General features: G+C 31.3%; 8 protein-coding genes, 3 long non-coding RNA genes and 2 other non-coding genes across 18 annotated transcripts; 6 read left to right on the forward strand and 7 right to left on the reverse strand.

Moving 5' to 3' along the window:
- Positions 1-28650: 28650 nt before the first annotated feature.
- Positions 28651-33017, reverse strand: LOC107262328. Its single transcript, XR_001536213.3, has 3 exons — positions 32504-33017; positions 31617-31687; positions 28651-28795 (listed from the first exon to the last, which is right to left on the reverse strand). It is a non-coding gene; the product is annotated as an uncharacterized LOC107262328 (long non-coding RNA).
- A 938-nt stretch (positions 33018-33955) lies between these two features.
- LOC125370305 (dnaJ homolog subfamily C member 4-like) lies at positions 33956-34444 on the forward strand. The gene has a single exon (XM_048375324.1). The coding sequence runs from the start codon at positions 33956-33958 to the stop codon at positions 34442-34444; it is 489 nt and encodes a 162-aa protein (XP_048231281.1).
- A 5491-nt stretch (positions 34445-39935) lies between these two features.
- On the forward strand, positions 39936-40698 carry LOC8279070 (dnaJ homolog subfamily C member 4). Its single transcript, XM_002532721.2, has 3 exons — positions 39936-40402; positions 40533-40544; positions 40665-40698. Exons 1-3 carry the CDS (start codon positions 39936-39938, stop codon positions 40696-40698), a joined length of 513 nt encoding a protein of 170 aa, XP_002532767.2.
- A 799-nt stretch (positions 40699-41497) lies between these two features.
- LOC8279069 (fructose-1,6-bisphosphatase class 1) lies at positions 41498-44459 on the reverse strand. Its single transcript, XM_002532720.4, has 3 exons — positions 43818-44459; positions 42643-43039; positions 41498-42203 (listed from the first exon to the last, which is right to left on the reverse strand). Exons 1-3 carry the CDS (start codon positions 44229-44231, stop codon positions 41803-41805), a joined length of 1212 nt encoding a protein of 403 aa, XP_002532766.1. The 5' UTR covers positions 44232-44459; the 3' UTR covers positions 41498-41802.
- Positions 44460-45408: 949 nt separating this feature from the next.
- On the reverse strand, positions 45409-54369 carry LOC8279068 (protein EXECUTER 1, chloroplastic). Of its 3 annotated transcripts, XM_048375553.1 has the most exons (13): positions 53845-54369; positions 53163-53279; positions 52968-53033; positions 52158-52264; positions 50771-50852; positions 48369-49088; positions 48134-48257; positions 47221-47390; positions 46813-46887; positions 46614-46706; positions 46344-46490; positions 45722-45928; positions 45409-45605 (listed from the first exon to the last, which is right to left on the reverse strand). In XM_048375553.1, exons 1-11 carry the CDS (start codon positions 54226-54228, stop codon positions 46401-46403), a joined length of 2028 nt encoding a protein of 675 aa, XP_048231510.1. In that variant the 5' UTR covers positions 54229-54369; the 3' UTR covers positions 45409-45605; positions 45722-45928; positions 46344-46400. The 3 variants fall into 3 exon arrangements, with proteins under 3 accessions (XP_048231510.1, XP_015583090.1, XP_002532765.1); XM_015727604.3 differs by having other exon boundaries at positions 45409-45928; XM_002532719.4 differs by having other exon boundaries at positions 45409-45969.
- A 1482-nt stretch (positions 54370-55851) lies between these two features.
- LOC8279067 (beta-ureidopropionase) lies at positions 55852-59724 on the reverse strand. 2 transcript variants are annotated; one of them, XM_015727601.3, is made up of 7 exons: positions 59409-59724; positions 59026-59133; positions 58075-58263; positions 57737-57964; positions 57433-57657; positions 56700-57072; positions 55852-56215 (listed from the first exon to the last, which is right to left on the reverse strand). In XM_015727601.3, exons 1-6 carry the CDS (start codon positions 59538-59540, stop codon positions 56707-56709), a joined length of 1248 nt encoding a protein of 415 aa, XP_015583087.2. In that variant the 5' UTR covers positions 59541-59724; the 3' UTR covers positions 55852-56215; positions 56700-56706. The 2 variants fall into 2 exon arrangements, with proteins under 2 accessions (XP_015583087.2, XP_002532764.2); XM_002532718.4 differs by lacking the exon at positions 55852-56215 and having other exon boundaries at positions 56536-57072; positions 59409-59723.
- A 3503-nt stretch (positions 59725-63227) lies between these two features.
- On the reverse strand, positions 63228-74076 carry LOC8279066 (dynamin-related protein 3A). 2 transcript variants are annotated; one of them, XM_048375581.1, is made up of 20 exons: positions 73346-74076; positions 72161-72443; positions 72054-72082; positions 71872-71973; positions 70851-70919; positions 70690-70749; positions 70316-70429; positions 69821-69869; positions 69586-69695; positions 68140-68232; positions 67872-67964; positions 67657-67794; positions 67093-67206; positions 66888-66983; positions 66727-66772; positions 66368-66519; positions 66113-66259; positions 64664-64716; positions 64438-64537; positions 63228-64053 (listed from the first exon to the last, which is right to left on the reverse strand). In XM_048375581.1, exons 1-20 carry the CDS (start codon positions 73724-73726, stop codon positions 63778-63780), a joined length of 2505 nt encoding a protein of 834 aa, XP_048231538.1. In that variant the 5' UTR covers positions 73727-74076; the 3' UTR covers positions 63228-63777. The 2 variants fall into 2 exon arrangements, with proteins under 2 accessions (XP_048231538.1, XP_002532763.2); XM_002532717.4 differs by having other exon boundaries at positions 66368-66528; positions 73346-74070.
- Positions 74077-84838: 10762 nt separating this feature from the next.
- Positions 84839-86691, reverse strand: LOC125370460. The gene is made up of 2 exons (XR_007216475.1): positions 86341-86691; positions 84839-86216 (listed from the first exon to the last, which is right to left on the reverse strand). It is a non-coding gene; the product is annotated as an uncharacterized LOC125370460 (long non-coding RNA).
- A 266-nt stretch (positions 86692-86957) lies between these two features.
- Positions 86958-91032, forward strand: LOC112536834. Of its 2 annotated transcripts, XR_007216242.1 has the most exons (3): positions 86958-87280; positions 87396-87416; positions 89197-91032. It is a non-coding gene; the product is annotated as an uncharacterized LOC112536834 (long non-coding RNA). The 2 variants fall into 2 exon arrangements; XR_003080770.2 differs by having other exon boundaries at positions 86958-87416.
- Positions 91033-103205: 12173 nt separating this feature from the next.
- On the forward strand, positions 103206-103288 carry LOC112536837. The gene has a single exon (XR_003080773.1). It is a non-coding gene; the product is annotated as a small nucleolar RNA snoR117 (small nucleolar RNA).
- Positions 103289-103350: 62 nt separating this feature from the next.
- Positions 103351-103435, forward strand: LOC112536836. The gene has a single exon (XR_003080772.1). It is a non-coding gene; the product is annotated as a small nucleolar RNA snoR116 (small nucleolar RNA).
- Positions 103436-106131: 2696 nt separating this feature from the next.
- Positions 106132-108414, forward strand: LOC8279063 (coiled-coil-helix-coiled-coil-helix domain-containing protein 10, mitochondrial). Its single transcript, XM_002532712.4, has 5 exons — positions 106132-106284; positions 107094-107159; positions 107301-107384; positions 107507-107676; positions 108081-108414. Exons 1-5 carry the CDS (start codon positions 106263-106265, stop codon positions 108171-108173), a joined length of 435 nt encoding a protein of 144 aa, XP_002532758.1. The 5' UTR covers positions 106132-106262; the 3' UTR covers positions 108174-108414.
- Positions 108415-111828: 3414 nt separating this feature from the next.
- LOC8279073 (gamma-glutamyl peptidase 5) lies at positions 111829-115965 on the reverse strand. Its single transcript, XM_002532711.4, has 4 exons — positions 115401-115965; positions 112699-112845; positions 112441-112608; positions 111829-112314 (listed from the first exon to the last, which is right to left on the reverse strand). The coding sequence occupies exons 1-4, from the start codon at positions 115713-115715 to the stop codon at positions 112213-112215; spliced, it is 732 nt and encodes a 243-aa protein (XP_002532757.1). The 5' UTR covers positions 115716-115965; the 3' UTR covers positions 111829-112212.
- Positions 115966-125984: the final 10019 nt, after the last annotated feature.

A 125984-nucleotide genomic window follows, 5' to 3' on the forward strand; every position in this document is an offset into this window, starting at 1 on the left:
TAACTCAATTTTGGAATTCTTAAGAATATTCGACTATAAGCTACTTCTTCTTCTTAAGTTCTGAAATTTGCTTTCTTAGGTTACAAAAGGGTTAATTTTTGAAATCTAAGTGTGATTTGTTCCTATACTTATTAATGTTTTATTGATTCTTGAGTGCTTATTGTGATTTTAGAATTAACATTACTTTATTTGTTTAATTAAGTTGGGTGAGTTTGATTTTACAAAATTGATTTAAGTTTAAAGTAACCAATTTGGAAGCTTTTTGACCTTGTTGAGTGAAACACGTGAGGGAGAGAGTATCCTTTTATTTTTCTTGTTTTAAACATGTCTAACCAAGCTTCAAGCCACACGCCTGAAGATGCTTTTTCCATGCCTGATCTAAGAGCTTTCATTGAAGCAATGAAAACCATGCTGGAGAAATCAAATCGAGAGATGGAAGAAAGAATCATGCCAGAGATATACTGATACGAACTCAAACCGGATACGTTCAAACACCAAGATGAGCAATGGTGAGAAACTCAAACTGATAAATGCTCTCGTTATTTAAGAGGAAGCACCCTTACTAATAAGTTCGAATTGTCGCCCTAAAATCTAACTTGAAAGTTTGCAATTGATTATGGAACTAACAAACTTAGCAATAGAACTACTAAGCTCTTTAGTTATAAATAGATGAAGAATGTTCAAACAAACCAAGAAACTAATAAAAAGTTAATTGATTGATCAAACATGTAGATGTGAAACTAAATCAAACAAGTTAATCTCAAGAAATTCAATAAGGAGCACGTTAAGGAATAAGAGTTAACAACTTAAATAAAACTTTATTCAGAAATATATATTGATCTTATTGCTTTAGCCGAAATACATAGCTCTATTTATAGAGTTTTGAAATGATTCTAAACCCTAAAAGGACTAAGAGATAAGGAATCAAAATCAAATCCTAAAATACTCCTAATATGTGGCTAATCTTATCCCTATAAGGAAGGATAAGATAAAGAGTAATCTAACCCTAATTAAAAACCTAAATTCATGAGAGGAAGTTCTTTTTATCCAATACTTCCAAAAATAGAGGAAATTAACTAAAACGGTCCATTACTTAATTTTTCTTCTTCAGTAGGAACTTAAAGCATAAAACTTTCTGCTGCGACCGCTTATAAGGCGGTCACGCCTTAGAAGATGCTCGCTCTCACAGCAGAATACCCGCAATTGCTCATTAATAGCAATTAATATCACTATCTTCAAGGCATTGTTATCATCATCAAAAACATCAAAAGCACCATCATTAGCCATCTTCAAAACATGCTCTCAGTAAGAATTTAAGGCTTGGCGAACTCTCTTACTCCTTGCTCGTGTCATTGGTCCTCCATAGGCTAGTGGATCCATGCTAGTTGACTTAGATGCATCCTTGGTTGCATCATTCCCCTCCTCTTCGAAAGGATTCGACCTCGAATCAACGCCTTCATCAAAATCAAAAGGAGATAAATCAGCAACATTAAAAGTAGCACTAATATTATACTTACCAGGTAAGTCAACTTTGTATGCATTATCGTTGATGCGCTCTATCACTTGAAATGGACCATTACCACGTGGCATCAACTTTGATTTCCTTTGATTAGGAAACCTTTCTTTCCTGAAATGCACCCAAATCCAATCACCAACTTTAAATACCATCCTCTTGCAACCCTTATTGCGTTGTTTGGTGATTTCTTCATTGCGCCTTTCCAAGTTTGCACGCACTTGTTCATGCAACTTTAACACAAATTCAGCCTTCTTTGCGCCATCTAAATTCACTTGCTTGTACTTAATGACATAGGAAAATGCTTCAATAAATTCCCTCTACTTAGCATGGCATTTATTCAACTTGTTCTGTCCCTTCAAGTGCTTCAATGCTTCATGATCCGTGTGAATCACAAACTCCTGAAAAACACTTACAAAACACTAGGAAGGGAAGAGTTAAGATTATTAGTGTTAAATAAAGTTTCCTTATACATAAATACAAGTACTTGCCTATTTTCACTCAAAGCCTTTCTTATCTCTCGCTCTCTAATTAAGAAACTTACTTTTTTCTCACTTGCCTCCCCTTTTTCTTGCGCCTTACTCATTCTTTTGCTCATATTCTTGCGCAAACCCTCACTAAAATCTCCTTTTACCACTCTTTGCTCTTGCCCCTCATTATTTTCTACACAACTCTCCTTTTGCTTGTGCACCTTTTCTTTTTCATGTGCACTCTCACACCTTCTTTTTTCTTTCTCATATGCTTCCATTCGGCCCTTTACAACTTTTTATAATTCACAAACTTCTTTAGGACTTAATGGTGCCAAAACATATGGTTTTCCATCTATTACAAGAGAATAAGCATTGGTTCGACCATTATGAATTACAGATCTATCATATAACCATGGTCTACCTAGCAACACATGACATGCTTGCATGGGAACAACATCACATAGTACCTCATCATGATACTTCTTTACACTAAATGCAATTTGTATTTGCTTAGTAACTCTAATTTCACTTTGATCATTAAGCCATTGCAAGGTGTATGGCTTAGGGTGCTTAATAATTGGAAGTTTAAGTTTATCAACCATCATAACACTTGCTACATTAGTACAACTACCCCCATCAATGATTAAACTATAATTAGTATCATGATTTTGTACTTTACATGTAGTATGGAATATGTTTTCCCTTTGAGCATCATCATCAGCAGGTTGTAAATTAAGAGCTCTAAAGGTTACAAGTACATTACTAACCTCACCCAATTGCACATCATCACAATCCTCCGACTCAGGCATGTCTAGGTCCTCCTCACTCGGTTCAGATTCTTCATCACTCTCAAAGACCACTTCACCACTTCGAATTGCCATGGTTCGCTTGTTTGGACATTGGGAAGATATATGTCCATACCACAAACACTTGAAGCATTACACTTTCTTTGACTTGAGGTCACTTTGCGTCGTTGGCTTAGTGTTAACATCAAATTTAGGGGCTGCCTTAATGTCCTTTGATGCCTTACGACCCTTGTTAGGGGGCTAGTTGCTCCCTTTCCATGTGTTACTCCATTTTGAGCTAGGGGCAGCACTTCTGCTCTTAGTTTTTTTAATTGCTTTTCCACCTTTACGGCCATGTGCAACATGTCCTCCATCTCTACATAATGCTGCAATTCAATTATGTTAGCAATATCACGATTCAAACCATGCAGAAATCTTACAATTATGGCTTCCCTATCCTCATCTATATTGGCTCTAATCATAGCTATCTCCATAGATTGCCAATACTCTTCAACAATTTTACTACCTTGTACTAAATTTTGTAACTTGTTGTACAAATCCCTTTGGTAGTGCGATGGCACAAACCTTTTACGCATAATGCGTTTAACCTCATCCCATGAACCAACTTCGGGTTCCCAATAACGCCTACGACCACTCGCCAATTTATCCCACCAAATGGCAGCATAATCACAAAATTCAACAACAGCAAGTTTAACCTTTTTAGACTCACTATAGTTGTGACATTCAAAAACCCTTTCAACCTTCTTTTCCCACTTGAAATAAACTTTAGGGTCACTCTTACCATGAAAAGATGGTATTTTCATCTTAATGCTACCCAAATTAGTGTCAATTTTGGGTTAGAGATTATGTCTAGACCCTTTAGACTCACTATCTTGGTCATTATCAAAACCATTCCCTTTAGACATTTTAGGCATTTCATTTAATGACCTAGTTAATTTGTTATCTTATTTTTGAAATTGTCTTTGCATATGTTGCACTACATCTCTCAATGTAGAAGCTAAATTTTTCAAAGTCAATGGTTGTTCAGATGACATGGTTAACCGAAAAGACTAGAAAAGTGATCAAGTGTTATACTCTCGAGGCTTCTTATAGTCAAATGCAGAACAAGAAAATATCACTCCCTCACGTGTTTCACTCACAAAGAATTGAATTCCTTATAGAAATTAAATCAAATTGTTGTAGTAATCACAAGAAAAAGTTTCTCACAACCTCTTAACGTTTATTAATTCTGAAGTTCAATAGAACACTTCTAAATCAATAAAACGAATTATAAGTGTGCGAACAAAACAAGCTTACAGCTAATCGAACAAGACTCAATTAACCCAAAAGAAAAGCTTTTTAAGAGAAAACAAAAAAAATTACCCAAATCAAAATTTCAAGAATGAAGATCAGCTCCAATCAATTAAAAAGAATTGCGAAATGAATCAATCAAGAATCAATTCTTCAAGAACAACCCGACACAAACGGTTAGGGTTAGTTATTCGTTCCTTTCTTCTTCTTCTTTTTTGGAAATCTACCTTGGTATGCGGACAACAATGAAAATAGTATACTTTTTTTTATATATAATGATGCGAACAGAAATTGATATGGAATAGAAGACAGACCCTTAATTGAAAAGAAAGTAAACCAAACTTACAAGTTTAGCTCTGATACCAAATGATACGAACTCGAACCGGATACGTTCAAACACCAAGATGAGCAATGGTGAGAAACTCAAACTGATAAACGCTCTCCCTATTTAAAAGGAAGCACCCTTACCAATAAGTTTGAATTGTCGCCCCAAAATCTAACTTGAAAGTTTACAATTGATTATGGAACTAACAAAATTAGTAATATAACTAATAAGCCCTTTAGTTATAGATAGATGAAGAATGTTCAAATAACCCAAGAAACTAATAAAAAGTTAATTGATTGATCAAACATGTAGATGTGAAACTAAATCAAACAAGTTAATTTAATCTCAAGAAATTCAATAAGGAGCACCTTAAGGAATAAGAGTTAACAGCTCAAATAAAACTTCATTCAGAAATATATATTGATCTTATTGCTTTAGCCAAAATACATAGCTCTTTTTATAGAGTTTTGAAATGATTCTAAACCCTAAAAGGACTAAGAGATAAAGAACCAAAATCAAACCCTAAAAGACTCCTAATATGTGGCTAATCTTACCCCTATAAGGAAGGATAAGATAAAGAGTAATCTAACCCTAATTAAAAACCTAAATTCATGGAAGGAAGTTCTTTTTATCCAATACTTCCAAAAATAGAGGAAATTAACTAAAAACGGGTCCATTACAAATTTTTCTTGAAAAATTCGAAGCTCTTTTTGCAGGCAGCTTATAAATTGTAAGGCGTGGTCACGCCTTATGGAAGATGAGCTTCTGCCCCCTTTCTGTGCAGCTCACAGGTTGTAAGGCATGGTCACGCCTTATTGAAGATGAGCTTCTGCCCCTTTTCTATGCAGCGCACAGGTTGTAAGGCGTGGTCACTCCTTATTGAAGATGGGCTTGTGCCTCAATTGCTTATTAATAGCAATTAATGTCACTATCTCCAAGGCATTATTATCATCATCAAAAACATCAAAAGCACCATCATTAGCCATCTTCAAAACATGCTCCAAGTAAGAATTTAAGGCTTGCTTGAACTTCTTACTCCTTGCTCGTGTCATTGATCTTCCATAGGCTAGTGGATCCATGCTAGTTGACTTATATGCATCTTTGGTTGCATCATAGATGAATTATGTTCTCAACAACATGGAGAAAGAAAGAGTGGAGCTGTAATGCGTCTTAGGAAAGGAACATGGAGTAATGATGAGGAAGATGAAGTGCAAAATACTGGAGGAAATAAGGTGGATAGCTACTTAGGTAGTATTAAGATGAGAATACCTTCTTTTCAAGGTAAGAGTGATCTTGAAACTTATCTTGAGTGGGGAAAGAAAGTATAGAGGGTATTTGAATGCCATAACTATAGTGAGGAGAAAAAAGGTGAAACTCGCTATAGTAGAATTTACAGATTATGCAGCTATATGGTGGGATCAATTAATTAGTAGTAGACATATAAATAGAGATAGGGAGATTGATTCTTGGGATGAGGTGAAGAGAATCATGAGGAAGAGGTTTATACTTTCACATTACTATAGAGAGTTGTACAACAAGCTACAAAGCTTAGTACAAGGAAACAAAAGTGTTGAAGAGTATTACCAAGCTATAGATATTGCTATGATAAGGGCGAACATAGAGGAGGATAGGGAAGCCACTATGGCTCGATTCTTGCATGGTTTGAATAAAGATATTGTTAACCTTGTTGAATTGCAGCATTATGTAGAGATGGAAGATATGTTGCATATGGCGATTAAAATTGAGAAGCAATTGAAGAATAAAAGCAAGACCTCCACGATTTCAAATTGGAAAACAAATTCCAATTGGAGAGGTGGCAACCAACCCTATAGCAAGGGGAAAGATGTAGCAAAAGACACCAAAGGAGACGCAAAGTTTGATCCTAATCTTAAGAAAAAACGCAAGGTGACAAGCCCAAGAAGATTCAGTGCTTCAAGTGCTTAGGTTATGGACACATTTCCTCTCAATGTCCAAACGCACTATGGCGATTAGAGGTGTCAAATTGGTGTTTGCTAGCAATGAAGAAAGTGACGATGATGAGATGCTTGAATTGGAAGACTGCGATCCAAGTGAGATGAACCATTATGAAGCTCAACAAGATGGCAAAGAAGGTGACATTCTTATAACTCTTAGAGCTTTAAACTTGCAACATGGGAATGATGACGTACAAAGGGAAGACATTTTCCATACTCGTTGTTTAGTACAAGAAAAGGTTTGTTGCATGATAATAGATGGGGGTAGTTGTACTAACATTACAAGTACCATGATAGTGGATAAGCTTAAGTTACCAACTATGAGACATCCTAGGCCATACACTCTACATTGGCTTAATGAACATGCAGCTATTAGGGTGACTAAGCAAGTTAAGATCACATTTAAAGTTAAAAAGTTCCATGATGAGGTGATTTGTGATGTGATTCCAATGCAAGCATGCCATATCTTGTTAGGTAGAACATGGTTGTATGATAGGTTTGTAATGAACGATGGGCGTGCCAATTCTTACTCACTCACTTTACTTAGAAAATTCTATACTCTTGTACCCTTAACACCTAATGAAGTGTTTGAAGATCAAAAGGTGTTGAAATAGCATATAGAAGCATATGAAAAAGAGAAAAGAGAGCGTGAGAATGCACAAGGAAAAGAAAAGGTGCACAAGCAAAAGGAAAGTAGAGTGGAAAATAATGAGAGGCATGAGAAAAGAGAGGAAGAAGGAGAGAATAAAGAGAGTTTGCGCAAAAGCGAGAATTGATACGATCTCAACCAAGAATGGAGACACTCACACCAATATACTTGAAATCGTCACCAAGATCGAAAACTTGAATGTTTGCCAAGAATGTGGAAGTAACAACCTTAGCTATAACAAGCTAAGACCTTTAGTTATAATAAGATGAATGCTCAATTAATCCTAAAACTAACAAGTTTTACTTGGATTAATCAAGATAGAAGTGAATCTAAACTAAACAAATTAATTTAAATTCAAGAAACATAATAAGGGAACCCCTTAGCAAAGCAAAGTTTTTGATAATAATAATCATATTGTTTGGCTGAAATACATAGGACTCTATTTATAGAGTTTAAAACAAAATAGTCCTAATCCTAGAATGACTAGGATATGCAGCCAAGACTCCTTAATAAACAATGAAGCAAATAACTCCTTAAAGATAGGAGATAAGATATGGTCAAGATTCCTAAATCAACAAAGAAACAAATAATCCTAAAATTCCTCCAACCCAACCCCATATGATAAAAATAACACTTGGGTTTAAGTAACATATGAGAAGTGGTCTGTTCTTAAGTATTAGGAAATCATCATCTTAGCAATCATACAACCTAATAACTAATGAGTTATGATACATATGAAATGCAAGAAAACACCCTCCAATCAAGATGATTCCAAAACCCAAGGATATCCTCAAGCGGAGTTAAGGAAAACTAGTTCTAACAATGAGACTAGCACTTAGATTCAACTCCAAACGCCACAAACTAATTATGATTTGATAAGTTAAGAATCAAACACAAGATTTTGGTTAGAGAACGCCACAAATTTAAAGAAATAGTTTGATAAGTTCAAAGTTCATGCAAGAGCTTAAGCAAAAACACTCACAAAGAGCAAATAAAAATTTTCATTCATCAATTTCATTTCTACAAATGAATTTGGCTTTGATATTTATAGTCAAAATAAGACAAAGAAACCTAAATGGATGTCTTTTGAGCTTTCCCACGTTTTTCCCTTTAATTTCCCTTAAAACTCATTCAAAGTGGCTGTTTTTACATTGATGACACTCATTTTGTAACTCCCAAATGACAAATAATTATATGCATCCATTTTGTAACTCCACACACAACAGATATAACTTACACCTAATAAAATAATCCTTAATTAAATAAAGATAAACTAAAACAATTACTTAAGCTAAAACCTAAAAGATAAGAACCCATATAAATATGAATTAAGCCCAAAAGCCTAATCATGGTTGAATGGCTTTTGTTCTTCAAAATCGATTGAATGCTTCATTATAAGGTTGGACTCTTGTTTTCATGCATGAGTTGCATTTCCATTTTGGACTTTCTAGTGCATGCCTTCATAATGGAATCTCATGATAGCCTTAATTCATATCATTTCCCCTTTCTTTAAAGAAAATTCATCCTCGAGTTTTGCCCAAATATTGTAAAAGAAATAAATATATAGTACTAAACGATAATAGAATGCCATCATCAACCTGCAATTCCATCGCAATAGTGATTAGAGGAACTTTAGAATAAATAATATTCTTAGTGCCAATAAATCCGACATATGCTCAAAAGGTTCAATTTCATCAAGCAAAATAGCTTCATTCTTCACTAACTGAATCTTTGCTCCTTCATTAACAATAAACTCTTCATTGTTGAATTTATTCAAAGGTAGCAAATCATTGTCTTCCTCGCGATCTTCAATTATCACATCTTCAAAGTCTACATTAGCAATTTACCTCATCTACTCCATTGATGTTAGTCTTCAATGATGACTTAGAATCTTCTTTATCTTTGAGATGTTTAAGAAATGTGTTAGTTAACATATTGAACTCTTCAAGCCCATGCTTAAATGCTTTAAAACTGATTCTTAAAGATTTGTTCTCCTTTGACAATTCATCAATAAAAACTTGACTTGGTTGTCTATCTAACCTCTTAGGTTTAGGCTTAGAAGAATAAAAATTTTGTCTACACTCTTCATAACGATTATTTCTTTGACCCCATATCTTATCATAAGATTGATAACAAAAAATATGATACGGAATTTGAAGGAAAAGAAAAAAAAACAACATAAAGAGATTAACAAGAAAGGAAAATAAAATTTTATTTAGTGAACACAAATGTCACGACCCCACCCGTGGGCCCGTGACCGGCACTAGGAAATGGGTAGGCTTACTACGGGAAGGGGGGTCCGTGACCACAAAGGTGTAAACTTTAAAACAAACAAAAAATTGAAACAAGAAAAATTCGGCATAAAAAGAAAAGTAAAGAAAATGAGAAACTTCAATAACATACAAAACATAAAGATAAGCAAACCTTAACTTGAAGCAAGCTCTGATACCAAATGATAGGAAATCATCATCTTAGCAACCATACACCCTAATAACTAATGATTTATGATACATATGGAATGAAAGAAAACACCCTCCAATCAAGATGATTCTAAAACCCAAGGATCTCCTCAAGTGAAGTTAGGGAAAACTAGTTCTAACAATAAAACTAGCACTTGAATTCAACTCCAAACGCCACAAACTAATTATGATTTGATAAGTTAAGAATCAAACACAAGATTTTGGTTAGAGAACGTCACAAACTTAATAAAAATAGTTTGATAAGTTCAAAGTTCATGCAAGAACTTAAGCAAAAACACTCACAAAGAGCAAATAAAAATTATCATTCATCAATTTCATTTTTACAAATGAATTTGGCTTTGATATTTATAGCCAAAACAAGACAAAGAAACCTAAATGATGTCTTTTGAGCTTTCCTACATTTTCCTCTTTAATTCCCCTTAAAACTCATTCAAAGTGGTTATCTTTACATTGATGGCACTTGTTTTGTAACTCCCAAATGACAACTAATCATGTGCATCCATATTGTCACTCCACACACAACATATAACTCACACCTAATAAAATAATCCTTAATTAAATAAAGATAAACTAAAACAATTACTTAACCTAAAACCCAAAAAGATAAGAACCCATATAAATATAAATTAAGCCCAAAAGCCTAATCATGGCCGAATGGCTTTTATTCTTCAAAATCGACTGAATGCTTCATTATAAGGTTGGCCTCTTATTTTCATGCATGAGTTGCATTTCCATTTTGGACTTTTTGGTGCATGCCTTTGCAATGAAATCTCATGGCAGCCTTGATTCATATCAGCTTGACTTGATTATCTTGGGCTTATTTTGTGTTATGAATCAAGGCTGCCATGAGATTTCATTGCAAAGGCATGCACTAAAAAGTCCAAAATGGAAATGCAACTCATGCATGAAAATAAGAGTCCAACCTTATAATGAAGCATTCAGTCTATTTTGAAGTATAAAATCCATTCGGCTATGATTAGGCCTTTGGGCTTAATTCATATTTATATGGGTTCTTATCTTTTGGGTTTTAACTTAAGTAATTGTTTTAGTTTATTTTTATTTAATCAAAGATTATTTTATTAGATGTAAGTTATATGTGTGTTGTGTGGAGTTACAAATGAGTGCACATGTTTAGTTGTCATTTGGGAGTTACAAAATGAGGGCCACCAATGTAAAAAAACAGCTATTTTTAATGAGTTTTAATGGGAATTAAAGAGAAAAACGTGGAAAAGTTCAAAAGACATCCATTTAGGTTTTCTTTTTCTTGTTTTGGCTATAAATATCAAAGCCAAATTCATTTGTAAGAATAGAATTATGAATGATAATCTTTGTTTGCTCTTTATGAGTATTTTTGCTTAAGTTCTTGTATGAACTTGGAACTTATCAAACTATTTTTAGTTTGTGGTGTTCTCTAACCAAAATCTTGTGTTTGATTCTTAACTTATCAAATCATACTTGGTTTGTGGCGTTTGGAGTTGAATTCAAGTGCTAGTTTCATTGTTGGAACTAGTTTTCCCTAACTTCACTTGAGGAGATCCTTGGGTTTTGGAATCATCTTGATTGGAGGGTATTTTCTTGCATTCCATATGTATCATAATTCATTAGTTATTGGGATGTATGGTTGCTAAGATGATGATTTCCTATCATCTTGTCTTGATCATGCCTCAATATGTTGGATTAAGTTGATAACAGTATCTTGTGGCCCATTGTTTTGATTAAGCCTAATCTCACTTGGACTTTGAATCTTAGTAGGACTCCAAATTGGATTAGGATTCCTAGTGGAAATAGGATTCCTTTTGTCGCTTGAACTCCTAATGTCATCAGGACTCCTTGCTGGATTAGGATCTTTAGTGGAATTAGGATTCCGTGTTGAAGTAGGATTCCTTGTGCTACATGGGTTCTCATCATTCCCCCTTTCTTTAAAAAGATTCGTCCTTGAATCTTTTTCGATTATTGTGAAAGAAGTAAACATATAATCTCAAAGAATGAGGATTAGTGCAGGTGGTGATGCAACCAAGGCAAGGATTTCACCTAGCATGGCTAAAGATGATCCATTGAAGTATGAAGGTCCAATGATGAGATCTAGAAGCAAGAGGTTCAAGGTTGCCTTGTATTCATTCATGGACCATATTACAAGCAAGATGTATTTTAGCTACATGGGTGCGGGAGATTATGTATTAGAAGATGATCCAAGGCTTGTTTCTTGCATTTCATACTAAGAGGACCAAGTTTGAAAGAAAATTGAAGCCACGTAGGTGCAGCATGGACCAATGAAGAGACAACACATGGGGCTGCATTTCTTGGCCGAATTATGCATGCACGTGCATAAGTATGAACACCTTTGCATGGGAGTGAACATAATTATATTTATTTATTTTCTTTAGAAAGTCAAAAATTATTTAGGAAAAGGGTTTGACTTTTCTTTGATTTAGAATTCTTATTTAGACAAAATCCTTATTAAAAAAGGATTTGACTTTCATTCTTTTATCCTTGGCCCAATTGTTAAAGGCCTTATATTAGTTTATTCCTTAGTTGAATAGGTTTAGGAGAGTCACGTATAAATAGAAGAAAGGCCATTCGGCCATGGCAGAATATCATTATTAAATCAAAAGCTTTACTTTGCTAAGGGTTCCTTTGTTGTGTTTCTTGAATTTAAATTAATTTGTTTAGTTTAGACTCACTTCTACCTTAATTAATCCAACTAAAACTTGTTAGTTTTAGGATTAATTGAGCATTCATCTTATTATAACTAAAGGTGATAGGAAATTATCATCTTAGCAACCATACACCCCAATAACTAATGAGTTATGATACATATGGAATGCAAGAAAACACCATCCAATTAAGATGATTCCAAAATCCAAGGATCTCCTCAAGTGAAGTTAGGGAAAACTAGTTCCAACAACGAAACTAGCACTTGAATTCAACTCCAAACGCCACAAACTAAGTATGATTTGATAAGTTAAGAATCAAACACAAGATTTTGGTTAGAGAACGCCATAAACTAAAAATAGTTTGATAAGTTCAAAGTTCATGCAAGAACTTAAGTAAAAACACTCACAAAGAGCAAACAAATATTATCATTCATCAATTCTTATACAAATGAATTTGGCTTTGATGTTTATAGCCAAAACAAGAAAAAGAAACCTAAATGGATGTCTTTTGAGCTTTCCCACGTTTTCCCCTTTAATTCCTCTTAAAACTCATTAAAAATGGCTATTTTTTACATTGATGGCATTCATTTTATAACTCCCAAATGACAACTAAACATGTGCACTCATTTGTAACTCCACACACCACACATATAACTCAAACCTAGTTAATAATTGTTCAACAAAAATTCCAAACAACAAAAATTTTTAGTATAATATTAGAAAATAGAAAATAAAAAAATATAATTTGTAAATGTTAAAAGGTAAACATCATGATATAGACAAACATAGAGAATATATAATAACTAGTACTAACTCTAATTCTAGAAAATATGATCTTCATTACATTGTTAAAAATCATGTTAACTAAAAAATTAACTGTCTCTTAAGAAAATAACTCTAATTCTAGAAAGTAGCATTTAAAATTAGATTTTTAACATTTTTATTACTTAATAAGTTAGTTTTCTAATCCTAAAATATACCACATCTATGGAAGAGGTATTTTGATACCTCCACTAATCCTAGCAGAAGATATATTAGTACATTGACTAGACGCATTAAAGAGATTTATTGGTACCTTATTTAGTTTTAGGGAAGATACTATAATACCTTAAGTTTTTCTTAACATGTGAAATTGACTAAATCAAAAAAAAATTATTTCCTAAATCTAAATGCCCTCATTTTATTTTAGTATTTGAGGTAAACATAAGTAGGTAAGCTTGACTTACTCGAAGTTGAGTATTGGAGCTGATCAAGTGCAAAATGCTAAATTGATTTTGTCCTTTAAACATATAAGGTGAAAACCTAATACGTGAAATTAAACCATGCAAGAAAGGGGAGAGAGGAGAATATAGCAAAAGTAGAAACGGATTAAGGATAAGGGGGGCGTTTAAAAGAAATTAATTTCAATCCTAGCTTTTAAAAGCTTTAGAAAAAATAATACAAATAATAATCCTAATTAATTCTAAGAGAAGTTTTAGATCACTCACTTAGGATTCCTAAATCCATGTTATTAAAACATGCAACTATGAAGAAACAGAGTTAGTAAAAAGACTAAACACAAATAAACTTGTAACTAAAATAGCAAAGAAATATCAAAGTAACTAAAAAAATTAAAGTAAATCTAAAATATTATGATTTCTAATTAGACAATAATTGTAGTATTAAAGTTAATAATATTAAATATATTTGTAGTATTAATTTATATAACTCTAAAAATCAATTAATAAATATTTTTCAATAATGTTATGTTCCATTAGTGAAAAAATTTTAAAATCAATAAAATCTTTAATTATTTATTATTATTAAAAATATTATAAATAAGAGGCGTTAACAATATATTTCTGCGTTTTTTCCATATTATACTATTTAACCATTAACATTTAAAAATTATATTTTTCATTATCCTATTTTATATTTTATAATAAAATCTCACTCCCTTAGAATTTCAATTAAACATCGCTATAGAAATTTAATTTTATATTATTTTTCTTCTGACTTTTGGTATAATGCCTCTTATAATTTATTAATTATACTAGAATCCTATTTTCTAATTTCTGCAAAAATCAATTTTAATATATGTAAAAATAGTTAAGTATTATTCATTAATTACTATAATTTCAAGAATTATTAAATTTCAGTAAAATTTAAATAATTTAAACAATATTGAAAATATTAAAAATTTATATAATTTAACTTTTAAATTATTAAAATAAAATAAATATTATTTTTATTATTAATTTTGTTACACTAGAATTATAACTTTGATAAGAAGTTTGAGACTCAAATTATATTTTTTTATGAAATTAATTCTTTAATTGCATTGACTTTCGAGACAGAAAAAGATTATAGTGCAATAATTAAATATAAAAGGCTTGTGCATTACACAAAAACTCGGGAGGCAAATAATATAAACTCAAACCTAGTTAATAATTGTTCAACAAAAATTCTAAATAGTAAAAAATTTTAGTATAATATTACAAAATAGAAAATCAAAAAATATAATTTGTAAATATTAAGAGGTAAACATCATGATATAAACAAACATAGAGAATATATAATAACTAGTACTAACTCTAATTCTAGAAAATAGTATCTTAATTACATTGTTAAAAATCATATTAACTAAAAAATTAACTTTCTATTAAGAAATATTCTAATTCTAGAAAATAGCATTAAAAATTAGATTTTTAACATTCTCATTAGTTAATAAGTTAGTTTTTCTGATCCTAAAATATACTAATTTATGGAAAAGGTACTTTGATACCTCCTTAATCCTAGCAAAAGATACATTAGTATCTTGACTAGACTCATTAAAGATATATAATGGTACCTTATCTAGTCCTAGAGTTAATACCTTAAGTTTTTATTAACATGTGAAACTGACCAAATCAAAGTCTAATTTTACTTTCTAAATCTAAATGCCCTCATTTTATTTAGCATTTGAGGTGAATATAAGTATAAGGCACATGAAGATTATATTGATAAGCTTGACGTACTCGAAGTTGAGCATTGGAGCTTATCACATGTAAAATACTAAATTGATTTTGTCCTTTAAACATATGAGGTGAAAACCTAATGCGTGAAATTAAACCATGCAAAGAAATGGGAGAGAGGAGAATAAAGCAAAACTAGAAAGGGATTAAGGATGAGGGGACGCTTAAGGGAAATTACTCCTTAAAACAAATAACACAAATAATAATCTTAATTAATTCGAAGAGGAGTTTTAAATGACTCACTTAGGATTCCTAAATCTATGTTATCAAAACCTGCAACTGTGAAGAAATAAGATTAGCAAAAAGACTAAATATAAAAAAATTGTAATTAAAATAGCAAAGAATTATTAAAGTAATTGAAAAAAAATGAAAGTAAATATAAAATATTGTGGTTTCTAATTAGACAATAGTTGTAGTATTAAAAGATAATAATATTAAATATATTTATAGTATTAATTTTTATAATACTAAAAAATCAATTAATAAATATTTTTAATAATGTTATGTTATTACATTAATGAATTAATTTTAAAACCATTAAAACCAATAAACTCTTTAAAAATATTTATTATTATTATTATTATTAAAAATATTATAAATAAGAGAGATTTACTATATATATTTATCTATATTACATTATTTAACCATTAACATTTTAAAATTATATTTTTTATTATTCTATTTTAGTTTTTATAATAAAACCTGCCTCCCTTAGAATTTCAATTAAACATCGCTAACTAAATTTGATTTTACAGCATTTGCCCTCTGATTTTTGGTGTAATATACAAATTACTCTTTATAGTTTATTAATTATACTAGAACACCATTTTCTAATTTCTGCAACAATCAATTTTAATATATATAAAAATAGTTAAGTAGTATTCTTTAATTAATATAATTTCAAGAAATTTAAATTCCAGTAGAATATAAATAATTTGAACTACATATTTGTCAAAATAATAAAAATTTATATAATTAACTTAAAATTATTAAAATAAAATAAATATTAATTTTATTATTAATTTTATTACACTACAATTATAACTTTGATAAGAAGTTTGAGGATTAAATTATATTTTCTTATGAAATTAATTCCTTGATTGCATTGACTTTTGGGACAAAAAGATTTTAATACAAAAATTAAATATAAAGGGCAATTTATACATTACACAAAGATTCTGGAGGCAAATAGTATAAACTCGAATCTAGTTAATAATTGTTCAACAAAAATTCTAAATATAAAAAGAATTTTAGTATAAAATCACAAAATAGAAAAAGACAAATATAATTTTTAAATGTTGAGAGGTAAACATTATGATATAGAAAAATATAGAGAATATATAATAACTAGTACTAACTCTAATTCTAGAAAATAGTATCTTAAATACATCATTAAAAATCATATTAACTATCTATTAAGAAAATAATTATAATTCTAAAAGTAGCATCTAAAGTTAGATTTTTAACATTCTGATTACTTATTAAGTTAGTTTTCTAACCCTAAAATATACTAATCTACGGAAGAAGTACTTTAATTAGCAGAAAATATATTAGTACCTTGCCTAGACTCATAAGAGAGATATATTGATACATTATCTAATTCTATGAGAGATACTTTAATATCTTAAGTTTTTCTCAACACGTGAAACTGACTAAATCAAAATCTAATTTTATTTTCTAAATCTAAATGCCCTCGTTTTATTTTAGTATTTGAGGTAAACATAAGCATAAGGCACGTGAAGATTACATTCGTAAGCTTGACTTACTCGAAGTTGAGCATAGGAGCTTATCACATGCAAAATACTAAATTGATTTTGTCTTCTAAACACTTAAGGTACAAACCTAATGCGTTGAATTAAACCATGCAAAGAAAGGGAGGAGAGAATAATAGAGCAAAACTAGAAAGTGATTAAGGATGATGGGGCGCTTAAGAAGATTTAGTTACTATCCTAGCTTTTAAAAGCCTTAAAATAAATAACACTAACAATAATCTTAATTAATTTGAAAAGGAGTTTTAAATGACTCACATATGATTTCTAAATCCATGTTATCAGAACCTCCAACTAGGAAGAAATAAAATTAACAAAAAAACTAAAATACAAATAAACATATAATTAAATTAGCAAAAAAATATTGAAGTAATTGAAAAAATTAAAGTAAATGTAAGATATTATGGTTTCTAATTAGATAATTATTATAATATTAAAAGATAGCAATATTAAATATATTTATAGTATTAATTTATATAATACTAATAATCAATTAATTAATATTTCTCAATAATGTTATGTTATTACATTAATGAATTAATTTTAAAACTAATAAAATCTTTAAAATATTTAATTTAGTGTTATTATTATTAAAAATATTATAAATAAGTGGTATTTACTATATATATTCCATTAGAATTTCAATTGAACATCACTAACTAAATTTGATTTTATAATGTTTGTGCTCTGACTTGTGTTGTAATATACAAATTGTTCCTTATAGTTTATTAATTATAATAGAACCACATTTTCTAATTTTTGCAAAACACAATTTTAATATATCTAAAAATAGTTAACTAGTGTTCTTTGATTACTCTAATTTCAAGAATAATTAAAATCCTATTAAAATTTAAATATTCTAAAAGTACTTATATTTATAAAAATATTAAAAATTTATACAATCTAACTCTAAATCATTAAAATAAAATAAATATTATTCTTATTATTAATTTTGTCATACTAGAATTATAACTCTGATAAGAAGTTTGAGAATGAAATTATATTTTTTATGAAATTAATTCTTTAATTGCATTGCCTTTCGAGACAAAGAGAGATTTTAGTGCAATAATTAAATATAAAGGGCAATTTGCACATTACATAAAAATTCAAGAAGAAAATAGTATAAACTCAAACCTAGTCAATAATTATTCAACAAAAATTCTAAATAGCAATAATTTTTAGTAGAGAATCATAAAATAAAAAATGCTAAATATAATTTTTAAATGTTAAGAGTTAGATATTGTGATATAGAAAAAACACTGAGAATATATAATAATTAATATTAATTCTAATCCTAGAAAATAGTATTTCAGTTACATTGTTAAAAATCATATTAACTACAAAATTAACTTTTTATTAAGAAAGTAATTCTAATTCTAAAAAGTAACGTTTAAAATTATATTTTTTTTAATTCTCATTACTTAATAAGTTATTTTTCTAATCCTAAAATATACCTCGCCAAATCCTAGCAGAAAATATATCAGTACTTTTACTAGACTCATTAGAGAGAAATATTGATTTCTTATTTAGTTCTAAGAGAGATACTTTAATATCTTAAGTTTTTTTTGACATGTGTGACTGACCAAATCAAAGTCTAATTTTATTCTCTAAGAATCTAAATGCCCTAATTTTATTTAAGCATTTGAGGTAAACATAAGCATAAGGCACATGAAGATTACACTGGTAAGATTGATACTTCAAGTCGAGCATTAGAGTAATCACATGCAAAATCAAAATTGATTTTGTGCTTTAAATATGTGAGGTGAAAACCTAATAAGTGAAACTAAACCATGCAAAGAAAGGGGGGAAAGAGAATAGCGCAAAACTAGAAAGGGGTTAAGGATGACGGAGACGCTTAAGGAAAATTAATTACAATCCTGGCTTTTAAAAGCCTTAAAATAAATAATACAAATAATAATCCTAATTAATTCTAAGAGGAGTTTTAAATGAGTCACTTGGAATTTCTAAATCCATGTTATCAAAACCTGCAACTATAAAGAAATAAAGTTAGCAAAAAGTCTAAGCACGAATAAGCTTGTAATTAATAGCAAAGAAATATTAAAATAACTGAGAAAGTTAAAGTTAATGTAAAATATTGTAGTTTCTAATCAGACAATGGTTGTAATATTAAAAGATAATAATATTAACTTTATTTATAGTATAATTTATATAATATCAAAATAAGTTAATAAATATTTTCAATAATCTTATGTTATTACATTAAAAAAATTTAAACCAATAAAATCTTTACAAATATTTAATTTATTATTATTATTATTATTATTATTATTATTATTATTATTATAAATAAGAGGTAGTTACTATATATTTTTGTGTTTTTCATATTATTTAACTATTTAACTCTTAACATTTAAAAATTATATTTTTTATCAATCTATTTTGTATCATTTAATAAAATCTCCCTCCCTTAGAATTTCAATTAAACATCGTTAATTAAATTTGATTTTATACTATTTGCCCTCTGACTTTGGTGTAATATACAAATTTCCCTTTATAGTTTATTAATTATACTAGAACTTCATTTTCTAATTTCTGCAAAAATCAATTTTAATATATGTAAAAATAGTTAACTAGTGTTCTTTGATTACCATAATTTGAAAAATAATTCAATTCTAGTAAATTTTTTAAATATTTTAAAAGTACTTATATTTATGAAAATATTAAAAATATATATAATTTAACTCTAAATTACTAAAATAAAATAAATATTATTCTTATTATTAATTTATTCATACTAGAATTATAATTCTGCTAAGAAGTATGAGATCAAACTATGTTTTTTTTTTAAATTAATTCTTAAATTGTATTGACTTTCAAGACAAAGAGATTTTAGTGCAATGACTAAATATAAAGGGAAATTTATACGTTACACAAAATTTAGAGAGAAAATAGTATAAACTTAAACCTGGTTCATAATTATTCAACAAAAATTTTAACCAGCTAAAAATATTTTAGTATAGAATACCTTAAATTTAGTCCTAGGGTAGATATTTTAATATCTTAAATTTTTCTTGACATGTGAGATTGACCAAATCAAAGTCTAATTTTATTTTTTAAAAATCTAAATGCCCTAATTTTATTTTAGCATTTGAGGTGAATATAAGCATAAGGCATGAAAAGACTACACGTAACCTTGACTTAAATTCAAGTTGAACATTGGAGCGATCACATGCAGAATGCTAAGTTGATTTTATCCTTTAAACATATGAGGTGAAAACCTAATAAGTGAAATTAAATCATGCAAAGAAAGGGGGAAAAGGAGAATAGAGCAAAGATAAAAAGATATTAAGGATGATAGGGAATGCTTAAGGAAAATTAATTACAATCTTGGCTTTTAAAAGCCTTAAAATAAATAACACGAATAATAATCTTAAATAATTCTAAGAGGACTTTTAAAGGACTCACTAAGGATTCTAAATCCATGTTATCAAAACCTGCAGCTATGAAAAAATAAAATTAGCAAAACGACTAATTACAAAAACTTGCAATAAAAATAACAAATAAAAATTAAACCAACTAAAAAATTTTAGGGTAATTACTATATACTCCTTATTTTTTCCATATTTATCCCTTAATATCTAAAATTTATATTTATCCTTTTGTTTTATAATTTTATAATAAAAAACCCCTCTCGTCAAAATTCCGATAAGACAATCGTTAACTAGGTTTGGTATTATACTATTTGCCTCTTGATTTTTGGTGTAATATATAAATTACCCCCTATATTTTATATATTGCACTAATGTCCCCTTGTATTTTGAAAGTCAATACAATTAATAATAAACTAAATTGATAAAAATATAATTTGATCCTCAAACTTCTTGAATTTTACAAAGAAATTAGAATAAAAATTTCTAGTATAATAAATAACTTTAAGAGGCAATTTGTATATTACATCAAAGGTCAAGAGGCAATTTGTATTACATTTAAAGATCAAGAGGCAATTTATATATTACATCAAAGATCGGGGCAAATAGTATAAAACCAAATCTAGGTAACATTGTTTAATGCAAATTCAGACGGAGCCAATTTTTAGTATACAATTACAAAATAGAATGATGAAGAAAATATAATTTTTAGATATTAGAGAGTAATTAGTATAATATAAAAAATACAAGGGGCAAATAGTAATTATCCAAAAAATATTAAAGTTACTATAAAATATTAAGGTGAAATATTAAAGAAGAGGTACTTTGATACATCGTCTAATCCTAGCAGAAGATATACTAACCTTGACTAGACTCATTAGAGAGATATATTGGCAACTTATCTAGTTCCGAAGGAGATACTTTAATAACTTAAGTTTTTCTTAACATGTGAAACTGATCAAATTACAGTCTAATTTTATTTAATAAATCTAAAAATCATTTTATTTAGCATTTAAGTTGAACATAAGCCTAAGGGATGGGAGGATTACACTAATAAACTTAACTTACTTCAAGTTGAATTGGAGCCTATCACATACAAAATGCTAAATTGATTTTAGTTATTTAAATATGTGAGGTGAAAATCTAATGCGGGAGACTAAACCATGTAAAGAAAATGAGGAAAAGAAGAATAAAGAAAAACAAGAAAGAGATTAAGGATGAGGGGGGCACTTAAGGGGAATCAATTACAAGTCTGGCTTTTAAAAGCCTTTAATCAAGTAACACAAATAATAATCCTAATTAATTCTAAGAGGAGTTTTAAATGAATCACTTAGGATTCCTAAATCCATATTATCAGAACCTGCAACTATGAAGAAATAAAGTTAGCAAAAAGGCTGAACACAAATGAACTTGTAATTAAAATAGCAAAAAAATATTAAAGAAGGGTTACTTTGATACCTCGTCTAATCCTATAAGAAGATACATTAGTACCTTGACTAGACTCATTAGAGATATATATTGGTACCTTATCTCCTAGAGAAGATACTTTAATACCTTAAGTTTTTCTTAACATGTGAAATTGACCAAAATAAAGTCTCATCTTATTTCATAAATCTAAAAGTCATTTTATTTAGCATTTGAGAACATAAGCATAAGGGATGGAAAGACTACACTAATAAAAGTTGAGCATTGGAGCCTATCACATACAAAATGCTAAATTGATTTTAGTAGTTTAAACATGTGAGGTGAAAATTTAATGCAGAGAATTAAACCATATAAAGAAAAGGAGGAAAAGAAGAATATAGGAAAACTATAAAAGGATTAAGGATGAGGGGGCGCGTAAGGAGAATTAATTACAACTCTGGCTTTTAAAGCCTTAAATAAAATAACGCAAATCATAATTCTAATTAATTCTAAGAGGTGTTTTAAATGAATCACTTAGGATTCCTAAATCCATATTATCAAAACGTGCAACTATGAGCAAATAAAGCTAGTAAAAATAATAAACACAAATGAACTTATAAATAAAATAGCAAAGATATATTAAAGAAGAGGTACTTTAATACTTGGTCTAATCCTAGCAGAAGATACATTAGTACCTTGACTAGACTCATTAGAGAGATATATTAGTATCTTATCTCCTAAGGGAGATACTTTAATACCTTAAGTTTTTTTTAACATGTGAAACTGACCAAATTAAAGTCTCATTTTATTTCATAAATCTAAAAGTCATTTTATTTAGCATTTGAGCTGAACATAAGCATAAGGATATGAGGATTACACTAATAAGCTTAATTTTCTTAAAGTTTAACATTGGAGCCTATCACAGACAAAATGCTAAATTGATTTTAGTTGTTGAAACATGTGAGGTGAAAACCTAATGCGGGAAATTAAACTATGTAAAGAAAAGAAGGAAAAGAAGAATAGAGGAAAACTAGAAAGGGATTAAGGATGAGGGGGCGCTTAAGGGATATTAAATACAACCCTGGCTTTTAAAAGCCTTAAATCAAATACCACAAATAATAATCTCAATTAATTCCAAAAGGAGTTTTAAATGAATCACTTAGGATTTCTAAATCCATACTATCAAAACCTGCAACTATAAGAAAATAAAGTTAGTAAAAAGATTAAACACAAAGAAACTTGTAATTAAAAAGAGCAAAGAAATATTAAAGAAGATGTACTTTAATACCTCATCTAATCCTAGCAAAAGATATATTAGTACCTTGATTAGACTCATTAGAAAGATATATTGGTACCTTATCTAGTCCTAGGGGAGATACTTTAATACCTTAAGTTTTTCTTAATATGTGATACTAACCAAATTAATGTCTAATTTTATTTCATAAATCTAAAAGTCATTTTATTTAGTATTTGAGCTCAACATAAGCATAAGGGATAGCAAGATTACACTAATAAATTTAACTTGCTTCAAATTGAGCATTGGAGCCTACCACATACAAAATGCTAAATTGATTTTAGTTGTTTAAGCATGTGAGGTGAAAACCTAATGCGGGAAATTAAACCATGTAAAGAAAATGAGGAAAAAAAGAATAGAGCATAACTAGAAAGAGATTAAGGATGAGAGGGCGCCTAAGAGGAATTAATTACAACCCTGGCTTTTAAAAGCCTTAAATCAAATAACACAAATAATAATCCTAATTAATTCTAAGAGGAGTTTTAAATGAATCACTTAGGATTCTTAAATCCATGTTATTAAAACCTGCAATTATGAAGAAAAAAAAGACTGAACACAAATGAACTTGTTATTAAAATAGCAAAGAAATATTAAAGAAGAGGTACTTTGATACCTCATCTAATCCTAGTAGAAGATACATTAGTACCTTGACCAGACTCATTATTTTAATACCTTAAATTTTTTTTAACATATGAAACTGACCTTATTTCATAAATCTAAAGTCATTTTATTTAATATTTAAGCTGAACATAAGTATAAGGGATGGGAAGATTACATTCCCACTATTGTTTCATGATAATTAATTCAACCACCAGCCTAATATTCCTCAAAAAGCTCTATATATTCTTTTTATGCACAGTCTTTTTCCCTTCCAAAAAGGCATAATTGGAGAAGGTCCCCCAGAAGAAAAATTATTCCCAATAGTAATATGTAAAGCATTATTACAAAGTGAATTTATTTTTATTCTTTTAGTGCTTTCAAAATTATTATATATATGAAGATATCATTTCTCCTTAGAAATATATAAATTTTTAGCCAAGACCATCCCTTTTTTTTTCCTGCTTTCCCTCTTGTACAAGACCATATCATTTTTGTGTGTGATAGCTGTATTTCATTACTATATGGCATGTTTTGTGAATATTATTATTAATGTTAACTTTTCTATTTAAAGTATGTTCTTTTTTGTTTGGTTAATATTTAAAGTATGTCTTAATTATGTGTTTTCTAGAACATAATTATAAACATGTGAGGTAAAAACCTAATGCGGGAAATTAAACCATGTAAAGAAAAGGAGGAAAAAAAGGAATATAGCATAATTAGAAAGAGATTAAGGATGAGGAGGCCCCTAAGAGGAATTAATTACAACCTTGGCTTTTAAAAGTCTTAAATCAAATAACACAAATAATAATCCTAATTAATTCTCAGAGGAGTTTAAATGAATCACTTAGGATTCTTAAATCCATGTTATTAAAACCTGCAACTATGAAGAAATAAAGTTATAAAAAATACTGAACACAAATGAACTTGTTATTAAAATAGCAAAGAAATATTAAAGAAGAGGTACTTTGATACCTCATCTAAACCTAGGAGAAGATACATTAGTACCTTGAATAGACTCATTACTTTAATACCTTAAGTTTTTCTTAATGTGAAACTGGCCAACTTTAATTCTAATTTTATTTCATAAATCTAAAAATCATGTTATTTAGCACTTGAGCTAAATATAAGCATAAGGGATGGGAAAATTACATTAATAAGCTTACTTCAAGTTGAGCATTGGAGTCTATCATATACAAAATGCTAAATGAATTTTAGTTGTTTAAACATGTGAGATGAAAACCTAATGCGGAAAATTAAACCATGTAAAGAAAAGAAGGAAAAGAAAAATAGAGCATAATTAGAAAGGGATTAAGGATGAGGGGGCGCTTAAGGGAAATTAATTACAACACTAGCTTTAAAAAGTCTTAAAATAAAGAGCACAAATAATAGTTCTAATTAATTGTAAGAGGAGTTTTAAATGAATCACTTAAGATTCCTAAATCATTGTTATTAAAACCTGCAACTATGAAGAAATAAAGTTAGCAAAAAAACTGAACACAAATGAACTTGTTATTAAAATAGTAAAGAAATAGTAAAGAAATATTAAAGAAGAGGTACTTTGATACCTCATCTAATCCTAGTAGAAGATACATTAGTACCTTGATTAGACTCATTATTTTAATACCTTAAGTTTTTCTTAACATGTGAAACTGACCTTATTTCATAAATCTAAAAATCATTTTATTTAACATTTGAGCTTAACATAAGCATAAGGGATGGGACGATTACAGTAATAAGCTTAACTTACTTCAAGTTGAGCATTGGAGCCTATCGTATACAAAATGCTAAATTAATTTTAGTTGTTTAAACATGTGAGGTGAAAAACTAATACAGGAAATTAAACTATGTAAAGAAAAGGAGGAAAAGAAAAATAAAGCATAACTAGAAAAGGATTAAGGATGAGGGGGCGTTAAAGGGGAATTAATTATAACACTGGCTTTAAAAAGTCTTAAAATAAATAGCACAAATAATAGTTCTAATTAATTCTAAGAGGAGTTTTAAATAACAATTTAAATATTACAATAAAAATCAGGGCAAATAATGTAAACTTAAACCTAATTAATAATTAGTTTAGTATAAAATAAAAAATATAGAATGATAAAAAATATAATTCTATATATTAAGTGGTAAACAATATGATATAGAAAACATAAAGAATATATAATAATTACCCCTAACACTAATCCTAAAAAATAATATTTTAATTATATTATTAAAAACCATATTAACTAAAACATTAATTTTCTTTTAGAAAATAATTCTAATTTTAAAAAGTAGCACTTAAGATTGCATTTTTAATATCTTTATACTTAATCACTTAGTTTTCTAATCCTAAAAATCTACTAACCTAAGGAAGAGGTAGTTTGGTACCTTGCATAATCTAATGAAAAGATATCTTAGTACTTTGACTAGACTCATTAGAGAGGTACATTGGTATCATTATCTAATTCTAGTGAAAGATACCTTGGTACCTTCAGTTTTATCTTCACATATGAAAACTGACCAAATAATTCTAATAATGATTTTAAAAGAATAATGTAAATACAAAAACTTGAAGTGTTAATTAATATATTACATACAATGAAATTAATAAAATTTACTTGTCCATTCTTCTTATATTCAATATAAACTCATTGAAATAGAATGGAAGATTGTATGTGATCAAGCCATATTTGAAAAGAAAAACGATCTCCCTAAAAGGTTAATGTTCTTACCGTAGTAAAAAAAACTCATTAAGACTAATTGACTTCTTTGATATATGGCTATGATCAATATCATTGTAACATATAGCAGATTTATGAAATAATTAGTTAATTATTTAAAAATAATAATAGCAGGACTAAAATTGTTTTAGCTAAAATCTTAATTTTTTTATGCTTTTATTAATAATTAATTTAATAGACTATAAATAGTTAGACTTTATCCTAAACTAATTCTTTACCCGCGAATTGCACAACTGTTATAATGATTTTGATTATAAAGAATAGTATAAATTTAATATATTGACAAATTTGATAGAACTTTAAGTATTTTATTATTATTTATAAAAATAATTACTATTTGCCCCATGTATTTTTTCATATCAGTTACATCTAATATTTAAAAATTATATTTTTTAATCTTTCAATTTTATAATTTTATACTAAGAATCACTTTCATCAAGATTTTCGTTAAACAATCATTAACTATATTTGATTTATAGTATTTGCCCCTCCATTTTATGTGTAATTCATTCTATTTCATTTCAAGAAAAATATAAGAAAAATATATCTCGTTATATGTTAACACTTTAAATTTCTATAATTACATTATCCTCTTAAAATTATTATTAAATTCTTTTTATAACAAAGTATTGACAAACATTACTATTATTTTAATATAATGGAAGATAATTATCTTTTTATTTTTATCTAAAATGGGTCAATAAGATTATTAAATACATTTTACCCATAATATTTAAGATGCAAAGCAAAGCAGAATTATCGAATACAAATAAAAAGTGATATAATTTACCATTTTGGTACTTAGGCACTTTTTCCCTTCTCTGAGTTGGATGCTTTTCTATAACCAAAAAAAGAGTGCAAAAATAGCTCGTCCCAGAAAAAGGAGATTAACACATATGATATAAATAAATAAACTACGGGCAATCGATTTCTTGTTCTTCTTAATAAAGCGCCTAACAACACAAATCAATTTGCAGCTAGCTAACCTTCAGAATTAGCATTATTATATTGCAATTGACCCAGGCTGGAGAGCGGACAAGTTAGCCAATGTGTGCTAAAAGGCCATGATGCATAGCATGTAATACAGAACACGACATAGCTAATATATGCCAAAATGCCAAAAGAATTTATTTTTTTAAAAAGTATTAGCAAACATTTTAATATAATATAAGATAATTATTTTATATTTTTTATCTAAACTGGGTCAATTGGAATATTAAATATATTTTATCTATAATATTCAATGGGCAAAGCAAAGCAAAATTATCGAATACAAATAAAAAGCAGAGTAATTTACCATTGTCGCACTTGAGGCTCCTTTTCACTTCTCTTAATTGGACGCTTTTATGATTAGATTTATTTGTTGTAACCCAAAAGGAGTATTGATCAAAACTATAGAGTCGAACTACAGGAAGATGAAAAAAGAAAAGTTAAACCAAGTGTACAGCCAATATGTGTACCTTCAGAAGATTCTCACTATTGATCAAAGCTACAAAGCATTTCCAACAACAACTATATCTTAGAGTAATGTAGAAGGTTAAACAGATTTCACAAAGGACTATGCAGAATAAAGAGGACAAAATTAAGCAAATGCATGCAATTTTACTTCCTGATTTCACTCATCCTAAGTGGATCATGAAGTAAATTTTGGATTGAAACAAGAAACTATTAAAATATAGATTAAGATCAAGCCATAGGAACTTCATTTCCTTCTTTGGCACATAGTAATTTATAGAGTACAAGATTAGAACTTCAAAACAAGAAAAGTATATCTCTTTTTTAGAAAGTTATCACTATTCACCTTATATCTCTATTTTAGAAAATTATCACTATTCACCTTATATCTCTCTTTTAAAAAGTTATCACTATTCACCTTCTTTTAAGTCACGTATCATAAATATCAAGAAAAGCTAGCATTGAAAATAACAAGCTATGTACGTTACAAGAACCAAATGAAATTAGGAGAAAGTTTGACCCAGTAGCCAAAAATGCCCAACTAGAAATTAAAACCTAATCCTGCAAGGAAGAAAAGACACAGAGAGTAAACTAGAACCAAATTGAATAATTAAACTTAATCCAGCTACAACTATCTAAACATCAGCAATATCATAATTAAGTAGAGAAACAAAAACCAAAAGCGCAAAAGATTGAAAGCCAATCACTAGAGCAATCACCCAAAATAATATATTGATGTCTATTAATAATGCAATAAATCTACAGTTTCGTGACAATGGAAGACATAAGATTAGTAGGCAGTAGCATAAAGAGCTCAGCCTTCCATAGTTCCAAATCAGTCAGGATTAAGAAAAAAAATCATATTTCAATGTAAAATAATACTTCCTCAAACATTCAAAGTGTTGAACCCTACAAATACATACAACTTAGCTTAGCTTAAATTATTGTACAGAAACACATAAGGTAGTAAAGAAACTCCCTCATCATAAGAACATAACCACAAGGCTCCTTTCTCCGGATTGCTCACTGAGATTATTGGAGTGCTATAAGAACTCTTTGCAAGTCTAGATAAACGACAACTGTTGTTTCCAAAAAAAAGCAAGAAGAAATCACAAAACATATAATTACTGAGTCAAAAATATCAAAACCACAAACGAAACTAATAAAGCTAGCATCACTTTTCATTCTCCTAACAAATTGATCGAAAAAAACAAGATAGCAACCTAAAAACTTACTGAAATTTAAATTTTTTGTTTTAAGCTGAAATTAGAAGTAAAAAGTTAGGCACCAATAAGAGTTCTTCCTGAATATCTAACCATACGTCCCTAGAAAAATAATAGGTATCAGTTAAACGTGCAAAGTCTGCCATTCATTTCTATAAATGCCGAACCACATGTACATGACCAACCACACGTATGTTATCAAGGTTCCTTCCCATAAGTAGTACTTCGTAGTTGATTTTCACGTGACAGAAAAGAAAAGGTAAAATCAATGGTTTTTTAGGTTTTAAAACCAAAAGCAATATTTTTTGTTATCCTTGGGAAAGAAACTGAAATTATTTGTTTGATGGTCTACTGCATCCAAATATTTAACCTAGAATAACAGATATCAGCTATAACAGAGAAACATCATATACAATCCTATGGAGGCTAAAAACAGATAAAAGGTGCAACACTTCCATATTTACCTGTATATTTCCAATTAAATGGGCAAAAAGAACCAGACCCGAGATGGCAATAAGTGTAGCAAATGCAGTTTCCAAACCCTGGCCGATGGAACTGAAAATATAAAAAGCAAAAAAATCTGTTAAAAGGTTATAATTAACCTTCACATAACACTTTTTACCACTACTCACACATTCTACGCGGATGAAGTATATAAGTTTGGAACAAAGCTATTTTACGTTGTAAAAGAAAAGTGATTATCAATTTATGAGTCATGAAGATAATCATATGTTTAGTCTTTGCATGAGTACCGGGGAGGGGGACCAAAAGCTTCAATTAATTTCCAAGCATTGATTCAAACAACAAATAGAGATGATAAAGTTTCATCTGTCATCACTTGTAATGGAATTTAACTTTTTTGGTACTTTCATAAATTTGTACCTCAGATTCTGCAAGCCCTACCAAAACCAGTAGAAATACTTCTCAAGAAAGTCAGATGAGATAACCTTTTGTGTCACAGCATTTGCAAATATCCTATATAATAAAAAATAGTAATATTTTTTGGATCACAGCCATTAAACACCTGAGTATTGTTTTCTCATAGTTTGCTTTCATCTTTGTTCAAAGTACCACAATCCAAATAAGAGAGACTGTACTTTCATGTCTATAAGCATACTTGCAGTATGTCACCTGACGCTCAATTGACAACAGATACCATGAGGCTCCTAAGACCTACAAGATCAGAAGGCTAATCATTGCAAGACTGCTAAGAGTAGAATACTATTTAGACCCAAAAGCATTTTTATACAGAAGTAGACAAAATAGTAATGTTAAATCATTTAAAATAGAAGAATGATAGCCCGTCATGCTCCAACTGAAGAATTAAGAATACTGGAAAACATAATTTAGGGAGAGTCTTGCCCTTAGTATTTTCACATAAAGTGATTGTTGCTCTTAAAACTGTTCCTCTACCCTTGAGCAAGACTTCTACCATTGCAGCATGCAATGGCCCAACTATTAACAAAATATTAGCATACAAAATTTGACTTGAGATTACATATATGATTAGCCAACATGTAGAGCAGGAGGTTATAGGCAATTTCAAGCGCTTCAGGACTATTCCAGTGGCTTTGATGATCTCAGAATCGTCGAAAGTACTGGAGCAGAACAATCAGTAGAAGAGCATTATTGGTATAATGAGAATAGAGCCTCTAATTGCCAAAATAATAAACCATTTCACAATCTGTAAAAAATATCCGAACTCATTTTTGCTTATGATTCAAATTCTGTGAATTAAAAGAGGCTAATAATACACAAGCTCCACAAACGAGGATCCAAAATAAAAACCTGTGCACAAGCTTGCAACTAATTTTTTAAAGAAAGGAACAATCATAGTCAAGTTTATTCAAATGTGCCCAAATTTGAAAATTGCAATCAAGGCCTTGAGAAGCGAAGCACATAGTGACAAAAGCCACTTATCACTTCTCCATAAGCTGGTAGAGACCAAGAGATGAACAAAAACCAATGCACAGGGCTCCTCAATATCATAATGCCATTAATTAAATCAAAAAATTATAAAATGGAACCAATTTTTCAATGATGGCAGCCATATCTCCACAAGCTAGTGGGATCTCAGAAAAGCCAATACTCAAAATTTACTACTTAAGAGTATTAATTAAATAAAAGATTATGGATAATGACATCCAAAATAGCTTATTTTCCATTCTTTAACCTACAACCTGATGGGAGAAAGGGACTTCTGGGAAGTAAGGAACCAAATGAATTAGAAACCCCATAACTTCCCTCGGTCAATCTAATTTAATTATATTCAAAACAGAAACCCCATTAATCAAAGAAAAAAGAACTCCTTCATGATTAGTGCTCTATGACAACACTAGCTGGAGTTAATACCTGAAAGATGTGGTAAAAAGATCTTAGCCTTCCATAGTTCCAAATCAGTCAGGATTAAAAAAAAAAGAATTATATTTCAATGTAAAATAATACTTCCACAAACATTAAAAGTGTTGAACCCTACAGATACATACAACTTAGCTAGCTTAAATTATTGTACATTCTCTAGTAAGAATATTAGGAGTTAATACTGTTGACTAAAACAGAAACACATAAGGGAGTATAGAAACTCCCTCATCATAACCGCAAGGCACCTTTCTCCGGATTGCTCACTGAGATTATTGGAATGCTAGAAGAACTCTTTTCAAGTCTAGATAAACGACAGCTGTTGTTTCCAAAAAAAGCAAGATGAAATCATAAAACATATAATTACTGAGTATAAAATATCAAAACCACAAACAAAACTAATAAAGCTAGCATCACCTCACCATTCACTTAACAAATTGATCGAAAAAACAGGATAGCAACCAAAAAACTTACTGAAATTTAAACTTTTTGTTTTAAGCTAAAATTAGAAGTAAAAAGTTAGGCTCTAATAAGTTCTTCCTGAATATCTAACCATACGTTCCTAGAAAAACAATAGGTTGAAATATCAGTTAAACGTGCAAAGCCTGACATTCATTTCCATAAATGTCGAACCATATGTACATGACCAAACGAGACCTATGTTATCGAGGTTCCTTCCTATAAATGTCTGTCCATAAAAAGACGAGTTGGGTAAGAAGAAACTTTTTATTCTCAACCAGACCTAATTGGCAGACACAGACCAAACTAATGATCAAGATGACTGGCCAACTTTAATCTGTCTACTTAACAAACATATTTTAAAAAAAGATCATCTAAAAAGAAAAGACTCCAAACAGATACTTGACAATCAACCCACTAAATGGATTTTCGAAATAAGAAGGAAAACAGAGAAAGGTGCAAACACTGAGATTCAATTATTTTGTTTTTTGATCTAATCTTTGTGTTCAAAACGCCAAAAAAAATGATTGGTAGGATTAAAACTCCCTACAGAAAGATGATCATTAAAATCTTATTGTTATACCCAATAAGATTATTAAATACATTTTATCCATAATATTTAAGATGCAAAGCAAAGTAGAATTATCGAATAGAAATAAAAAGTGAAATAATTTACCATTTTGGTACTTGAGGCTCTTTTTCCCTTCTCTCAATTGGATGCTTTCTTCATTGAATTTATTTAGAGCTTCTATAACCAAAAAAGAGTGCAAAAATAGCTCTACTCCCAGTAAAAAAAAAATGAAAACATATGATATAAATAAATAAACCATAGGCAATCGATTTCTTGTTCTTACTAAAGCGTCCAACAACATAAATACAAACAAAAATCACATAAAAATTTGCAGCTAGCTAACCTTCAAAATTAGCATCATTATACTGCAATTGACCCAGGCTGGAGAGCGGACAAGGTAGCCAATGTGTGCTAAAATGCCATGATGCATAGCATGTAATACAGAAGACGACATAGCCAATATATGCCAAAATGCCAAAAGAATTTTTTTTTTTTTAAAGTATTAGCAAACATTTTAATAAAATATAAGATAATTATTTTATATTTTTATCTAAATTGGGTCAATTGGAATATTAAATATATTTTACCTATAATATTCAAGGCGCAAAGCAAAGCAAAATTATCAAATACAAATAAGAGGCGTAGTAATTTACCATTGTGGCACTTGAGGCTCTTTTTCACTTCTCTAAATTGGACGTTTTTATGATTGGATTTATTTGCTGTAACCCAAAAAGAATATTGATCAAAACTATAGAGTTGAACTCCAGGAAGATGGAGAAAGGAAAGTCAAACCAAGTGTACAGCCAATATGTGTACCTTCAGAAGATTCTGACTATTGATCAAAGCTACAAAGCATTTCCAAAAACAGCTCAATTTTAGAGTAATTGTAAAAGGTTAAACAGATTCCACAAAGGGTGATACAGAATAAAGAAGACAAAATTAAGCAAATGCATGCAATTTTATTTCCTAATTTCACTCATCCCAAGTCGATCATGAAATAAATTTTGGATTGAAACAAGAAGCTATTAAAATATAGATAAAGATCAAGCTACAGGAACTTCATTTCCTTTTCTGGCACAAAGTAATTTATGGAGTACAAGATTAGAACTTCAAAATAAAAAAAGTATATCTCTCTTTTAGAAAGTTATCACTATTAATCTTATATCTCTCTTTTCTTTAAAAAAATTATCACTATTTACTTTATATTTCTCTTTTAAAAAGTTATCACTATTTAAATCACTTATCATAAATATTAAGAAAAGCTAGCATTAAAAATAAGAAACTATTTACGTTACAACAAGAACCAAATTAAATTAGGAGAAAGTTTGAAACCAAATTAAATTAGTAATTTCCTATTTTCTAAGTTATTACTAAGAGGGTCAAACGCATATTTAACTGTACTGATTAGAATTAACGCTACCAGTTTCTATAAATAACCAACACACTCTGACAAAACCTACTCCAAAACAAAAACTAATTTCCTTTTTGAAGATATCTTCTGTATATCTTCAAAACCCTAGCTTCTCTTCTTCTTAGGATCGCTACATTCAATCGACAATGTCTGTGTTGGTGAATCATTATAGTGTATTAGGCCTAGCATCTGCTGCAGGCCCTAACCTGACAGATGAAGAAATCTCCAAGGCTTTTAAGAGGATGGCGTTGAGGTTGCATCCTGATAAGAACCCTCGTAATCCCAATGCCCATTCCAATTTCCAGAGACTCCTTACCTCCTATAATATTCTGAAGAATCCGATTTCCCGCAAAGAGTTTGATCATCTTCTTCAACTTCAGCGTCAGCGTCAGAATCAGGCTCAGAGCTGTCATCATCAGACTTGCAACAAGCGACAGAGAGAGGAGCAGCAGCAGTCTTCCATGAAGCGTCCGAGACACCCCATGGGACCACGCATGCCGTCTGAGCCACCAAAGAAGCCTGCTTTCACAATGACAGAGTTCTTTATGGAATTTGATCGCATCCGTAAATTAGTTGCTGAAGGTGGTGTTCACAAAGTGGCGGTTAATGAAGGCTATAATCATATTAGACTTTAGTATGTTTTGTAGTTCTGATATACAAAAACCAGATATGTAATATTTTTGACACATCAATGAGAATATTCAGTTGTATTTTTGACACATGGTATTGATCTTCTTGTAGTGCTTGATGTTGCAAGGTTTATTAAATTGTTAGCTATACAATTGACTAATACTACTCGAATTAAGCATTTATACCATTCAATGTTTGATATTGCAGTAACGATTGATCAGTATCAATAATGTTGCAAGATTCTTTTTGTTGTCAGATTCATGTACACAATACATAGTTGACACAATGACAAGTACTAGTCCTCAAATTATACCAGTCAATGTTTGATATCGCAGTGGCTTCATCTGATTGTGCGCATTGAATTAGTATCATTATAACGGTAACTGGGACTTCAGTGTGAGGGCTTCTTTTTTGGTGTCTGATTCATGTACTCAGTGCTTGATGCATGCTTAAATAGTTCTACTTAAACTATGCATATTCTACTTTAACTTTTCCTTAAAGAAAAACAAATTCGCTGTACATAATGTATGCATTCAGTTGTTTGGTACAATCTATATTGTTAATATATTTATCTTGAGCATGACATGGGTATCCCTGCAAATTTTGTATCAGCATTCATTTCTTGTTCTCTAGACATATTCAACATTCCTAAATTCAAGATGATTTTATGGAAAAACAAAAAGATATTGGTCCTAAATCCAGACTGACATCTAAGTGCCATCTAAATTGTTACCACTTCTGCTTCTGTGTATGTATAGGTCCACAATGCAGTTCTGAATGACTTCGACAAACAGTTTCCATACATCCATTTAGGCGGTTGTTAGAAATATTGGCCTATTGGGTCCAACATGAAGTGCTTTCCACCATGAGAGACGGCAAGATATTATGTCCATAACTCTTTCAGCTTCCATCAATAACTGTAGCTTGGGCATGTACAGGTTTTCGTTGAATGCAACCATGTTATCTTGTTTTCTTGATGCATGCATGATTTGCCTTACCCAATAGCCCCTTACAACCAACCATCACATGATTCTGCTGTCATTTGAATAACTGATAAGAGCATCAGCTTTCAATTGGTGAACTTGTATACTTTTTCTATACTTCCACTGTAATTGGCTTGAGCAAAAAAGAAAAACTAGGAATAGTGAAAGAATATGTATAGCAGGTTCGGTCATCTTCTTCCTTCCCCTGCACTATTTTCCAGTGGACAAGGAATTTCATCTCCATCCCTGTGCCCATTAAGAACTGGATCCTTTTGTCCCTTTTTGCACCTCTACTATACCAAAATTTACATATATATATTGACAAGGTCATTTTCTGACTGCCCTTTTACAACCCATTTAATTTTTATATATTATCCATACCCATATAATAAAGGTGGAATAGGATGGATAAAAGGTAAGGTTGGAATTTGCCACCTCTAACGGTGACTAGAGAAAATAACATATTTTGATGCCTCTTGCATTTACAAATTAATGGTCTCCTATTAATATGAACAATGAATGCAAAATATTGGACCATTAAAAGATGCATTAGATTTTCTTGTGTCAACTAACTGCCTGTATGCCAATGCTTGTACTGTTCATATCCGTTACAGAATTTAACTTTGTTCCTTGGAAAACTAGAATGGCTATATTATGAATATACCAGAATTGTGTTTAGATGAGGCTGTTATCTATATCTAGAATTATCAGTTTGCGCTTGTTTAAAATATGCTACTGCGAACATCAAAGAATCTGAATATAAATGTGGTCTTCAGCTATTACTTGGTTGCTCTAACTGTAAAAGATCAATTGGTTCATTTATTTAAAATATGCTCCTGGACATTCTCTGATGATCAATGCTCATTGATGGGTTTTTTCCTGGTGGGGAAGATTTGAGACAGTGAAATCCTGTGACTCCCCTCATTTTTGTTATTGCTAGGGACTATCTTTGTAGAGCTGTGAGGGTTAAGGGGAACTCAGGGTGCAAAAAGTGACAGCTCACTCACCTATGCTCCACTGCTGACTTGTTCATGTTCTGTAAACTGGAACTCAGCTCTGTAATCATTTGTGTACAGTTGAGTCTTTGGGGCCTGTTGTGTAAAAAACAAGACATCCTTGTGGGCAGTACGGGTAACTGCAAATAATATCAAAAAGTAGAGTTTTTGGGGCATCATAAAGGCCTCGGACTCCGGCTGGCTTTGGAGAAGAACGTTGAAGGTTGGCAAGGAGGTGGAGAAGTTGTATGACTATCGTATGAAACATGGAAAGCTAATTAGGTAGTTACCATAAATGAGAATTCTAACGAAACCCAATAGCTTTGGTCCATTACGTCAGTAATTTCCTATTTTCTAAATTATTATTAAGAGGGTTAAACACGTATTTAACTGTACGCTAACTTACTAACTGATTAGAATTAACGCTACCAGTTTCTATAAATAACCAACATACTCTAACAAAACCTACTCCTTTTTTAAGATATCTCCTGTCTTTCTTCAAAACCCTAGCCTTCTCTTCTTCTTAGGATCGCTGCATTCAATCGACAATGGCTGTGTTGGTGAATCATTATAGTGTATTAGGCCTAGCATCTGCTGCAGGCCCTTACCTGACAGATGAAGAAATCTCCAAGGCTTTTAAGAGGATGGCGTTGAGGTTGCATCCTGATAAGAACCCTCGTAATCTCAATGCCCATTCCAATTTCCAGAGACTCCTTACCTCCTATAATATTCTGAAGAATCCGATTTCCCGCAAAGAGTTTGATCATCTTCTTCAAGTTCAGCATCAGCGTCAGAATCAGGCTCAGAGCTGTCATCATCAGACTTGCAACAAGCGACAGAGAGAGGACCAGCAGCAGTCTTCCATGAAGCGTCCGAGACACCCCATGGGACCACGCATGCCGTCTGAGCCACCAAAGAAGCCTGCTTTCACAATGACAGAGTTCTTTATGGAATTTGATCGCATTCGTAAATTAGTTGCCGAAGGTGGTGTTCACAAAGTGGCGGTTAACGAAGGCTATAATCATATTAGACTTTAGTATGTTTTGTAGTTCTGATATACAAAAACCAGATATGTAATATTTTTGACACATCAATGAGAAAATTCAGTTGTATTTTTGACACATGGTATTGATCTTCTTGTAGTGCTTGATGTTGCAAGGTTTATTAAATTGTTAGCTATACAATTGACTAATACTACTCGAATTAAGCATTTATACCATTCAATGTTTGATATTGCAGTAACGATTGATCAGTATCATTAATGTTGCAAGAGTCTTTCTGTTGTCAGATTCATGTACTCAATACATGGTTGACACATGGTGTTGGTGTTCAATGTACAAAATGACAAGTACTAGTCCTCAACTTATACCAGTCAATGTTTGATATTGCAGTGGCTTCATCTGATTGTGCGCATTAAATTAGTATCATTACAACGGTAACTGGGACTTCAGTCTGAGGGCTTCTTCTTTGGTGTCTGATTCATGTACTCAGTGCTTGATGCATGCTTAAATAGTTCTACTTAAACTATGCATATTCTACTTTAACTTTTCCTTAAAGAAAAACAAATTCGCTGTACATAATGTATGCATTCAGTTGTTTGGTACAATCTATAATGTTAATCTAGTTATCTTGAGCATGATATGGGTATCCCTGCACAATTTGTATCAGCATTCATTTCTTGTTCTCTAGACATATTCAACATTCCTAAATTCAGGATGATTTTATGGAAAAACAAAAAGATATTGGTCCTAAATCCAGACTGACATCTAAGTGCCATCTAAATTGTTACCACTTCTGCTTCTGTGTATGTATAGGTCCACAATCCAGTTCTGAATGACTTCGACAAACAGTTTCCATACATCCATTTAGGCGGTTGTTAGAAATATTGGCCTATTGGGTCCAACATGAAGTGCTTTCCACCATAAGAGACGGCAAGATATTATGTCCATAACTCTTTCAGCTTCCATCAATAACTGTAGCTTGGGCATGTACAGGTTTTCGTTGAATGCAACCATGTTATCTTGTTTTCTGGATGTATGCATGATTTGCCTTTCCCAATAGCCCCTTATAACCAACCATCACATGATTCTGCTGCCATTTGAATAACTGATAAGAGCATCAGCTTTCGATCGGTGAACTTGTATACTTTTTCTATACTTCCACTGTAATTGGCTTGAGCAAAAAAGAAAAACTAGGAATAGAGAAGGAATATGTATAGCAGGTTCAGTCATCTTCTTCCTTCCCCTGCACTATTTTCCAGTGGACAAGGAATTTCATCTCCATCCCTGTGCCCATTAACCACTGGATCCTTTTGTCCCTTTTTGCACCTCTACTATACCAAAATTTACATATATATATTGACAAGGTCATTTTCTGACTGCCCTTTTACAACCCATTTAATAAGGGTGGAATAGGATGGATAAAAGGTAAGGTTGGAATTTGCCACCTCTAACGGTGACTAGAGAAAATAACATATATTGATGCCTCTTGCATTTACAAATTAATGGTCTCCTATTAATATGAACAATGAATGCAAAATATTGGACCATTAAAAGATGCATTAGATTTTCTTGTGTCAACCAACTGCCTGTATGCCAATGCTTGTACTGTTCATATCCGTTACAGAATTTAAGCTTTGTTCCTTGGAAAACTAGAATGGCTATATTATGAATATACCAGAATTGTGTTTAGATGAGGCTGTTATCTATATCTAGAATTATCAGTTTGCGCTTGTTTAAAATATGCCACTGCGAACATCAAAGAATCTGAATATAAATGTGGTCTTCAGCTATTACTTGGTTGCTCTAACTGTAAAAGATCAATTGGTTCATTTATTTAAAATATGCTCCTGGACATTCTCTGATGATCACTGGCTCATTGATGGGTCTTTTTCCTGGTGGGGAAGATTTGAGACAGGGAAATCCTGTGTCTCCCCTCATTTTTGTTATTGCTAGGGACTATCTTTGTAGAGCTGTGAGGGTTAAGGGGAACTCAGGGTGCAAAAAGTGACAGCTCAGTCACCTATGCTCCACTGCTGACTTGTTCATGTTCTGTAAACTGGAACTCAGCTCTGTAATCATTTGTGTAAAGTTGAGTTTTTGGGGCCTGTTGTGTAAAAAACAAGACATCCTTGTGGGCAGTACGGGTAACTGCAAATAATATCAAAAAGAAGAGTTTTTGGGGCATCATAAAGGCCTAGGACTCCGGCTGGCTTTGGATAAGAACGTTGAAGGTTGGCAAGGAGGTGGAGAAGTTGTATGACTATCGTATGAAACATGGAAAGTTAATTAGGTAGTTACCATAAATGAGAATTCTAACCAAACCCAATAGCTTTGGGTTTAACTGTACGCTAACTTACTAACTGATTAGAATTAATGCTACCAGTTTCTATAAATAACCAAAACACTCTGACAAAACCTACTCCAAAACAAGAACTAATTTCCTTTTTGAAGATATTTCCTTTCTATCTTCAAAAACCTAGCTTCTCTTCTTCTTAGGATCGCTGCATTCAGTCGATAATGGCTTTGTTGGTGAATCATTATAGTGTGTTAGGCCTAGCATCTGCTGCAGGCCCTAACCTGACAGATGAAGAAATCTCCAAGGCTTTTAAGAGGATGGCGTTGAAGTTACATCCTGATAAGAACCCTCGTAATCCCAATGCCCATTCCAATTTCCAGAGACTCCTTACCTCCTATAATATTCTGAAGAATCCGATTTCCCGCAAAGAGTTTGATCATCTTCTTCAAGTTCAGCATCAGCGTCAGAATCAGGCTCGGAGCTGTCATCATCAGACTTGCAACAAGCGACAGAGAGAGGAGCAGCAGCAGTCTTCCATGAAGCGTCAGAGACACCCCATGGGACCACGCATGCCGTCTGAGCCACCAAAGAAGCCTGCTTTCACAATGACAGAGTTCTTTATGGAATTTGATCGCATTCGTAAATTAGTTGCTGAAGGTGGCGTTCACAAAGTGGCGGTTAATGAAGGGTATAATCATATTAGACTTTAGTATGTTTTGTAGTTCTGATATACAAAAACCAGATATGTAATATTTTTTATACATCAATGAGAAAATTCAATTATAGTTACGTATTATGTTTGCACCTCTTGCTTTTAGGTTGGTTCTGAGGTTTACTCTGCGTTTCTGTTTTCTCCAGTTTTGTTTTCTGCATGGATTGTCTCGTCCGTTTTCAAGTCCTTCAGCAGTTTTTATGCCTAATTAACTCATTTTCTATATTTCTCATGTCAGGACTCACCCTGTTTCTGTTCGAATAGGAATCTGATTGTACATGTGTGTACATGTGGTTGTCAGCTGTCACTTAGTTATTCTGTCACTTTGTTAATTGATCCAGATGTTTAAATTAGCATGTTAATGTATGCTAATATTTGACAAATTCATAAAGCTCTTTGGGTCACTGGACGAAAAACAAAGATAAAGTAAAATCCCCAACCTGGAGAGTTATTGCTTTATATGGTGTGAAGCTTCTTTATTTAACAAGCAGCCAGGACAAGTAGATACAGACTCATGTACTGACTTGAAAATTTACAGAAACGAGATATGTAATATTTTTGACACGTGAATGAGATAATTCTATCAGAGTTATATATTGATCTTGTGATAGTGCTTGATGTTGCAACATTCAATGTACAAATGGATAAGTAGCAGTCCTCAAATTATACCATCAATGTTTGATGTTGCAGTGACTTCATCTGTGGCCATTGAATCAGTATCATTATAATGGTAACTGAGACTTCAGTGTGAGGGTTTCTTCTTTGGTGTCCGATTCTCATTATAATAATTCTATTTTAAACTTTGTATCTTCTACTTTAAACTTTTCTTTTAAAGAAAAATTCAGCTACACATAATGTTTGCTTTCAGTTGTATGCTATATGATCTAGTTATTTTGAGCATGACATGGGCATCCCTGCACAATTTGTATTAGCATTCATTTCTTGTTGTTTTCATAGACATTCAACATTCCTGACCTCATAATTCTTGTACGTATATGTGCTATACATTATGGTATATGTTTTGACATGGTTTTGGTCTATATTTGCCATATCACTAGAAACATTAGAATATAGCAATGAAAACATGATTTTGCTGGTACTGTAACTGATATTTTGGAAATGATATTATCAACAAGGAGAACATGTTTACAGGGATTGAATCGCTAGATCGGGGAGGTACTCATGTCACATTCGGAAGAATCATTTTTTTTACATGATATTATGAGTAAAGGCACAAAGGAGCAAGACATCCCACATCATCTTCCAGCCTTTCATGACAGAACTCTTCATTCCGCACTTGACTGCCAATGAAATATGGAAGGTGAGTGTTATACGTCCAATCATAATTCCTCTGTAATTTGGGATCACTGATAGCATCAAACTTCATAACCAGGATTTACTTTCTGTTGAACGTCTCCATAACTCTCTAGCTCTTCTATATCCTCTGGACTACCTAGAAATAGAGGAAGTCTCTGATGTAACTTAACAGGTTGCATTGAGAGAATCCTATGCTTCCCATCAGAACCTCTGCCCCCAGCTTGCTCTGCAAGAAAACTAAGAGGATTTGCCTCATATACCAGGCGAAGGTGGTCCCTTGGGTTCATCGCGACTCCACCATACATCAATGTTCGATGAAAATCAGCTACAAGTGAACATATATAGCGGGCAGAGTACTTTTTAGGGTATCTGCCTTTTCCTTGTCTAACAGTGTCGATATATTGCCTTAATCCTTCCGGCCAGTCAAAATATCGTGCATCATTTACAGAATAGATTTGACCTGCGATAAAGTATTAGCAGTCAAAGATGGGATCTAAATATTTCTTCTTTAACATTTTCAAATTCACTCTTATGTGTTCTAACAAGCAAAGTAACCAATGTTACAAATAATGGTTGTCGTAAATACTAAGCCGCGACTCAGAAATAGAAGCCACAACCTGGGTAACCTAAATGACTCTAACAGTTGGTCCTATGGGGAATAAAGACTTGCCTGTACTGCCATGAAAATTTCTAAATACCCAGTATTTTAATAGTACATAATGCTATAATGTTTTTTTCTTAAGAGAGAGAATCCCATAATGTGGATTAGATACAAAGTGCATTCCCCCTCCTGTCACTTTTTCTACCCCAATTAGTAGACAACAATACCATGACATTATGGCAGAAGTCACCAATTGTACCATGGAAATGATAAAGAAAACGAAAACCTGGAAAATTACCTCGAGAAGGAATCTTAATTCCTGGGTGGGTGAGAATAAAATCTCCTGTTGAACGATCCAGTGTAAATGCATGTGTTCCAGAACCAAAGGTGGAGCAGAGTATTGTGGCCGATGAATATAGCACATAACCAGCAGCTACAAGCCTAGCTCCACTCTGCAGAGAATTTAGCATAGCCTTCTCGTCCTGAGGTAGATGATCCAGTTCCACAAGGCGTTTATATACCCCAAAAATTGTTCCTGTAGGAATAGATGCATCAATATTACGAGAACCATCAAGGGGATCTGTTACCACCACAAAAGGACCATCATCATTTATCCATATTGGAGCATCATCTTCTTCTGAGGCCATGACAGCCACTTTTCCAGAATTTCTAAGAGAAGCCAAGATGATTTCATTCTGCAAAACGAGACAGATTAACCAATTAAAAACTTCATTTCCTTTTTTCAATCTTTTTAATATGCCGATCAAAGAGAGTGGAAGGTGCTGTAAGACCAAGAATTCATTTCAACATAATCAAAATCAATCTAAATAGCAGTAAACAATAAATTATACCCCCTCTGTATAAGTTTTACAACAGACGAATTGTGATAAGATTGAGACAACCAAAGAAAGGCATTTCTTGAAACATCGAATGTAGTACAAGGTTTAGTATAGTGAATCAACTGCGTTACAAGTCACTATTTCATAACCAAAGAAAAGTCAAAGTTTTCTGCACATAGGACTTCGATGCACGGAACCCCTGCCAGTAGCCACCTTTACCAACCTACTTTTGCTCCCTTACTAGCTAGATCTTTGGGCAGTGTCATAACACGGATGAGTCAAGCCATTAACAGTTAATAGTTTGGAATATTAAATGAAGGAACATCAAAGAAGGATTACTTAGTAATGCGACTGTCTTTGAAATATTGAAGCTCAAGAACAATATGGTCCAACAAAAAAGCCCTCAACATTATCAAATAAAAGTTACATATAAAAAAGCATTATTTCTCAATAATAGTCTAACAACAAACCCTCAGACTAAGAAAGAGCGACCTCTAGTTTGTTTCCTTCAATGAAATATCACTTCAAATCTATAAACCAACATCATAAATATTTTAAGAAATCAAATTGAAAAATCCAAAATCATGAATCGCAAACATTGACCTTTCAATTAAGCAGGAGACAAAGAACTAACCGAGACAATATCAAGTGGCTTCGGTGCGTCCCTGTCTGACCCACTAGCACCACTAGCTATGCTACTTTGCTTACCAAGAGCAGAATTGAAAGGAGATGCTACAAGAGCTGCAATCTTTTTGGAAGCATATTGTATATGGCTAAACAACACTACTAAATCATCACCCACGTCAATTCCTCCTTTACCCATATAATCTATCAACGTACAAAACCCATTATCATCAACACTTGCAGAAGTACTCATTTGAGATTTTACACTAAACCCACCTAGAGAAGCCATTTTAGGCCTGGAATAGCAACAGCTTCCAAGAGGAACTGAACTTTTTGAGGGAAAAAGATTGAATTCTGGGGGTAATGAATGGAATTTTAGTGGATAAAGTGAAGCTGAGTATATGGGAATTGTAGATGATTGCATATTAATTATATATTTAGCTTATTAGAGTTGATTAGATAGGTAGTGGCAAGTGATAGCATTGAAAATTATCAGCAAGTAGTTCTTTTTTGGGTTTTGTAAGGGTGAATCATCAGACGTTCAGATTTCTCGGTTAAGAAATTAAGCGGATAATGAACAAAAAATGGAAGAAATGAAGTCAAAATCAGTCTGGTAGAGGAATCAGCACACGAGAATAGTTTCTGCGAGTGAGAGAGAATATGGGCCCAAATCTCTAAGCCAGTAATTCGTTATCTTTATGCTGGCCTGGGTTTCTAGAGCTGGTTAGCTGGGTGGGTCAAGCATTGAGCACTACCTATAATGAAGATACAAGGGGGGCAATTTTATTTTGAGGAGACGACAAATAAATTTAACTCATTCTGAGGTAATTGAACAACTTACTTTCACCTGCAAAGTCTCTAATTACCTACTAGTTTCCTTTAATTTCTGATATGAATTACAGTTAACTCATCAGTCACCAGAGCTAAATGTGCATTATTTTAATGGGAGAAGCAAATACATTATGCAGGCCTTTACAGGGCAAAACTAAAGGGAAGGCGTAGTAGCAAGTAAAGCTTCGTTGGGTAGAAGCCATGAATCCATACTCTTCACTTCTACCTAGCAATCTACTGTTGAAAACCAAGATCCTTGCATACCTAATAGTAAATTAGTGCTTGAGATGTTTAAAACCCAACATATGATGTTGTTCCAAAACAACTAAAAGAACAAGTCTGAATTTATAATCCTCATTCATTCAGCAATTGCTCCGATCAAGTAGCACCATTAAAAAAAAAAAAAAAAATAGGAAGAAGAAACTGTTATCATTCATAACACACAAGTATACTCCATAAGAAAATGTTACACCTCCATTTACATCCTAAACTGCAACAGGCACAGCGAGCAACAAATTAGCTATTTGATATCAATTTTCTATTTGGGTTTTTATTTGTTTTTGTTGTTAAGTTTTTAAAAGAAGATTTATTAAACGAAAATATTAATCCTTTATTATTTTATTTCTCTTAAGACAGAAAAACAGGTCTTCACAACTCAAGAAAACCATAAAAAGCTCGTTCTCAGCTTGTTTTCCAACAATAAACATTTTGAATTTTGAGAACAGGATAAAGAAATGATAGCAATCAGAAAAAAAAAAACATTTACAAAATAACAGGTTAAAGCTGCATTCCATTCTTGCATTGAAACAAATTAAATAATTACAGAGCAATCGAGCAAAACAAGCTCATTCTACAACTGTTACTATCAGAAACAAGCCTTGCCACAAGTCCTTAACTGCACTGATCTTTTTACATCAGCAATCGCACATGTCCAGCCAAATCCATCGACTACTATAGCGTAGTAATTCTGGATTTGAAAAAGAAATTCTAGTTGAAGCTACGAAACTTCCGCTGTATCATAACTCAGACGAGCGCTAAATATTTAGGAATTGAAAGAGTGGAGCAAAAAGGATTAGCGCATACTGCTGGAAAAGTCATCTCTAAAAGAATATGCAGTAGAAAGACTGAACATCTACTGAATCTCCAAGCTTCTCCAGTTGAATTCACTGGGTGAATACGCAACAGTTAGTTGGGCGAGAATGGAAATGTGGCCAGAATGCAACACCAAAATCTACTAGTGTTGGTGAAGTTGAAGAACATGCTGATAATAAATATCATTTCCATTTGAGACTGCAAAACGTTGTCACAAGTAACCTAATTAGGAAAACTTCCTGAAAAAGAAAAAGAGGACATACACAGTTACTGTATCTAATATCATTTCTGCTGAATACTAAACCTCATATTGACTGGTACCAGTTATGTTCCACATTTAAATAATCAAAGGCATCAAAATACAAAGTATTAAAGCCAATTCTCTCGAGTAAATTTTGCAAATAGAAACCGATCAGGATAGTCCACAAGTAACAGCAAATTATCAATAAAGCAACTTTCCAGATTAAAATGTATTCCAATGCTGGGGCCAACGACAATGTAACAATAATTTAAAGTAACCTAACCTACTTCTGAAAATAATAGACCACAGACAACCATAAAATTCACTAGAAATTGACTAATATTTGGCTGCTATTACTGAGAAAGTACATACCTCAAGAAATACAAATTGTGAATAACTAATCCTGAAAACTATGTACAGAAACATCGGTTATTGAAGCCTCAGGCGATTGAAGAACACCAAGAAGTGATATTCAGGAGCCCAGTATACAAACCCCACAACAGGGCCGCCTTTGATGTACTGCACAAAATTAAAAGTGAAGCACTATCAATATCCTTCATAGAAAAGGTACAAATGAGAAATAGTTTCATGAGTGCGCACAATAAATGTGAAGAAATCTGAAAAGATAATACATCTCAAAACCTTTCCATCAAGAACAACAAGTTCACCATCAACCCATCGAGGATTCTGGAAACCAGGCTCAGCCAGCCTTCCTTGTCCTTTATACCGAGCAATCTAAGTTGGCAATAAGAGACCACACCAAGCTCTTCAGCAACGGAAAAGAGAACAGAAAAGAGAAAGGTGGCCATACTAAATTCAATATCACATGCTTACAACATACCACTCCAAATTCTTCAGGAATAATGCCTCTATGAGGTAGCTGATATCTTTTTCCAACCTTAGCACGAAAGGCTACCTACAGGAATCAGCAAAACAACCTATCAAAGTCTATTGGGACAAATTAGCAATGGAAACAATGAAATCAGAATGATAAGCATGGACAAAAATACTCATGCAAGACAGCAATTGTCATCCAGTAAAGCACAAAAGCAATTCTAATTATCAATCCACGACTATGACTAACTTCAGAAAAAAGGCACCAGTGTGCAGAGATCTGTAACAGCAATGTCATGCGCCTAAAGTTATGAGCTGAATGGTGTGCAAAAGCAAAAACAGTCATTCACAAAAATATTAGTATGCAAATCCCTGTCCAGCTTTTATAAAACAAATGTTGAATACATGAAATTACCTGGCCGGCAGGTACATATGGATCTCCAGTTAGTTTTACAGCTTCTACATATTCATAGAACTCTAGATTAGATGGTTCCTTGGTCCCACGATCATCTTGCCACTGACCAAATTTACGCTGCAGATGTATGACTTCTGAGGTGTACAGCCCATGTGCCCCAATATATAGTCCTGATACAGCACCATTTCACCCTAAGTTGAGTTCAGGGACCAGAGCTTTGGGGTTTACATATAACAGAGTGCACTATAAAGTGTTCTAAACAAATAGAAAACAGAATTCTACTATTGCAAAACAACTCATAATAAGTCCGTAACTTTACCTAGAATTTATGCACTTCTGCAATGTGGTTCCCTAGACAATAACTTCATACAATCAAATATTTGAACAATAGAATTTTTGATAACTCGTATCTTCAGCTCACCTGAGCTATTATCCTATGATGTATTAAGTTGAGGATGAACCAATTATTTGCTATAATGTCGAGAAATAAAAGTAGCATTGACGTAAACCTCTGGAAAGAGTTCATCCCAATCAGTGCCCACTAAAGTAATAAACTAACTAAGAAGATCCAGAAGTATAGTGGTTCCCACAAAAAAGAAAGCCTATTACAGTAAGTTTGTAGAAAGTGTTTTACAGCTCAACTCGACTTATCCTTAGTCCAAAACTAGTTGAGAGAAAGTGCTTAGAGGGACAAAATTTCTTTTTAAGCTCACTAAAAGCGGTGGACGTACTTCACTTCAGCCTTGACCTAGCACTTTTTCCACATTTAGGCTACATGCATGCACTAATATTTCAAACTCTAGTTTGAGAAACACATTGCTAATTGTGTATAATGTTGATGTTCAAGCTTCAAGGTGCAGATTTGGACTTATTCCACAGTAAGTTAACAACGAAAGTTTCTGCAATAAATTACCATTTAGAGGATCTGGTGATGCTGATGTTTCAATCCGATGGAAAGTTGTTGATCCAGAAAGTGGTTGCCGGTTTTGAGCCTGACTGAGGGTAAAATTTATCAAGTCCCTGACATCTTTGAGTACCTGCACAGTTGATGTAGAGAATAAAACAAACCAAGCATACATCAACAAACATTTTGATCTCTACTACACCAAAGCTACAGAAGATATATCCAATAGACAAATTGAACAGACCTTCATGGGTATCTTCTCCTGGCCAATGAACTTGGCGAGATCCAACATAATGCTATCTGCACTGCGTTGACCTTGCAACTTGGCTTTTCTATCCACTGAGGCTGCTCCCTTGGCACCAGGATCCTGTTGATTGACATCTTTCTCGATTGAAAATGAAAATGACCACCTTCCCTTTTTCTCTAGCTTAGCAGGCACTCTAAGCGACTCTTTTGAAGGGACACTTCCCGGAAATTTCTGAGCAAGACCTCCAACAACAACTTTAACTGAAATTTCACTCGGTCCATCGTCCTCTATAATTCCATGAACAGCATCCATTTCAATCTCATCTTTTTCTTGGTCACTTTCACCACTACTTTCATCTTCTGCTTCTACACTTTGTAATTCGGTATCCTCCTCTTCATCTTCTTCATCCATTATCTGTTCTATCACTTTAGATATGAAGTCCCTGTCTACCTTTGAAGATGTTGTCACTTTCAAAACCTTGACCTTTACTCCAGGAACCATATCTCGCAAGATATTCTGAAATCCAGGCAGTCCCTCAGCGATATCAGAACCATCTTCCGTCTCATCACCATCGTCAGTATCTTCAGTGCTCACCACAAATAAATCGCTTTTTTCTTCAGTTGGACCTGGTGGATTCATGCGGCTGGGTGCACCCGGTGCTTTAGAGGAAACTGTTGAAGGGTCTTGGGAAAGTCCCTTCCTTTTTAAATACACAGCCTACAAAAGCACATGATTTTCATCAGGTGCAACTAATGACACACTCTGAAGCAGAAATGTCATTAAAACAATGCCACACCTAGAAAGGATACAAGTTTGCGGACAAGTAAATGCCTTTACTGACGAGGATAAGGGAACAACTAAATATACATGCATTTCTCCATTCTGATTTGCAAGCAGGTACTTATTATACATTTAAGATACACCAACTTGTATCTAGTGATAGAAGTGCATGACGAGCTAATTGAATTCACAGGAAGTAACAAAGGCATTTTGCTTCCCCGTGCAGAAAGGTGTAGATTCAGTAGAATCGAGATAATAGGAAAAGAAGAAGGCACTTTATTCTCCAGATGGGACAAGATGTAGTTCCAGGCAGTCAACATTGCAATCATAGATTTAAAATCATAATTGCAGCCTCTACAATATATGTCGCAGCATTTGGGTCATTGTAGGTTTCATGTAACAATTATTCCCATTGAGGCACAAGTCCTTTTCAATCCCAAAATGCATAGATTTACAGGAATTGGCTAATGTTAAATGCATAGCATAGAAGCCTGATATAAAAATGTTGCAATCATTTTACAATGACCTTAAAAATCTAGTTTTATCATGTGAAAGTAGTGGTATAAATTCTAAAAACAGATATTTAAGAAAGAGACAGTAAATAAATAGTCATTTTTAACTTGGATTTTGCAAATAAATGCCAGAATACCTTATGTCGTCTTATGAGCTAGTCTTTAGATTTTGGCAAGCACTTCAAATTTGAGTACACTATTTACTTGGGGCTTCTAATGAACAATATCTTCTTCTCTAAGAAAACTTTAGTCAGAAATTCAACACCTTATGCTTTTGACAACATTAGACCACCAGGTGGAACAATCACTAAAAGTTTGAGTTATACTCCTTACAATATGGCACAAAGTAATATTAAGAAACTGTTTTACCATAATTAATGAACTTGAGATTTCTGTTCCCAACAAGCCCAAGATAATACCAACTATACGGGAAATAAGATAAAGGCTGGAGACTTGAACACTAATTATAAATTAGGAATACCTCAAACCATACTAAGGCTTTCATTTTCTTTTACTTTTCAACTTCCTTTTTAACGCCTTAAATTCAATCAGTAGAAGTTTGAAAAGTGCTAAATACGCAGAAAAATGAAATTTCAGACATTTCACATTTCAATGACCTAAAAATAATGCAAAAGAAGAAACCCAAAATTAACACTAGATGAACCAGTCTAACCCGAAAATTATATGACATAATCAGCTCCATAGATGAAATAGGAATTGATCATTCCAAGAACTGACTCTCCCAAATTGAACTGAACTATTTTTAAAAGGACCAGAATTGAAACATGACCATAAACTCAGATTGTGGGCATCTAGAGGCACATATAATTATACAGAAAAGAATATGTTGAAGGAGAAGAATTATACTTATACCTCTCAGCTCTAAAAGGTTGATGGTTTTACATGTAATTTTTGGTTTAATGGATTCCATTTATGAATACCGAACTGCCCTATATTTCTATCACCTTTTGTATTAAATATTTTCCTATTGATACAGGTCGGCACTAGCCAGCACTTTGATGCCCTGTATGCTATTCCTTGTCATTTCTAGTGAGAAAAGTAATTATTTAGTTTATTCTAGAAAAACAAAAATGAGTACAAGGATACCTGCTGCTTGAAGTCGCCTTTCTTATTCTTGGTAAGAAAGATCTCAAAAACAGGGCTACCAACTGCAGCTGTGGCAAGCTGTCTGAAAAAGAAAAGAAAAGGGAGGTACCTGAATTATAACCCTTTTAAAAAAAGAAAGGAACATTTGGTGTTAGAAAACCAGCATAGTTATTGCAAAACATACACATGAATAGTACTGAATTACCTTGATATAAAATAAAACCAGCACAAAGAGGACAGAAAATAAATTCACTTATGATCAACCAGAAACAGCAATCTATGCCAGAATATTCAGATAGCCAAAGAGTTTAACGAAAGGGAAAAAGAAAAAGCTCCTATAATTCATCACGTATTATATGGTTTTTGGAAACACAAATTGGATTCCATTAGTTAAAAACAGAATTTATGTCAGTTCCTTCCTAAGATATTATTCATAATGTGAATAAGCAAGCTTAGTTATCAATAAACAGTAATTATCAGGTTAGACACTGGTTTGGCCAACAAAACAATCTAAAATACCTTGACAAAATATGAGTGTCTGTATGGGGGAAAAGACGAGAGAGAGAGAGAGAGAGAGAGATTAAAAAAAACGAACATCTACTCCACACTGACTTTTGGTGCATGCCTATACTAGTTTGCCCAGCCTGAGACCATGAGAAGTTCTAAGATAGTGATCAACATTGGTTAACAAGTGGATGCTTCCATAAATGCTGCTATGAAATCAATACAACCATAACTTGGACTCATTAGTAAAAGAATCTAAAATAACATCAATCTGTATTCACTGTCTGTTCCTATTTGGCCGTCTTTATGTCAACTTCCATCAGTTATCATCTCCCTTTTCTATATACTTTTCATGTGTGCCATGTGAAATATGACATCTAGGACTAGGAGGAGCAAAACAACCCTAGGTTCATTGAACATATCAAAAGATATCTAGTAACCTCTAACACATAAAATATCATTAGCACAATACATCACATCACCAAAAGATTCCTATTACCAGTGTAACCCACTGCAAATTGAGAGATAAGGTGTTTCCTGTTCTTAACAGATTCTTGTTGTCTTGTAGCATCCATCAGAACAGATGCGCAAACCAGACCCTAAATAGTCTCCTTTTCATAAATATGAAATTAGCTGCAAGGACAGGATACACAATAGCAAGAGCCGAACTCGCAGGTAAAAGAATAGATTTAAAAAAATCATTTCAAGACTATAAAAACCACATATAATAATAAGGAATAAATAGATAACTAAAACAAGGGAAAGAACAAAATTGGAAACTAAGTACTCGTACAGTAAATTCCAAACAGTCCCATTAGAATTTGATCATAGCTTATGAATGTAAAAATAAAATAAAACATATCTGCAGTCGTGTAAAATTTACCTAGGACTATAACTCCTTGCCACAAATCTTCCATGCTCTGCAGTAATACGTATAATCAAACCATAAGGATCATGTTCATCTTCTGACATGCCAGACCACCATCCCACCTGGGCCCCAGCACCAAGGGGAAAAGAGAACCATGAAGTGAACTTATTTAGGCAACAGCATAAATACACAACTTGGCCTTAAGCACACAACACAGCCCATACCTGTAACTTTAAAACGGGAGAAAAAAAAAAAAAAGAATTGCTCTAGCATGCTCTATTAGTCTTCACGAGGCTTACTCAAACATCTAAATATTTTGTAGATTACCAAATGTGATTCAAATCTAACAATTTGCAGTGAACATCATGTGAATCAAAATATAAATTGGACACTCATCTACCACAATCCGCAATTAAGATGTCTTTAGACTAATTGAAATAAAAGCCAAAGAAGCTGAAAAATGAAAAATGACCCAAAAAAACACATATACCAATAAATGCTTAAGCCAATAAGAAATTCTCAGGACCACCTGTTGCTAACTGCAGAAGTCCACAGTCATGAATAAACACCAATACATCCCACATCAAAGACACATAGCAAATAAAAGGCAGTTGCTATCCTAACGAGGTTTCAAAAATTTGGACGAGAGATGAGAAAGGGCATCCAACAGTAAGAGTAAACCATCTATTGTAGGACCAAACATACACCTCAAAATTCCTGCCTGGAGCATTAACATATTATTGTTTATAAATATTACAAGAAAACATCGTGTAATAAAATGCAAGCGCAGTCATAAAGAAGGATATTAGTTCAGCAATAACTCACCAATCCAGCACCAGCATTATCTCGCAACAGAGCTGCATCCTGGTAACGCTCTTCTGCTACCGCTCTCTGAAGCATGCCAACAAAAAAAAAAAAAAAAAAAGTTAAAGGGTTAGCACCAGAACAGCACTCTTCATGTACCTCCACTCTACCTATCTGCCAACTGCGGAAACCACAGGAACAAGTCAAATTACATACATTCAGCTGTGACATCACTCTGCCAACCACATCATTTGTAGCTGCAGCTGCAATTGCCACCTTGAGCCTAGCCGCATCCTCATAATCCTCTCTATTCACAGCATGACCTAACTGTGACTGGAAAGAAAGAAATTGCAGAGTGTAAAGAATACATCATTAGTAACACTTATACAACTTATGGAGCTATGAATACTTTTCTAGTATAACTAAATTTAAAATTTTAAAACTTTCCTGTCTACTGCACCCAAAAGAAAAATCTGAAATGGCAAAACCTTCTAACTAACAAAGAGCTCCCAAGTCCCAAAGTTTTTGCACACCAAACAGAATTGCAACTACGAAGCAACTTCATAGTTTCAAGCTAGATTGTTACTAATAAAAAACAGTTATTTATATATATATAAATTCTTCTATTAATAAAAGAAAAACTCCCCTTTTCATCGTAATAATTTTCAATGATGGTCCAATCACTTTGAACTTGACAATACATTTTTTTTGCTCACATGTAAATAATTTTCAATTACAATTGACACTGAAAACACTAAAAGACGCATCTTTTTAAGGCCATTCGGTACAGATAATATGCATATCAAAAAACCCAAACTAGTATTATTATTATTAATTGGCCAATTTAAACAGTTATATCAACAAACAACGTAAATAACTGATTTTTTAGAGCAAGTACCTTTAGAACGGTGACGATTCGCTCTTGGTCATCAACTTCATCAAAATGCTTTCTCCATCGATCCCAATCCCAATTATCTTCTTCACTTATTTCATCTTTCTCTCTATTGTTTCCACTATGCTCCTCTTTTTTATCATTATTATTGAAGAAAGATTCAATCTTTTTCATTGCGCTTCCAATTACACCTTGAAACGGTGCGTTCCATGGCCACTGAATTGAAGATGACGAACTATCATCAGAGGCATTAGTGGAGCAGCGACAGAGGGACGGAGTAGAATAAATGGATGATGAAGTAGAAGAAGGATAAAATTGTCTTTTTCTCGGAAGAAATTTGTGCTTTTTGAAGGAAAGTTTGTGAGGAGTTGGAGGTGAAATTGAAGCCATGAAGAAATGTAAGAGAGCTTTAGAGAGAGAAAGCTTAGTAATGATAATGGCTATTTTTTTATATAGATAAGTGTGTTCTTAGAGAGAGAATGTGTGTCTGTGTTTCTAGGTTCTTTTTATTTGTGATTGTGGCTAAAATGAAGAGAAATAAAGAATTTTTCGGGTGACGATAAAAGAGTTTTTAAGACAGAAAAATAAAAATAAAAAAGAAACAGAATAAAAGAAAATTTGTTTTTTTTTTATTTGTTTTATTTTTAAGAATGCTTTGTTCGATTTTGAATGGAGGGAGTGGAGTGCAAAGTTTTCTTCAGATAAGTATCTCGAAATATATATTTAAAATATATATAAAAAAAAAAGAAACTTAATTACTAAATAAATCAACTACTTTAGATTTGTTTTAAAATTTATTAAAAAGTTTTTATTTTCTTATTTTAATAATATATTTTTATTTTTAGTCTCCAGTTTAATAATCAGTTAAATCTATTGATAAAAAAAAAAAACTAAATCAGCATAGATAAAATCTAATTCTAAACATTTTAGAGAAATTTTTTATAAACGATAAAAGAAAATTAAAAATAAAAAATTATATTATTATATCTTCTTTTATCATAATAAAAGTGAGTAAAATCTTAGAGATAAGATATGTTATTAGACTATTTATAAATTTATTTAAATTACATCATTTATGATTATACAATGAATTAATAGTATAATATTTATTTTATATTTTTTATTATTATCATATATATAGTAAATGTTTTACTAATAATTTTAATTAAAAGTAATGTTAAAATATATTGTTAAAACTAAAAATTAAAAATTTTATACTAAATCTAAAAAATCTAATACAAAATATAGAATCTCTTTAGCGCAATAAAATATAATAAAGACTTTATTTTAATTTATTTTTTATTTTATTTTCTTATCATATCGTTTCTTCTCAAAAATAAACTGAATAAAAATATATAAATTATTTTTATTTGTATCAGCAATGAATTTCAATTAAAAGTATTATATTAAAGGTATTCTTTTATCATAATAAAATATATTAATTTAATGATACAGATCTCGATTAAAATAGATTTTGAAATTTTAATCTCTTTTTTAAATAATAATATTATTACTAATATCCAAAGCTTGATCATCATTTGATATAATTCAATAAATCTAATTAATGATGAAAAATGATATTAGAATATTCTTTATAATCATGAGATTATCAATTTAGATGTCACCAATTGTTATTATTTTGTTTTTTTTGTCCCTTGTTAAAAAGTAAAGTTTCAATGGCATTTTGGTTTGTAGAAGAGTCATGGATTATGGGATAACCACTCTCATTGTCAAGTACCTTTTCTAGAACTAGAAAATGATGTTCTTTGTTAGTAAAACACAAACTGATTAACTAAATAGGAGTATCTTTCAAAGACAAGACATGGAGCAGGTGGCACCCAGTTCTTAGAAAGATACCCAACTTTTTGTTTCCTGTGGATTGCTTCTCTTTTTTCCTCTTTGGAGAATAAAGAAACCAAACTAAACCTTAACAAATACGTTTCAGAAATATCAGAAAAGAAAATGATTACTCCTGACATGGAATACAAAATATAATATTTTCAGTCCGTAATATTTTCAGAAAAAAATATAATAATATAAAAAAATGAAGCAAATAGCAAGGTAAAATATGATTCAGTCTTTAGAACTGCATAGAAAAGGAGTTATTTATTACACAATTAAACAATGTCTTTGCATCAATCTTTGTTCTCAATATCTTATTTAATGAAATTGTTTGACCAGATTTTCTGCATGTGTTTTGCATTTGTAAGTGTATAACATGTTCCATCATTTTTAACTTTAGAATCTGCTGCAAAAAGAATCATTAATGGAGGCATGAACAGCTACCTCAAGATAATCTGAAGATTTGTCTTTATGTTTGTAATAGGTGTCAGTAATGCTGTTTACAATCCTTCTGTTCTTGGCTTATGCTCCAATTCTACAACCATTAATGGTGTCAGTAATGCTGTTTACAATCCTTCCAAATCTAGATCTCCATGTTAACGCAGATTAAATCAAAGATGACATGCATAATCACATTATCCTTTGTGATAATTAATTCAATAATCGAATATCTGTAATCTATAGTTGAAGAATTTACATTCCTAATCCCTTCTAACTGAGTGTCGAATCAACAAAGTACGAATATTGCAGAAAAAGGCATACAGAAAGATGATATTGGTTATCAGAAGAGTAGAAAACAGCTAACGACACTTATTCTAGAATAAAGAAAGAAAAGTTTAGTGGTGATGTGGGACCTTTTGGTTCTCAAGACTTTTTTGTCATATCTTTTGCCATTATTCATTCCTGTTTTAGTCCAATAACAGATACATAATTTTTGAATACTTATAAACATGAACATGGACATAAACAGCTTATTTTGGCTGATGATCCAAGATAATGTCACAAAGTTTGAGTAGTACCTTGCAATTACAAAGACCTTTTATGTAACAATGGATCAGAGACGACTTGGGGTTCAAAGTCTGGTTTCAAATAACGGTCAAATGTATCAGCATATAACTCGTAGCGAGCAGTCATTCGAAATCCCCATTTGTCTTTAATCTGTCTACACAGGTTTAGGTCCATATCTGAGATCAATAAGCCATCTTTGTAACGAGAAAGAGAGGGCGTGCAAGAAGCATCTGGTGCAGAAAAATGACTAGACCCATAGAAATGCCCAAAATCTGTGTGCTGTGGCTTCCCATCACCAGAAGTGAATGGATTAGGGAATATCTCTGTGCCGACACGATTGATAGACCCAACGAAGTAACTATTTGCTATTGCAGCATTACGAGCCTGTAACAATAATCCATTACACAGTAATTCAATTTACATCCAAAATCACAAATTTACTGATTTAGCAAGAAACCATTAACTGGAGAGCTATTAGAGTATGATCTAAATATTCAGAATATAATACAAAATCAGATCAAGAATGCCATTTATTGCTTCAGAATTGTCGGAGGGGAACCATGTCATGATGAATTTTTACCTGGATGCAATGACTCAATAATGCTAACTTTTCCCATTACTGAACATGTGCTAATTGGATGTAAGTTCATCAAGCAAAGAAATTTATTTATTTTTTTTAAAAAAAGGAAAAATATCATCACACTGAACTAGAGCATGAAATAGGGTAAATGAATAGAAAAGCACCTCGATGGGCCACATTGGTTCACTGAGTTCACCAACAGTGGCTGAAGGATTGAAAACAATTTCCGCACCATTTAAGCCAAATGCTAACCAATTTAATGGATGGTGCCGTCCATAGCATATATTAACAGCAATCTTTCCGTAAGCAGTCTCAAACACAGGATGTCCAGTATTTCCTTCCATATAATATGTGCTTTCATTGAAATCACCGACTCTTGGTATATGGTTCTGTCAAACACATTTCAGTAATATGTTGAACAAACTACTCGAACAACAATACATGATAGGGACAAGTACTTTCATTTACCTTCCGGTGCTTGCCAATTATGTTTCCATGATTTCCAATTACAACAGCAGTGTTCCAGAGAGTCTCCCCATGATTAACATCTCTTTCAAGAATTGGACTTATAATGACCATGTTGTACTTTCTTGCATATTCCAGAAGAAATTGTGTTGATTCTCCATCTACAGGCTCTGCAAATTCACACCAGCTCTTCTCCCTAGTACAGAAGGCAAACGGCATCATCCATGCTTCCTGGTTATGATTATAGCAGTAAACACGCCAGACACTCAGTACAGTGGAAATAAGTAAATGGATTAGTTTAATCCTTAAACCTCAATCGTCAAGTCAGAACTCAAAATTACTTGCAAGCATAATATGTTCACTCCTGAAGAACCAGCAGCATCAATAATTGGCTTCACTTTCTGAAAAATGGCCCTCTTTTGGTCCAAAAGAGGGGCAGTTGTTGGAAGAGCTATAGAGTTCTGAATAAGACCTACTCGAACTACTCGAGGTTCTCTAGTTAACTCTTTGTCAGCGTCAAAATGAAAAGCCTGCAACATATATTGATGAATACTTTAGCAGAAGATTGATGATTTAAGGATCCTACCATAGAAGATGCTTGTCTACATAATAGTCAAGAAATGGAACATATAAATATTATAAGGACATGTTAGTCCTTAGTAGAGATAGCCAGAAGAAAATAAAAAAGGAACAGAAAAAGAAAAGCAAATCCTCATGTTGCAAGGCTTCACCCAAAAGTTCCAACTGTCAAGGAGCTTGACTCTGTACATACCCAATTAAACATTCCAAAGACACCCTATGATGCGCAAACAAATATGTAAAGCATGATCCACTCTGAATAGGCATAGAAGAATATCCAGTTCAGAACATTGTAAAGGTGGTATAAACATCCAACACCTCTCAAAAAGTGAGCTCAAATCCATAAGTGTTAGGCTTAAGCTTCCTCTATCCCATCTAGAGAACCTTTTTCTTTTTCATAACAAATGATCCCCAGCTTTCAGTACCTACTTAGGTGTTTAGCCATCCCAAAGCTCATCCATTCCTTTTCAACACAAATGAAACACGCAGAGTTCTTTTACAGCTCAAAATCACCACTTTAAATTTTTCATTTATTCTTGAACTAATTTCTTGAAAAGATCGCATTAGAATCATGAGCAGCTTGGGTTCTACGTTTAGCACCAATAATAATATCATATGCTGCAACAATTCATTAGATAGTGAATCTATTCTTCAAATATACTCTAAATACTAAACCCATACAGCATTAGCAATTAGATAGAACCAGCAAATACCTGGAGGTCAAATTCATGTTCTGAAGATAGAGACTTTGCAGATTCTGGAAGAGCAATAGATTCCACTGCCCTCCCACAGTTCACTCCTTGAAGTAAACGGCTAACTTCCTGTACAAAAATTATTCATGTATCATTATAAAACAATTTCTTAAAAGATTCTGAATTTAATAACCATAATCACCTACTATTCTTAAATTACTTTAAGAAGACAAAAAAAGTCGAAGACTTTTATGACTTTGTACTAACTTTCTAAACAACCCAAAAAAGATACTAATTGAATCTGTAAAAGAAAAGAGATTAATCAGCAAACTTACTTATATCCATCGAAATCTGCTACAAGTTTTGCAGTTTAAGTACAGAAACTGAACGAGAGGACTAATTACCTTGAAAAGATGAGGCTTGAGATTGGCACTGAGTAGGTGATGAAGTGACTCGTACCCACAAATTGAACCATCTTTAGATGTTTTGTCTTCAATACTGTTATTTTCTGTTTCAATCTTTTCACTTTTCTCCATTTCGATACTGTTTTTCTCTGATCAAAAGATGAGAGTATGTGCAAATTATGGTAGTATACAAAGAATATGTATGTAAGAGATTTGATAAAGAGAAATTATGGGTTCTTTATAGAATTGAATATTATAAAGAGTATGGAATGATTGGGAATCACATGAGCAAAGTGTTTTGGTTGTTTGGGAAAGAATTTTGGTCTGTGGGTTAATTTTTATTGGAATAAAAATGATTATTAAAGCTCAACTTTCAACTTTTATCTCAATTTTATTCCGGTCTAATTATAAATTAAATCATAAATTTTTGATTTTATTTTTATCTAATTATTTTAAAATTTTAAAATAAATAATATAATTTTTAAAATTTTATAGTAAAAAATAATATAAATATTTAATATATTTATTAAAAATAATAATCATAAATTAGTAAAAATAATTTATTATAAATTTATTATGTATGACTATTAAAAATTTATATATTTACATATTTTACTTTTTAATGTAATAAATTTTTATTAATTTATTAATTTTAATATTAGTAAGTAAAAGCAGAAAAAAGAGGGCTTCTTCTCCGATGGCAGGTCCAGTCTTGTTTTCTGTCGTCTTCGCCATTTCACATCCATTCATATCTAATTGAATTGCGGAAATATGATAATCTCCTCAATGAATTATTATTGTAACCCGTTGAATTCACATTTTATATGGGGCGGTTCGTCCTATTCAAATATTCACGACTAAGAAGTACTGGATTCCCCCTCTTACTAAGACTACAGAATGTTCTTGTCAATTATGGCCAATACCAGGTATATAAGCAGTAATTTCAAATCTAGAGGTTGCCTTCGCGGGTCACTCGTTTCCAAGGGCAAGCCTCGGCTCAAATGCCTTTACCACCGAAAAGAAAAATCTTTAAACTCAAATCCACCCCAGCAAGGAAGCTCTTCTCTTCTCGAGAATCCATACATCCCTTATCAATGTATGAACAGCTATCTCTCGAGCACAGGTTTAGGTTCGGCCTCAATGGGAAAATAAAATGGAGCACCTAACAACGTATCTTCACAGACTAAGAACTACGAGATCGTCCCTTTCATTCTGGGTGTTGATTCCAATTAATGTCGAAAGGCAACTCTTCCTCTTACTTTTAGGATTCTAATTCCTAGATTTCTGATTATTTAAAATATGAATCCTACCATATACCAAAACAATAAAATCAATCAAAATGAATTTAGGGTATAATAAAATTTATGAAATTTTTTGATTGATTCTTCTCAGAGAAACCATCCTTTTATTTTATTTGACTGATGGGGATAACAAACAAATAATTATAACAATTAATTTGTTATGTTATTTTATTATAATTTTTTATCAAAAAATATTTTTAAAAATAAATTAAAAATATAAATATTTATCTTAAATTTTTAAAGTAATTAAATAAAACTGTTAAAAAATATAAATAAAATTTAATTAGTAATTAGACTTTTTAGCTCTTTTAGAAATTTTAATTTATTTTTAAATTTTAATATTTATTATTATCTCTATTTTTCTTAATTTTTCTTTTACCATCAAAAAAATATGTATTTTTCTTTTAACATTCTGATAAAAGTAATTAAAATATTCCAATTAATTTGATGAGTTGACACCAAAAGTTATCTAAATAATAAGAATTACTCAATCAGCTATAGTTTTGCTGACTCAGCAAACACCTAAAAAGACCAACTCAGCCATCAACAAAAGAATACAATTGAGTCGATCAAAACAATAACCCGAGTCACTACCATAATAAAAACAAAATTGAATCATCACTGCAAATAAAAAAGAATTAAACATTTTTTTCTGCAATCCATAGTCATATCATCCTCATCATTTTCCGCTCGAGTCACCGTCACCGTCACAAACAAAAAGATCAATTAATTCTTTTTCTGCAATCCACAGCCAAAAACACATCACCACCGTCGACATCTTCATCATTTTTCGATCGAGTCACCGCCATAAACCAAAAAAAAAAAAATCTGAGCAATTCTTTTGCACAGCCATTAGCACATACTCACCATCCATCGATTCATACTAACCTCATCTTTGATTTCATGATTAACGGCTATCAATCCCCTCTGTTTCCTTGCACAATCTTTATTTCAGCAAAAACTATAAGCCAAGACTTCAGTAATGTCTGAAATGGCATTTGGAGAGCAATGTCAGCATGACAGTGTGCAGTTGACGATGCAGTTAATGATGGTTGTGCAACGCTTGATCTCGTAAACTAGATGTGTTATTATAGAATAATGGTTGAAAATGGAGAAGGATGGTGGTGCAGCAAGAGGCACAGTGATGTTACGGGCGGTGGTGAGAGAGTATTATGACAGTGAAGAGGAGCATTAACAGTCATTCTTCCGTCGGTTGTACCAGTGTGTTGAGACGCACAGTTTATGTTTTTTTATTTTTCTTTTTTCTTAAAACGGTGCGTTTCATCGCGTTTAGATTTATGCTAACTCACAAATGTTTTTATTATTATTATTAATACTTAGCTTATTACATCTACTATCCTTTTAACCTACTACACTTCTTAACTTTTGTTTTTGATATTCTTCCCTTTTCCATGTACTTTTATATTTTTTTATTCACGTTTATGTAATATTCTATGACATAAGTAAATGAAAATATAAATATATATGTACACAGATAAAAACAGAAGTTGAAATAAAAAAATAATATAAAAAAATACAAATCGATGATATATCATGAGTTAAAATAATAATTAAGAAAATTTCAGAAGTTAAATTAATAAAAATTTAGATATAAAACTATGTGTTTTGTCATTATTTTAATAGTTTTTCAGAAATAAAGAACTTTTAAGAGTTCTATAATTGCATAATATTGTTCCAAATTCATTAGTTTAGAGAAATTTATGAATATTTTTTAAAAGATTTTATAAATACAGTAAAAATATTAATTGATATTTGATTAATTCTATAAAAGATTTAATTTTTTCAATTGAATAATTTTCCAAAATACTCGAGTAAATTTTTTTTACTGCTTGTTACTTAAAGTGAACTCCATCCAGTTTGTTACTTTTTTCTTTTTTCCTGTAACGGATAGCTTTATAAAAGAAATCTTAAGTAATCTAACCTATAAAAAATAAAAAATAAAACTTGTAAATATTCATAGAGGATTATGTTTCTCCCTTTTATATTTTGCCCTCGTCTCCCCTACCAGTTTCATTTTTCGGCTCCGCCAGTGACAGAAGAGTGTATGCCAAGTGGTCTTTCTTGCCTGCAAGGTTATTATCCTGCGATTCAAAAGGCATAGCTCCAACTAAATAAATAAACGCAGTATGTTATTTGATTATTACACACCTTGTGGCAGTGAAGAGAACATGGAAATAAACTGAACACCGTAACTCCCAACTTCCAAGTGTGAAGATTCTTACTAGGACCATAAAATGGATTAGAGTACCAAGCAGATATATCTCATTCTATCTCGAACAATTCTTGCCTAGTTCACATATACATATCTCCATCTATATACTAAGCGGATAGATGATATTCATTATTAATTTTAAATAACAAAGCATGTATACAACATTCAATGTCAAAATGTAGATCATTATTGGGGTGGTACATCAATAATGAAAATAATGTGCTTGAACGCTAATCTAACAACATTGAAAACAAAAAGTGAACTTGAAAATGAAGGAAGAAAAAGAAAAAAGAAGAAATTCATAGTTCTAAATATTAACATGAACTCAAATAAATTTCAACATGTTTAAAAACTCGAGAATGTAAACATCTCAAGTGTGAATGCCGTTTATACACTACACTGACAGCAACTAATTTCAGTAAAATATACTATAAGCACTCTGTTGATGTTCTATTAGATGATAGTGAACATGATAAATAAATTGGAATCAGGAAACACCATGGCGAACGAATTTCAAAAGATAACTTGATCAAAAATACATGTAGAGCTCTTGCTGTTTCCAATGGGGGCAAAAAGAAGTGGATTATTGGCTCCCTGTTATTCTTGCCGAAGCCTTGTAAAACAATGAAACTTTAATCCTATACTATATCATACTCAAGACATATGGAAGGTAATGCACAACTTCCGACTCGCACATGTCAATCGCTGGGCCAACTCCGGGAGTTGAAATTTCAACAACCTTCTAAGTTCTAAGAAGAGGGACTTGGCCATCAAATGAATACAATACATTCCAACATTTAAGGAAAAGCTCGACCAATGTGCATACTTAAACGGCTTACAGATCAACAGTTGGATAGAGACCTGGCATGTAAGGCCGCGAACCTCCATTAGAATCTGCGTTAACATAAAAATGAGATTGTAGCTCCCCTGAGTGAGATGACTTGCGAGACTTTGGATTCTTAGGAGAAGCTGAGTAGTCACTGGAACCACTACTGGTAGAATATAATGAAGATGTTGGAAGTCCGTGGATCTTTGGTAATCCTGTTGGATCAGCACCCAAACTGTACCCCCTTTCAACTGTTTCAGCCTCTAATGGCAATTCATCCAATGTCTATAAAGAAACAAAAATTTAACAGATGAAAAAGTCAGGCATTCCTCAGCACATTACAATTGCATATTCCACAAGAAGCAGCTATAGCACCTAAAACAATACAAAACCAACTCAAGAGCACATCAACATGGACTCGACAAATACTCCATAGCAGTGGTGTACAGTAACAATTTTTTGGTTAATAACTTAGTGCCCCAAAGAGTATTCAAAGTGGGGGAAAAGAAGCCTCCACCATGCACCTGATAACAATGATGCCGAGTTCTAAAGAGAAAGGAGATCATAACATCACCTCACTTGACTAAACTTAGTGTTTCTTAACTTGCCAGAAATCAGTAAAAATTGATTAAAAGTCTAAGCTAATTAAAGAACCAGCAGAAAAACAACCTTATAAGCCTGTTGAAGAATTCGGAGTGTTTCTCGGGTCCGCTTTCTTTTCATGGCAATTTCCTCAGGTTCCTGCAGCATTTCTTCAAACAGGTTCTCTCTGTTCTCGGTGAGAGGCAACACAAATGTAAAGTCAACATAGAAAACACAGAGTATAAAATGGAAAACATACAATTTAGTATATCAATTCCAAGGGAGTAAAAATCAAAAAAAGACTGCACGTCACCTGTAAAGCTTTTTAATGAAGACATTGTGCAGTTCACGCTTTGTGTGGTTCACCTACAAAATAGAGAATGCAAAAACAAGAAACTATCAAAAACGGCGAGAACAGTGTAGTCAGAACACTTCACATACAAATCAATCAATTATCCAGGAATGATTTCATAATAACCAAAAAACGAGCACGAGAAAGGACAAGTAGTTATAACAATGCCATTTTTTCAATTGCTTCTAATGAAAGAGAAAACTCTGGTTACAAATATCAGCGTGGCTACTCCAATATACACTCTCCAATGTAGTATAGAAATAGAAACAGGGAAACACTGAAACGTAGAAACAGGTATGGCGAAACAACATTTTTCAAAAATATAGGAAGTAGAAATGTGGGTGAAACGCGGTAAATATCATAAATGTAGGAATAAATATTTAAATATTAAAAATATAGGGGTAAACATATAATTAATTTTGTACATAAATGTTTAAAGATATCAGTTTTTCAAGTACAATTTACCATCAATAAATATTAAAAATAATAATATTAAGAAAAAAATAAATCAAGTCTTTTAGAGCAAGGAAAGATAAGTACTTACATACAAGTTCCTTAATAATAATAACTGTAAAATAGAAAAGATAGTGCCTTTGATTTTTTTCTTTTGTTTAAGAATCCGACGAGTCTTTTAATTCTAATCGACTTAGGAATATCATGTTGCTTTTCTTCCTTTCTCATTTCTATTTTTTCCGGTTGAGGAAACAGGTTTTCAATTTTAATATATTACGCAACAGGTCCAAAACATTTCCAAGAAGTTTCTTGGAGGTTTCATTTACAACCACGGAAACTTCAATCAGGTGAATTTTCAGCACATCATAGACTCTCTCTCTAAAGCCCCATAATGTAATTGGGATATCCTAATTATCTTCAAACATATATAGGATCCCAACAATTAGCTATAGTAAATCCACAGATACAAGACCCACAATTAAGCAATTGAAGCAAGTGTGTCCAGCACATGCTATATTTGAGTTTTCCGCAGCATAGCAAATTCACACTTTCAACTGCGACCGGTATTCATGTTCACATTACTGAAACCAATCATCACTCAGGGAATATTTCTCCATACGGATTGAAGATGTTCATCCAGCTTCCCATTTGTAGATGCCCCAAAATGTTTTTCAGTTTTTGAATTTCAAAGTATAATTAAATATTAAAGAACAAAAATCAAAATACCCTAAATCTCAGCTAATAGTTCTAAAAATAAGTTTAAAAGGAAGTTTACAGAGTATGCACATTCCTAGGCAGTGTCGGATGAAAATTGTTGGACTACTTAAACCTTGCCACTTCAAGGTGGAGAAACAACTTCGCAACCATAATAAATCAAACATGCATGTGTCAGAAACTTAACAAATCATAACTAGTCATAGAAAAGTAATGAGCATGTCTACATAACTTAATTATTACCAGAAAGTGCATAATCGCTTTTGGTATAGAGTCCTCGATATTCTTCCGAACAATGTCGTAATATGATCTCAAGAGCAATTTAGTGACTGCAATTTCAATAGACTCTTGCTCTGAATGACTTTCTGAGGGCCTCAAGATAGTTGGAGGCTTAGGAACATAAAATACAAGCAGTTAGAATATAATTAAGACAAAGAAAATAAAAATAAATAAATATTAAACAGATCCACATCTAGATAAGAAAACTTATATAAATACCTCTCTCAAATAGATCATAGACATGCTTTGCTCTAAAGCATCCATGTTGTGAACAGGTTCAATATGTGACTTGGTTATTGCAGTCTCTTTAGCAGACACACGGGAATTATCACTCCCCCCAAAAATTGATGAAATACCCCAACTTGAAACACCTGCACTCCCTGAATAATCATATATTCTTCAACAACTTGGAATATTTTATAATTTGACGCTGTTCAAAATAAATTGCAAGAACTGTTTGCAAAAGTCATTGCCGCACAACTTCGTTGGGGGAAAGTAAGAGCGGAAGGGAGGAAGAGGGTAAGAGAAATATATTTGCATGCCTCTTTGCATTTAATCTCTTCATAAAAGAAAATAACCTGGCGGGGGTGCAACTTTTTCTACTTCTGCCACAGGACGAACTCCCTGCAGATCATACAAATGGTAACATAAAAATAGAAAGTATATGAATCAGACGACAGCAACTAAAATTAAGGAGACAAGAACAGCAAGAAATATAATTATAAATGGGCTTTCATGCCTGGTCAGTCATCACTCCATTTACTTGTCTGGCAAGAATAGCCCGGGACTTGACGCTCCTCTCTGATGCCGGTGCCTTATCAAGCTCTATACCATCCTACTTAATAAAAGAGGGAAAAGCAGAAAACAACAGAAAAGAAAAGATACTGGTGATCATAAGAACTTAGGAGCATGTAATATTGACCAAATGTAGACCAGAAAAATACCTTCTGCCGCATAGGTAGAGAAACAGCCCTAGCGGACTTTATCTGTTGCAGGGCAGTCTCCACAGCCTTACTCCCACCAATAAAATTTGGATGTGAGGTGTTTATGTAGTCCATCTGCAGAAGAATGAAAAATTTGTTCCTATAAAATATGAGTTCAACAAACAAGCACTCCAGAACTTTTACAGAGCAATAAATACAGAGAAAACAAGGAGGGGAATGAAATGGAGAAATATCTGCAAGCATGATGGATTATTTTTTGCAATCATGTAAATATTGTTGTTGAAACTAGTTTTTCAAACATGACCATTGGATTGATTAGTTACTAAACAGTTGTGAAAACAACAGGCTTGGAACAATTTTCGTTGGCCATAGAAGATGGACATTCTATTATTGTGTACTACAACTGTTGAAATTCATGAAGATTTGAAAGCATTAAGAGAACAGATGATCAGTAATAGAAGAAAACAAGTCCATATAGACATATAGGAAAATGCATCAGATGTAAAGGTAAGAAGGGAACTGTTGCAAAATCAAAAGCGTTAGGCATCTTGCTTTCAGCATTACCTCCATTTCGATAATGTGGCCAATCATTGTCTCTGATGGTTCAAGACCATCTCGCAAGAAGTTTCCAATAACTTCATCCATACGCTTTCTTAGCACAGGAAATCTTTGCAGTTCATTGACTAGGCAGCGGTGGCTAATCTGGAGCGAATGAGAGTTTATTTCAAGATGCAAGGATGTAATTTCTAATACTGATGGATCACAAGTACTAATCTTACTTTTATTAATTCATCATATATAAACCTAGCACACTGGAGACTTGGATCTAACAAACGGGCTATTTGCCTTCGAATAAGAACTTCAAATGGCACCTGCACAAATTAAAATCAGGAAACAGAAATAAATGCACACTACTAGAAAAGACAAAGAAAAAAGAAACAACCACAAGTATAAAAAGGAAAAACTAAGAAACAACAAACAAATCAAAACACCGAGAAGTTTTGGTTAAAAGATTAAAGATGAAAAGCAGGAAAAACATAAACCTACTTCCGGTACAAATAGTGCAGATTTAGGACCAGTAGCATTCTGAATGGCAGTTCGAATGTCATCATCAGTCAAGTCCTCACATGGATCAACCTCCTGCATGACAAAAGTTACCGCGACAAATTGGAAAAACCATAGTCACTTTTGCCCTCAAATTTCATGCCATATTATCCAAAGGTGGTTGCTAAGTTGCTCGTGCAATTATATTTCATCAAACAAAAGGGGATAAGAATTTTTTTTTTAACAATAAAAGAGAATAAGAATTACGCAGCTAAGCATACCGCACAAACTTAGCATTTCTGAAAATAAAGAATACAATTGGAAAGTACTATCCATTCCAGAGTATTAGAAAAAGGAAAAAGAAATGCCTGATGTATGAGTTTCTCCTTCATTCTAACTTTAAATTCTGCTTTATCCCTTCCCTTGATATAAATAGTACTTCAAACAACTGCTAATTCTAGAGTATTAGAAAAAAGGGAAAAAAAGAAAAAAAAGCTTGATCCACGTATTTCTTTTTTAGATACTATAGTGCCATAGATGATTACAGAGTATAAAGGAAAAGCCCAAAAAATGGTCTAGTAATTCTTCAACAATGTAATCATATACAATTTTCAGAGTAAAAATGCTTCTAGTTAGGCATCCTTCACTTTATTATACCTAATGCTTTTTGATGGACATTGCGACGTCATCCATTTTGCTTTGTTCCATTTACTCTATCAACCTTAACACACACTTTAAATACAAGCCCTGTGACTAATTTGCACATTTACACCTAATAGAGTTTCACCTATCCTCTGTAATTTAACAAGAAAAAAAAATGAGGAACAAAGAAAATATCAATAACTGCAAAAAATGCAAATCAACGCTAAAAATGCTACTACAGCACTACTTGGTCCAAAAACCATTCAGTAAATAGTCTATCTGATTTCAAGAAAACGAAGCAATTTTTTAATATGTTTTTAAGAGAAAACAAAAAGACATATAGGCCAACAATCAAACATAGCAAAGTCTGTAAGATCCCAAACAGGGGGGAAGGGGGGGAGGGGAGGGATAACCTTTACCCTTATATTCTCATATTTATGAAGTATAAAGAAATCTAGAAAATAGACATAGATTTCCATCTGGAAGCCAATTTATCCTCTCTCAAAGATTTCACAACATTTTAGGCTCCTGTGTCCATGAGAAAACATGGCACTCAAATGCCCACATCTACTAATAAAAAAATCCCATCAGATTGACAAGAAATTAGGGAAGAACAGAAATTGAAACCTAAAAAATCTTCAAGATCTAGAGTAATATTCGATCTGCTAATTACATCTTTTTATAGCAAAGAAATGGACCATTAACCTAGCAAGTAAAAAATGTATAATGCATGTATATGGATTTTAATAAAAAAGCTGACAAAACACCATTCACCAAGGAAATACTTCCAAATATTAAATTGCACACCTCTAAGCTCTTCACAAAAATAGATTGAAATATGTAGTGAATACGTGCTCCACCAGACAGCTCAGATGTCGACATCTCTTCATTTTTGCCCTCTACCATTGAGGAAAATGCTGCATTCAACAAGAAATTTACACACAATTAATGATTTTAACTGCATGTCAAGATGGTAAACACTTGACGACAATAAAATTCAATACTTTACCCAAAAAGATAGAGTAGGAATGATGAGACTTACCCTCCGAGTATTTTGAAAGAATGTTTAGGAGAAGCGCTCCCTGACCAGCCTGTTTAAAAGGTTTTTTTACAAAGTAATTGGCAGAAATATAAAGATAGGATCAGCAAGAGGGATCAACCAAAAACTTCTAAGAATAAGCATAAAGTACAGAAATGCAATTGGATCATGAAAATCTAGAATCAACAACTATCCAATGGGAATTTAAGTTGCACTTAGGTGCTTTTCATATAGTTAACATAATCAGATAATTAATATAGTAAAAGTGCAGATAAAATGATACATAGATCTACGGATCTATGTTTTGCCAACGACAAACCCATTCTTGTGCCTAGAAATTATATACCAGGATATCAATTACATGTTGCTTTCAGATACAAGTACCAAGTCCAGAAAATGTTCAGGTTAGACTTTCCCATTGTACAAATTTGAAGTGTCACAAGTGTGAGTCAAAATAGCAAAATGACAATGTTTAAAACTAGTTTCAAGTGTACATGCCTTGGATTCGGTGATTTCTCCATAACTTGCATGTTCCTTTGCCAAGGAACACAGTGCAGAACTTATGCGTGACTTCAGCCCTGGTAGTATGGCTTTAATATGTTGAACCAGAATCTGGGGGAGGAAAAATAAGAAAATAACACTGAAATCAATGAACTTATACATTCCATTAACATCTTCTAGGAAAAAATTACCAAGTGCATGTCAATTAAAAATAGAATTAGTTAAAATGTTTGTAACAGAACAATAAAAGCAGTAAGAGGTTGGGAAAACAATAACTGTAGCAGTAGATGCACAACAAGAAGTATATGTTGTTAAAAGAAAAGACCATGCCCCTTAAGTATTCTCAGTAATCAATTTTCCAAATGATCTACCTGGTTCAATTTCTTGGCCAACTGAGGAACACCACACCGATCAGCTAGACCATTATAGACCTACATAACAGAGTTCAACAATTAAGATAGAAAAAGAAAAAGTTTCTCCTATTGATTTTCCACCTAACTAGGAAAATAATTATGAGATAGAAGAGCCATACCGGACAACTGCGAAAGAACTTCTCCTCTGCTATAAGTGCATCCTTGATACTCCGGTTGAGTATAATATCCTTCCAGTAAAAAGAAAATTGAGAAATAAGCAAAAATTATTGCTTCAGCAGTGTTACCAAAAACCACTACATCCTAGCCATTTGCAATCTTGATTATAGATTGTTAGCTGTTTGGACAGTGAAAACTAGTGTTCCAACATCAGCATAGAATAAAACCATCTCAGCCACACCAACTATAGATAATTCCACTCTAATTCCATTACTAATTTCAGGATTTTCATTATTTTATATATCATAGAAGCAGTTAGATAAAATTTCAAACCAAAATAATTTATTACACTTATAGGTTATTAAAAATCTTGGTGATAATTTTCATTTCTTTATGTTATTATATGTAATTTCCATAATTTTCATCATCATAGCAATTATACAAGAGTTCCACATTCCGGATAATCTTCTTTTTTTATGATTCCCAAATCCAAAGAAGCATGTGCCAATATATCACCTAGACAATGACATTTTTCATTTCTGTACCCTATATCAGAGATATCAAAAACACCGTGTAATCTTGTTTTTGCATAAGATAACACGATATATTAGATAAATATCAAAGAGAAGGCAAGCCATAAAACTTTCACTTAAAACTAGGATTTCAAAAGAAGCTTAAGAACCATGAAAAATCAAAAAAGGAAAATCTGGAATAGCATCACTAACACTTATCTCAATGATTATCTGCATCAGTTACTACTTTCAAAATGTGATCAACAAAATATCAATAGCAATGAACAACAAAAAAATGTTAAATATTAGAAAAACTTGGGCAAAGCAAGGAAATATGCTTATGAACAGCTACAACAACAATGTAATTTGTCATCCTCCATGACAAAGGATCATCTAAACCATAATCTAAGAGGAGGGGAAGAACCAAAAAAAGAAAAAAGAAACTGAATGTAGCTTAACCCCTAACCAAACAAAAGGATGTAGCATTATTCTTTTAAAGTTCTCTTGTTACCTCTTGACTGCGGTTCACAACAGCAACGTAGCCAAGTCGAAGAGGAATCACTTTTCCAAGCAACAGATTACGAGCATCAGTACCTCTATCCATAATATCCAACTAAACAAACAAAGAACTATGTCAAAAAGAAAGCCGCACAGGGTTTGCAGCTACTATACCACTTAGACAGAGATTCTCACCTTGGTAATTACACCGATGGTTCTATAACCTATCAACAGCAAATCACAGAGTGAGAAATTAAATAAATTTAAAAAAAAAATGCATGGAATGACAAAGTAAGATTTACCATCAGGATCAGCATTTCCTGCAATCTGAAGAGCATCTGAGTTTGCTAAATCTGAATTTGCTGGTGTAACAGCAAGAATCAGACAGCTTGGTTTCTTAATGTATGACATGATCATGGTTCTAATTCGTGCTTCAATATCAGAAGGTTGATCGCCCACAGGAACCTTCGTTATCCCAGGTAAATCAACAAGTGTGATATCAAGGACATTTGGTGAAAAAATCTTCAGACGAATCTGCTTGTCTGAGACACCTTTGTTGTCCCCAGCTTCTTTAGCAGTCTCAGCCTATAGCCAATTCAGAATATTAATCACTTAAAAAGGACCATATATAATTGATATTTAAAATTTTTTAAGGTATATTAACTTAAACAGCCAGAAACCGACATAAAATATATGATAAACCACTTCTAATCCTCACCGACATTTTACTGGTAACATAGGCTACATAAAACAATGTTGTTTAGCTTAGTCCAAACACTATGCTGCTGTTAAAATCCTGCAACAGGGTTTCTAGACTATGTTAGTTTTACTTCTACTTCTATAAAAGTCTAGCTCGTATTTAAAAGAATTGAACAGGCCCAGGTTGATGACGGGTTCCACCTTCAAATCAACATACAAAATGCACCAAAGGAAGGAGAAGAGAAAACCTAAGGATGCTTGCTAATGTATCAAAGCTCAAAATCACCAACTATTTTCCACCCTTTGTTTCTCCCAAGAGTCAATGCAAACAGTAGCCCTCTACAAGCAACTCACCAGCCTTAGGCAACAACCATAGCAATCAAACTACATATTAATTTCATCAATGTAATCAATCTTACATTAAATTTCCCGTATAAATGCTTTTTGCACATGCAACCGTACAAAAAGTTCCTCCATATCCAAAATTCTCCTTAAAAAAATTGAGCTCCTAGACTCTAATAACTAGCTAGTAAAAAGATTATATTAAAGAGAGAAGTAATTAAACACAATAATATATTTAAACCTTGCAAATTTCCTCCATAACCTAAGAACTTAAAATTAAGCACAATTAAAAACTTTAACAAAATGCTCATGAACACTTGTAACGAGCTAGTAAAAGAAATTTAAAAGAAAAATAAAACATAAGCGCACAGATGTGACCTAAAATTGAGATTGAGCGTGATTAAACTAAAAACTGAACCAACTAAGTTTTATATATCAAGACATACTTGAATTTCTCTACGGATATCAGAGAAATCAAAAAACCGTTTTCCAGGAAGATGCAAGAACTCTCCCCACTCTTCTTCACTACCATCAGCTTTTCTCTTAGTTTGCAATAGCTGCAAAACAAGCGGTCGTCGCGTACAAATATCGTTGCCACGCGGCAAGAAATCTCTCCCGACCAGAGATTCCAGCACGCTTGATTTCCCGCTGCTCTGACTTCCGACCACCGCCACTTGCGGCAGCTCGATCGTCGACTGGCTTCCCAGCTGTGCGAATATATCTTGTAGTTTGTTCACTATGGGAATCACTGATGAACCTAGCGGCGCAGCCTGTGACTGTGAAGCCGCCACCGCCGCATGTGACGGCGATGCTGGTTCCTCTGCCATTAATGGATCCAGTTGTTTGAAACTCGAAGCCCTAGGGTTTTTTCGAGATTTTTCTTTAGAGAGAAAATTTTGAAAATAAAAAGAATTAAATTTGATATTCTTCAGAGAGAGAAAGTTCGTGTTTGTGTATAGATGTAGAGAGATCTCACAAAGTATGTGATTGGGAAATGGACTGAGGTGTGAGTTCTTGCCTGGGTAATGAATTGCTAAAATGAGCGGTGGGCGTCAAGGGTTTTAACCTGCGCACCTTTGATGATTTTTATTTTTTTGTTAAATGTTGTTTAAAATTTAAGCAGTGTTTTTATAAGTTTTATTTAAAGATTATAAAGAAGAAATTATATATTTTTTTATTATTATTATTTTTTGCCTACAAGAAATAAGGTTTTTGCAACAGAATTGGCAAAAAGATATGGCTTGTGGGGCAAGGTGATTTAGGAACCAGTGATTTAAGAGAACCTTTTCCTTTTTTCTTTTTTTTCTTTTTTTTTTTTTTTTTTTTGGTTTTTTGATTATTTCATTTGAGAAAGTTATACTTTCTCATTTCATACACTCAAAGTAAATGCTGGGTTTAGATACATTTGATGGCTTTAGCATCTATTGAATGCATAAACATGAATATGATGTTGGAAATCTTCTTCATGAACCAATGTCTGGTGATCATTTTAGTAAATTTGACAAGTAAAAAAATTATAATTCACGCTTCATTTAATGGTAAGTTTAGACTAATAGCTTATGGATAAAGTTTTTAATGTAAGATAAAAGAATAAGTTATGGATAAAGCTTTTAATATAATATCAAATTTATTATGAAAAATTCTCACGCGGTTTAACATATTTTCATTTTAGGGTTTATAGTTTTTTTTTTTTAGTATCTTGTGAATATAATAATTAGCAAATAACAGTCAAAATTGCATAACATTATTAGCAAATGTTGATGTGACAGTTGGAAAAACAGTAGCTATTGAGTGCCACGTCAAAATCTCTTAACAGTATTATGCAATTTGACCATTATTTGCTAACGGTTATATTTACAGAGTACTAAAATGAAAAAAAATAAAATAAAATATATACCCTGAAATAAAAATACATTAAACCATTATTTATTTATTATAGACAATGTAGTAAAAGAATTCTTAAGAAAAAGAATAATATTATATTTATTATATCTAACAAAGGGACACTTCTTCCTATAATATTGGATTGCATCTATCTAGGACATAATATCTAATTAGTAAGTATTGATTGATGTGCGAACTTCCTTACATGTAAAACAAGATGTTACAAAAGTATTATAATAAAATTAGTTTGGAGATAAAAGAGATGTGTTGAAGTAGGAATGTAAATTATATATATATATATTTAAAATTATTTTAAAAATTTCTTATTCTCTATTCGAACTCTATAAAAATTAATATATAATGATTTTTATATTTATATGATCATTTTTTTAATATGTTTTAGATATATATTATAAAATTATAATAGCCAATCAAAATTCGGAGTCAATTTATTTTCTATAATTGATGGTATGAGATGTTATTATGGGATTATGTCCACATTGCTTGAAAATATATAAAAGGGAGCATATGAATTTTGAGGGAGATGGTAGCTTTCCATAAGAAGTTGCTTGACATAGATAAAGATGTAAAGAAAATTGTGGACCTACAAATATGAACAACTCTCTCTATTTTTCTTTCATTAAATAAAAACAAGTACTTCTAAACAAAGAAGAATACTTTATTAGTGATGTAACATCCATCAATTCAAAGTGGATTTGGAATGCAATAATAGTTTGCCCATCACTCTTTTGGAACACCGAGTGAGCCGTTAGTACCAAGTTTTTAATTTAATATCTAATTAGCATTAATATTTATATTTATTTTAGCATCAAAATTTATATTTTTTTATTTTATTAGAGATATTTATTTTTTATCTATTTTTATTAATATAACTATTAAAAATAAAATATTTTTAGTTAATTCATCGTATTAATATTACTAATTCACTAATAATTTATTATATTAAGCATGTAAAATTCATTTTAGTTTTTTTTTCAAACTACAAATATTTATAGATTAATTTTATATGCTTAGTAAGATAAGCTATTAATAAATATTGGCATTGCTAATGCGATAAATTAATTATGAATATTCTATTTTTAATTACTATGTTAGCTAAAAAAATTGAAAAAAATTATAAATACTCTAAAATAAAATAAAATTAAAAATTTTGGTACCACAAATAAAAAATTAAAATATTAGTGCTAATAAGGTATAAAGTCCAAAAATTTTAGTATAAAAAATAATTTACCCCTTTTTGAAACATTACACATATATAAACTTGAATTTATATTCTTCAAAAAGACCTTGAATTTATATTCTAATATATTATACTTGATAGCATTTTACATTTGTATAATGAGAGAATACTGTATAAACTAAGGTTTATAATTACTTTATATATTATAAAAAATAATTTAATAGTGCACTAAAATAATAAAGAAAGATTCAATTTAAAGAATACACCAACTAAGTCTAATATATATATATATATATATATATATATATATGTATGTATGTATAATATTAATTAATTTTTGAGATTTAAATTTTTTACATATATGCTTAATTTTTGATACATAGATTTTTATTTTGACATGTATACTTACTTTGGACATATGAGATTTATAGTATTTTTCTATTAATTTATTGATACATAAGTTACATACCTAATTAAATATTGACTTTTATCTTAAGAAATAACATATTAATTATATTTTAATATTATATTAACTATAATGATACTCATTCTATCCTAAGAAATAATATATTTATTATATTTTGATATTATATTAACTAATAAATTAATTCTATAATTAGATAATAATTCTAATTCTAGAAAATAACATCTTAAATTATATTTTTAATATTATATTCAATAATAAATTAATTTCTTAATTATATAATAAATCTTTAATCCCAAAAATAGTAATTATATTGATGTATTAATTTATATAATATTAAAATTAATTAATTAATTAATTTTATATTATTGTATTAATAAAATTTTAAAATTTTAAAAGATTAAAGATATTTAAAAATAATTAGTTTGCTATTATAAAATTTTATAAATCAATATTAAAAATTAAATTTTTTATTGAATTGTATCTATTAATTTAATTTTATATTCAAAATAATAATAATTTCAAGAGTAAACGACTAGTTCATGGTAAAGTTATAACTTTTTTCTATATTGTTTATTATTATCAATTTGTGTTTGATCATGCATTCTGGAAATAATTTCTTGAGAGTAGACTATGGGAATCAAACTCAAAATTATATAAATTAAAGGAAAAAACTGAATTGTAACAATTGCATTCACAAGCTTCATAAATAAAAGTTTTCTATATTAATTTACCTTTTAGGCTATTTAGAAATATAGTGTAGATATTATATAACTTATTTAATTGTAGAGAGTTTTTTCTATTTTTATTTTAAAAAATTTATTAAGAATTTGTAAAATTTATAAAATATATTTACCTACTATTAGTTGGTACTTGAGTAATATTTAAAATGTAAAGGATAAATTTGAAATAAATAAAGTGAAATTTTTTTATTTTGATTTGAAAATAAGTGATTTTTTATATAAAAAACATAAAAAGAAAATATTAAAATTTATTTTCTCAAAATTTAGTTATAACTAATTTAATACTTGTGCTTTATGTGGAACTTAATAAAAGTTATATATATTTTTATTTATGAATTAGTATATTCGTAAAGATTGGAATTCCTCACTTATGCTCTGGGACATTGGAATGGAAGCAAAGAGATGTAGTGATATTTTTAATTCTATGTTACTTTTCTAAGTAAGTTCTGCTTGCTCAATTGCTTATGTTGAGATCATGCAGGATGAGAAGGAATCTAAAGGGATCTTATAAATATTGTTGTCTATTTATTTAAATCTTGGATCGGATCCCTATTCATGGCTTACATTTGTTGCAAAATAAAGCTATGAATTTAAAAGCACACATTGTTTCAGTTATATTTGTTCTTTTTTGAAGAGAAACAAAGAATAAAAAAAAAAATTGATTAATGGCACAAAAAAACATACTTACAGCATATGCTTTTCTCTTATTTATAATTCCATATCATAAAAGGGAACAAAAGGAATAATAGCAAAAGAACTGATCTAAAAATAGGAATAAAAAAAACAGAAAGGAAAAAGAACAAATAACAAATATGTAACAAACTAACAAACTATCCCATACAGTTGGCTTAGCTTTTTTTACAACCCCCCGTGTTAAGTTGGAGATTGGTTTGGTAAATGGACCAATCCCAAATTGGAGCAAAGATAGTGGTGCTTAGTTAGGATGTCTGTCACTTATTGCTTAGAAGGAACATGGGTGGGAACAAGAAAGTCAGCCTTCAGTTGATTCCGAACATGATGACAATCAATGTCCAAATGCTTGGTTCATTCATAGAAAACATGATTCGTAGCCATATGAATGGCAGCTTTATTATCACAGAATAGAGGAATAGGAAGATTAAGCTTAAAACCAAAATCCTGCAGTAAGTAACTGATCCATTGAAGCTCATAGACAGTATTAGACATACTACGGTACTCAGCTTCTGTAGAAGATTTTGAGATGGTGCTTTGCTTTTTGGCCTTCCAAGAAAGGAGAGAGTTCCCAAGAAAGATGCAAAAACCTGTGATGGACTTGCGAGTGTTTGAACAAGCTGCCTAGTTAGCATCACAAAAGGCTATGAGCTGAAGAGAAGTGCCAGTAGGGAGAAATAAACTCTGAGAGAATGTCCCTTTCAAATATCTAAGAAGATGAAGGGTTGTATTCCACTGATTTTCTATTGGTGCTTGCATGAACTAACTCAACTGTTGAACAGAAAATGAGATATCATGCCTGAATAAATTGAGATATAGTAACCTGCCAATCAACTTTCGAAAGCGATCAAGAGATGCCATTTTAGTAGAATCCGAACTACTAAATTTAACACCCGAATGCAAAGGAGTATTGGCGTCCTTAGCATTTGATAAGCCTGCATCTTGTAAGATGTCTAGGATATATTTTCTCTAGTTAATAAAAGCACATGTGGATCCCCTTGCTATCTCCAATCCAAGAAAATACTTAGCATAACCAAGATCCTTGATAGTGAACTTTGAATGAAGGAAAATTTTGACAGATTGAATGGCATCCTCTGAATTTCCAATGAGTAAAACATCATCAACATACATTATTGCAGCTGTAAATTGTTCATCAGTGTGTCTTATAAATAGACAGTAATCATTAGATGATTGCTTAAAACCAAGCTCTAAGAGAGTAGTGGTGAATTCAATGTTCCATTGTCTCGAAGCCTGTTTAAGCCCATATAAAGACCTATTTAACTTGCAGACTTCAGAAGATTTAGCTTTTGAATAACCAAGTGGCAGCTGTAAAAAAAATTCTTCATCCAAATAACCATGTAAAAAAGCATTATTTATATCAATTCGGTGCAAAGGCCATTTAAAATGCACAACAATGATTAAGAACAGCCTGACAGTAACCAACTTTTCCATTGGTGAAAAACTTCATAGAAGTCTATGCCTTCCAGTTGACTATACCCCTTTACTACAAGTCTGGCCTTGAATTTGTCAATGCTGCCATCACTTTTTCTTTTGATCTTGTAAACCCATTTTGTACCAATAGCTCTCTTACTTAGAGGTAAAGTAGTGAGAACTCAAGTATCATTCCTCTCTAATCTTTTGATCTTGTAAACCCATTTTGTACCAATAGCTTTCTTACCTAGAGGTAAAGTAGTGAGAACTCAAGTATCATTCCTCTCTAAGGCATGAAGCTCCTCATTTATAGCCTGCAACCATCTTTCATCCTTACAAGATTAGTAGTAGTGTGTTGGTTCATAGTCAGTGTGAATTTGAGCCAGAAAGGACAAGTAAGCAGATGAGAAAATGGGTTGTGTAAAAGCTGAGCGTATAAAAGTAGTGTTAACCGATTTGAGATTTGGTTTTACAGGAATGACAAATTCTTGGAGCCAGCTTGGAGGTTCACTCACTCTGACACTTTTTGTTGTGACTTGAGGAGTGGAAATATGGTCAGCAGGATCAATATTTCTAGGAACAAAAGAATGAGTAGATGAAGCTATCTCAATGGAAAATGGGGAAGACTCGGAAGGAGCAACATCAAGAGAAGACTCAATAGGAAATGTATGTATAGAATTACTAATATCAGATTCTAACTACTCATTATGATTTCATCTATGTTGAAGGACAAACATGGTGAATGAGAAGCAGAAAGAGGACTTATTTTATAAGGAAAACAATTTTCATGGAAGATAACATTTCTATTTATAATTATCCTTTTGTTTTTTAGATCAAGCAATTTATAAGCTTTCTGTCCAGATGGATATCCTAAAAAAAATACATTTGATTGATCTAGCAGCAAATTTTAACTTATGAGGTTCTGTACTTACAGCATAGCATAGACAACCAAAGATTCTTAGGTATTGACCAGTTTAAGGCAACAGAAGGCAACAAATTAATCAAATAAGTTGTTGTTAACACACACTTACCCCAAAAATGTATTGGTAAAGAAGATTGAAACCTGATGGCCCTAACAACTTGTAAGATATGAATATGCTTTCTCTCAACTACCCCATTTTGCTGTGAAGAATAAGGAGCAGTTTTCCGATGAGTTATACCATGTTTTTGCAAAAGAGATATAAAATTCAAATTGATAAATTCAGTCCCATTGTCAGTACGAACCATTTTGACAAGTTGAATGAATTGAGTTCTCACCATGTTCAAAAAGGTTTCAAAAGTGTTAAACACTTGTGTTGTGTCTTTTAAAAAAAAATTCCAAGTTGCCCTAGTATAATCATTAACAATAGTCAAGAAGTAATGAGCCCTTGTAAGAGATGCTTGTTTGTAAGGTCCCCAAAAATCCATATGAATTAATTCAAAAAATAATTCAGTTTTGATCTCACTAGCAGAGAAAGGCATTCTATGTTGTTTAGCTAAAGGAAAAATATGACATATTTGATCAGAATCGATTGCTTTAACATTGAGTTCTAAAATATGAACAAGTTTAGAATAAGAAGCATGTCTAGAGTGCCAAATGGCAGAGCTGATGATATGTTTACTAGCTGCACAAACTGCAGGTTTTTTAGTTACAGCCAAAACTTCTTGAAGATTCCTACTGTAAGAACAAAAACTAGTAACATGATTTAATTATGCTTTACTAAAAATAAAACTACTATGTTCCAGAAGATAAAGTCCCTTGCTCTCTCTCCCTATGGCAAGAATGATCTCATTCTGGTCCTGGAAAATACAACCATTAGGATAGAAAGTTATTTTGATGTTTGCCGATTTAGTAAGTTTACTGATGTAATACCCGAAAATTTTCTTTAATAATAATAGTATTAGTAATAATTAATAAACGAGTTCTTATTTAATAATTTTACTTTATTTTTATTTGATTTAATTGGGATGATTTAAATAGAATTTTAATGCTAGACAAATAAGGGAGTTATTTTCTATATCCAATTAATTTGATTTTTAAGAAATAAATTAAGTAAATTCAATGAAAAATAAATTATATTTTCGGTCATTCAATTTTCTCCAAAATGAATATATGAATTAAAATTCTATATTTTAGAGTTATGAAAGAATTAGTAAATAACTTTTTTATAAAAGAATAATCAGAGAATGATAAATTTTAATTAACAAATGGTGTTGATTTTAATTGGAAAATATTTAGTAAATTAATTATTTAAATTAATTAAGTGTTAGGATTAAATTGGAAATTTATTTTGGAATAAGGATTAAAAATATAATTTTATTAATATAGGATTTTAATGAAAATTTGTATGTTTGGTATTTTTGTAATTAAATATGTCGACAAGGGCTTTTTGGTAATTTTATAATTAAAAGTAAGGGTAGATAAGTAATTCTCTATTTTTAATAATTCTAGTTTGGCCCAAATTAAATAGTTAGGGGCTTAATTGAAAAGCTAAAGAAAAGTTGAAGGGTTAATTAGGAATTATGCATGGCGAAATTGTTGGTAATTAAAGAAGTTGAGGGACTAAATGGTAAAAACGAAAAGTTCAGGGACTAAATGCTGATAAGGAAAGAAAGGGAAAAAAAAAAGAAGAAAAGAAAAGGAGAAGAAGGAGATCGGGGAAGAAGAAGAGAGGAGGGGAGAGCCGGAAGAGTGGGAGGCTCGATCAAGGTGCCAAGGCGAGGAAGACGCAAGGAAGCAGTAATGGCTTTCTTGCCGCCGTTCCAAGCGTTTCTGGCGTCCAATGGCGGCATTTTTTGTCTCAAAGTGACCGGTGAGTTGAGGGCTTCATTTTGGGAGTAGCGGCATCGACTTTGGCGGCCGGAGGAGGGAGTTCCAATGAGGTGTTGGCAGCCGCATTTTCTGGCTTTTGCGGCGAGCTTTGGCTGATTGGAGGATATATCTGGACTCCCCTCAGCTTAAGCTTTCCAATGGCACCGGTTTCGAGGCGATCAGACTCCATTTAAAAATTGACAGCCGAGATCGTCCATAAAACTCTTTAGATGATCGGGGGTCGGATCGGAAGATCGGAAGCTGGAATTGTCATCAGCGTGTTGTTTCGAGTTCGTTGGTGCATTCGGATCGTCGATCGGACTCCGCCGGCTGGAGGGGAGTTGACCGAGCGATCAAACGTCTCGATAATTCTCTAGTCCGTTGATTTTAGAATTCATTAGTAAAATTTATGTGTTTATTGAATTGTGTTGAACATTAGAAAATATTGTGAGTTAAAGTAATTAATTGTCAGACTGTCTGCCATTAATCGTGATTTGTGATGTGTGGCGTCGGGAAAAATAGTGAGGTCTTGGGGACCCGACTTCCATTAAAATAAATTGTTGGAAATTTGAAATATTTTCTCGCAGGTCTTGTACCCGTTTTACGGGGAGTAAATATCCATAATTTAGGGGAGGTTTTGCCGAATTTTCAATAGGATTCTTCCGAGTCGAGATTCTTAAACAGTCAGTCCTAGGAGTCTAGACCTAGTGTTAATTGTCAAATGTTTCAATGTTATTGATTAAATTGTTTCCCGTGATTAGATAATCCATCAGTTCAGCTCGCTCCACCGAGACATTGGAGCAGAGTTAGGAGGTCGTCAGAGGTGTGAGTTAAAGTCATATATCTGTTCACCTGTCATGCTAAGATTTTTACGTGATAGTTCTAATTAAATAATTTAATATTTTAATTATTTATTTAATCATTATTCATATATGTTTCATTTACTGCATTATGATTTTATGTTTTCGTGTTGACTCGGGATGGGACGATAGTTGAACATGCCACCTGATGGGTTGCATCAGGACCGCGTGCGCACTGGTATGAATCCGAGACTGATAATAAAAGGGTAAAAGAGTAAATTTAGGACTTGTTGTGGTCGAGTATCGCTTTCTAGGCTGAATAGAATGTGTTTGCCAGAGTAAAGGTCCCTGGTCGAGCATTGCTATCTAGGCGTCGGCTTATCTGGAAACTGAAGTGACTGGACTGGATTTAAAAACCCTGGTCGAGCTTCGCTCTCTGAGCGCCAGTGTTATTGGAGTAAGAGAGCTGAAAGGCTAAGACTGATAGTGATAATTAAGTGACCGGACTGGAGTTAAGGACCTTGGTCGAGCTTCGCTCTCTAGGCACCAGTTCTGTTGGAATGAGAGAGTCGAGAGGTTCGTGTTAGGATTAGAATTCTGCTGAGGTACTCTGTCTCGTGGCATGAAGTAAAAATTTATTTTATTTTATTTTGCAGAATATTAGCATGACATGTATTTTTTATTTTAAATTAAGCAAATATTTTATTGAAGTGTTTATATTTATTTTTGGGATATATGATTTTAACTCACTCTCGAGACTGACTGTCTCAATTTCACGTTTTTCAAGTGATTGTTAGTCTTTCCGGAGTCCTTATCTAGCAACTCGACTCCTTCATCATCGAGTTGATGTAATTGATTTTGGTATGATTGACTTGTAAAATTTTAGATTCGCCGCAGTAGAAATTTTTAGACTTATGAGTTCGTAATTTTAAATAAATTCAAGTCTCACCTAATTATGCTGGCGGACTGAATTTAATTTATAGTACCTGTTGATTTAAGATTAAAGTGCTTTAGATTGAGTTCGGATTTTAATTTGATTGAGTTACTGAATAGTCAAGCTTACTACGGGATTTAGTAGTCTTAAGCCTACCCATTCCCTAGTGCCGGTCACGGGTCCATAGATCGAGTCGTGACAATTGATAGACATCAAATTATATTTAAAATTAGGAACATGAAGAACTTGTTTTAGATGCATTTTAGAATGCAAGGAAACTGATCATGTGTTGCTAACAGAAGACGTTTTACCATTTAGTAAATGAATAGGCAAATTGATAGGTATTTTAGTTAGATTATGGAATTGAGAAACAGATGGTGACATGTGATTAGTGGCTCCAAAATCAATAATCCATTTATCAACATCACTACCACATTGTGCTGAAAAAGCTTGAGATAAAACATTACCTGCATAATCAGTGGTACCAACAAAATTTGCTTTAATGGTATTGTTGCCCTTCAGCATCTTTTGTATTTCTTGTTGCACCAAATTACATATCATATTGCTGATTTCAGGATTGTTGGAAGTAAAATTGGTACTTTCTTCCTCACAAGGATTGTCAGCTTCTAGCACACTAATCTGAGCAGCAAATCTATATTGAGTTCTGTTCCAATTGCCCTTCTTATTCTTTTGTTGATTAAATTTTTCTTTCATCCAGTCAGGATAGCTAATTAGTTTAAAACATTCTTCTCTTAAATGGCCTTCTTCTTGCAATGAGTACAGTAATTATTAACATCCTTCTTAATTATGTTCTCTGTATTTTCAGATTTCAAATTAGCACCCCTTGCAACTATTGCAGCAATAACTTCTGTATTGTTAGGAGCGCTATTATAAACAACTTTCTGCCTTTCATCCCTTAAGATTAAGATTATAGAATGGATCTTATTAACACTAGGTAATGGATCTAGCAACAATAAATTACCTCGAACATGTTCAAAAGTATCATTAAGTCCCATGAGGAATTGCATCACTCTACTCCTGTTTCTCATAACATTTATTTGTTTCATAACATCACAGTTGCATCCAGTACAATCACAATGAGGTATAGGCACCATACTACTCATTTCATCCTATAATTTCTTCAGTTTGGTATAGTAGAGAGACATAGACATATTATCTTGTTTGAGATTATTAATTTCTCTCTGAATTTGATATTCCAGAGGACCATTACTCTCTTCAAGTCTTTATTGTATTTCTTCCCATAGATCCTTAGTAGAGCTGCAATAGATGAATCCCTCAGCATGCTCCTTTGAAATAGAACTCAAAATCCAAGCAGCTACTAGACAATCAGTTTTCTTCCACATTTTATATTTCTTAGCAGTTGATGCTGATTTTGCAATCTCACCATTGATGTAACCGAGTTTGTCTTTAGCTCCAAGAGCTAGTTTCACAGATCTACTCCAAGGTATGTAATTATTTTCATTCATTAGAGTAGAAATAAGAGGCATTCCTGGTGAATCATTGTTTTGTGAATGATTTGTTTTTTGGCTGCTGTTTGAAGAATCAGCAACAATGGTTATATATTTGCAAAAATGGAATCTCCTGTTTCGAGCTAACCGCTCTGATACCATGAAGAGAAACAAAGAAGAAAATTGATTAATGGCACAAAGAAAAAACACTTATAGCATATGCTTATCTCTTATTTATAGTTCGAGATTACAAAAGGGAACAAAAGGAATAATAACAAAAAAACTGATCTAAAGATAGGAACAAAAAAATAGAAAAGAAAAAAAACAAATAACAAATACGTAACAAACTATCCCATACAGCTGGCTTAGTTTTCTTTACTTTTCTTTTTTTTCTTTCTCAAAATTTTAATTAATCTTTTTTAGATATAGTATTAAATAAAATATAAGTCATATATAATCTAAAGGCACGTAGATGAGATGTTAAGAGTCTATTCTAACTTAACTAAAGTTTCAAATTGAAATTTTGGATATACATCTGTGTTAAAACTCTTTGAAGGACTATATACAAAGAGTAGTGTAGGAGAAGTTATAATTTCTTACTTAACTTTTCTCTTATGTGGTGGAGTAATTCATTTTTGTGATGGCAAGTTTCTGTATAATCAGGGTTTCTTGGCCTGTAAATTTTTAAGCCTAAGAATGACTTCAGCAATGGTTGGGCGCTCAGATGCTTTGGCCTCGACACAGTCTAATTGCAGTGGCAGCTCTTTTGGTGCATCCCGTGGTTATTAATGCTAAATCCACTGCATGCTTTTGTTGTAAGTAAATTCTGCTTGCCTGCTCGCTTATGTGCCATGGAATTCTAACTCCAGGCAGCAATGAGGCATTCTTTTTCTTCATCATTACTTGTAATGTCATCACGCCTAAGCCGTAAATGTCTTCTAGTCTGGTTCCTGTTTATAAGATTATATTATTATGTCAGAATGAGCATTTTTTTCAACTTACACACTTTGGAATTATTGATCTAATCATTATTAAGTAAAGCAATTGCCATTGTCCATCACCACAAATACTTACTTGACTGTAAATTCTCTCCCTCCGAAGTAACCATACCAGAATCAGCTAGTTTGGGAGTGAAATCCTGTTCAAGAACAGTAGCCCAGAACAGTGGTTAATTTATTAGTATGGTCTTTATTAGATAATTTTGTGGGTCACCTTATCCAACAAAACGTTGTTGAGCCTTAAATCCCCATGGATGAGCGGTGGCTCTTGCCTACGCAGCTTCTGAATTGCACATGCCGTCCCCTTCATAATCTTAAGGGCTCTACTGCAGTCAAGAACTATAACAACAATCAAGAAAATTACAGTAACAGTAAAAAGATATGTATTAAATTATAAAGAGCAAATGAATTTTTTATTTTATTTTATTTTTTCATTCACCGGCAATATATGAATATAAAATTAAAAATTACCTGATAATTTACTGAACACACTGCCATTTTGCATAAATGGATAGAAAAGATAAGAGTCTTTCTGGACTTTCGCAATAGCCAATAAACTCAATGATATTCTGATACAGCAATTTGGGCAAGTATGTTTTCTCAGCCCAAATAGGCAAACCCGAGAACGAGATGATGCAACATTTTGAAGTCCATAAGCGCAAAGCCTATAACCCGAGCAAATGTTAACTGGGCATCAATTTATACAAAAGAAAGACACTGCCATTTTGACTCTGTTGGCTGTTGCCATTGCTAAGCTCTTTCATTTCATCTACCTTTTTGAATTCAAGAGGACCTTATTATAAGCTAAAACTACATATATATACATTTATAAGTCTTCTAGGCTTAAGTCTCTCTATATTTTTTTCAAGTCTTCATAGACTTCACAACAACCAATTAAATAACAGAAGGACTGGCATATATATTGGCATTTTCTGTTTGCTCTTTTTGAAGTCAATGGGGGGCGAGGGTTAAAAGCTTAAGGCAAAGACTAGATCTTGAGATGAAGAAAGCTAAAGGTATCTTACACTTCTCTTTCTTTAAACCTTAGATCCCATTTCATGGCTCTATATCTGTTATATCTCTGTCAATTTCTTTCTTCTTCTCTTTTTTGTTTTTGTTTTTGGGTTGCAGAAATGAAGGTGAAAGTTGCAGGTTTGCTTCATTAGTTTCTGATTCTTTCCATTTTTCTTTTATATCTGTTTCTTTGATGATAAACAGGACAATTAGATTTATTTGAATTCATAAGCACATACATAAGGTTCCAATGATTTATATCTTTTATACCTTTTCTTTTTCTCATAGAAAATTTAATATTTTCTTAATTATAGTATTTATTTGTTCTGTTTTGTATATATGTTTTTGTATCAAGTTTAATTTTTGTCTTGTATTGCATAATTTAGAAAGGTTTATGTTATGGCAGCATGCATATGCAGCTTTTAGAAAGTACCTCTTTCTGCAAAAGAGAAAAAAAAAAGAAGTAAAATGGTTTCCCTGAGTTCCTTTCTTAGTAACTTTGCATGAAGCCTGTAACTACCCAGTTAATTTGGACACTTTCATATGAATCAGATATGCAAATAAATGCTGAATTGAAAAAGAGGCCAAAAGAAAAAAAGAATAGAAAAATCATCTCATTAGGGAAAAATAAACACTCACAGTTTTAATATAACAGGTATTCAATTAACATTTTTTAAAATTTTTATAGATTTTTTGTTTTAAATGAATTACTTTAAAAAAATTTATGATTTTATAAATGACTTTCACAAATTTTACTTAAAAATACTTTTATAAACATGGATAGACCTTTATTGATTTTTACAAACTATTATTTATCTATTATTTAATTATTTAAAAATAAATTTAATCGTTTTACTTTTATTATTTTCTTCATTTTCTTTTTGCATATACTATTATTTTAAATATTATTCCACATAATATTATATGCAACTCTATACACAAGTATCAGACTTCATTTCATTGTTGTGTCAAATTCATATTATTTTTAGATTTCCTATCTCACAACATTAATACTATAAATAATTTTTTTTAAAAGAATTATCTAATTACAATTTGTCTCGATTAAACCACTAAATTTATGTCATACTTGTTATATTATGTTTATTACTTATTTGATAAATACTTAGACCAATAATAATAATACTTACTAATTCATTGATAAATACCTAATCAGACAACAATCACGTTTAACAATAGAAAAATAAATCTTCCTAATAAAACCTGGAAGTCTAAATGGTGGTGTTGTTTGCTCAAGATAATTCACAAAATGCTTCATTTAAAATTCATATTTTTATGATGGTCATTTTAAAATTAAATTAAAAATTTTTAATTAAATTTTTTATATGTGCGAGTATAAACAAATATTATTAGTAAATAATTTTTAGTTTATGAGTTTTATCAATTTTTTTATATTTTTAAGATGGAGAATACAGTAAAAAGAAATGAACACGATAATGTGGGAAAATTTGAAAAGAAAAAATATGAGTTTTCAGAAAAAATTTATTGAAATCTTGAAAAAAAATGAAAGACAGATCTTAAGAATTTTTATTCATAACAATGCATAAAAAATTATTAAAAATATATAAAAGTCTATGTCTATAAAAATTAATGACTTTTCGAATATTAATCTACTTTTAAAGACTTTAAAAGAAGTTGTAATTGAATACTTTCTAATTTCTACAGACTTTTTAAAGTCTTTAAAAGTCAATATTGAATACATCACCACCTATACAAAGTCTTTAAAAGTTACTATCGAATACACCCTGAATTTTAAACTCCACAAAAATCTTTAAAAGTTTTAATTGAATATACTCTCCTATAGGAAAGTTGATATCAAACATTAATAGAAATAGGATTATAAGATAGAATTTTGCCATGAAGGATTTTCTCTTTTCTCTTCTGCTTGCTTGCTCTATAGATTTTTAAGCTTCTCAAGAACTAGATCTATGGTGGGTCGTTCTGATGGTTTGGGATGGAGACAGTCCAATGCAATCTCTGTGATGGCCTCAGCAGCTTGTCTAGAGCAGCCTGTGCTTGTTAGGGTTACATGTACTACTTGTTCATTTGAAAAATAAGTTCTGCTTGCTAAACCACCAATGCCCCAAGGTACACTAGCTCCAATACAGTAGCTAGTCTTCTCCTTCATGATTAGTTGTAATATTATCTCCCCAAATCTGTAAATATCATATGCTTTAGTTCCTGCTCATGCATGCAATAAACTGTTAAGTTTAGATAATAAGAATAATCTTTTTTCTCTAAACCCAACACCAAAAACTGAAACTCACTAAATACATATTTATTAACTTTAAATAATATAATATATTATTCATCATCTAATACTTAATTTTATTTATTAGAAAAAGAAGAAATTTCATTTAATGAATAGAAGAAAAAAGCTTTACATCATTTCACACTAACAACCCAATAATATATCAAACATGTTTTTTGATACATTTGGAATTTTTCTAACATGTTTTTTTGTTCAATTTCTAACTCCTAAAAATATGTTGTATGATATCAAACTATTCTATGCAAGTCATAGATTAAATTAAAATTTATCATGTAAATAATTAAAACCCTAAATCATCTTTAGTATGAAAAGTTGGGACAACATAAAAAAAATTTTAAAAAAATTGAACTGGGTTTGGATAAACTTGTACAACACTAGCTACATAAACATACTATCTCATGAAAACAATTACCAACAAAAGAATAACCACTAAAATATTCTTTTACCTGATTCCACATGTTCTTCCTCTGGTGTAACTCTACCAAAATCAGCTAGTTTTGGGGTAAAATCCTGCTCATTAGTTCGAATCAAATAAAAGGTAGAAGTTAAACTTTCAGGAAGAAGATGACAATTTAGAAAGGTTGTAATATATGTGGTTTACCTTATCCAGCAAAATATTGTCCAGCTTTAGATCTCTATGGATAAGTGGAGGTGTAAGGCCGTGTAGCTTCTGTATAGCACATGCAACTCCTTTGATAATTCTAATAGTTTTGTTCCAGTCCAGACCTATATATGTACAATTATACACCAGTTGTTAGCTAACATAACTTATTCAAAAACATAGTTCTAATCAACAAGGTCTCTCTTGTATCAAGCTTGGGGATGATGCTGTTATATTTGATCATGGAGGAATTGCGAAGGGTATGGTTGACTTTTATAAATCTTTATTTAGTGATTCTTTACTGAATAAAGAACATGTGGATGCTGCTATCATGAAGGAAGGAAGGGTGTTGAGTGAAGAAGAGAATGATGGGCTTCAGATTCCTGTTACTGATTAAGAACTAAGAATGCTATATCTAGCACTGGAGACGGTAAAGCCCTTGGCCCTGATGGGTATCATGACATATTTTTCGACAAATATTGAGGTTGTGATTAAAAAGGATGTTTGCATCGTTTTGTTGGATTTTTCAATAATGAGAAGCTGCTTCACTGCTTTAATCGTCATTCATAAAGTGAAGAATTCTGGTGGCTTTACTGATTTCACACGTAATGTGATTTTAAAATGCAATACTAAGGTCTTGACTGATGCTTAGACTGTGTTATCTAAGTCAATCAATCTGGCTTTCTTTCTGGCAAGAGACTTGGGGAAATTGTGTTATTACTGCTGCAGAATGACAAATTTTGTCTCTACTGGTAAAACTCTTTTTTTGGAACAATGTAATGAATAATGGGAGAAAACCTGTTAACTTATCCAAGACAGTTCCATTTCGCATGAATGCATACACAAGGTAGAACTTTTCTTGAGTTTCGCAGTAGCCAATCAGCTTAATGATATTCTGATGCATCGCTTTTGGCAAGTACTCAATTTCAGCCTGAAGAGAATGAAGATTATCATGTCAACACTAGAACCCATTAGACGATCAATAGAAAATCATGGCAGATAAATGGTAAGTTAACATATATATATATATATATATATATATATATATATATATATATATATATATATATATATATATACATAGATTCAGTTAAGGAGAAAAAAAGAAGAAGAAAAGAACCAAACCCTAAATAATTGTGTTAAAATTAACTTACTTGCCCCTGAATCATTGCTTGCTCGAGTTTGTTTCTGGAGCACTTAACAGCTACATGCTGGCCATTAGCATTTCTCTCCTGCTGTCTCCCTTGAATGACTCCATGATAAACCGGACCAAATGCTCCTCGCCCAATAAATTTGCTATTATTAAATGAGCCTGTGTAAGCTTTTAATTCGTCTAGAGTAAACTTTATCAGGTCTCCTGAATCTGCACATAATGACTAATTAAATATCATACATAGATAGCAAAGAAACATATAAAAACAACAAATCCATACCAACACTGTCAGACACCCGCATGCACATACATATATAATGTTAAGAAAATAGATTCTCAGAAATCAAACATCGACCCACTATTCTACTTGTAGATTCAAGGTTATACACCATGTCTTAACCAAATATTAAAAGATTGCTAAAACCAGCCTATATACTTCGATAATGAATAACAAGAAGAGAAAATGAAATGAAAGGAGAAGAAAGAGTAGTGAAGTTCCTTTAAGTAGTTACCACGCTCTCGGTTTGTAAACGAACAGCAAAAGAAATTTTCCATCTTAAATCAGTGCAAATTGTCTTAGGGTTACTATGTTTCATGAAAATGGAAGAGGTATCATAGTGCATATATATAGAGAGGGAGATTGAAGACATGGCTTCTTGATTAAGATACTACAGAAATTTCATGCAACGTAGGAAAATCATACAAGTATGAAAAGAAAAATCAGTGGCTCTTATAGCTTTTGTCCTTTTGCATTATTTCAGTAGTTAGTTTCGGCGAAAGTTTGGAGAAACACACAATTCATTTGTGTAATTTGCATGTCATATATATGCATATATGTATATTATACATCCGTGCATATGTGCATTCGTTTTCAGGTATATGCAAGAAGAGGCACTGGCAGGCTTATTACTTATAATGATGTATGATATGCGTCAGGTATGATTATATTGAGAGGGGAAGAATGAAAAGACATCAGCCAGCTAAGAAAAGCTTTCTGAAGTTGGAAAGAAATTAGACTTTACTATGAGAAGTGGAAAGGCGATGAGATTGATGCCTTCTAGGAAATAACTAGGAAGTTAGGAGACAATTTTTGTAATGGTAGGAGCTTGGAGACAATAAGTAGGTAAGATTGCAAGCATAGTTCCTATATAGTCAACTTTAACCGCTAAATTACTAAGCTTTGGCCTCAGTCTCGTGATGGTCGGACACTTAATACCGGAAGTTATGTTGTTGACCTTAAAATTTTCGGCTCTAAAAATGGTGATTTATTTCCTACTTAATAAAATATTTCCACTCTCCTCTAACACATTAACATATGTTACTGTCAGAAGAAATAAAGAACCTTAGCCACTTTTACTGTTTTCTTGGTACGTTTCTACTGGGGTGTTTTTTAACCTTATGTAATGGGTTCAGAAAAAACACGGCGTTAATTATTGATAGACTTTTCAATTAATCATTGTAAATTTGTTTACACAATTGAAAACATAATAATTAAATATTCATACAATGTAGAATTATAATAATATAATTAATAAATGGAAGAAAAATACATTGGTTCTTAGTTCTTTCCTTCTGTTCTTTTTTTATTAATCATTAGTTTTTGACAGAATTTTGAGAAAACCCACAATTCTTAAATGTAAATTTTATGTAATATGTGTGCATACATATACAAGAACGGAAATGTATTTTCATTTTACTTTTGGAAGAAGGGTCAGGCTATCATATTACTTATCAATTAGGATCAGCTTCCCAAGAAGGGATTTTGAAGTCGGAAAGAAACCAATAAACTTTATGGGAAGAAGAGTAGAGGGAGGAGCAATGGTGATGACTTTTGAGAAAAAGAAAAAAGAAGGAAGCTAGGAGGCAATTAATCTAAACCTTAATTAATTAACCTTAAACCAGTTCATTGTTTTCATGTACAGAAACAATGGACTGTAACAGTTTTCACTTTCTGGGTTGGTCTGTTTTCTTTAGCCCCGTGTTACTAGATAGACATGACAGTGTAAGGTGGTCTATTTTTCCACTAGAAAAAGAAAAGAGAAGGAAAAAGAAAGCATGGCAGAAAATATTGGCAATTTTAGAATTTTCCAGGGAAAAAGAGGGTATAGATGGGAGAGATGGGCCATTAGGGTTCATCCTCTCTGCTAATCTTTCCTTTTTGGTTATTTCATTCTTTGACGATTGCAGTCTTAATTTTTGGCATCCATGTAAGAATTTGTCTTTTTTTGAGGTGAGATGTGCAAGATATTTTGAATAAGAAACTCGGTTCCTTTGATCTTTTTTCCTGGAAATAGATTTTGTAATTCTCTCTCCTTTTGTTTTAAGTCTCTATATTATTTTATTTTCTTTTCATATATTTTTTATTTATTAAAAAAATTTATTTATCTTTCTGAATCCATCTAAAGATTTTTCCTTCTTTAATACTCTAATGGCACTTGACTCGTATCTATCGTCAAATGGTAAAAATTATTTTAACACTAAATTATTTAGCCCGTTGGCAAATTTTTGACATTTTTCAATGTGATTTTTGTTTGTATATATTAAATTTTTATATATTTGTTTCATTAATATTTGATCACTTTTTAACGGCATAATAATATGAAAGAGTCATAAACTATTAAACTTTTTTAAACATTTGAATCTTATATTATTTTTTGATATTAAGTTCTTACATCTTTAGCAACATTTACCTTTCAAAATTTATTATTTAAATTTTAATTAATAAAGTAATAAAAATATTTATTACAATCAAATGTAACTTATTATTTTTATTAAAAATTACTCAAACAATATATATATATATATATATACTAAGGGGGAGCACAGAGCATACACTTATTACTTAATATGAAACTTAATAAGTTTTTGATGTGCAGTATCCTCAGATGAGGCAAGCACAGAATATACACTTGTTATAAAATATGCACAACAAGTATAAAGATACAACAATTTCTTATTGATAAACAAATATACAAACTTTAAAATGAAAGCTTTAAACAAAGAAATATAACTTATAAGAGTAGTAGAATACAAGAGGAATGGTTCTCTCTCTCTCTTTCTCTCAGTATCACTCTCTTCTCACTATATTTCTAATGATAGAACTTGAAGAATACAAGAGTTTCTTGTGATTTTTCAGTCTGCCTTCTTCTTTGATAGCTCCTCTATTTATAGAGGTCTTCGTCCATTAGCCTCAATAATTCTTTCTTTGGATGCTTTTGGTAATGGAGTGAGGGGCTCCATAATTTTTCTGAAATAGAGCAGAAATTGTCTGCCATGCTTCATTATAATAGAGTCTTTGTCACTTTCTTTTCAAAAGTAATGGTGCAGAGTCTTTTGTCTTTTTTTTTTAAAAAACTTTTTTTAAAATGGGTTTTTGGCCCATTACAGAAAATTATCATGGACCGCCATTTCTAGTTTTCAACCCAAGGGCATTACAAAAATATCATTTGATGGGCTTAAATATCACAAAACAGTCATCTTCATTCGAGCCATCATCTAAGTCAATCGCTGCTGAGCTGGTGCTTGAAGAGGAGGACAAAGCTTTAGACTTTCCTTTAGAAGATGTGGTTTTTGACAACTGTTTGATTAGTTGTAAGAAATCTTCTTCCGTTTGAGCCGCCGCTAGTTTTGAAAGAATAAAAGACTTTTGTGCCAAGAAGGTAGTTTGTTCTTTGGATGTTGGCAAGAAGCTATTCTTTGTATAGAAAACTTTGGATCATCTTTGGAGATAGTTTTTCTTGGTGGTTGAATTTGTCCTACCATTTAACTTTGAACATACGGGTAAGAATGATTTCTCCATCTGTTGCTTGGTTGAAATGGAAATACCACACACATACCCAAGGGAGAAAGAAGTTTGAACAAAATAAAAGCAAGGGGAAAAATTGTCTTTCTATTTTGTTTGGTTTGTAGTGAGCTTTGAATAGATTAAACAAAGGGAGTACCTCTGGTATTATGGTTTCTGGAACGTTACCATAATAATTCCACCATTGTTTAAACCAATATGGAATTTTAGAAGTTTGGATTGTGCTTGTGTCGAAGTAGAAAAGCCAAGTATGGCTCTGTCCTTATTTTATAAGAGAAAGGTATTAAACTAAGCTTGCTGGTAATCCCAGTAGTTAAAGGTTATAGTGAGGCTTGAGGGGTAGGTGTTTTGAAGGGAGGTTGAGAAAGATCTTGACGAGTTAAATCCATTCCCTAATTTGAAGGGTGAAGGATCCTTTGAATGGTGCATGTGGAATAAGCTGGGTCTTTATGGTCTTTGTACTTTTTGAAGTGTTTAAATTTTGTAGAACCAGTTACCTCTAGAATAGACTGGTAATAAGACTGAGGTTTTGTTTTATTCCAGGGTTTAAAATACCATCCTGGAGGGAAAACTTTTGAAACCAGTATTGAGGGGCTTTCTGTACAAAATCCTTCTTTTGAAAATTTTATTTTTCTATGTATTCATTAGTTTTGAAAAATTTTATTTGAGACAAAACTATTTCTTGTGAATTTGACTTTGAAATGCTTTGAGAGTTGTGAGATAGGTTTTGTGAGAAAATCACTATCTCAGGTTTTGAAACATGGATAGAGAGTATACCTTTACCCTTGTTTGATGAAAATGATGACTTTGGAGAAATCTCTGGCTGGACTTCAGCCACAGGTTTTTTCTTTGAATATTCTTCGACCATATTTAAAAATCCAGGAGGTTGTTGCGCAAGCCATTACTATATTTGAAATTATTTTTGAGTTAGGTCTTTGAATAGATGATCTCAGTCCAGGTTCTTATTAGCTTTGAAGAGGAGGGAATAATCTCCTTTTTAGGGCTTTGAATAGATTTTGTTGTTTGCTTTTCTTCTTTATTTCTTGCTCTCGTTTTTCGCGGTATTGTCACTCCTATTTTTGAAGGAACTCTCTAGTTAGAAAGTCTGGTATTGAATTTGAATCTCCTTTCATGTATTCGATTTCAAAATCAAAAACAGAAAGAATAGCTTGCCATATGGCAAAAATCTGTTTTGAAGCTATATTTTGGACATTTTTTTGCAATACTTCTTTTGGAGATTTACAATCAATCCTTAAAAGAAACTTTTAATTTAAAAGATTACTTTGAAATGCATAGGACTATTGAAAGAATTTCTCTTTTGATAGTTGAATAATTTTTTTGAGTATCATTCCAATGTGCAGAAGTAAACTAGATAATGCATTCTTTTTTTGTTTTGAATTTGTTTAAGAATTCCACCATAGCCTAAATCTGATGCATCAGTTTTAACAATCTTGAATGCAGATGGATCAGCTAGATATAAATATGGAATTTCAAAAACTTATTTTTTGATGCTTTGAACAATCTTTGTATGCTCATCAGACCATGCAGGTGGATGCTTCTTTAATCTATCGTGGAGATGTTTTGCTAGACAGTTTAAATTTGGATAAAAATCCATGACATAATTTAAACTGCCAAGGAATCTTTGCAATTGAGTTTTCACTAAACTTTTATCTGAAAATTTTAAAGTAAAAGCTAGAGATCTTTCAATTGGGATAATAGTTCCCCAAGAGATGTAGTGCTCAAGAAATCTAATTTTTGTTTAGAATAATGATACTTTGGATTTGGAAACAACTAAACCATTTTTCTTAACAACATAGAAAAATGTCTCTAAGTGTTTGAAATGTTGTTCCGGAGAATTTGAAAAGATTAGTATATCATCAATGTACACAATGCAAAACTTTGAATAAGGATTAAAAATATGATTCATAATTTTTTGAAATTCAGAATGAACATTTTTTAATCCAAATGGCATTACATTCCATTCGTACTGGCCAAACGAAACTATAAATGCAGTTTTGTATCGATTTTTAGGATGAATCTGGATTTGCCAAAATCCCAATTTCATATCAAGTTTTGAAAAAAATAAAAGCAGAATGAAGCTTTTGAAGAAGATCTTTTTTGTTTGGAATAGGATATCTAAACCACTTAAGAGCTTTATTTAAAGGCTTGTAGTTAATTACCAATCTAGGTGTACCCCTTTCTATTTCACTATTTTTGTTGACATAGAAAGCTGCACACGACCAGGAGGATCTTGATTTAGCAATTAAGCATTTCTTCTCTAAGTCTTTGAGTTCTATTTTACAATATCTTTCTAAGGTTTCATTCATTTGGATGGGCCTCGCTTTGGTAGGGATCTGTTTTTCACTAAATTCCTTTTCATATGGTAAATCTACCATATGCTGTTTTCTTTTCTAGAAAGCATTAGGAAGATCATAACAAACTTCTCTTTCGATTTTTTCTTATAAATCAGAAATTCTTTTTTAGACAAAATTATTTTGCAATTGGCTTTGGATTCTTTTTAAATTCATATCTTGTTTTAGATGAAAAAGCTGGGTTTGCTTTCCTTTAATTAAAGCATTTATCTCAAAATTATAAATTGAGTGAGCTTTTATAAGATTGAGATTTCTTTTCTTAGGTTTTTCTATAAAAAAAAATAACCTTTGAATCCTTAGCTTTGAAAATGATACCATCAGTAGTTACTTTGAAGGAGTCCCCAAAATAACAGTTGCAAATCCTTTGTAAGAATAAAAATATTTTTTAAAGCAATGTCTTTGTTTAGAATTGCAGCTTCAGTTTTTTCTGTAATTCTAATCTTTGAATTGTTAGCAGAGGTGAGTCTTTCTTTTGTCTTTTGATGATATCTTTTAGGATCCAACTCATAATTGATACAATTGAAGTCTGCTCCTGTATCAAACAAGGCTATAGTTTTTATTTGAAAATCATCAGGAAAAATGAGTTTTATCTGAATCAGATATTTTCTTGAGGTTATTTCTTTTAGTATATTAATAAAATTTTCTAGAACGTTTTCAGAAACCTCAAGATTTTAAAAATCATTTTTTTCCTTAGAATCAGATTCATTGTTTTGCTTAAGAATCAAGCTTTGGAGTAGAATATAATCATTTTGCTGTTTTTCTTTTAATTCTTTGAGTTCTGTTTTAATAGTTTTAAATTTTTTTTGGAGTTCTTGGATAGTAGAAAGAGGATGCTTTTGCCTTTTTTCTTTTTCCAAAATCATAGTAAGATCATAGGTGTTCTTACTAGAAGAAAGGATGAGGGTTTCGGTTTTTAAAATTTCTTTCAAAATTTATTTTTGAATTTGGGGGTCATTAATATGCTTGACAGCTTGAAGAAGAGTTTCTTGTTGCCTAGTGAGTATATTAATATTTTTTGAAATCTCATCCAATTCTGATTCAGAATATTCGGATGAAGTTTTGATCTCATCAATTTGGAGTTCTTCCTCGTCCTTAGAAAATTTTGATTCAGAGGTTTCAACTACAAGAGCTGAAATTTTGCTCAAAATTTATTCTTCTATTTGAAGCTCCTAAAGTTTTTTAGAAAACTTACAATACTTTGAAGTGTGTCGTTTTTTACCACATTTATAACAAGTAATTTTGCTAAAATCTTTTTGGGATTTTGTTTTGCAAAATTTGAAGAGGACGGCCTTTTGTAAAAATTCTTTCTATTTTTTGGCACTTTCCTACTTTTGTGAAAATATTTTTTCTTATAAATTTTAGGAAAATCTTTTCTGCATTTTTCTTTGCAGGTGGGGGAAGGTTCTATGGGATTATACTCGAATTTGTTATAAAAGCTACCTAGTTCTTATCTAGTTTTCTTCATTTTCCATTTGAGTTGTCTTTGAAGTTTAAGATCATGGCAAATTTTTAATCTTTCTTTTTGAGTGAGGCTAACTAATTCGCCATAAGTATAGAGATCATAAGGGATTTGGCCATTATAGGCTTCTCTGATAGTATTCCTAACTCTTTCACCTAGTATTTTAGGTAAACCAGCTAAGAATTTTTTTTTCCAAAAAGGTTGGTTTGAGTCTTCCTTAAGCATTATTCTGGTCAGGAAAGTATCTTTATCGGCTTGAAAATTGCTAAGTTTTTTGTAGGTTAGATTGTTGAGAAGTTCAACATTATTATCTTTGAGATGAGATGGGTCTCCTATGAAATGAAGGGAAATTGTAAGAATTAGGGTTGACACAACATCCTCAATAGGATTTTCTAGCTGATCTAAGATACGGGTGCCTTCTATTGTGGTTTGGATAGCACCTAGGATTTGCAGCTGCTGCATTTGGGTGAGATGGTAATCCCACCATCATTTAAGCTGGCCTGAAAATCCGGCTATAAGGAGTTCAGCTATAGCTCTATTAGAGGTACCGCTTTGGATTTTATAGGTATTTGCTGCCATGGTCATCTATTGTAAGAGACCAAGAATGTTGTACTCAGACATTCCATCTATATTCCATTCATAGACGGAGGAGGCATTGAACCTAGATTGGGTAAGGACATTATTTATGTTTTCTATACTTAAATCAGGGGCAATATTCATAGGAGTATGCCAAGTTAATCTAGGGGCTTGCCATCCCAATCTACTGATTTGTGAGGGTTTTTCAGTTACACTTTCTAGTTTTTAATCATCAAATTCATTGCTTTGGGCTTATTCTATAGCACTGATATTTCTACTACTTTGAAGAGTATCTGGTATTAGGTTTTTTGAAGACTCGAAAGTGGCTAACTTGCTAAGCTGCTCTCTGACTGCTCTAGCAAACTCAGTTTGCTTGTGGAATTGGTCTTGACTAGGCTTTAAAATCTGGTAGGGTTTGAAGATGGGGTTTTTGAGTTTTTCTGTTTGACTTACCTCTCTTGGATGACCAGTATTAGAGATTACAGAGGTTAAGACTGTAGTAGATTTCTGAATTTGGCTTTCTATTCTAACCAACTGTTTTCCTAATATGTTAAGATAGGTATTTAAAAAATTATTTTGTTTAACAATATTTTTGATATTTTTCTCAAGCTTCTCTCGTACTAATTTGTAAGATGCGGCTTCAATTTCGTTTTCTTGATAAGGAATGGTTATTTTCCTAAGAGGAGGATGTTCAGACTGGATGGTTTGGTTTTCTCCGACCTTCCATTTTGGGGCTTTGTTTCTAATGGTAACTCGGCTAATGAGTTTATCTTTGAAAGGATATGAGATACTATTTTCTTTGCAATAAATCTGAAACCAATCAAAAATGTGATTTGAATCTTGTTTTGCATGCAAAATTCATAGTATCTTTCTTGGATACTATCTTTTTCTTATAAAAAATTCTTAAAAAACCAAAGCTTTTTGGAATGGTTTTTCTTTGAATAGAAATTTTTATGTAAAAGCTTTTTATTAATTTGAAAATCTTTTAAAATCATATTGATTTATGCATTTAGATTTTGGGTTATTGCCGATTGTGATGGTGAAGAGGGGGTAGAGATGGACTCTATATCATCATCTTTCTTCAGTTCATTGTAAACAGGTCTAGAGACATTGCTTTAGTAATCAACATTTTGTAATGTAGTGGTTGAGCTTGGTAAATTTGATATTGAAAATCTCGGTAATGTTTGTGATGAAGTTGGTTCTTTGTAAGGGGCATAGATAACAGAAAGTGTATTTGATACCCTTCCAATATCTATGGTTGAAATTGAAGAACTGTCATCAAGAAGTTGATTTCCCGTTGAACGTTAGCTTTACTTTCCCATCTGGAAACTAGGTTATGTTTTTGAGATTGGTTTTTGATTCAATCTGCTTTAATGATTCAGGTTGGGTCGCTCCTTCAAGAATCCATTCTTCTGCAAAAGTGATATCTTTCCATTGAATAGTTTTTAGAATTGTTGCGTTGGCTTTAGAAAGGTCTGTTTAGAGGAATAAGGTTTCTCCTTTTGGTGAGTGAAGTTTGTGTTTCGAACTAAAGGCAGAAATCATGACTTTGTAATGTATTTTGAAAATCAAAGCTATTGGGATAGACCCTTCAAGCATTTGTAATTATGCGTTTTTATCTGGAGAACAATATTCTTTAAAATATTTTTGTCATTTAAAAAAATTGTAATATTTGGAAAACAATTGAAACTAGTGGGTCCTTTGTTAAGACTTGACTCGACAGTTCCTAATAAAGAATCATAAAAATTTGTAAACCTAGGATCTCTAAGGACTGCTAAGATGGAAGTATCTAAACCTTCTCTGGTAAGGGGTTTTATTCCTACCTAGACAAGGCCTATGTGGATATATTTATAATTTTTTTCTTTATGTTTCTAGAGGATTTTTGGGTTTAGAAGATAGATTTCTTCAAAAGGCTTTGAAATTTGGATATCTCTTTCTTCAGTTTTGATAATAAAATCTGTTTTGGAGATAGAAAACTTTAAAAACTCATAGATTTGCTTCTTTTGAATTTTGGATATTTTCCAATCATCAATATGCTTTGTAAAATCTTCAATAGTGATTTCTTCACTATTTACTAAACCTTTAGATTTTGAAGACTCAGAGGTAGAAGAGTTTGAAAAAGAAGACGATCTACAAAAATGTGGTTTTAAATTCATTTTAAAATAAATCAAAATAATTTTCTAAACAAACATGAACCAAGCCACCAATTTTACTACCCTTATATCAAAAACGGATCTTACTACTGTGCATAAATGAACAAGTTTGTTCAACAAAAATATAATGCAGTTTAAAATGATTCTAAAATCTCTTATATGCAAATAACCTTCTCTTTCCAGGAACTCTGTAGGCTCTGATACCAAGAGAGGAAATCGTTATATATATAAGGTGAATCGTTATAAATATTTATTTTACTAATTATTGAATGATTATACACATTTCTCAACTAGTAGTAGCAATTTTTTTTTGAAAAAACTAGTGGTAGTAATTTAATAATAAATCACTTGCATCTTGGTTAGATAATAAAATGACAAAAACAACTTTCTAATTTAACATTTGTTTGTTGTATATTTAATAATAGGAATTTAAGTTGATTATTTTTCATATTATAAGGAAAGTTGATGATTGAGTCAATATGTTATTATAAGGTTTTGCAAGGTGATTTTAACAAGATTGTTTTTGCACTAATTAAGAACTTAATTAGTTAAAAGTTAAAACATAAGCACTTATTAGATAATCTAAAAAATTACATGAATTAAATGAGATATTTTAATAATTTGTTAGAGAAAGGACCTCATATTTTAAAAAATAAAAATATAAGAATTCTAATGTGAATAAAAAATAAAAATATAAAGACTTAAAATGCACACAAAAAAAAGTACATGGAGTAAATGTTGAAACAAAAAATTGCAGGGCGCCAGATAGGCATTTTTCCTATTAATGATAACAAGAAAAGGAAAGGCAACTTTTGCCCGACCCGTAATGCTTACCCGCGTCCTGGATGCATTTGTATCGGGTCGAGTTTTGGGAAACCGGCTCCAAGTAAGACCCGTGGAAACACCCAACTTGGCTCGTTCCTTTATAAAGCGGCGTATTCAGGGTTTCTTTCTCACCATAAATCTCCCATCTCTTCCTTCGCCGCCACTCGCATAACTCTCTATCGCTTATATTTCATTAAAACATATACATACAAATGCATGTAAACACTTGCTTGCCTCTTTTCTAAACTTTTGGTTTAGATCCAGAGAGGCTTTGGTGATGAATAAAAGATTGGATCTTTTTGTTTTTATTATGAAAGATTAGATCTTTGCTCTCTTTTGTTTCTGGGTTTTGATAATTATGACATAAAATTCGTACTCTTGTTTTTGATAAAAAAAAAAGGAAAGATTCATGCAGAAAGTAGAGAGGCAACAAATTAGAGTCTCTGGATTGCATATTCAATAGCATTTTCAGTGCTGTACGTTGCCAATAAAGATTTCTGGGTGCTGAGATTCTGGCATTTTCCTTACATCCTTAAGGTTTATGCATTCAGATGCGCGCACATGTATTACATTCTTATGCTTTGAAAGGATTATTTTGAAAAATATATGGGTTCCCAGATGCTTTTATCTTGCGTGCAAATTACTTATTAGGCGGTATCTGTGTTATTAATTTTGATATTTGTTGGTTCTTTAATGGGCCTGTGATGGAAAAATAATTGTCCGTACCATCTGAAGATATCTGTCTTTTGATGCATCTCTTTACCTAGATTCTGAGGCCTTTTAAGGATTTCTACATTCTTTTGTTCTGTTTTAGAAAAAGTTTGTGGTTAATACTGTGAAAGGGTAGTGATGAATAAAATCATACCATCAAACTATGAAAGCTTAAGGATAAGCTTTTTGATGTTAACTATTTTTATTCTGAGCCCTTTCTGTTTATGAACCGATTTTATTTTGTAAATTGAGTTTGTGCTCTAATTGTTCCGGTACCATATCTCTATAAATAGATACTGAAGCCTTTTATAGCGATTGTGATTTCTAATTTTGTTTGTATACAATCATGTTGAGGCTCTATTAGTTATGGATTTTGAAAAATATGATGAAAGATGAGATCTTGTGACTGTTTTGTTTGTGGGTTTATAGAGGATGAGCTTGTCGATGTTCATTATAATTGTTACCGTGTTGTTTCGATACTAGAAATTGGAAACAAAATCTACTGAAGGCAATAAATTAGAGTCTCTGAATTGCTTTGATAATAAATAGCATTTTCAGCGCTGTACGTTGCCAATAGTGATTTTGGGTGCTGAGATCTGCTGTTTTCCTCACTCTCCAGAGGCTTATGCATTCAGACGTGCCCACATTGCTTATCTCTTTGATATTACTGTATAGACATTTTGGTTTCGAAACTGAAAGATTCTTGAAAGATATATTTGCTAAGCTTCTTCGTTTTTGTGCAAATAAGAAGGTTACTTGCACAATCCTTTTCTCTGAGGGTATGCATAGGGTTACATTCATGGCTATGAAATTATGTGTACTGACATTGAAAGATATATGGGGCAAACTGCGGTCTTTGTTTTCTGCAAATAAAATAAATGGTCGGGTCCATGTCGATGTTAGGCGTATTGCTGTGTTTGCATGACATGGCCATACCTTTTGATGTTTGCGAGTCGTAAAAATGTTATCTTGATGATTAAAATTATACCAGGATGTGCTTGTTGATGTTCATTGACAATTTAGTTTGTTGAATGGTTTCTGAATGCAGAAATTGTGCAGACAAAAAGAATAAAGGCAACAAATTAGAGTCTCTGAATTGCTTTGGTGTACGTTGCCACTATCATCTTCTTACATTTTACCTGCCTCCTTTCCGAGGCTGTGCTTTCAGTTGTGCCCCCAAGTTTCAATGCTTGTATTTATACGTCTGATAGAAGTATCTTAATTTTGAAATTGAAAGTAGGGTTTGTATGATTGTCTCTGTATTTATTTAGGACAAAGGCCTGTGAGGCCTCAGACAATAACAAATTAGTTTTTTTATATGATCAAACCTTGTTGAAGCAAACGCCGTACCAATCCGATCAGCCGACAGATGATCAGCGGTTAAAACGATTTTCGTTGCTTTTTATCAATTTGTATTACAAAAATTATGTTAATTATCTTAATGAAATTGATAACTCGCATTGGCTTACAGTTATTGTAATTATAATGTAACTATTTAATTTTGTTTTCTGAAATAAAATCATAAGCTCATGTAAGTATTACTTTTTTTTTTTGTAAATGTGCTTCGCGAATAACCCATACTATTTCATACGATATGTCATGAATAATAAATTAATTATTAAGAAGGTTATTATATTTATATTGTTACAAATCAAAATTAAAGGAGTAATAAAAAATTTCTTTCTATTTTTTTAAAATATTTTCATTTTTGTTTTCTTAATCCGTATATTGATTGTCAATGTTTCAAATTTAATCTTGCAAATATTTTAATTAAAAAAATATGCTCTGCACTTTATTTTTTTAACATTTCATTACAATCCTTATTGGGATCCCATCAAAGTTCTTTCAGGTATTTTTGTCCTTAAAATCAATTTTAATTGAAAATTGTTCAACGAATTTACTTTTTGGGGAGTGCATTTTTTTTTTTAAATCATAAAGCAGCTTCTAGTAGCAAATTTTTGAAAAATCAACTCCTAACAAAATATAATTTTGGAATAAGCATGTTGTGGCTTTTTTTAGATAAAAAGAAATATGTGATTATAAATTTTTGATAAAATAAAATGTGTTTCGCATTTATAAAATTTTGATTTATAAAGATTCAACTATGGTCAAATTGATCAACATCACTATCAAATTTTGTGCTTCATAGTATGAGTTTGGTTCTAATTCTATTATTTAACTCTTAAATCACAGTTTTAAGAACTCTTTGATCCAATAAAATCAATTAAATTTTAAATTTATATTATTAAATACTAGAATATAATAACGACGGCTGATCGGAATGAGAATTACTAAATTTTTATCAATCGATATTATTTATCATAATTTTTAATCAAATATATATTTTTATTTAAAAAAATACATACTCTAAATTATCAAATAGTGAACTTAAGACCTACTTTTTTTATGTATTCCTATAATTTGTCACTACCCACAAAAGTTTTTTATGCGAATTGAGACTTCAATTAGGCATGAGCTCGTGGATAAGAAGTAGCACACCCTTTTCATGGCACCAACCTACAAGCTTGCACAAGAATTTTATGCCTTAATTTACTAATGATTTTCACCAACCTTCTATCAATACGAAAGAAAGTTAGTTTAAGGTATTAATTAAAAAACGCATCCTTCCAGAATATTCACTTGTTATGGCTTAATAAAATAATAAATAAAAAATTTGAAGAAGTCTATTATTTACACCCATCTCGTCTGAAATTCAGATAGTTTCCCAATACGGCAATATCCAATTGAAAAGAAAATTACCTGCGGGCAAGTCTAACATAATCTGATTGCACCTCCAATGTGCATCATCTCAAGACCACAAAACATAGCTTTGCTCACAGCTTTGTTCCAATAGTCAGTTGCCACGTTTCTAATCAAAATAATCTCCACGGTACAATGACAACCGTGTATAGTCCCCTATAAAATGGTTGTTTTCAGGGTTTTTTGTGTAAATCTTTAGAAAACAAACAGTAATCTATTTCTCTCTCTAGAACTCTCTATCACTTAATATCGCCGCCGTTAACAACCCCATCAAAAGCAGCCATGCCTCGCCGTAGCTCCGGAGGTTAGATCTCTCCCTTAAATAGAATGTGGTGTATGATTATTTATGGGTTCTGTTTCTTTTCTAGTTCTCTATGTTCCGATTTTTTTCTTCCTTTTATTTGGATTGAGAAAGTTAAGGAAATTAATGAAAGATCAGATCTTTAGTCTTTTTTGTTACTGGGTTTTATGGAATTAGCATAAAGTTTGTTACTTTCCAAGGTTTAGCTGCATATATTCTGTTTGTAAAACAAAAATTGGTTGTGAAATTATTTATCTGCTTTTAGGTTTTATATGATTTGAGCAGCTGGGTTTCTTATATGATTTGAGCACCTGGGTTTCTTTTTCTAGATATTTTATATGATTTTAGTTCTTGGTCTCTTGTTGTAGAAATGACTATCCTTTTGTTTTTGCTGCAGTTAGATTTATGGTTTTCTTATGACCCAAAATGTTAGGTCATGAGGCAAGAAAATAAAAAGAAAATGGTAGATAAGATAAAGAAGGAAGTAATTGTGAATTTCCTTAGTTAGCTTTCCAGTACAATTAAACTGCCTACTTGTACAACTGACTGAACCAAAATGACATATCAACAATTGCAGAAAAATTACTCTAATATGAGACTATGTTCCTAACGTTGCTGTGAATTTTTTTGTTAGAACTTGTAGTATTCTGTTCTTTTGTGAGCTTATGTACGTGAAGATGCAATATTGATGCATTAATTTGGTGTAGCGAACAAAGTTCTATTACATGCTTGTGTTGTGTTGTGTTGTATATGTTTCTTTAGTGAATTTCTCTTCCGAGTAATTGGTAATTATGATCCGACTTCTTTTGCAGGAAGATCTGCTTCTAGGCCTGCTCCTCGTTCTGCACCAGCTCGCAGTGCACCACCACCACAACCAGGTACCATTTCCTTGCATAATCTTTGCATGTCGAGCAAGAAATTTTAAGCTTGTAAAATATTTGTGGTTCAGTTTCATGTTATGTATTTGAACTTTTTATCCTGATCTTTGTTTAATCTTTTGTGCTGTTTCATATATGCAGTTAGCCATGCTCCTCCTCCAGCTCCAGCCCAGAGTAGTGGCGGCGGATCATTGCTTGGAGGCATTGGTTCAACCATAGCTCAGGGTATGTGAATAAGAGCTATAGCTATTGCACATCGGGATGGAATTTGCAAGTTTTTGTTGTTCCGTGATGTTTGATTTGAATCTTGGAGGAACTCTGAACCTTCTTTTCTTTGCTTTCTTCAGGCATGGCTTTTGGTACTGGAAGCGCTGTGGCACACAGAGCTGTGGATGCTGTAATGGGTCCTCGTACAATTCAACATGAAACTGTTGTTTCCGAGGCTGCCGCTGCTGCCCCAGCACCTGCTGCAGGGGGTGCCGATGCATGCAGTATTCACTCAAAGGCATTCCAAGATGTATGCACGCATCTCACATCTTGTTATTTGATTCTTGAGAATATAAATGCATGTTCTTGATACCTTGTTTCTAGTGTTGAGATGAAATCACAATAAGTGCAAGATAACCTGCCATACTGCACTTTTTGCATGATATTAATTTTACTTTCTCTATTTTGAATATTCATACATGGGAATGCTGTCCTGAATTGAATGTATTTATCTGGCTTGTTTCTCATGGTTTATTTTATCTGGATCCTCCGTTTCTAATGTGAAATATAGTCCTGGTTTTTCTTTTTCTTTCTTTTTCTATCATATGTTCACTTTGTTTATTGGTTGCCTCTTAAACCCACATTTAATGATTGCTTCCTTATGTACTGCCAGTATTAATGTAATGAAATTATTTTTCACTTGTTCTCTTGCAGTGCGTGAACAGCTTTGGAAGTGACATTAGCAAGTGCCAATTCTACATGGACATGTTGTCTGAGTGCAGGAAGAACTCTATGTTGAGTGCCTAAGTGCTACCTCCATTCTTTGCCATGGAATTGGAGTTTCAGCTTGAACTGTCGTTTTGTTTTTAACTTTATGCTTATAATGATGATAAGCTGTATCCATCTGAGGTCTATGGCCTACTTGCCATTAATAATATTTGTGCGAAACTGTGAACATTGACCTTTAAACGTTATGGGCTTATTTAGAAAAACAAATTATCATTTTCAACATTTTAAAACTTTATAAGATTAAATTGTTTATCTTGAATAATGGTCAGGTACTATGATCTATTGCGATATTTGCCTTAATTGTTGCCGATATTAGATAATCTGCTTGCTCTATGGTGGTGTTGCCAAGTTCTGCTAATTTATCTTTGGTTAGAAGTGCCATGTATTAATGAGACAATCTCAGTCGACTTTTGACACCAAAAGCAATATGGCCGAAATGAACCAGGGCAACGTTCCCAACAGTGAAGATGGGAATTCTCCGTCCATCAAAAGTAAAAACCTTACCAGATCATTTGCTGAGATTGGAAGTAGGAAAAATAGAAATGAGATTTCTCCCATTTTTATGGAGTGAAGGATGTGGGTAAGAAAAATGTGCAGCAGGGTTCTGATGTTCAGGATTTGAAGCCTCTCATTGATTATACATTCTTCGATTACTTTATATACAGTGTTGCGTCGTCTGCAGTTTTTATGACATTGGAGATCTCATGGCTTCTAATGGTGATTCAAAAACGTATCTGGAAGAATTATAATTTCATCACTGGGAAAGTGAATCTTGAACCTTCTCTTGCCTGTTGGCAACTGATGGAGTAGAAAGTTTTATTTTATTTTATTTTTTTATATCTTTTTCTTACTAATGAGGATTTGGATCCGTCGGGACTGACGGGCTCGTAGGTAGCAAGTAATTGCCCCGCAACGTTTTCATTTAAAAGTCTCGGAAGGATCCAAAGAGAGAGCCGGGTGGAGTCTCAACAGTTAGAGCTTGTATTGCAACTCAAGTGGAGGCATTAAAGACAGTGGATGAGACATTGAACTTTCTCTAATAAGCTGGACCTTTGATAGCCACCTAAATCCAAGCAATAGCCCAGCAAGCAGGGTTGAGTAATTCAGACTTGACCTGTGGCTCATGGCCCCCCCAATACTGTGAAGCAGCAACTCTGTCGCTTTCGTAATAGCCTAAGAGGTTTTGAAAGAGAGAATCAAACACATGCAAACTAATTGCATTCACAAAACATCCAGGAAAAAGAAAAAGGGCTAATCCAACAATTGATAACTTAAACCAGAACTCCTTATGGTAACTTAAAGTATGTATAAGTAACAACACTGGGGTTGAAGCCGTTAGATTCAACAAGGATGAACTCCTAATATTGTTAAAGGGCATTTTAAGAAACGAAAGCCCTTTAGGATCCAAGCTGGCTTGTTTGATTTGATCCAACTCAACAGTGATCAGGTCATTACAAATGCGAGAAATATTGACGTCTTGAAGAAGAAAAAGAGTCCTTTTACTCCTTTAAGCCTCCAGTCAGACCTGCTCTCATAGAGCAGCGAATTTCCAACCATACGTGATTGCGTTCCTTGCTGAAGTTGGGGTGGCCATAACTCGAGCAAGCCTACAAGGGTGATAACAGTAATAGGTATTTCTTGCTGCAGAGCATATATATATATGAAAGGTTATGTTCCAGAATTGATGATTTCCTCGTATTAAATTATTTAAAATCAACAAATATGTATTATTTGTCCATCAACTTAGTATATAATTTGATATATGAATATACACATATATATGAACAACTAGAATTTCTCTAAATAATATGTCCAACTAGATTAAAAATAACTTGTTGAGTTATTTATATGTTATATTTTATAAGAAAAAACATGTGATATAATTATTTTAAAAAGGATCATTTGATAATATGAATTTGTATTTTAGAATCAAACAAAAGTTTTTCAAGGTTGATCCATAATAATTTAATTAGACGTTATTCTTTTGGTATAATGCATATTCAAACACGAGAATTTTAGTAATTTAGTCGCTCTAACATTTTAATTTTTAGTTTAACTTAAAAAATATATGAATTCTATTTTTATCACATTTTAAATACATTTAATTTTTAATTTAATCTAATATTTTGTTTTTTGATAACGGTCAAGCACTTATTAATAGTGCAAAAGGACGCATTAAATAAACTCCATATATTAAAAAGTGTTTAACTATAAATAAATATAAAAAACAAATTGATGTGTCCTGTTAGGTTTTATAGGAAATTAAATTGATAAAATAGACAAAGTTCAAACGTATATATATATATATATATATATATATATATATATATATGCATTTCATTTTCTATATTTTGCAAATATAACCCTCAATATGTTTTAAGCCTAAACAAATCAGCAAAACGAAAAAGAAATTTGATGATTTTGAAGCCTGTGATGATCCTCCATGGCCAGTGACAAAAGGGTGGAAAAGAAAAAGAATCAACATTTTAAGGGTCAAATTAAGAAGGCTCTTTCATTTGATGGCCTAAGTGTGAAACTTCAGGTCGAAATTCTTGATCACCATTTTTCTGTTTTTTTCAAGCTTTATTCGGATACATTCTTATAAATAGTTTCAAGATAATTATTTATATATTTTACCTTTTCGTAATAGGCACCGGCCACACAAATTAAATTCGTAATTCTATTCAATTACACAGACAAAGTGAGAAAGCAATCTCTATCAATGATACCCTTATGTCCTTCCTTGAGATTTTTATTTTTCAATTTTAATATCTTTTAGCCTTTGCTTTTTCTTTCTTATTTTGACCCTCTTTTTTTTTTTAAATTTAATTTTAAAAGAATTTAATTTTTTTAATTTTTTAATTGTATCCTGATTCAAAAACACTAGCATAAGTTTTATCTAATATTTTATTATCACCAGGAGAGAAAAATAGAGAAAAAGAAATTCAAAAATAAAAATGGAAAATTTTCATTTTTTTTTAAATTTTAATTTTGATCACTTGGCTAGAACTGAAACTAATTTCTTAAATTTAGTTATAATCACAAAAAGCAAAAAAAAGATTAAAAAATTACGAAAAGTCTAAAAGAATCAAAAATTTTTTATTTTATTTTATGATTACGATTTAGAGGAAGGAATAGTTATGAAACAACATCAACGCCTTACATTTTAGAATCAAAAAAATGTTATCTAAAAATTGATTCAATAACTTGTGTTTCTATTTTGAAATGTGTAAAAGTTAGAAATGAATTCAGAATTGATATACAAATAGTGTTGGTTATCAAACCAAGCCAAATGAATTGTGCCCATTTTCTTTATTTTATTTGATTCCTTGCAGAACCGCACAAATGAAAACATGCCACATGTTTCAGCCCAAAACCTAACTAAACGAAAATGAAATTTGATGATTTTTTTGAAGTTGGAAATGACCCTTCATGGTCAGAAAAAGTGGGGTAAAGAAAGAATTATAAAGCCACCCAGGGGTCAAATTAAGAATGCTCCAACACACAGCCAAAGACCAGACAGAGTGTGGAAGGTTAAGGAGTTCTGGACCAGATCAATTGACAAGTCTTTTTGTGAATAGTTTTGACCATTTTTTCATTACTTTATTTCCCATCATTTCCAAGAATGAAATTGTATGATCAAAGGCCACAAATGATACATTTGACCTCCAAATTTAACCAAAACTTGTAAAAGATTTATTGTTTTTTCATTTCCATGCTAAGCCTTGCCACGTCAGCATTTCACATACAACATAAGAGAAAACCCACTTGCTTGACATATAAATACTGCCACCCTAAACAAAAACTCTAATCTCCTTTAGATCAAGCACTGGTTTGGCCTAAACATTGCTCTTAATCAAAATGCCTACCCCACCTTACTAATCACACACATCCCTAGTTTTGATTTCACTCATATAAAGCCAAGGTGGGTGCTTCACCATTAGTTGCTGCTTTCTTTGACACTAACCCTCTCTTCAAACTTTTTCTTCCCATTTCAGTCCTTATTTACAATTCAATTTCAGATTTTTTTTTATTGGTAAAATTGAATGTCTGATGATTATAATCTGCTCTTGAGGAAGTTGGTGCACATCTTCCTCCATGCCTCCCTATCTGGCTCTTGTTCATCCAAATTTTCCTTGATCTCATCAGCAAATGAATCCTATATGTGTAAATTATATTTTTGGTCAATATGCACTAGTTTTGTGGTCATTTTGGACCCCATTTGATTGGTAATAATAATAAAGGGTCGAGATCATTGAAGTGGAAATGATAGGGTGTGACGTACCATAATGAGACCGCGCTGGAGAAGTCGGTCAATCAAGTGGAGCAGAATGTCTCTTGTGTACTCAGGATGACCTTGAATCCCCATGATGTGATCACCAAACTTGAACATCTCAATCCCAGTCTTTGCAGACCATGCCATCACCTCTGCTTTCGGAGGAAGTTGGCGAACCTACCATATAACAATAAGGTTGCAAACATTAAACTCTAGCCATGGCAATATAATTTGGTGAGACCAAGTTCAGTGTTGTATCAAACAAACCTCATCTCTGTGGCACTCAATTATAGATAGAGGCGTCTTTTGCGATGAGAAGAGCTTCGATGAAGATGAGAAATGAATGGCAGTCACCCCTATATCCCAGCCAGAGACGGCACGGCCAGTCTTTCCTCCTAATGCACGGGCCAGTATCTGATCAAAACCACAAAATGTTTATCAGAGAATAAAAGAAAAAACTTACAATTTCAGCAATTATAGCAAATTTACTTTAATGAACAAGGTACCTAATTATAATTTGTGTGTAAAAGCAGAAAAATATCCATTTTGAGCATGTGACTTTTGTGCTTTGTGCAAAAATCCTATTCTAAACTACGTTTAGGGCTGGATTTCTTGCCTATCAATGGACTCAAATAAATATTGTGACAACCAAGATAAAGTGCTTTATGCAAAATAAATAAATAAAGTAAAAGAATCTCTTATCTCTCATAAAAAGATCATGATCCATTAGAGATTAGAAAGTATCTGGCTACAAAACAACAATAAAGAGAAGCACTAAATGACAAGGAAATTGGCAGTCACAAATATCATGCAATTGATAGATATATCATTGGTGCAAACCGAATCACAGCCAAAAGTATACTTATCCTTCATGAAATAGAACAACCATTCAACACTAGGAGGAGACATACTTGCACATTAAATAATGTCGGATTAGACATGAGTAAACATGTGCATGTATGTAAGGTTGGATATTGCTGTCATACCACCCGCAAATGAGGAAAACGAAGGACGGCAATTTATGGTCTGTATCTTGATATGTTACAATCAATCAATGAACAAGAACTGGATCTGATGTTTTAATCTAGTGATAAAAGTGAGACTATTTACAGATCAGCGCAAGTATGAATAGTTCGGCCCAATGTTAAAATGACAACGACCAAGATTTATTTTATAGCATACTTAAAAGCAAATGCTAACTGAGATTACAATAGAAAAACCATATAGATTTAAGATTTCCTACATGTATACATAAAAGTGTGGTCCCATGTCTCTACCAACAACTCTTATCTGCCACTCATTTACAGCATGTGTAGAATTATCTGGCTAAACAATAGCTTTCGTACACATAAAGGATGTCTTTTTGGAGATATGCTATTATATAGTTATGCCTATATTAATCATATCTCTTGATGGACACTATTACACTGGTGAAGTATGTATATGACAAGTGTCCAACTCATTAGATGCTTATCTAACTATGCACCAACAAACCCACCAACCTTATGCAATCCACTTTTGAATAACAAAGTACATATTGATTGTTCATAAGTATACATAAATATATCAGAGGCATGCACACATTCAAATCATTTACTTTATTATTTGTTTTTTGGAATCCTACACACTTCAGTATGAAAAGGAACAAAAAAAACAAAAACTTCCGTGGATAGTCCTTAAGAAACAGATAAAAATTGGTTTAGAAATAACCATTTTGATGAATACTCAAAAGAGACCAAGGAGAAGAAAGCAAACCCACATAGGCAAGGGGACTACATTGTCAATTCTAGACATTTTATTAGATAGGATTTCAGAGTCAAGTGAGCTTCACACCTTCTATAATAGGTCAGAGCATTGCTTCCATCGTACTCCTACCCAATAACTGCTTTAATTCTAGAGGATTTAAATGAGCCTTAGAAAATGAAAAATTTTAAGCAAAACCATATTCCATTTAGCTCAACCTAATTTAGTTACATGACCCCCTAGCTGACAATGTCTCATCAAAAATCTTTTAGTGAAGAAAGACATATGCACCCAACTTTGGCACGAGTATATTTTCCCCCGAAATTGGGAAAATACCAAATCTTGGCAGGTATAAGTTAGTCTTTATTGATGCAAATCTAATTACTATGAATTGCGTGCTAAATTTGAAGTAGGAGCAAAAATGGTAGCATATAGCCAAAATCATCTTCCAAATAAAATGGGAAGGATGACCCCACAACAACTAAAGGTCTGTAGACAGAAGAAAGTTGGACCACTTTAGAATTAATTACACAAAAAAGAAATTCACAGTATATCAGAACTGTGCAAATCTGAAAGGGCTAGGCCGAATATGGTGTCAACAATGGAAGATTGTACGGTAAATGGACCACTCAAAAGTGTAGTGTCTGTATCTAAGTGGACCACATTAAAAGATAACAATAGCTTATATCATGTTCTCTACTAACGCGTTTATCTTATTAATTTCATGCAAGTTCTGGTAGTATTTGCCTTGGACTTTCATCAAAATTATAACCTTTTCTTGACTAGCCTCCACGAAGAGAAGAGAAGCAATTTATAGTTTGAAAGACTTTTCTGTCCTGCTTGGCTGTCATTTCAGAGCATCTCTTCGAATTAAAGAAAAAAAAGAAAGAAAATCCCAAATGCAAATCGGCCCTCCTTAATATCAGGGAAATCTTATTTCAAATCTTACAACTTTCATTATTTTTAACAGTAAAACCCACAAATTAAGGTCTAAAATTTTGTGCAAGGAACATTTTTCATCAAAACCAAACAACATCTAAGAGCTAGCAAACAAGATTTGACCATTACTCAGAAAACAAAAGCACCTAAACAGACAGTTGAAGAGCCACATGTACATACTGTTAAAGAAAGCCACATGTACATTATAAAAACAGCAAATTAAACTGTTAGCATAATAAAATGACACTTAATAAAAAACACAACAACAATTAAAATAATCATAATACCTGGTGTCCAAAGCATATACCCAGAATTTTCTTTTTCTTGGAATCCAATTTCTTCAAAAGATTCAAGAGTTTACAGATCCAAACATCATTTCCATGAGCATCATTACAACTACCAGTTATAACAAACCCGTCAAATGTTTCAATCTCATCATCATCAGGAAACTCTCCATTTGCTACCTTATAAACAGCCCATGTCTCTCCTTCTTCCCCAAGCATTCTTACAAAAACCCCAAAGTAACCTCCATACTTCTTTTTTACATACTCTGAGTCTTCTGCACATAACAAAACTGCAAATTTCTTGCCACCCATTTCCATTTTAATAAAAAAGACTCTTTCTTGTTTGCAAATTAATTTGAAAATGTGACTCTCTCTCTTACTCTCCAAAAAAAATCTTTATATAGAGAGTTAGAGAGGATGATGAAAAATGGGTTTTCTTTCCTCTACAAGAAAGTGGAAGAATTTAAGACAGAGAGGAAAGAAAAAGTGACAAACAGAGAGAGAATTAAGAGCTTATGTTCTCTCTCTCTCTCTGTTTGTTATTGTTTATAGAGAAGGATTTGTGTTGGACAAGAAGACATCAAGCTCGTGTCCTATTTAATGTGGTTGCATTTCCAATCTAACCATGAAGTTCATCAAAATTTACAATTATGTCTTAAGCTATTTAAATTACCAAAAATACCCTTTTCTTTTATTCTTTTTCCCTGAAAATTTTCAGTTTTTCTTTTTCCTTTTTCTTCTTTTTTGGGTTTCTCTTAGTTGTATGTGTAGGCAATAGCTTAGATGGATACAGTTGAATGAACCTAACTGGGATTGAGGGTAAATTAAGGATGTTGTGTACCTTGTTAGGAATGTAGTGTGAATTAGCCTAATCAACTAACCAAAATCTGTGTCTAAATAAAAATCTGTCCTTTTTATCTCTTTCTATGTTTTGGTTGGATTGGATTGATTTACACTTGGGGCTGTTTAGATTTAGGGATTCTAATTGAGTATTTAATTAATTAGATTCTGAAGGATATGATTGATTCATTTGGTTGGTTAATTGTATAAGAATCAAGGTGCATTCCTTAAAGTCATGGTTCTCCTTTGGTTTTATAGGAATCCATTGGTTGTCACCCATATGGGAATTAAGAGACAATATTTTAATGATACAATATTTCAATTGTTTTTTTCATTTATTTATAGGAATTCACTTGTTTTATCTATTCAAATATTCTTTATAAGTCAAAATTGATTAGTGGCTTCATTAGAATTTACATTTATGAGAATCAAAAAGATATTAATTTTAAAATTCTTTTATTTATTATAATGGATATTAGTAAAATTTTACATAAATATAAAGAGATAATTACTTAATAATATATGACGGCTAGCTCATTTATAATTACAATTAAGAAAATATTAGTAACATTTTTATGCATTTTTATTTATATATATATATATACTTTTAATATAATATAAACACTTATTTTGCACTTAACATCATAATTTGTTACTTAGTGTTATGGGTGTACTTGTTTCGTTTACTCTTTTTTTTTTCTCTAACCTTTTTATTAAAAAAGGTTTAGAGGATCATCATTTATAGTAATATCCTTATTGCATTAAATAATAATTATTTCTACATATGAAAAGATTATATGTAATTTTGGGTAATTTTGGTTTTTTCTTATGATGAAGAAATTTAATTATAGATTGCACAAATCTATTAAAAAATAAATATGAAAATTTAAAAAAAATCAAAAGAAATAAGTGACTAAGGTAAGAGTAAATCTCAAATGTAGCTGTTGGTCTAATGTCATGTTGGTTAGACCACATTATTTTCCTTAACCTAAAGTCATAAAACTAGGTACAATATAGTTATTTTCACCTAATTTGGAGGAGAATTATAATGTAGATCCATAGAAATTCTCGGCACTATCCAATATTATGAATTAATCACAGATTTGCATTGTGTAAGGGAAAAACTAGAATTTTGAATTTTTAGTTTCCCTTTTATTTTATACTCAATTCCAAGAGATTGACAAGTTTTTCAAGATTTGATCCATTTATTTTCTAATTAAGTTTTCACTTTATGTTTCTGTTTTATTGCAACTAAGTATCATATAACAACATTTTTTTTTCTCGATAACATACTAAAATTTGTATTTTTTTTTTAATGATAAGTGTAATTTTTTGAAAAATTGGACTAATGACAACTAAGCTCACTTAATTACCATCTGAATTGAGTTTTGAAATTAAATAGTCTATATCTTTGATTTAATTAAAGTAAACATTTAATATTTGCATGAAAATTTGGTTAATAATTCATTTGCACCTAATTATGAAATTTATTTCCGCCGTCATTTCGGATTTGTCATTAGAATAAAATATTTCGGTACTTGACCATTTCAACGTTCTGCTTTGGACCGTTCCGAATTATATATATATAATTTAATTTTAAACCATTAAAATACAACACTACAAAATTAATATTCATAATCTAATTAGAAAGCAATAAGCAAACATAAACTCAACTTCTCATTATTATAGAATTACAATCATGAAATTTCTTTCTATAATACAATCGACTAAAGCATAAAATAGATCTTATGATATAAAGTCATAAAAAAATAAATTATGTAAGTCTTGAGTTGTTATTACTAAATAATATATATTAAATCACAAAAATATTTTAAATGAATTAGTAAATAAATACATGGTTAAACTGTATAGCACAATATAAGATGATAGATAAAAATAAATAGATTATTATGTAGGTTTTAGATTTTTAGTTTTAAAATTTTAGATTTAAGTCATTTTTATTGATAAGAGAGAAAAGATTTTATTAAATTAGGGTTAAGTGTTATTCAACTATTTAATTCAATTCAATGATATAATTCTTTTGATATAAAATTACTTCATCTCGGCCTACATCGTTAATCTCGGCCAGAGTGGGCATTTCGGCCCAATCTCAGTCGTTCCGGATCGAAATGGCGGAGATTTTGACCGATATGGAAGGAGAAATATATTATTATGTTTTCCTTAATAAAATGAGACATTTTGGCTATTCGGCCGAAATGGGACGAAATCAATAATCTTAACCTCTATAATTATCACATTAAATTTGTAAACAGAAAAAACAGATGTTAGGTACCAAATTTATAAAAAAAGCTGGAGCCATTAAGTAATTATTCACTTGAAAAGATCTCTTTCGGTTACTTGTACAAGAACACCACTTTTATTTGTTAGTTTAATTGGAGTCAGTATACACTTTTTTTTCAGGTAACGCCATTGTTTGTTGCTTTGAAAGACTAAGAATGGAATCATAGCTAAACACGACCTAATTGTTTCTTCTAGCTTTTTGTATTTATACTTTTCTGTCTCTACCTTCTCAATTTGTTATAACTTGTAAATATATATTTCCAAAATTTTGTAATTTTCACAAAATTAAAATTGTGAGGTCTCGAATTCAAACTTTAATTAGAACAAGTTAATAAAAAATATTTATAATATATTGTAATATTTCAAATAAAAAATATTTATAATATATTGTAATATTTCAAATAAAAAATATTTATAATATGTTGTGGATATTTTAAATTCGAACTCCAATAGTACAAGTTAATAAAATAAATCTATCTTATTTATAATCATATGCTATCACTTAATTAACACATCATTTGGCAAATTAGATTTAGCTAAAACCTTTAAATGTCATGGTATTGTAAGCTAAACAAGGCCAAATTGTTTCTTTAGGGTTTCGTTATAACTTATCTATAATATACAATTCCGAAGTTGTAATACCGACACCCTTAACCCTAAACCCTAAACATATTAACAGTAGCTCTACTAGAACCATTATCGGAACTGTAAAATTATAAATTCGAACTTCAGCTGGAACAGAATAATAAAAGATATTTCTAATATTAATTGATCATATGCTATCACTTAATTAACACATCATTTGGCAAATTAAGTTTAGCTAAATGTGACCTCAAAATGTCATGGTGTTGTTAGTTTCTTTACTCTATTGCTGTGTTGAGATCTAATGTTGTACTCAAATACTTCAATGATTGATGATGGTGCTTGATGTGCTCTTTAATGCCTTTGAACCCACTATATAGGTCTTCTTTTAGACACATGGAATTCAGTTTCAAACAAAGTTTGTTTCATGTATATAAATTAACACAAAATAAGGAAAAGTAACCATTAGATAATTGATTGATACGTCTGTTTTCTTATAGTGTAACCAGCCAAATACATGTGAACTTTGCGTTTATAATGTGAATGTCCATTTCCTCAGATATCTCTAATTAGATATGTTATTTATAAAAGCTTCTCAAAGACTTGAGTCCCGTTTGGATCATCAAAAAAAATTGGACCATAATCCAAATTAGAATAAACTAATTTGATCGTTGATATTTGATTCATACAAAAATGTTATGAAATTGAAAGAAAATTCGTCGGCGAATTAAAAATTTTTATCCTCTCTTTCCTAAAGAAATGAATTTCATTTTGTATTTTTATAAAAATTTAAATCAAATTGTCAAACAAATTTATCAGAACTTTCATCCTATTTTCAATCCCTTTCGTTTTTAGTTTTAGAATCTAAACCAAACGAGGCCCTAGATTTCAATTTTAAAGTTGCTTCAAGGTGTTAGAAAGGAAAAGTTTCACAGAATTTAAGACGAAATTGTCTTATTGCATTGTGCGGGCTGATAGATTTCCACTTCACTTGGAAGGCATTTAGGATCCGCTTGATATTGAGATTGGAAACTTTAATTTTTATTTTATATTATTTTTAATTTTTTTTGAAAATTATTTTATAAAAAGCAAGTTTAATTATTTTCTCCACGGCAGATTTAAGAAAATAATTTATAAGAAAATAAAAAAAATTTATATATTAAATTAAAAAAACATTTAAACGTACCTTTTTAACATCCGACAAGAATTCTAAATACACTCTAAAAACAAAGAAAAGCAAAATATTTTTTTTATCTGTATGTAAATTTGTTTTATTGTTGGCTCCATAAATTTAAATTTATAAGGTTTGGATTTAAATTCATGAATATATAAACTAATAAATGTAAGCAAAATATTGAAAAAGAAAAGAATATGAGAAACTCTTTGATATTGTTTAGGATTACATTAAAATAAATTTAAATTACTGCATAAATTAATATTTGCAGTAATTATATAGCAATGGTACTTAATAAGGATAATTGAAAAGAAAATTTAAAATCTTATTGGTATTTTAAAGTGACAAATATTTTTAAAATTATTTCTTTGCAGGTAAAAGGAAATAGAGGAAATATTAATTATCATCTTTTTTTCTTTAAATTCGCTTCTATTCAGGATGAGAGAATATAAACAGAGTAGGATAGAGAAAGAAATTAATAGAGTGAGCCAGTAATTTTGAGTATTTTAATATAAGGCGTTTTAATCATATCAAATTATTATTATTTATTATAATTTGATATTTTCTGTATTAAATTTTTTTTAATTTATCTAATTATCTTAAATGTCATTTAAATTTTTAGTGACCAAAATTCTTTTCGTCGTAAGAAAAATAACAAGTGAAAGAGATATGGAAGAAATTCATTGCTATTTTGATTTAGCGACGGAATATTTATAGATTTATCTGTCACTAAATACAAATCTTTTTATAGTAACTTGTGATTTGATCTTTTTCCTAAAGAAAAGTCTTGCATTTTTTATTAATTGAAAGCTCTATGAGCAGTGAATTACATAATAATATTTATTATTTCTTAAGAAAAGTATTAAACATCTTATTTTTTAATTTCATCTTTTACCTACATGACGCGGTATTTAAAACTGTCCATTGATGTTAAATATTAAGAATAATTTTATAAAAGTATTAGATGCTACATCAAGTTGATAATAAGTGGAACAAAAAAAATAAGATTATATAGTATTATTTTTTTACTATAAAAGTTATATATTTTTATTTATATCAATAAATTGTGAATAAAGAGACTTAAATTGAACATATTTCTAAATTTTGGAAGCATTGCATTTCGCCTGCTCATAAAAGACAAACTAATATAGTAATTAGGTATGAGCTAATTTTGCGTAATTTCTTTTTTGAATCAAAATGTTACATAAATATGCTGGAATCTCTTTATAGTCATACATTCAAAATTAAATAAAATTTATGATTAAATATATATTATAATTTAATAAAATTTTGAGTGTTAAAATATTTTATTAGACTTAATATTTAATTTTGTTAGTAAAATCATAAAAATTAAAAATAAAATACATAAATATTTTTTTATTATTATATAAATAAAATTGATAAAAAAATAATAATATAATAACACAAAACATAATATATCATATATTTTTTAAAATTATATAAATAAATAGTACTAATATAAAAAAATATTTTTTAAAATATAACTTAAAAATATATATAATTTATTATAATAAAATTTTTCTTTATTTATAACTGTCTCAAATTATAACCGTAATTTTTTATCACTACAGAGAGATTATTCTTATACGTCACTATAAAAGATTTTATTCTATATATAAAATATTCCATTAATTTTATTTTTGGTTCATAGTCAGCACGTGGAAGTTATCACGTGGGATTCTATCACCTTTGTTGCATATCATCACATCTAAGCCAATGGACATCCTACATCTATATTATCAAATTTTATTCATTAAAAATAATTAAATTAACTAAAGAAAAGAAAAAAGAATAATTAATCCAGCTTAGTAAGCTAGCGTGACTGATCTCGAATTTATGCAGGCCTGGCAAACATTAATTAATTAATTAATGCTATTATGGATTCCTTTCTATCTCTCTTTCAACTTCAATTGATCATTATGTGAAGACCTAATAATTAAATAGAAAATCTTTTAATTATTATTATTATCATCACGATCTATTTGTTCAAATTCATTATCCAAAGCTAGATACCACTTCATTATCCTTTATCTATAGTTTAATAATCTAACATGCTTAATTACAAATTAATTTTAAATTTTACATTTTTTAATTATTTTATCTAATTATTTTAAAATTTTAAAATATATATTTATTTATTTTAATTTACGATAACAATTTTTAAAATTTAAAAGTAAAAAATGATATAGGATATTAATTTTATTTACTAAAAAAATTATTATAAATCAGTAAAAATAATTTATTTTAAACTTAATAATATGACCATTAAAATTCTCATGTATGTGCATTCTTTTATATATTTTATATCTAAATGTAATAATTTTTTTATTAACTCACTAAATTTTATGTTGGTAAGCAGAATCGATTTGCTACATCATTTTTTTCATTATAATATTTTAAAAATTGTTACCAAAAAGTATTTTGAAAATAAAATTAAAGTATAGGTCTTTATTTTAAAATTTTGAAATAATTGAATAAAATTGTTAGAAAGTGTAAAATTCAGAATTTCATTAGTAATTAGACCAATCTAATATCAAAACTTCATTTTGGTTATTCTTTTGTGGGTTAATGTGGAGTAAAACTAAGACTCTTTTTAATTATCTTAAAATTTTATATTTATATATATGAAATGTTATTATAAAATATCATAATATTTTGACTCAATCAAATTTTCAATTCAAAACATTAACATAAGTTAATCTAATAATTGAAATTGTGGCGTATAGATAACTTTTGAATTTTTTCTTTATGATGTAGAATATTATAATCTTTCCGTTAGAATCGTAACATTCTCATCGCGACTAATTTCAAATTAAATTTCATAATTCACATTACATTTACGTTTTCTAAATCACAATTTCTTGTCAATTTATTGAATCCCCACAATTTTGATTTAAAATATCTCTAATCCAATTTAATTATAATATTCTTTTAGCATCCATAAATATAACCCGTTAATAAGTGTAGATTTAATTAATTTTCATCTAATTAGTACCTAAAGTAACATTTTTCATAATAGGTGCCATTAACTTTTAGATTCAAATTACTTGTGCATAATTATGAAAGTTAATATATAGTAGTTAGAATTGGAAAATATGAGCTTTCTTTTTTCATTTTTTTCGATGTCTTACAAGTATATTATATATGATAGTATTATGAAAAATATAAATTCTGCTACAGAGAGATCACGAGAGCATCTATAGGCTTGTGCAAATTTGAGCTTTTCGTTGTTATTTACAAGTCAGCAATAACAGAAAGGAGTGGACATGACATGGATCCATGTATTATATATATGAATATAATATAATTTTTTTTTTATTAATTTTTGTTGGCAAAGTAAGCTAGCATTTTTTCCCCTTGTTTTGCTGTTGTATTTACGATAATTTTTTATTTATTAAAATTATGTCTCTATTTATATACTAAATTAATATATATTTATTAATTTTAAATAAATAATTATATTAAAATATAAATCATTCATAATATATTATTTCTTATTAATTATAGTATATATATCAAATTTAAATAAAAATTAACCGTAATAAAATGAGAAACGCGTTTTATCGATTAGGCGACCCTCTCTGCAAACTAAGAGAAAATTATATTTTAAGAACATTGTTACGTGGCCAATATCAGGCTCCTTGTCTTTTTCTTATCTTAATTCTTTCTCTCTTTTTCTCTCTTTTTTTTTTCATTGGTTGTCATTTTCTCTTGTTTATTATAGAGATAAATATAGAATATTTCATTATTATTTTAAAATATTAAGAAAATAATTTAATAAAAATATTATTATCACATTTATTAGATAGGCAATAGTTGAGAAAAATCATGATCCGACTGTAGCATCACTTTTAATGAGGAAAACGTTTCTGTGTCTCATAGTTCCTTATAATTAGTAATAGGTACACTTTCTCTCCTAATATCGACAACGATTCCCACATTGGTGTTTGATATTTTGAATTCATTGATAGCTAAGTTTACTGTTAAATTATTTTTTAATTTAATATATCATTAGCCATCGCTTATTAGCTATCACATTAATCAAAATAAATCTTTAAACTTTTTCTATTTATACGTTATTTTAAAGTAAAATTGAGTATCACTTGGAAGAAAAAAAAACGTGAGGTGCCAATATGATATTGGCTCTAAATTTAGAATAAAAAACACCGTTTCCCTTTATAATAAGGTTATTGTTGTCTTTATATATGTATATCAGAAATAATTTATTTTCATTTACCATATTATTAATTTCTACTTACATATATACTTCTGTTTAAATTTAATAAAACGGCACATGAATGCATAATATAAAAGAAAAAAAGTAAAGAAATGAAATTGACTGGCCAATCAAAAAAAATTATTAGACAGAGTCGATTTATGTTTTGACAATAAACTACACCAACAGAGTTCTTATTACAAAGTTCTTCAAATTAATTAGGCAAAGGGCAGTGCTGGCTGACTAGTAGCTAACAAATAGCATTTTTTTATTTTTCAATTTAGTGCAAAGTTCCCTATAATATGAATATGAAAGTGCATTACCAATCTTTTTTCCCATGCATGAGTGCAACACACGTTTAAAGACCAGTACCAACAAAAGAAACTGCCCCAAATTAAAGGGATAAAAGCCCCCATTGTTTGATGTCATAGACCACTAATTCGTGCTGGCTTGCTTGAATTATTAGCAATGCTACAATCCTCAATTTAGTGGGTGTGAAGTAGTGTAGATGTATGATTCACCAAGAGATTGGTGGGGATTATGGGCCACCCTGTTAGTCTCAAGCTTTTGCTTCTTGTCTGAAAAATGAAAATGCAGAACTGCGCCCATATACTTGGGGATGGGATCATGTCAATTTATGTAGACATGACATTATTAGTTAAGTGGAGAATTAAAACTAGTGGGAATTATGTCATTTTTGTTTTAAGTAACAACAAGAGGGTTATAAGGGCTTTCTTCTTTTCTTTTCTTTTTTCCCTTTTGTATTTTGGAATTTTTTTGAAAGGGTAAACGAGATTAATAGAATAGATATTCAATTATTGAGTTATTAGTCTGGGAATTTGTTTTGATAATTGCATTTATTTTGTTGATTAAAAATGGAAAAAGATAAAATTAAAAAACGATTATCTAACACTAGAATGTCCTACTTCTATATATTGTGTTACTTAGACAGAAAAATTAAAAATAAGAAAGCAACTATCTAATGCCAAAATATCTACTTTTGTATATAAAAAAAATTATATTATTTAGAAAAATATAAAATTAAATTCAATATCTCAATGTTGGATACTAAATATCTGGCAACCAAACAACCAAATTAAAATTTGGCGGTTACTATTTTCGGCTCTAACCCCACTAAATTATATTTTGAATTTTGAGTGCACCCTATACTTTGGTTATACTAAGACTCTTTTTCCTGTAAAGTGGTTTAATTTCTTAAAGATGCATCGTGAATCCTCCTCCTCCATGACCACATCAAGCCTTAGAAAACAAATTGAAAAAATAAGCTTGGCACTAAGAAAAAGGATTTTGACATAACAAAACAATATTGCTAATTAAAACTTATGTCCTAATTTCCTTCATTTATATATCTGACTTAAAAGGGTTCATTTGAAAAGCTAAAAATTTTAATAATCACTTGAACTAAACCTCAAGATTAGGCCACTAACTTTCT

This window comes from Ricinus communis, chromosome 6, assembly GCF_019578655.1.
Source record: "Ricinus communis isolate WT05 ecotype wild-type chromosome 6, ASM1957865v1, whole genome shotgun sequence".
NCBI lineage: Eukaryota > Viridiplantae > Streptophyta > Magnoliopsida > Malpighiales > Euphorbiaceae > Ricinus > Ricinus communis.

Excerpts from the sequence above, each read along its gene's own strand:
- LOC8279068 (XM_048375553.1), bottom strand. The coding sequence starts at position 54,228 with ATGGCTTCAATTTCACCTCCAACTCCTCACAAACTTTCCTTCAAAAAG. Across the intron at positions 53,280-53,844 it reads GAATCGTCACCGTTCTAAAG|TCACAGTTAGGTCATGCTGT; the intron begins GTACTTGCTCTA and ends CTTTCTTTCCAG. Across the intron at positions 53,034-53,162 it reads GAGTGATGTCACAGCTGAAT|AGAGCGGTAGCAGAAGAGCG; the intron begins GTATGTAATTTG and ends GGCATGCTTCAG.
- LOC8279069 (XM_002532720.4), bottom strand. The coding sequence starts at position 44,231 with ATGCAATCATCTACAATTCCCATATACTCAGCTTCACTTTATCCACTA. Across the intron at positions 43,040-43,817 it reads AGCCACTTGATATTGTCTCG|AATGAAATCATCTTGGCTTC; the intron begins GTTAGTTCTTTG and ends CTCGTTTTGCAG. Across the intron at positions 42,204-42,642 it reads AATTAAGATTCCTTCTCGAG|GTCAAATCTATTCTGTAAAT; the intron begins GTAATTTTCCAG and ends ACTTTATCGCAG.
- LOC8279070 (XM_002532721.2), top strand. The coding sequence starts at position 39,936 with ATGGCTTTGTTGGTGAATCATTATAGTGTGTTAGGCCTAGCATCTGCT.
- LOC8279066 (XM_002532717.4), bottom strand. The coding sequence starts at position 73,726 with ATGGCAGAGGAACCAGCATCGCCGTCACATGCGGCGGTGGCGGCTTCA. Across the intron at positions 72,444-73,345 it reads ATATCCGTAGAGAAATTCAA|GCTGAGACTGCTAAAGAAGC; the intron begins GTATGTCTTGAT and ends AATTGGCTATAG. Across the intron at positions 64,717-66,112 it reads AAGCGATTATGCACTTTCTG|GTGAACCACACAAAGCGTGA; the intron begins GTAATAATTAAG and ends TCTATTTTGTAG.
- LOC125370305 (XM_048375324.1), top strand. The coding sequence starts at position 33,956 with ATGTCTGTGTTGGTGAATCATTATAGTGTATTAGGCCTAGCATCTGCT.
- LOC8279067 (XM_015727601.3), bottom strand. The coding sequence starts at position 59,540 with ATGGAGAAAAGTGAAAAGATTGAAACAGAAAATAACAGTATTGAAGAC. Across the intron at positions 59,134-59,408 it reads TCAAGCCTCATCTTTTCAAG|GAAGTTAGCCGTTTACTTCA; the intron begins GTAATTAGTCCT and ends ATTTTTGTACAG. Across the intron at positions 57,073-57,432 it reads AACCAATGTGGCCCATCGAG|GCTCGTAATGCTGCAATAGC; the intron begins GTGCTTTTCTAT and ends TTATTGTTACAG.
- LOC8279063 (XM_002532712.4), top strand. The coding sequence starts at position 106,263 with ATGCCTCGCCGTAGCTCCGGAG. Across the intron at positions 106,285-107,093 it reads GCCTCGCCGTAGCTCCGGAG|GAAGATCTGCTTCTAGGCCT; the intron begins GTTAGATCTCTC and ends CTTCTTTTGCAG. Across the intron at positions 107,677-108,080 it reads ACTCAAAGGCATTCCAAGAT|TGCGTGAACAGCTTTGGAAG; the intron begins GTATGCACGCAT and ends GTTCTCTTGCAG.
- LOC8279073 (XM_002532711.4), bottom strand. The coding sequence starts at position 115,715 with ATGGAAATGGGTGGCAAGAAATTTGCAGTTTTGTTATGTGCAGAAGAC. Across the intron at positions 112,846-115,400 it reads GTATATGCTTTGGACACCAG|ATACTGGCCCGTGCATTAGG; the intron begins GTATTATGATTA and ends GGTTTTGATCAG. Across the intron at positions 112,315-112,440 it reads TCCAGCGCGGTCTCATTATG|GATTCATTTGCTGATGAGAT; the intron begins GTACGTCACACC and ends TTACACATATAG.